Genomic DNA, 144,179 nt, shown 5'->3' with positions numbered 1-144,179 from the left:
AGATAGTGTGGAGGAGGATGAAGATGAGTTAGAGAACTGACCAGAGTTTGACATAGTAATTGGAAAGAAATAACAGAAAGTAGGTGTTATGTTAGCCCTCGAAGGGCTCTGATACCATGCAAAAATATAAATTGAAGAAAAGACATTGTATTCACTCAGATAATGCCTTACATTACAACACTGTGTATATATACATGTGCACCCATAATTGATGGCATTACACGATTAATTGAAAGGGTTGCTTTACATTGGAAAGGAAAGTATACAATCTAAAATTATGGAAAGAATTAAAGAATAGATTAAGTAAGCCTCCATTTGAAGCATTGTTGATCTGTCTTTCCAAACTTATAGTTGGCCTTCAGTCGAGTCACCAATTAAGCCTCCATTTGAGGCATTGTTGAGTTGTCCTCCTTTAGTTAACCCTCCATTTGAGCAGTCTGAATCCTCCTGAATATACTTTAACAAAATACACATATATAATGTGTGTATGTGTATATTAATACTAATTTAGTCATCCCGGTCTGATTATTTTTGTAATGAAGAAAAGGGTATGTAGCAAGGATTGGTTTGATTAGCACACCATGATTAGAGGATTGCCAAGAATAGTTAATAAAGGTAAACTTGAAAGTCATGGCAGATCGGGAATTAAGGATAGTATTGTATGTATGTAAGAGGACTTAAAGCTAGCGGTTGGTAATTAATTAGGATATTCTCTCTGATACATATCTTTGTTTGGAAGTCAAAAGCATCAAGTTTAACTGATCTAGAAGCTAGCAGTGGTGCAACCGCGGAAGATAACCCACCAAAGCCCTAACTAGGCAATGCATGCTACATGGAGAGTGGGGTATATATGGTCATGAAGAATCCGAATCATAGGTACGTGAAGCTATAAGCAAAAAGAAACACAAACAAGGCCCCCTTTTTCTATCATAGGAGGCCTCCTCCCCCTCCTGTGAAAAAACCCTAAGTGCCTCCTTCCCCTTCTTTCTCTCTCGTAAAAAATCAAAGGTTTTAGATATGATTTTCGCAGGAGGAGGAGGCTGCCTCCTCCATCTCATTCCCCCTTCCTCTATTTACTCACCTTGTCTATCAATATTTCTTTTGCTTAGTTTATTTTGCTTTCTTCAAGGTCGAAAAAAATAGATTTACAACTTTTCGGCAACTCTCGAGAGACACGCGCGGGACAAACAAATTCACAAGTCAAAAATCATTCGGAAGAAAATGGTGATTTTGCAAAAAATCACCGCGTGTGGTCCCCACGCACCAACAACTAGAAGAAGGAGAGTGAGTGATTTTACAACTAGATCATCACCGAACTCGCCACAACAAGAGCTTTCATATATGACCTTTATGGCTGCAAAGAGACAAGTGTGTTGCCTTCACGGGCCTTCACAAATTCTGAAGTCTACTAGAGTTTGTCCAAACTGTAATATGTTCTTTTTCGCATCTATCTTATTGTTTTCCTTATTGTTAATTAAAAAAAAAAATCGTCTCTCGGATGTTTTTCTATAGAGGTTGAGTCCTCTCTTTCTATGAAGGGCGAGGTTGAGTCTCTGTTTAGGCAAAGAGTGTAGTCTCTTGGACATTTGTCTGTAGAGAGTATCAGCAGTAGTGAAGACCAAACTAATTACAAAAAGAAATAGTGTACTGGTGGAGCTCTAAATACATTATTTTGGTTTATGATGTCATGTTTGATAAGGGTACATCCCAGAATGTATCCACTCATAAATGTAAGTTTCTCTAATGAATGAATGATATCAGTTTATCTTTGAATAATAATAATAATAATAATAATGTGCAATTAACCAACCCTAGTACACTACTCTCCTCCATGTATATTTTATCATATCATAGATAATAGTACCTTCCTATTAGCTAGCCAGCCTACCATATTTCATCAATTGAAGCTGTGTGGCAAATGGTTTTTTTGTTGGTAAGAAAACTGATATGTTATCTCTGGTCATGAAAATGTATAATGGGCTTGAGATTATTAATATATGGTTAGAAGGTGTATTTATATATTGAGAATATTTATGTGCCCAGTGCAGGGAATTATTAATGGACCTCCAAACTCTAGATCAACATTCATCGATGCACCATCAGTGAACTCATTAGCACACGACTTCAAATGTGCTCCTTAATCTCATTCGGAACATCTCGCCATGAGCACACATAAAATGGAGCATAAACTCGAATTATTATGCCAATATAGGAGGAAAGCACTGCTACACTATCACCACTCCTCCGGTGGAATTATTAGGAATGGTGATCTTGAGTTTTCCGTGCCTTTTATTTTTCTCAAAAGAGATGCCACGTGTATATCCACGACCACGACGTGCAGATGCATCAACCATATGATAATAGTATAATTATAGTTATATAGTTATTGAGACAAAAGTATTAACTATATAATTAATTATCAACCACAATATTTCCTTACTGGTAGGTGTTAACTGATTATTGATCTCTTGCATGTTAACTTGATCTTTAGGAGCGGATTCCTCGAGTGGGGAGTCCCCAATGGGTTCGGGACTTGGACTTGGCAGAGGCATATTTCTTCGTTGTCGTTTTGGCGGCATCCTTGAAAATGATTAAAAATATCAAAGAAAATTAATTAGAAGAAATCACGAAAAGTATAATATTTTATAGTCACCTATATGAATAAAATATTTAGTACTTTTATTCTTCATTTTCGGATGTATTTTTCATGTTTGTTTTAGAATCTCCCTCAATAACAACTTATTCATCATCATCAACCTCTTCTTCGTCCTCCTTATTCACCTCCTATCCGGATTCTTATTTGTCTTCATCTTCTGACTCTTCTTCTTCTTCTTCTTCTTCTTCCTCCTCACTTACTTGAATTGAATTTCAGATCGTTTAATAAGGACGGGTCGAGATGGACGAGTGAGACATCATCTCTACACAAGGGGAGCAACTCGAGTGCACCGAGGTCAACAAACAAGTCAATATCTTCTCCATCTTCCTAGTATGCCTTTACAATCGGAGTGTCATCTTCATCTCCACTATTCTCGTAATCTGCACTCGTTCCTGCTTCATATATATTTCAAGGGATAAATTTTTGTACGACTCACCAAGTTATCTCTCTACTATCTTCATCAATGTTTTTCATTGGATCAATCAAATAATAGACTTGGGTAGCTTGACAAGCCAATATGAATGGATCATCTTCGTACCATTTAGATGCAGTATTGACACTCGTAAAGTGATTATCCCTATGTATCGAAACCCGACCACCGCCTAGATCCCACCAATTACATTTAAAGACATATGTTACAGACTCACCCAGATATTTCAATCCGATAATATCACGTATGACACCATAATAGTCAATATCATCTGTTCCATGACTCCCCTCGACCAACACACCAGAGTTTTGAGTCTTTCTATTACGTTCACGGTTTAAAATATGGAATCTATAACCTCCGACCATGCATGCAGTGTATCGATGTGCTCTATTTGAGGGCCCACAGACTAATGCATATAATTCAGAAGAAATTGATCCGGGATCACGAGCACGTTATTTCAAAATCTAACAATTGAAATAGTATATATTTATTAAAGTTACCCAGAGTTAAAAGTTTCAAAGTGTAACATATATATAATTTTAGTTCATACACATTCTTCAAACCATCCAGAAAATTCTTCCTCATGTCTTGCCTCTATATTCTCTATGCCTTCCATCCTAAGTTTTTCCATGTGCTCATTGTATATAAGTGCAAAAAAAGTATATTTTGAGCACAACAGTTATAGTTAAATTTCAAAAAAACTAGAATTATTCGAAGCATGTAATGACATACTTGAGATAGTCATCAATCTCCCGAAAATTATTTAGCACATACTACCGAATATTACCCAACTCTCCATCAATTAAATCGTAACATATTTGTGCACCCAAGGGTCGTACATTCTAAGAAAACACTGATAGCTCACGAGGAGTCAGAGCAGTAAGATCAGCATTTTGCTCTTGATGATTAAATCATGTCTCAACACTACGAAGATATAGAGAGTAATATGTTAATCATTCATCGTGTATCTTTGGTATTGAACCCTCAGCTCTGGCCTTATTCTCAATAGTGCGCTTCAGTTGACCCAAATATCTTTCAACTAGATACATCCAACGAAACTACACCGGTCCACCCAACAGTACCTCTCAAGGTCAATGGATTGTTAAATGGACCATGACATCAAAAAATAATAGGGGAAAGATCTACTTAAATTTACATCGTATAGTAGCAATGTCTTCTTTCAGTTTCCGCAACATATATTGATTTACTACCCGAGTGCACAAATCCTTAAAAAACATACAGAATTCAGATATGACAACACGTACATTAGATGTCAGCTTCTCACGAAGTCCCACAAGTAATAACTTATGCAAAAATACGTGACAGTCATGACTTTTCAATCCACTTATTTACCAGTCATCAGGGCTTACGCATCTACCAATATTTGAAACATAACTATCTGGGAACTTCACACCTTGCAACCATTTGCAGAAGTACTATCCTCCCTCGTCATCGTAAAACATGCATGCGGCATGACCACCCTATTGCCTTCCACCTGCAAATATAGATTATGTTTAATTCTCATTATCTCAAGATCTTTCATCGTCTTGATCGTGTCGTTCATATTTTCATCTTTATCACAGATATTCTTCTTATGTGCATTACATCCAAATTATGTCGTAACATGCAGGACGACCAATAAGGCAAGTAAATCCAATTCAATTATGTTGCACCTCTTTTTCTCTTGTTCTTTCCTCTACCTTTGCCAAAATTGTTCGCTCTAACATGTACCAGTTGTTCCACTATCTTTTCCCTAGACAATTCATTTGGTGCAATTTTGTCCCCTACTCTCCTATCAAACTTAGCACATTCTCTTCTCCATACATGATTTGCTTGTAGATAACATTGATGACCCATGAAACACAACTTCTGAGAATATTTTAACCACTCACTAACAGTTTCTTTATTACACGTTGGACACGCTAACTTCTCTTTCGTACTCCAGCCAGAAAGATTCCCATATGCCGGAAAATCATTTATCGTCCACATTACCGTAGCATGCATATGAAAAGATGTCAATGTGGATGCATCATAAGTTCTGACGCCTGTTTCCCATAACTCTTTCAGCCCTTCAATCAACGGCTGCATGAATACGTCAATGTCATTCACAGGTGATCTTGGGCCAAGAATAGGTAAAGTTAACAAAAATTTGGGCACCTTCATGCACCTCCATGGTTGAAGATTGTACGGAATCAACACTACGGGCCAAGTGCTATAACTTGTACTCATATTCCCAAAAGGGTTGAATCCATCGGTTGTGAGTCTCAGACGCATGTTCCGAGCTTCTATCACAAACTCTGGATATTGATTATCGGAATATTGCCACGCAAGTGAGTCAGCTGGGTACTTCATATATGCGTCATCCTTAACTCTTTTCTCATTGTGCCACCTCATATCATGAGCTGTTTTCTTATACATATATAGTCTTTGCAACCTAAGTCTCAAGGGAAAATATCGCAACACCTTAACCGGCACGTTTTTCTTACCCTTCCACCTTGACTCTCTGCATACAGGACATGCTTATTTCTTCTCGTTCTCCTTCCAGAATAAAACACAATCATTCTTGCATGCATGTATGGACTTGTACTCAAATCATAATTCATTTCTCAACTATTTCGCTTCATAAAAGTTCTTCGACAATGCAAACCTTTTGGGAAACACCTCGTTAAATAAGTTAAATACCTTGTTTATTGCTTTCGTCGACATTCCACACAATAATTTAATGTGAAACAACTGCACAATAAACGACATTTTGGAATGTTTTGTACAACCTAGATAAAGCTCGCGTTTTGCATCTTCCCACATTGCAGCGAAATTTTCACAATCAGTCCCTCGGCCACTTAAGACATTGTCGTCAACCTTATCCATAAACATCCCAGTCAATATCACCTAACATCTCCTACATCTCATCCTGCTCATAATCATCATCTATGTGCCGCAAATAATTTGGATAATTGACCAATACATCTGTTGACTGTTCATACAGCTCATCATGTAGTACCCATCGGGTATACCCCAAATACATACCGTTCACAAATATATGACTTTCAACTTCATCCAACCCTATCGCACACAAATTTTTACACCCTCGACATAGACACTTAATGTAACCATGACTATCAACAGAGGCCCGTAAATCAATGAAGGATCTTACTCCACGCGCATAAGGTACGTAATCCTTTCCAAGTCTATCGTCCAGACGCATCCAACTTTTGTCTATTTCTAAAAACATATATCTATTAATAACACGTACATAGAAAATTCACATGCATGTCATGCTCTAATTCTCATTACTTTTTTGATAAAGTAGTTGATCCTATCCCATTCGTGGTTATATTGTCCATATTGCACAAATCTCGTCACTCTACTACTTTCCACGTTGGTAGAAAGTTCGGCAGCACCTCCCCATAGTTCTCCAAATATACATGTTCAAATAGAGGGATTGTGACCCTACGAACAGTATACCAGAAAAATAGTAGAGGAAGATACCGAAACTTCATATTAAACGTGGAGAGTAGGAGTAACAAAAATGTACAATACAGATAATATAATCTCAAACTGTCCGCACTGGACAATTCAGGAATTAATGGACACATAAATGTACACTAATTTACAAACGGATCTAAAGTTATTTATGCAATGTCATACCATATCTATCAAAAAACACTACAAATAATATCCTCATGTTGTTTGAATTAACAATGTCAAACAAATAGTAGTGCATGTTATAGTGTTAAACTAGAGAGAGGTGGAAGAATATGTTCACAAATTTCCTATCATTAGTAGATAACGAGGAAGAATGATCTTGAAGAAATGTCTAAGTTTTAGTCTAATTACTTAACTGTCATAAACTCTCCGGCCTTGACAACTCTCAAAGTCGGAGAGATTACGACAGTCAAACAATTAGACTAAAATTTAGTCAGTCATTTACTATTATTAGTCCTAAATTATAATTTTAATTGTTATTATATATCTTAGGACATTGTTAATTGATACCTATGTAATTTTAATTGTTATTATATAATTTTTATCATAATTGTTATTATATAATTTTAATTATTATCATTCCTAAATTATAAGTTTAACTGTTATACTTAATTGAGTAGGTTATTTATTTATATAGACAATAAGTATATAATTTCTATATAAGCATTTATTTTATCCTTATTTAATATGTAATTATTAATTATACTTATTATATGTATATTATACTTATTTTTTTCTTTTCCTTTTAAATTAAGTTTTATACTATACTTATAATTTGCATAATAATCATATTCTAACTAAATTAGTATGAATATATTATATATACTTATTAAATATTAAATATTAATTCTCATATTAAATGTATATTAAATGTTTTTAATCTTTACTTAAATTAAGTTCCTAAACTTATAATTTTCTTGTTAAACTCACAAATTCAAAAAACACCAAAACATATTATATCAAAAAATTCACATAAATCCACAATCAAAACACAATATATTTCAAATTCATATCACAACATATTCACAATATTCTCACAATAATATTTTTAAACATATTAATTTATCATCAATGAACACCATAAACTCACAAACTATTCACAAAATTCACAAACAATAATCATAATATTTCAAGAGTAAGCATAAAATCACAAAAAAATGTATAAACATATTGCTAAAGTTTAGAAATATACCTAACAATCACAATATCCTCTTACAAATCAAAAGCTTTCGACTTGCCAAAACAATCAATCCTTCAAAAAATACAACATCGACTTATTAGAAGCATATATATATATATATATATATAACACAAGACAAATATCATAAAATTTAAAAAAAAATGCAAAAGAAAATGAGTTTTTCCTTACCAAGATCAATGGAATTAGAGTTCCAAAATATTAACCCTCTCACTCAACTCTCCCTCACTCTAACTCTCTCTCTCTAACCCACGACCGTCTCTCACTCAACTCTCTCACTCTAACCCTATCTCTCTCTAACCCTCTCTCTCTCTATCCCACATCTATCTCTCACCGTCTCTCTCTGTTATTTGCATGCATGGGAGAAGCAAAATGAGTCTGATTCCTCCCGTGCGTGTATTCATGCAAAAACTAAATCATTAGATTTAACGTTCGAAAGTTTAAGTTGTACGTTCGAACGTTAAATATACAAGTTCGAACGTATCTTACTATGACCAAGCCCGAAATCTATCGAAAAATTTCCCTCACTTTTATTTTCATGCTCTAACGTGTGGAAATTTGACACTCGAACATTTATAAATTCCCAATAAATTTCATCGACTAATGTTTGAACGTTAAATTTTAAAGTCCGAATGTTTCAGATCATCACAGAGGGGCTGAAATTGAGCAGGACATTTTCTGCATTTTTCTTCTCGTGTTCAACCGTATTATAATGTAATGTTCGAACGTCAATCGATTTCCTCTCATATATATCGATTCATGTTCGCAAATTATACTGAAATGTTCGAACGTAAATAATGTACGTTCGAACGTTATTCAGCAGTTAGTATTTATTAATATAATAGTTATATATGTATCTAATATTTCTCTTGAATATAATTTAATTGTTATATTTGAAAAGTTGAGAAAAATACTAACCTTTTGTGACTATTTTCTTCTTTCATATAATCTTTTTTGAGATATTCTTTGTTAATTTTAAATTCTTCGTTACTCAATGTGTATATTTGGGTATCATCTCCAATCACTTATGAATATGTTGGAGAAAAATATTCTCTTCAAGATTATGAGAGGTGGATGCCAGGGTGAGTAATCTTGAGAATGAGAGACGACATTTGAATGGTAATGATCCCACCAGCCTTGTAGTTGGCCGGCCTGTAACAATAATATGTGATATAACAATAATATAACAAAATAATCGCATATGGCTCTAATACCAAAGACGTAAATACCAAGTAATAAATAGCTACTAATAACATTATATGATGATGATAATAATAATAGGCGGTATAATCAAGTATATACATGAAAGCATGTAAAACGGGCTGTATAACCGACTATATGCAATACTAATATATGTTAATATTGTTAGTAATATTCTAACTTATACTCAATAAAATATGGTCTACGAAAAGATTATAAGAATGATTGTATGTCTTGGTATAAATGCATACAATCATTTACTTATACTGTGAATTGTTTTTCCATTATATATATAGTATTAGTGTATAGTATTAGTATATATCTAATAATATTAGGATAAGTACTAATAGTATTAGGATAATGTTATATATCATGACATTATACCGTATAATATATTAATATAGTATTAGTTTAATATTATATGTTATATACAAGTAGCATTACTATATATTATTACTATACTATATCTGTCCACTATATATTAGTATATTAGTATTATATATTATGTAATTACTATATTAATATTAGTATTATGTACTAATATAGTAATACTAATATTAATATTAGACAGCTAACCGGGAATTAGGATTTGCTAATGGCAAAAATGGCATAATTAATTGTATTAGTGTATTGTATTAATATATATGATATTTAGACATCATTATATATGATACGAAAAGACAACCGTTTCTTAGGAAGTTACAATCAGCTTCTCATTCCTCTATTGCCGCTTGTCTACTTTGATATATATGATATTTAGACATTTTGAAATGTATAGTCTTGTCTCATTAATTGTTGTTTTCTCTTATGATCTTTTATATTATTCATCAAATGTTATAATTTAATGAATTAGAATTATTATATATAGTTATTATTGTATTAGACTATAATATATATAATACTTAATATATTATGTTATATATTATAACATTATATCGTATAATATATTAGTATAGTATTAGTTTAATATTATATGTTATATACTAATAGCATTACTATATAGTATTACTATACTAACAACAACAATATACTATATATAGTAGATAGCATTATATATAGTGTATATATAATACTATATATATATAGTGTAGTATATAAATATTATACATATATAATACACTGTATTCTATATATATAGTATGTATTATAATATATACTATAAAATATAATATTTTATATTATATATTTACTATATATAATATACGTTATATATATAATATACAATATAATATAGTATATAAAATATTATATATATGTAATACACTGTATTCTATATATATATATATATATATTTTTTGGGAATTAAATAGCCAAACGCTCGAACGTGACTCAGAATGACGTTCGAACGTTTCATGTATTTAAGCCAAAAATCGAAATGGTAAACGTCATTCTCAACACTAAACCATTATTTCTCGACCGTTGCACGCCGCCGTCAAACCATCGCCTCCGCTGTCAAACCCTACCACAACCGTCACAAAAACGTAGGCATCCCTCTTTTGTCCTTTTACATTTTTTTTTTAAGATTTAGTAGAATTTTGTGTAAACCAAATGTTAGTGGTGGCTGGATTTTCAACTCCATTTTCCGGCTACCACGGGTTCTCATTAGCCAAATGGTCACCGTAGAAAATTTTCTTGAAGTGTATACTTCATTTTTATAGTGGCATTTGGCCACTTAGACCGTGGTAGATGATTTTCGATAATAGCTGAGTCGACTCAGTCATTCTATGTCGAAACGTTCGAACATATGACATTACAATTGAATAGCCCTTCCACGTTCGAACGTATCTTTTCTACATTCGAACATTACTTTTTGACGCACTTACGTTCGAACGTTTAATGTTAACGCTCGAAAGTAAAACTTTTTAATTTATCCACCGTTTTCCCTTTCACGTTGCAGAAGTCAATAATTTACGTTCAAACGTAAAAAACATACATGCGAACGTAAAAAACATACGTGTGAACGTAAAAAAATCATACGTTCTAACTAAAAACATACGTTCGAACGTAAGTTATTGACGTTCAAACGTAGAAACCAAACAGTCGAACTGGAAGGCATAACGTTTGAATGCAACACATTTCAAAATTCTTATCCGTTATGCCCTTAACGGTCGAACGTGTATATTATATTATGTTCAAAAATTAATATAATTTTAATCTAATAAATGTGCATCTTTAGATAAAACATTCGAACATATGTTATATAATGTTCGAATGTTAATGCATAGCAACTTAAAATTAATATGAAAGTTGCATGAATAGTATTAATAATTTCTTTTCCTTTGGGGAAGGTATACCCCTAAATAGTTCGAGAGTTCTATATGGGGATGTGTTCCACGTCTCAAGATGCATCCTCTCACACAGTTACTGTACGTGGTGTGTTGTTTGAGATTTCACCAGATGTGATCGCCGAGCTACTCGGGATTCGTCGAGTAGTTGAGACATCGACTACAGCTGATTCTCAGACTGGGGACACAGCCGTTGTTCACACATCTACATCTGCACACGGCACACTCGATGCAGATGTAGGCAGTTCTACATCATCTAGTAGATGATGCCAGAGTTGCAGACCAGTCAGAGGCTGATGGTACTAACTGTGAGGCTCGGGATGATGATCGAGACGATGATTTCTATATCCTCATCGGGAGAAAACGCATGCAAATCGAGAGGAAGAACGCCTTCAACCAAATACATCTGCTACCTTTCTTCCACATGTTGTAGCTTATTGTTGCAACAAACCTGGATCGTGTGGCACATAAGACTACATTTAGTTAGACTCGGACACAAATTTTTATATAAGTGGCACGTGGAGATCCCATCGATTTACCACTGCGCATCTTTGAGAGGATCCGTTATGAGGTGAGCATCGTCTCTATGGACAACCTCTTATATGGTGTCATTATCATCTGGCTATTACTTGCTCAGAGAGTGCTACTCTAGCTGGAGGAGCGAGTCATAGATCAAATGAGCCCCCTCGACATGAGCACGCATCGACGTAGCATTGGACATGTGAGGGGGTATCATCGACGTCAGCCACCCCCTTTAGTAGATCTAGCTCCTCTGACGCAGTCCGGGCCCGGTGTGGGGAGTAGTAGTCACCAATGTTTTGAATACCGTACCGGACGCTATACCAGTCAAGGCACTGGAACGAAATATTTCGGTATCGGTACCGTTTCAGGATAATATTTCGGGATAACATTTCGGAATGGTCGATATATAAATAAATTATATTTCAAAATTATATTTCAAAATAATAGTCTATATATAAATAAATTATATATAAATACATATATATATAAATTATAAATAATCTAATCTGAATTGAGGGTTAAAAAATAAACTTATAGTTTGAAAAAATGAAAAAAAAAAAAAACACTGGCCGAAATATCGGCAGGTACCGGCCGAAATTGAGGCCGGTACAGGCCGAAATTTAATCTCACAGTTGACTGCACATATCGATTGACAGATCGTGGCTGTAGAGGAGTCTGTCACCGAGATAGTCCATCGTATAGGTGTCCTCAACGAGAAGGTTGATAGCTTGACTGAGGAGATATGGAGTACAAATTTCGTGAACAACACGTTCATGTGAGTGTTGTTTACGAAATTCTATCATATTTTTTATTTTACTTTTAATATATGTAAGGAACAATATTATTTAATATATCTATTATTTTTTAATTTCAATTCTCAATCTTTTTTAATATTAAATATTTTAACTTTAATATTAAATCACTGTACTTCAAATATATTTAAACATAAATGTCTTTATACATATAAATATATAATTATATTTTACAAATTATGTATATATAAATATATATTACAATAATTTTTAGATTTGTTCACAAATTATACACTATAAAAACTACATCATTTTTAAATTAGAGTCATATTTAATTTAAATTTATAATTAACATTCGAACGTTTGCGTCAAACGTAGTCACAATATTCGAACATATATGTGATGTTCGAATCTAAATTTACTTTCCGTTCAAACATAAAAGAAAAAATCTATTTTTAGTGACGATTGTTTTAAACTGTCATAAAAAAATATTTTTTAAGGACAGTTTAGAAATTGTCATAATTTTCTAACTATTATTAAAAAACAATTATGTTGCAGTGCGTACGTCGCTCAAAAGTTGGAGTCCAAACTCATGTCGGTAAAAACGTTAGGGGGACGCGCGGTGAGTTATTGCTCCGGAAATTAATGCAAGCTAGCAGTACTTCAAAGAGACTACAAAACTAATAATTAACTAACTATTTATTAATTAGAAGTTTTCTGATATAAATGAGAGTAAAAAGAAAACAAAAAAGCATACTCACCGTTAAATATTATATCGTATAGGCCAGTCTTTTTTTTTTTTTTTTTTTTGTACTTTAGTACGTATAACCACCACACTATATTAATGTTACGTACCAATTAAGGGCCCGAGCCCTACCTGAATTAATTAATTAAACGGAAGTGGTAACGATTTTTATCTTTAAGTACATGACTAGCCATGCATGAGCTCTATCGTATAGATCATATAGAGCAATACAACACAACTTTTCTAACCTTCACACACCATCTTTTTTTTAAATTTTTAAATTTTTTAATATTTTTTTAAATTTTTTTTTTTTGAGTTTATTCTTTTTAAAATAATTTTATTTTTCTATTCATTATTCATATATTAAAAATTTGATAAAAGAAAATAAATAATAAAATTTAAAAAATGTGTAGTATGTAAAGGATGAGAAATTGTGTAGATTTTTTTGATAATATATATAGTTAGATCATAGTACGTAGCACTCTAGCTAGCTAGGATAGTGCTTGAGATTTATAGCTAGATAATGTACGCACTTATGATCTGATTTATAGGCGAGGCAGACCACCGACGATCGAGTACATGGCGCTCTAGCTAGGGTATCCGGCCACGCCTAACCTATGCAGTTCAGATAGTGATTAGTTAGTGATCATTGGTATAATTGATAGGCGAGAAAATTATTATAAATTACTCATCAGTACTTTGATCATGTTCTATTAATTATTATTTGATTTCTGGTTTTTTATTGGTTAATTTCTTTTAGGTTATTACGGAGAGGATGTGATCACGGATGCAGATTGACAAGGAACATGGTTTTGTGTATATATTTAGGTGATGGGCGGTTTTATTTTGAATAATGTAAATTTGTTTGCCAATCACTATAAGAGATTTGACTTTTAAGGACAAAATTTGTTAGAGACTAATTAAATTTCGTCTCTAAAAGTTATTTTTAGAGACAAAATTGTCTCTAAAAATGCCTGAACTACTAAATTCGTTGGAACGGATAAATATCCATTTGAACAAGATATTTTGTGACGAACAAAATCATCTCAAAAAGGAAAACCGTTCGAACAGAACAAAATAGATTCGAACATGGAATTATTTTCCATTCGAATAGTATATAATCTATTCCAATAAAAATATTGGCAAGAAATTAATTTATTTTTTCCGAGAAAAGTTAATAACTGTTCAAATTTAAATTGATTTGTTCGAAAGAACATCTTTTCCATTAATTTGTTTGTCATCATTAATTTGTACATATATTTTTCCATTAAAGTAATAAACACTACAACAAAAAAGACTTTTTGGGATAATTTTCTTTTGAAACGAAATGAAAATCGTCCCAAAAAATGAGCTTTAGGGACGAATTTTAGATTTCGTCCCAAAAAAATGAGGGAATAACAAACTCGTTCGAACGGGATAATTAGTGACGAAATATTTTGTCCCTAATAATGAAACTGTTTGAATGTAACGTTTTAACATTCGGACGATTAAATTTAACCGTTCGAATATACATTTTGGTGCATTAAGTAATATTATTATAGCGGGAAATTGTTATACCGTTCGAACGTACTATTTTCAACGTTCGAATGATTAATCAGCACTGTTTGAACGTACATTTTGTGGCATTAAGTATAATTATTGTAGCAGAAAACTACTTTACGTTTGAACTTACAATTTCACCATTCAAATGATAAATCATCATTGTTCGAACGTGCAATTTGGCGCGTTAAGTAACATTATCGTAGTGGGAAATTGATATACCGTTCGAACGTACAATAATCACCGTTCGAATGATGAATCAATACTGTTCGAACGTTATTTGCATGGTTCAAATGGTGATCAAATATTTTTTTTAGAGAATTATATTTATATTAACTAGTAATTATAACAAATTTATCAATTAAATAATATGAATAATATCAATCAATAATTAGTTTAGAAAATATAAACTAATACTAATTCATTAAATATTGAATTTACAAAATACTAAATATTGTCCATTCTAAAAACAAAATAAATAAATAAATAAAATATAGAAAGTACTAAGACCCCAACTCTTTGCACACTTCCTCGACTGCAGCTAAGCATTCCTCTATCTGTGTCAGGCGTGTACTGATGGTGACCTGAGTCGCAAACATGACATCAAGCTTCGTACGTAACTCAGAGATGGTACCAGTAATCTCTGTACGAAACTCAGACACAGCAGAACGAACCTCCATACGCACTGCATCGATCAACGCTGATTTCTATCCGTTGATCGCTGCACGCACGACCTTGGCCATGTCCTCACGAGTAGCGTTGCGTACTGATGTCTCGATCTGTCTGGATGTCCCAACGGCTGATACTCCATGATCTCTTGGTTGTTCATCTCTCTGAGGATCAACCGGGTCTGGAACATGTCCACGAAGACGTAGTCTCGAGTGTCCTGTGCTGCGTGAGAGGGTGGTACTGTTGATCGGTCCCATCGGCTCCTATTTACGCTCGTCAACATCGGGCACAACACCGGCAAATAGCAGAAATCGGGTGATCAAGATCCCGAATGGCAGTATATCCGTCATAATGTACCGGGACTCTGATCGAATCCAATCGAATATATATCCCACCAGGTCAATAGGAATACCACGAGTGACCCGTATCATAAATTTCTTTCGGTCAATGCCAACCTCTGTCTTTTGCTGCCGATGGTCAATATTGTTGGTAATTATCAAATTCAAGATTTTGAAGAAAGAAAATAGATATGCCTGCTTGATGCTCTTCGTCACGTCATACGGGAGAGCATCTGGACCAACAACCAAATCCCTCACCTCATGATCAGCAAGGGTATCGACCTCATCTGTATAAATTGGTGCCTCCTCCTCATCTGTCTCCACCTCAACTGAAGGATCAGACTCTCTAGGCAACACGTTCGAATATGCATCTGGCAACCTAGGAATATCGAGATGCTCAACGAGTCCGTCCCGTGAAAATACAACGGAAACTCCTTTGACAGAGATCATGTATGTCCCTCTGTCATCTGGGCTGGCACCACCGAGCTTTCTATAGAACTCAGAAACAATCTCAATATAGGAGACAGTCTCCCATGATATATCCGTCTCATCTAAGATAGGTCCCCAATCATGATTGTTGAAAACTGATGGCAGGGAATGACCCTCCTAGACAAGACTCTGGAAGTCAGAAAGCTTCACTTGTCGCTCTACTGAAACAGTCATCTCCCTGCCTGGACTGATACTAGTCTCAGCTGGATTGCGTCACTTACGTCCCACCCTAGAAAAAGACATTTTAATCAACCTGAAATTTACAATTAAAGAGTTTATCAATACAACATTAACGATAAAAATATAATAAATAACTAATCACTAAATTACATACGAATAGTAATTTAATAGAATATAATTAGATTAATATTAATAGAAATTAAATATTTAACAAAATGTGATAAATTTCTATAATAATTTAATTATAATATAATATCTATTCTCATTAAGATTTAATAGAACTACAATATGGAATAAAAACATTAATTCACTAATATTAATAAAATTAATATTTGCGTTCGAACGCTTAAAATAGTGTTCAAACGGTATGTGTTTGGGTTGTATACCGTTCGAACATATAACCAACGTTCGAACGGTAATCGTTCGAATGCACTAACCAGAGTTCAAACGCTATACGAATTTAACCCAGCGCCTACGCTGAGTCGACTTAGCCATTGAAATCCATGGAATCCTTTGATTCCATCGATTTTTCAACAAACAAATACAAAGAGACTTAAATAAACCTTCCTACAATGGATTTAAGCAAATATACGGTGAGTATTGACGGATAAATTTTTTTATCCTAATTTAAACAAATAATCCATCAAAAATCTAAATTTAAACAGTAAAATAGTTAGAAAAGTAGCATACCGGTGCTTAGAGGAAGAGGTTTCGACTGGGTATTGTTCGCGGTGGCGACAGTGGCTTTAAATGGCGGAGATGGACGGTTCACTTGGAGATAACGAAGTTTTGTTAATAGTTCGAATGTCCGTGAAAATGACCGTTCACGAGAACTTATTTATACAATATCGTTCGAACGCTCAAAATACATTCGAATGGTTTACTTAAATATTATACTAATATATTAATATATTATATTTTAGTTATAGTCTAATTAGATGACACTATATATGTTAGTATGATAGATTACATTATATATGATACAATATATATGTTATATATATAATCTAATATATTAACATAATATATTTTAATTATAATCTAATAAGAAGACACTATATATGACACTATATATATGTTATCTATATAGTCTAATATATTAACATATTATATTTTAATTATGGTTTAATTAGAAGACACTATTTATGCTAGTACTGTAGATGACACTATATATACTAGTACTAGATGACATTATATATGATACTATATATATGTTATTTATATAGTCTAATATTTTCACATAATATATTTGTGTTATAGTCTAATTAGATGATACTATATATGCTAGTACTATAGATGACATTATATATGATACTATATATATGTTCTATATAGTGTAATATATTAACATAATATATTTGTGTTATAGTCTAATATATTAACATGATATTACTATGTTACTAAACTATAGTATCATCTAATATGTCTATATATATTAATATTGTTCTTTTATTTGAAGGTATGGTGTAAAAAAAAAATATTAGTAAACATTTACCAAACCGTTCAAACTGTTAACAATAAACGTTCGAAAGGTTAATGTTCGAGCAGGAATGCATCCATTACTGTTCGAACATACTATTTATACGTTCGAACGTGAAAATTTGGGAGGAAATTTTTTCCGCTACATATTTTCACGTTCGAACGGTTAGTAAATAACCGTTTGAACAGGAAATCTTCTTCAAATACACGGCAGAACCTCACAATCTTGCTTTCCTCCCGCACGCCACTCTCAGTCTCTCATGAAACAGAGACCCTTCACAACACTAGATATAATTCTTCCTCAATCTAACCCCCAAACTGAAAAGAGTTTTCATCTCACTCAAATATTTTCGGATTACTACTTGTTGGGGAGCTTCTTCGCACGGCATATAATCTAATCTCCTTGCTTTTTCATCTCCAAAATAGTTGCCCTACATGCTGAATCTACGTCATATCAAAATTCTTCAACAAGTGATATTGATATTTTGACACAAGTCTTGGGTCCACGTTCAGGATATTTGAGGGGTTTGGGTCGCTATATAAAACCTTCTCACTCTTCCTTTTCTTCTGGGAATGCATCTATGACTTCTATAGCGCTAAAGAATGCGAATTCCAGAATCGAAGAATTGACTGCAAGGCAGCATGAGTTAGAGGCTCAATTGGCAAAACAAGCAGATATGGAGATGCGCCTCAAACAACATGAAGAAAAACAAGAAGAGTTCAGAAGACAGATGCAACTCCAAATGCAACAGCTTATGCAACAGTACAAGCCTCCAATCAACTGATGGATTTTTGCGTACAGATTTTGGGATTATCTATTTATGTACGAACAATGCCAGTCTCACGGTTATTTATTTAGTTCGCACTTATTATGAAACTTTTGTGAGTATTAAACACTTTCTAATGTATTTTTTTAAATATTATGAATGTCTATTTGGTTTTCTGTTATTGACTTTAAATAAAAAATGTTATCGTTCGAATGACAAAATAACATTCGAACGCTCATAGTGTTCGAACGTTAACATAAGTTCAAACGTTATTCTTTTTCGTAGAGTTCGAATGATCACACAACGTTCAAACGTCATTTATTTTTGTAGTGTTCGAACATAACTTAAACCATTCGAACCCATATACCGTTCGATCAGACCCTTTAACGTTCGAACGCAAAGCTAAATTCATACTGTTCAAACGAATTTATTTTTGTTCAAACGTATTCTACAATCGTTCAAACACGTTACTACTGTTCGAATGTCAAATTGTTTCCATTCGAACGATATTTTGCGACAACTTTCAATAGTGACAAAAGAAATTCCCGTTCAAACGTGTTCGAACAGTTTCCTTCAATTTCATCCCAAAAGATATTTTTTGGGACGAAATGGTGATTTTCATCCCAATATACATTTTGGTACAGCGTTGTTGGAACGAGCTCGGGACGATTTTTTTTCGTCCCAAAAATGTATTTGGGACAAAATTGCTATCTTTTAGGACGAAAATTTTTGTCCCAAAAGAGCTTTTATGTTGTAGTGAAATATTTTTTCCATTAATTTGTTATCATTTTCAAAATATAAAAATATGTATATATTATATATTATGATTTTTGGTGAGTTAAAATATTTATAAATTTATAAATTAATTTTATGTAATTAATTTCAAAATTTTATAATAATTTCTTTTATGTTAAATTTATATAAATATAACTTTAAAGATAGTATCAATTTTTATATTATCATGAACGGCAAGTAAAATAAAAAAACTAACATGGTAGCAAACGCGAAAAACAAAAACCATATATTAATTACATACCAAATATATAATGTTTAATACAACTTAAAAAAGTAAAATAATAACTAAAACTATCTTACTAAGTAGATCAATATCCTCTTGTAACATTTTAATGCGTTCTTCCAGATCCCTAAGTTTCTCCATGATGGGCACAATGAACTCCACAAACAGAATTCGTACCTAATCCAAAGTAGCCCAAGGAGGCTATCTCTTAACAGCGGTAGTACTACTAGAAGCCAGATCTGTCGGCGTGGTGCTAGGTTGTTCTGGTGTAGTCTTCTGCAAGTGCCCATTACTCTTGCTGAATGTGATCTTGTTAAGGGCTCCATCTGTGGCGACCTCCATTCAGTCACAGACACTGTAACCCTTGATCGGTGTAGGAGGTTAGATATTAGTAGTGCAAATGGTAGACTACCTCCACTAGAATAGCGTGACTCCGATCGAATGCGGAGGAAGAATACAATGCCAGATCAGTGGGGTCCCCCTGTGCTATCGATCCCGAAATCAGTCTTGTATTTTTTTAGATCGATGTTATAGCCAACAATCGAATTAAGAAGTCTAAAAAATGCTATACAATCGGCCTGTCGGATCACTTTGCTCTCATCATATGGAGGAGCCGAAGGGTCTCGCACTAGCTGAAGCACCTGATCGTCTTTGAGACCATCATTAGGTAGATCCGCATCCTCACTACCATCCGAATTAACATCCGGCTCTACATTAGGGGCTAGCGTGGAGGATGTTGCCGATGTGTCCGAATCATATGGTGCAGTAGCTGGTCCAGGTGTAGCCGCTGTAGGATATGAGTCGCCCACGCGTGGATGTCAAGGAACTCAGCAATAATGCGGAGAGATAAATTAATACTCACTCCCTGGACCGATAAGGTGTCGAACAGAGCATCAACGTTATCCGCTCCCATAGCACGGTAAAACTCACCGACCATCTCTGGATATGTAGTCCCCTGCTGTTGACAGATCAGTGTTCATCCCCACTCGGTGAAGATTGATTGTATGCTCCGTCCCTCCCATGAAAGATTGGAGAAGTCAGACAACATAATCTCACACTCGACAAGTATATGCCTTGTCTCATGAGCATGAGCGGCTCCACTACTTTGGTCGGGTTGATCTCTCGCACGTTTTATTCCGCTAGATGCAATTAGTATACTGTTTAACTACAAGGAAAGTAAAAATATAATTAACCATAGTATTTAAATTATATTATTGAAAAATTATACTATATTGAACTGAATTGAAATAATTAGTTCGAACGAAACATATTTTGTTCGAACTAGTAAAATCTATTCGAATGAACTGTTCTATTCATTCAAACCGGCAATTTTTGTTCATTTGAACGAATTTATTTTGTTCAAACCGAAATAAATCTGTTTGGCAACTGAGAGTTCGAACGGACTAGAGTTCGTTAGAACGGGAACACGCCAAATAGCCATGGCTGAGTCGACTCAGCCTCGAACAAAAAAACTCAATCTAGATGTTATCCTTTGTTTTAATCGGTATAAATTATTAAGGAGTGAAGCCCAATCATGTCTATTGATTATTTTTATGTTATTTCTATGAAATACACCAAAATGGGAGATTTCATATTCAAAATCCATACCACCCCAAACACAACCCATTCGAAGTGGAGACTTGACCCATACATATTAGAAGTTCAAATGTGGAGTTGCTATGGCGGTTTTAGCGGCAGAGATAAGGGGGGAAATCGTTGCTCTCGACAGCTTCTGGTTCAAACTGGAGTGATTTGTTTCATTGTATTCGAACTAGATATATAATGACCGTGGCGTCTCGTTCAAATTGGATAAATATCCGTTTGAATGGTTATTAAACTAATATATTTCTAATTATATTACTAATAGTAATATATAATATTACTAATATTACAAAGTACAAAACTATAAAAATAAAACTCATAAAAGTATTGTAATACTTTTATTTAATATATTTAGTATATTATTTGTAAATATATTTATTATATTACCTATAAGATACTAAGTACTTAGTATAATTACAATGGCTTAATTATATAGCAAGGTAACAAGTTATATAATATATAGTGCAAAATTAGAAGTAACTATATGTATTACGTATAGTTACTCTATATATATATATATATATATATTAATAAGATATGATAATTATACTCATATAAGTTATATAATAATATAATACTAACTATGTTATAAATACTATATATTAATAAGTACTATATATAGTACAAGTATTATATTATACTGTGTTTTGCCACGGACTCTTCGGGGATTGCTTCGTTTGGATATCTTAAGCCTTCCATCTTTAAGATTTTAGTTTTTATTCTGGGTTTTGTGGTTATTGTTTATAGTCAATTTATAAGTTTGTCTTTGTTTTGCTTTTCTTTGTTGTGGACCTGATGGGTTTTCTCATGATCCTTTCTTGTCACCACGGTATTCCTCCGCCATAAGTGGGGGTTTTATTAATAAATTTGGGATGAGTCACTATTGGAGATGTGACTTTTGCTCTTAAAAAAATATTATATTAACTATTAGACCAAAAGTATATTATATATTATCAATTATAATATAAAATAGTTGCTATAGTGTATATATATATTATATACTATATAATATTAAAATATTTTATACAATAGATTATTAAAATTATAGGAAATTACTTATAAGTATAATAATGCTATTATTAGTTCGAACCCAATAGTGTCTCGTTCGAACGGATTTATCTCGTGGAATGTGTTTGGAGAGAAATTTTGCGCCAAATACTATGAATGTTAGTTTATTCGAACGTGAAAATTCATCATTCGAACGCACTGGTGGAATTATGTTACGAAAATACCCTTTGATCTTCTCTACATTTGAAGAATATGCCAAGGAATATCCTGATTTCTTAGTTCGAATGACAATATTACACATTCGAACGTGAATCTCGTTTGTTTTCAGAGATGAGATGAGATGAGTTGAGATCAAAGTTAAAAAGTTGAATAAAATATTGTTAGAATATATTTTTTAATATTATTTTTCTTTTGGAATTTGAAAATTTTAATTGTTTATTTTATTTTGTGTGAGAATTTGACAAAGTTGTAATAATGAGATGAGAGGTTTTCAAAGTTGAGGTTTTAGTCTTGAAAACAAACCAACCAAATTGCAGTAGATTTGACTCCTATTCAAAATTTTCGTGTTCAAATGTGTAAATGTCTAGTTCGAACAGGACTTCACAGATTCAAATACATCACTCTCCAGTTCATTTTTACAATGAACTTGGATTTCTTTGGAGGCATAGCACGACAGGCATCTTGTGTGTGTGAGAGAGTGTTGTGGAGAGAGAGAGAGGAATAGACTTAGTGAGAAAGGAGGGATTCTTGAGAGAGATGAGAGATTTATAAGCGGTATTACTTATTTTTTTGCTATTTTTTTTTTCGTATTTCGAGTTTCATTAATGTTACCTTATTGCACATGATTTAGGGTTTTCTCGTAATATGGTTTATGTTTAGGTATTGTGGATTCATATTTTGTTTAGATTGCTTAAATTTGAGGTAATATTTCTAATTTTTAGATTTTTGATAATTTATAGTTTTTAATTAATTATGTTAAGATTTTTGGTATATTTGTGTTCGTGCAATTCCATTTAAAATGGGTCGCCAACCAATATGCATCTTATGAAATTGTGTTGTGAAAATTGTGTTTTGTGGTAAATGTTTTGTCTTTGTTTCGTGTCTAGAATCTAGGCTTGTCCCGTTCAAACGCTATAATGTTCGTTCAAACGAGATCCTGTCCGAATAAAATCTTATTTGAACAGAATCCTGTTTGAACAAACTAATAAGATTTTTTAAGTGCAAGATTTTACTTAAAAAACTAATATGATATATAAAAATTATACTTAAAATATTAAATACTTAAGAATTATTACAAAATATTTTGCACTTAAATTAAAATGGAAACTTAAAATATAATATAACATAGCAATTATTAATACTTAAATTTATAATTAATACTTATAAAATATTTATAATATTGGTGATTGGTAATGTAATTTTGCAATGTATTTGTGATTTGGAATGTTATTTACTTTTAAATTTATTGTATAATTGTAGGAGTTGGACAGTTTTGGATTTCAGAGTTATTTTTATATGTACTTGAACCTTAGACCTGTTCGAGAGTTGTGGCCAAATAATATCTTAAGAAATATTTGGGTACAACTCTTGAATTGTCCAAAGTTGATAGTTTAGGATTCTATCATTTATATGGCAGATATATATTCAGTTTAAACTCTTGTGTTAGTCAATTAAATTTTGGTTAGTGATTCCTTACATTCTTCGAGTATGTGGTCTGTAAGTTTTTATGCCCATGAATAGAGTTAAAGTACATGGGGGGATATATGGTCTGGTTGTTTAAATATAATTGGTGGGATGTCTAAAACCCTAGGTTAGGAGTGCGTAACGATGATTATTTTGTGAGTGTCAATACATCTCGCACATGGTATGAGGACGATCCCTCCGTTCTTGCTTGCCAAGCGAATCAAGTTTTTTATTTAGATGATCCAAAATACGAAAACCCATGACTGGTAGTGAAGAAGTTTGCACCAATAAATGTATATGATTACATTCCAGAAGCAGACGAATCACACGAAAAAGTTGATAGTCCAGCAAATGAAGAAGAATATCAAGAAAACGAAGTAAGCATCAATCTATTTGTTGATCTAAGCCAATATGATATGGTCTCATTGCGAAGAGAAGATGTTCAACCCGAAGTAATTGAGAGTAAAATATCAGAAGAATATGAATCATTTGAAGCGTCCAGTGAAGATGAGGGCGACTGGTCCAACAAAACGGATAGTGAATGAATTTTAAACATGAATTTTTGTAAGTATTATTCTTATAAATATTAATAACGTTTATTTGAATAATAATTTGTTACAATTTCAAATAGATATGGCTCCCAAACGCAAAGCAGCGCGTGTGCCATCCACATCCATTACTGACTCCCCGTGTGGTTCACCTGCAATGAATAGTAAGCCAACATTACCAGACCCAGAACAAGACGTTTTATTAAATTAAATACCACACTTTATACTCAAATTAAGTAATATATCTATAAAATAATTTAATTTAATTAAAATTCATGTTTTAATTATTGTATATATAGTTGTAAGCTAGCGTCGAGGTAGAGGCATTACAAGGGGTGTCTGCATAGAGAAAGTAAGGAAAGTGGGTAAAATTAAAATTGATATTCCTAATGATCACACCAGTGGCTTCAGAGATTCGACAATGTGGCTTGCTTCTTATGTTGGTACGCTTACTCATACGTATGCATCGATTGCTACATCCTCTTGGTCTAAAGTTTACCAAGATGTAAAAGACTACAACAAAAGCATTGCTCGATAATAAGCTACATTTCAAGCAACTAAGTATATAACATGTTACTTTCAAGTTATTTGGTATTTATACTAGTTGTTTATAATTTTTGAAATGATGAGTTTGAACTTAATTTTAGCCGACGAGAGGATCGATTAACAGTTGAGGAACTAATGTCGAATGCATTCCAGAGGTACAAAGGTTGATGTCATACACACTATAAGAAGTTCAGTACTACAATAAAGGCACGCCAAAATCCATTCCAATCAATGCCACCAAACGAATGAGAGAAGGTTTGTGATATGTTTGAAGATCCTGCTTATCAGGTAATTTCGTTTCTATCTTTTTTTAATAGTATATGATAGATTTATTAAACATATAGACTAATATTTTTTTTAGCAATAGAGTACTGTGAACAAAGTAAATAGATCAAATTTAACGATTCACCATCATGTGGGCTTTTGATTTTTTCATCGTTTGTCTAAAAAAATGGTAAGTTTTTTTAGTCTCCATTAAATATTAACATATAATACACTTTTTCTAATTTAAGTTCTAATATAGATTTTCATTTTGCAGAAAGAAGAAAGTTCTGCTGATTATGATCTAACCCAATTATATGCTAAAGCACATAAAAATCGTTATGGTGTTTGGGTTAGTCCTGAAGTAGAGGCAAATTATGTAAGTTTAAGTTTTTTTAATTTCATTGTCACATAATATTTTTGTTCTTTATACTAACTTTAATATTTTTGTTTTTGTAGGACAAGATGATATCTCTTAAGGAAATTACTGCGGATCCATTTGATGCATCATCTGTCAACGATGCTCAGATCCTTTATCAAGTTCTTGAATCACGTTCTGGATATTTGAGGGGCTTAGGACTGCTTGAAGCCATCCTCAATATCATCATCATCCTCTTCTAGAGCCAGATCGAATGACAACAAGACTCATGAATTGGAGAAAGCAACACTTGACATAAAATGATTGAGGTCCAAGAAAAAAGAGTTGCTGACCCGATTAGATCAAGCAGTGGATCTTGAGGCGAGATTAGAAGAGAACATGCAAAAGAGATTGGGAACGAAGGTACAAAAAGTTGTGCTTGAGCAGTTACAATCAATTATGTCCCAAAACTCTATACCACCACCACAAACTTAAAATTTATTTATTTTTCATTGTCTTTTCTATTATTATGTTCCAAAATATTTGAACAATTGATGTTTGAATTACAATTTGTGTAATACTAATATAATATTTTTAATTAATTAAATTATGTTCTGTATGATTAATATCGTTAGAACGGTAAATTACCATTTATAAATCCATTCGAACAAAAACAGACTCTTTCGAACAAAAAATAACCAATTCGAACGAAAAATGAGAAATTCAATCCATACGGACGTTCGAACAATAAAATATTTCTCCGAACAACATTAATTTTCAAAACAACGTTTAAACGGACAGTATTTCACAAAATAAAATGTCTGTTCGAACGGTCATAATTTATATTCGAATAAAAGTCATTCGAACAAAATTTATTGGTTCGAACACTCCGTTCGTTCGAACAGGATCAAATATAGTTATTTGTTTGAATCAAAATTTTAATTTGTTCGAATGGACGAGTCGGTTTGAACTGACAAATATTCCATTCGAACAATTTTTTGAGACAAAATTGGTTCATCTAAAAAAAAAACTCTCGTTCGAACTGTTTCGACTGGTTCCATCAAATTCTGTCCCTAAAAGTGATTTTTTGAGACCGTCTTCAAAAACCTTTTGAGACAAAATTTTAGAGACAAGATTTTTCATCTCCAAAATTATTTGGGAACGAAATTGAGGTTTTTTTAGGCAAAATTTTTTGTCGTAAAAAATCATATCTCTTGTAGTGAATAGTTGTAAAATTTCGTTTTAGATATATAAAGTCTTCCCAAAGTTTTAAAAATATATATAGCATAATTTTTAAGATTTTTAGATGATATATAAGTACTAGATTTAAGATAAATTTTTAACGAAAAAAAAAAAAAAAAGTTATCGAACAGCCAGCCCATGGTGGTTGTGATTATGGCATAGCCACGTAACAGCAGGGCTGGCCACATGACTACAGCCACCGCGGAATATGGCTTATATATTGTTTTTTGAGTTATTCTACTCAATAGTACTTCTACACCACACATTTATTGAAATAAATTTTTATTTTTTAACTCTTTTTTTTCTCATCAAGTGTGATGTATAGATGTTGAGTAGAATTTTTTTTGTTTTATATATGTGTTAATATTTTTTTAAAAAAATATTATATATTTTACTATAATCTTTTAATTATGGGAAATCATCTAAGTTTGGAGGGATATTACTAACTCGCCAAACATCGCCTTAGTCGCTTTGTTCTGATGAAAGGGTACTTTGAATGTAAATAAAATAAATTACACATTATTTTTATCCACCCTTGAGAGGCATTAATCAATGATCTCCGGTGCCTTTAGCCCTGATTTTATTCGTATAAAAATGCTTCTTTCAACTACTTTTTTTTCCTGATCTCTTGCAACTACTATTTTTTCATAGTGCTTGTTTAAATATATATATATATATATATATATATATATATATATATATATATATACATATCTTTCAACTAGGGCTCGGCAAAGTTTAAATTCCATTAATAAATTAGAGCAGGAACTCGACCCATTTTTCATTTGTTATAAATAACTCTATGCATATTAGAGCTGTTAATAATTTATTGTCAATAGGTGCTTTTGGTAGTATGTAGTGATCAGGGAGTTATGAGTGATATATATTGCATAAATAAATTAAATGTTATTTAAATCTTAAAATTTGAGATTTTAAATTTAAATGAAAAATACTAATAAAATGGAGATGTGACTCAATAAATATAACATTATGTATAAAATTCTGGGGATGTGCAGCAATTAAGAAAAAAATGAGTATTGCTACATCCATAAATAAATTATATAAAAATAATTTTATAATTTGATATAGTTTTATCTAATCCGTTAGATTTATTTTATAATAAAAATAAATTTATAATCTGACGAACACATCAAATCATATTAATTTATGAGATTACTTTTATATATGGTTATATTTTCTAAAAACAAATAAAATACATACTGCATGGATGATATTTTGTATTTTCTCTTGGGAAAAAAAAAAGAAAAAGAAAAAAATGATATATTTTTTTTTTGAATGAAACGTACACATTTCATTAATAAACCGAAGTTATAAATGTAACTTATCAATACAAGAAGTTCCAATACATAGGAAATCCAATTTATAAGCCAACTAACGCAAGAGCTCTGGGGCTTCCCCACACACAAATACATTTGTGGCGGACATTGTCTTAACTTCTAATCAAACTCTCTCGTAACAGATAAAGTGCTCTGTAAAAACAGAACTTAATGACCCTCTCTATCCTTCCAGAGAAGAAGAGTACGGGATACTACTAAGGACATCAAATCCTATAGCCTATTCCTATTTTATTAAAAACTAAACTAGCAAACAACTATAAATAACCACATTAACAACTACAAGACCACAAGCTCTGGTGAGACCCCAGACGTCACGCCCACAGCAAACATCGTCATCTCGAGCCCTGGTGGAACGAGCACCTAGGGTACATACGGACCACAACAGTCCGGCCGTATAACCACCGGCCGTAGCATCGCCCACCACTCTTGAAAGCCTTGCCCCGGATTACGTCTGATCTAAAGGCACAAACCTCACTCGGGTCAACAACAGCAACACCAACACCAGAAACAAAACAACTACAAATCACTGAAACAGATAACAACAAATAAAACGAAACAAAAAATATAAAACGGATGAACAGTACACAATGGTCGGCATGGTTTCGTGCAGAAACTGTTCACGCTGAGAGGAAAGCCTACGGTCAGACTTGGAAGACCTGGAGTCAGAAGTTCCACAGCAACCGAGCGTGGTGTCGGGAGAGAGCTCCTCGAGGCTATGCGCCAACGCTGTCTAAAATTTCATCCTACGCATGCGGGCTACACGCCACTCCGATGGATGTCGAATTTGGAGGTCTTGAAGATCGGCGACTGGGCGTCATACCGGTGGGGCGCGTGTAGAGATGTGATGGCTGGAAAGACTCGAACGATGATTCTCCCTTATTCGGCCTAAAAAAACATAAAACAAAATAAAAAACACTATACAGAAATTAAATGGATAGAGAAAAGGAAGAGGGCAAGGGAGCGAGGAGCCGAAGCTCCCACCCCGTTTCAACAGATCTTATGTTTAGGGAGCTTTAGAGAGAAAGGGGAGGTCGTTTCTCAACGCGGTACGACGCCCACGTCAATTTTTTCTCTCGCCACTCTTAAAGCGCATTGGTACTCTCTTTCTATCACTTTGTTAGAGCATAGGTGCTCTTTTTAGCTGATAACTATAGTAATTGTCCAAGCTGTTTTTAACATGTACGGTCAGATTCTATAAATATGACTTTCTAAATTTGACGTGCCTTGCAACATGCTATACATACGTACGGAAATTTTTGAAAGTCTTTACTATCAATTACTGGGTCCAATATATTTATATATGCATTCAATATTTTGCATTGAAATTATCGTAAGTTGTTAGAATATACAAAACCACGTAGAAAGATTGGAACTAAAATCTCGAAAAGCCAAGCAAAGGATTCATCCACACCTAATTGACAGTTATGTTGGTTACAAGCATATGGCAGCTATTGTACAAATATTCATTAGTCTTTCATGTGTATACCTGTTAACACACGAAAACTTTCTAATCATAATGAGAAATATGCAGTTCCTTTTCTGGACTCTCTTCCAAATTCTCTGTTTCTAGTCTGATCAATTTCTATACAATTTTACATAGTGTTGTCGTTGTCATCAGGTACGTAGGGCCGCTCAAATCTTCCCCACGCATTTTTCAGTAGATGTATGATCATGATGTTTACGCACACAGAAATCTTGCAAGAGAAGAATTAGCAGGAAGCTAGGGAGAAATGGATCAAACGGATATGACAAGGATCCTGCCCGAAGAGTGCATCGCCAACATTATTTCCAAGACAAGTCCACGCGATGCATGTAGATTGTCGCTGGTTTCTCGAGCCTTCAGAACAGCTGCGGCTTCCAATCTCGTGTGGGAGAGGCTTCTGCCATACGATTATCAGGAGATCATTTCTCGATCCTCGGTTTCCTCAGCGGCGTCGTCGTCGACCTTGAATATGTTGCCCAGGAAGGATCTTTATTTCCATCTTTGCGACAATCCTACCTTCATTGGCAACGGTAACATGGTGAGCAAAAAACGCTACCTATTAGCTAGCAGCATTTAATATATATAAATATTTACTAATTTTTTTAATCACTTAGGAAATTAAGGATCATAATTCGTTTCTATATTGATTTCGCATCAAAAAAGTTCCATTTTAGTCAGATCAGGGCAAGGATATATATATATATATAGATCCTAATTAATTAGATTGATTCATTAGTATTTTCCGAAGCAGAAAAGATTAATATTTTGGAAAACGACATAGAGATCTGGAGCTAGCATGAAATGATTATTAATTAAAATGTCCATGCTTGTAGACATGATATTGCAGTATTGGATATTTGTAGCATTGAGGAAGAAATATTAAATATGTATGTAGGTCAAGCAACATCATGAATTAGATCGGCCGTTAGTTGTTAGCTAGCTAGACGAGTACTTTTCCATGCACATTCTGATCTTCCTTCAGGTTAGGGCTGTAATCGATCCGAGCCAAGTCGAACTTTTAGATTATCGAGTCAATCAAGTTGGACTCAAATAACTCTAGTTCGAATTCGAGTTCAAGCTCAGAGCTTGCCGAGTTTGAGCTAATCCACTAGCTCGAGCCTAGTCGATCAGTTATTTATCGATATTTGTTTGTACTCTTTAACGAGCCTGAACCAAGTCGAACTGATCAGTCAAGTACTTACTCGAGTTTTGTTTGTACTCTTATATATATATATATTGAATGAATTTAATAATTAAAAATAACGAATTACAAAACAAAATATTAAATCTAATGAAAATTTTACAATTAATATATAAACCTTATATATATTGAACTATAAAATTATAACTTTTTTATGAATACATTTCTTATACGGTTATGCATTGTAGTATATAATGAAACTACCAAGTCCTATATACTAACTATTACACATTATAAAATATATACTATAACTAATATCTTAAGTACTTAATTAACTAACATATACTTATGAACTATATTCAATATATAGGTATAAATTACTAGGCATAAGTAATTGGGTTACATACTACATATTTAATTATAAATGTAACTATACTTATGTTATTAAATTTAATATGTATAGAAGTACATATATGTCTATGATAAGAATACTAATATATAGAAATAAATTATATATATTCAATGATATAAGGACGAGCTCTAATTGAGTCGAGTTAACGAGCCGAGTCGGGTATTAACGAGCGAGCCTTATAACCGAGTCGAATCGAGTTTAATCCAGTATGTGTCATTTACTAATCGAGCGGGTTTCTGCTTTCACAATCGCATTTTTTTTTTCATTAGTCGAGCTCGGTTTGAGTTTAGTCAAGTGAGTATCGAACGAGCAATTGTACGGACTAGTTTATTTACAGCCCTACTTCAGGTGCTGTTAGAGCACGTAGTACTACTACGCCACTAGCCATTAAAGAGAGAATAACTCCTAGAAAGGCCAAGCATTAGTTGCACACCTCTTGATCAACAAACTATGAGGGGGAGTTACCTCAACTGCCCCCAAAAAAGAACATCAATTACTACAAGATCAGAAACACTTTAGTTACAAATGGATTACACAAAAGTAAACTTACAAACTGACATGACTTGATATAATATCTCAGATTGTAAAATTATTTTTATTGTAAAATAGATCTAACAGATCCCTATAAATCTACATCAATTTGTGTGTTTACTTTTATATAATCTCTTTATGTCTATTGCAGTTCAATTACTACAACAATCAATGTTTCATTCTTTTTTAGAAAGTATTCCTTTTAGGTATTGGTTGGAAATGCTCATTCCTATCATTTTCTTTAGGTTTAGGAATAGGATGGAAATGCTCATTCCTATCATTATCTTTGTTGACAAATTAGAGTGGAATTCTCAAAATATTCAAGCTCCGTAATTTTTTAAAGAATATTGCCATTTATAATCTTATTTTTGAGTTTAAATTTTTATTTTTATTAAAAGAAAAGAAAAAAGGTTTACTTTTTTTTAAGAAAAGAAAGATAGTGGCCGGCCAGTACCCACTATATTTTAAAAAGATTATAAAAAAGTTACGTAGTTAAGATGAAATAAGATGAGATATTTTGTTGAAAGTTAAATAAAATATTGTTATAATATAATTCTTTTCATATTATTATTATTTTGATATTTGAAAAATTGAATTATTTATTATATTTTGTATAAGAATTAAGAATATTGTAATGATTATATAAGATGAGATGAAATAATTTAGTTTTGTGTAACCAAACCAGCGAGTACCTCCAATTCCTCTATCTTAATTTGGGAGAAATGCCTTTAATTTCCTCAATATTGAATAATGAATATTATTACTATAGAATGGCTATTCTTTATTTTAAAAAAGCAACCAATTTCTTTCCAGCATCCTATTTCACACACCAATCAAACACATCCTATATATGTATCTAATTTTATTCATGAAGTTGCAAATGTATATAGTTTCTCTATTTTTGTATCCATACTCTGTTTTGGTGGTTTTTATGATTGGCATGGTGATTCAACAGACTTTTGCAATACACAAATGGAGTGGGAAAAAATGGTATATGCTGGCAGCGAGGGAGTTATCCATAGCATGGGGAGACACTCCACAATACTGGAAATGGACTTCTTCAGCTGATCAGTCACCAGATTTACCAAAGTTTAGGTCTCTCTCTCTCTCTCTCTCTCGCGTCAGTGATCTATATATGTATGGGGTGATATATATTCTGAGTATATAAAATGTAATATATAAAATGTGCGCAGATTCTCAGAGGTTGCTCATCTTTTGCGTGTGTGCTGGCTTGAGATAAAAGGTAGTTTTGAGACTAAAACCTTATCCCCGAATACAGCATATGGCGCATACCTTATTTACACCATTGGGACCCGTCCCTTCGGGCTTTGCCACCCAGTGAAGGTGTCTCTAAGCATTGTAAACGAGATTGAAGGCGAGGCTACCAATGCTTACCTGCAACCAATAACATCGAGAGATCATAGACCTCGCGGGCAGGATGGACGGCTTCCATGCTTGAGAGAGGACATGTGGATGGAGATTGAGATTGGGGAGTTCTTCAATCATGGCCAAGATAATAACGTGTTAGAGATGCACTTGTGGGAGACTGAAGTTGGTGAATGGAAATCTGGCCTTGTTGTCCATGGCATTGAGCTTCGGCCAAAAGAAGGGAAAAAATAATTCATTAAGTAGAATGAATGGCTGCTTAATTGTGTTAAGGATCATTCCTATTCCTTCCTTTTTATTCTCTAGAGTACTGATCCAGAATATTATATTGAAGTTGCATGGTAACCGGAAGTAGTTCTGTATGCATGAATAATTTCATATTGCTTAATTGGTTTTGATGATGTCGCATTTTTCATTCGATTACCTTCGATTTTGGGCTCTAGAATGAAGTTTATTGATGAAAATTATGCCTATGCTATGCTTATTTTGTTTTCAGATACGCGTTGTGTTTTCCACAAATATCTCTCTGTGCTTTTTTTATGGTCACAAATATATCACCTTTGGGCATATCAAAGATCAATTTGTGTACTAAAACACAAAATTCTCAATTCATTGTATGATGAGTTCCATGGAGGTTCCCACACTCAAGAGATTGCATTTTTTTGTCCCAAAAAATGCAGTTTTCGTCCCAAAAGGGTATTGGAGGGGTAAAAAATTTTCTTCGATCTCCAGGTCGTCCCTAAAAGTTAGTCATAAAATATCTTTTAGGACGAAATGGGGATGACCCATTCAAACCTGTTCGAACAAAATTCTTTTTTGAAGACGAAATGGTTTCATCCAAAAATTAAGTTCAAACTGAATATATACTATTTGAACTTATGATTAACTATTCAAACGGGTCGGTACTTTATTTCGAATAACATGAATTTGATTGCTCCCATTCGAATGAAATACGTGTTTGAACACTTTATTGTTGTTTGAAGGTTTAAGTTTCTGTTCGAACATAGATAATCCTATCAAATGTTCATGAACATAGTTCGAATGAAACTGTATGTTTGAACGTTCAGACTGACCAAATAAGTTTGAACGGTTGAGTTAACATCTGAATATTGATGGGTATAGTTCGAATGAATTGTATGCATTCTAATGCACACACATGAAATGTGTTCGAACTTAGTAGAAATCCATTCGATTTGGATTGATGATTTTCTTTTCATTCAAATGGTTTTTATGTTGGCTATTCGAATGGCGGCGGCAAATGCATGTATTCGAATGTTAATACATAATGATTCTCGTTCAAATAATAATCAATGGTATGGTAAATTAAAATTTTAAATTACAAAACTACATTTAAAAGTTATAATTAAAACATGACAATTGTTCAAATGTTGCATTAAAATATATTGTAACACTAATACAATAATTCCAAAAGATATAAAAATTAAGAGAATAAGTTCTAAGTTGGTGGTGGCATAAAGTTTTGGGACATCATTGATTGCATCTGTTTGAACATGTATTGGGATTGAATTTTCATCTCCCTCCACAAGTCTTCTTGTTGTTGTTCTCTTAATCATGCCTTCATATTTGTTGTCTGATGTAACTGATTCTCCAACTCTAGTTACTTTGACTTCAACTGTTCGATCTCAGACCTTGCTTCCATTAAGTACTCTGAAGATATGTTATTCAATCTGTTTTGAGAAGATGATGAGGTTGAGGAAGATTTCATGCAATGTCCTAAACTTCTCAAATATCCAGAATGGGGTTCAAGAACCTGAGTAAAAATCTGAATATCAATAACGAATGATTCATCAAACGCAACATTTTTTCAAAGTACAACCATCTTCTCCTACAAAAATAAAAGGAAAAAAGAAAAATTAGATAGTATAAATAACATAAATATTATTAGGAAATAAAAATGGATTAAACTTACATAATTTTATTCTGTTTCAGGATTCATCCAAACACCATTGCTATTTTTATGTGATTTAGAGGGTCAGATTATTGTGAGAAGGACTATCTTGTTCCGTCAAAAGGAAAATATATGTTACAACTTCAATCACAAATGTTGATATATTAATATTTAACGGAGACTCGTGTAATGTTACCAATTTCTTTGATAGTCGACAAAAAGTTCTAGAACCCGCATATCTTTAAGTTTGATTTATTTGCTTTGTTGACAATACTCCGTTGCTGCAAGAAAAGAAATAACCATAATACTATATTTGTTTCATGCATCTAACATATAATAAAATTTGTACTATTAAATTTTTGATAGTGTGCATGGCATCTACCTTTATACTTCTAGAATACATTATTCATCAGCTCATCAACCGTTACTCACTCCTCTCATTGGCCAAAATTAAATTCAAACCCATCATTGAAGAAATTATGAACAATAAGAACATAAACAAACTACTTATAAATGAAGTATTAAATAAATAAAATTGTTTTCTAGGTAAGTTAGTACCAGGCAACGTGTTTTCATCAAGAATACCAACTTTAACTTTTTCCATTTTCTGCACTTTCTCTATACAAACACCTCTTGTAACAACTCAACCTTAGTGATGGCTTATAGCAGGTATACAATAATTCAAGAATGTAATATAAAAAACTTCTTTTAATTTAAAAATACTCTTACTTAAATCATCATATAAACTCAAATGGATATCTAACATACCATGTTCTAGGTATGATGATATTGGTCCACCATTATTGTCATGTGAAACAATTAGAGAGTCAGTAATGGATGAAGTATGGAGTAAGAAAATGAGTTGATTTACGTTTGGGGGGCATAGCTATTTAAAACTGTAGTAAATTATTAATCCTAAAATTATTTTTATTACAATAATGATACTTATATATAAGCAACTATCATTTACTAGCAGTTTCGCTTGACCACTCACCTCTATCCTCACTAGACATTTCAATTGACTCATGTTCTTCTGACAAGCCTCCATCAATTACTTATGGTTCAATATCTTCTCTGCGCAGTGGAACCATGTCAAATGGCTGAGATCAACAAATAAATTTATGCATGATTCGTTTTCTTGATATATTTCTTCACTTGTTGGACCATCAAATTCTTCGCATTGTCCCTCCACCTCTGAAATGTAGTCATATATATTTTTTTGTGCAAACTTTTGTACCACTCGCCATGGGTTTCCATATTTAGGATCATTTAAATAAAAAACTTGATTTGTTTGGCAAACGAGAACGAAAACATCATCCTCATACCATGTTCGATATGTATTGACACTAACAAAATATTCATCATTACGCACTCTCAATCTAAGATTGCTTACATTCCACCAATTATACTTAAACAACCAAAGCATATGTTCTTCTAAGTACTTTAACCCAATGATATCAATGACGACTCCATAAAAGTCAATATTCTCCTCCTCATGGCTTTCTTCCATTAGAGTCATTGTTCCCCTAAGTACTTTTATGTTGTCCCTTCAAATAGCTCAATACACTGTTCGAATTGATTATGGTTTATTAGTGATTTTATTTTATATGCCCAATAGAATTAATTTAGGAATAAACTAGACACTAATATAATAACATGTAATAAATATTTTCATAACGTGTAATTAATATTGATGTTTTAGTGAATATATTGTAAACATATATATACATATTTTATAAAAATATGTGTTCTTATTAGTGATGTTTCATAAATATGCTAGTATAGTTATATAGTTATATAATAAGAACTTCTATACTTAAATTCAATAATACACTAGAATGAGCTAATTATATTAAAATAATATACTTAACTATAATATAGTATAATTAGTGAATATATAAGTTAGTGAGGTTAACTTAGTATAATATAATTAGTGCGATTAACTATATATAACCACACTAGTATAAAAGTAAGTCTGGTACAATAAGAGTATAACATTAGTACAGTGTAATATAATAACATGTACTTAATTAGACACGTTGTATAAGTCTAGTATAGAATAATATTTAGAGAGATTAACTTAGTATAGTATAATTGGTGAGATTAACTTAGTATAGTATGATTAGTGGGATTAACTATCAACATAATTAGTATAGTATATTGTATAACGTTCTAACATTAGTGGGATTAACTTAGTATTGTATAATTAGTGAGATTAACTTATTATATTAGACTTATGCTATAGTGTCTAATTGCATGTTATTATACTAGTGTCAAACTTTTTCATATACATTTATGTATGTTCATGATAATATGATGTTTACGTATACTAAACTATTAGTCTATTTATATTATAGTATAAGTACATTATTTTATATTAATTAACACAAACTAGTATAGTATTGAATTTAAATATAGTCTATAAAAGTTCTAGACTTTTTATATGAGTATATATATGACCAAATGTGTAAAAATATATTTATCAAAACGAATATATGTTATAATGTATTATGCCAAAAATATATTTATCTTTGATATATATATATATATATATATATGTATTAAAAGTAAGTTTATATTAATAACCCAAGTTGTTAATTAAGTTGTTTCATAAACAAATGTTAACTAAAGAACAAATTTGAATATAGAAGAATGTTTTGTTCAAACCCTTAAAATCACACTTTAAACCATTCGGGCATACAATAAACTAGTTCGAACTTATTATATGCATGTTTGAGCATACATCAGTCCTCGACAGAAATATGTAAATCCTCTTGATTTTTTATGGAAGCTTCATTCCATTGATAGTTCGAACAGACATTTCTTGTTCAAACATTTAAAATCCCTCTTTAAAATGCGGTTTGGATAGTGAGTTGAGATAAAATGAGTTGAGATGAAAGTTGAATAAAATATTATTAAAATATTATTTTTTAATATTATTATTATTTTAAGATTTGAAAAAATTGAATTATTTATTATATTTTTTGTGAAATTTTGATAAAGTTGTAATGATGAGATGAAACACTTCTTGTATCCAAACAAGGCCTTGTTGTTCAAACGTACAAAAGTCTAGTTCAAACATAATCAATTTGGGACAAATATATAACCCAAAAGCATGGAACTGTTCATTCACCCTTTCCCCCGTTCGAAACCAAAGTTTCATCGTTCGTCACCACTCTCTGCTGCAGACTGACCTAAGGATGCCATTTAACAGATAACAATCATCATCCCTTCATTCTACCTAGTAGATAGGCTTGAAAAATGTTGGTTCTATGTTGAATTGGGGTTCGAAATTTCAAACGAGATCCAACCCATTTTTCGTGTTTTCCAATAGGCACACAAGACATTTGATCATATGATAGAGTGAGGTGTGGGCTCACTCCATTGAAGTTTTTACGATCAAAACCAATGATTCTTGATAATCGTTGGTTCTTATTTGGTTTTGGGTCGACTAAGTCATGTATGTTCATGGCTGAGATTTGTTCATTCGAATGACTTTGAAGTTGTAACAACAATTCTTTCAGTCCAAACATGACACCACTTATTCAAACTGTTTGAGGTTTCTTCATTTGAATGGCTTCAAAGCTATTCAAATGTTTTTTTCCAAACAGCAATTCTTTCAGTTCGAACGTGACAACACCCATTCGAATGGAAGAATTAACCCATTATTAGATGCTTGTTCGAACATAAATGTAACATATTCGAACATAATCAAATGGTTTTTTCCAAACAGCAATTCTTTCAGTTCGAACGTGACAACACCCATTCGAATGGAAGAATTAACCCATTATTAGATGCTTGTTCGAACATAAAGTGATAACGTTTGAACACATTAGGCAACATTCAAACGGCATCTCTACCCAAGGAAACTGCCTAGAGGATGATGTTGTTTGAACTATATATCTATTTGTTCAAATGGACTTATACCATTCAAACAACGCCTAATACGTGTTTGAACATTATCACTTTACGTTCGAATAGATTACATTTATGTTCAAACAATATTTGTTTCTATTCAAACACAGCTCAGTATAACATAATTACATATTTCAATTATTGGATCTATTTATAAATTATTATTATTTTGTTTTTTAAACAGTGAATTCATGGCATACGTTAGAAGAAAGCATGGAAGGAAGGGGCAACCTAGCGATGAGGCTAGTAACTCGAGACGACCCATATTGGCTAAGCAAGAGATCATGTTATACGACTTTCGCAATTTTGTTTGGAAGGGAATGAGCCTTTCATCCATAATCCACTATTGAGGATGGGCTCCAATCTATGAGCAGAAGGGGGTTGCCTATCCAGATAAGATTGGAGAGTTCTATCAGGCTATATCAGATATGTGGGCTAATGATGACTCCTTTACTTTTGATATTCGGGGAGTCAGTATTACATTCTCACCAGACAATATTGTTGAGTTTCTTAGCATCCCCAGCGAGGTAGGTGCATACCATGCATTGCCACCAGGTGTAGGAACAAACAATGGCAATGATATCGATGATCAGGCTCCAGCAGATGATGGTCCAGCAGACGATGAGGTTCGTACGTTTTTGCTAGACAATTCGGCTCCTCCATATGATGGCAGCAAAGTTATCAAGCAGGTTGATTGTCGAGCCTTCTTTCGCATATTGCAGTTGATTGTCTCACACAATATTGATCCAAGAAAACACAAAAAAGATTTTGGCATGGATCGGGCTCGATTCATGTTACAGATAGCACGAGGAGAGTCGATTAATCTACCTCTATACTTCCTCACCTGCATTCAATCTAAGTCACGGTATTTGACTGAACGTAGTCTATTGTATGCATTAATGATTTCCAACCTCCTAGTTAAATCGGGGGTGAATTTGCTTTTGACAGAGTGAAAGCAACCACATATCGGGCCACTTAATAAGATCACTTTCAGCAAGAGCGATGGTCACTTGTGAAAGACACACATTAATGTTGCAGCTGCAGGCGGTGGTACTGAGCATGATCTAGCTACTACGGATACCAATGCTACTACAAAGGCTACAGGGACTAGAACTAGGGAGACTCGATCCCCGTTGGAGGAGCATCACGCACTTTTGATCCAAAACATGGAGAGGATCACTGCACCTTTCATTACCCAACTGAAAGAAATGGAGGGACGCATGTCTATGATGCAGGAAAACCTCAAGAATCTATTCACATAGTTTTATTTTTGTATTGAATATTTATTTTGTCTCAAACATTGTCACTTCTAAATAATTTTTATTTTATATATATAGCTGGTTTGTTCATTAAAAATGTGTTTTTTTTTTTTCTTAACATTTAGCGATATCAAAAATCAGTTTTGTTGGAGGAAAAAAATTTATTTGCAAATTTTTGTTTACCATAAAAATTATTAATTTATATTTCCAATTAATTATATTACTTTCCTACGATGACATAAATGATCTATATTAATCTACCATTTAATAATAAACCCGTATTGGTAGATTTTTCATCTTTTAGAAATGAAAATTAATAAATTCAAATAATGATTATTTAAAAAATAAATAAATGTCTTTCAATAAAATTCTATAATGGTTGTTTCAATTTTGTTCATCACAGTTCGAACAAATCTTTGGAACTTTCGAATGGTTTATAACTATGTTCGAACGAGATATCTATCATCCCCGGCAGAATTGTATATAACTTCCTGCCAAAAATATCGTTCGAACTATAATATAAACATTCAAAAGGAAAATATCATACCGTCGAATGGTCTGAAACTCAATTCGAGCGAGAAACTTATGTTCGAACTATGTGCAACCCTCCTTTGCCACAATTTTATAAAACTTCTCACCACAAATATTGTTAAATCTCTTATCGCAACATTCGAATGTAAAATACATTATCATTCAAACAAATTAAATTACGTTTCAACGAGTTAATGTTTCATCCCGAAAACTATAGTTTTAACAAATACTTCTCTGTTTGAAAGGATAAAAAATCGCTTTTATGTTTTGGGACGAAATTTAATTTTTTTCTCAAATAAGTATTATTAGGGATGAAGTTTATTTTGTCCCTAAAAATTTTCATCCTTAAAAGTCAAATTTCTTGTAATACCAAGTGAAACAGGCCACCTGCAGGCGAGACTCACAAATTAAGTTTTCCTAAAATGAGGTCCAGTTGTTTGATGCCTTAAAATTGAATTTTGGTTGTTTCCATTCTCTTCAGTTTTCTTGATTGCTTATATATTGTAAAATCATCAATCATCCCATATACTAAAACAGATGAAAATAGGTAGATTGTATTATTTATTTTATATCTTATCACTTTCTTTCATGTATAGGCCAGACTCCTTTTAATAAATGAACTCATGGAATATTTAGTAGAGATAGAATTTGAATTCAAGACTTCTGTTCTGATACTATATGTAATTATTATTTCTCTCATAAATTTAGACTAATTGAAAGAGCTAGATTTTATTATTTACTTTATATATGTCATTTCTATTTGGTTGGAAGCTAGAACCTAGTTTGACAGAACACATATGTATCTTGAAATGTAAAAGCAAGCTTTGTTGGAATTTTTTGTACAAGCGATTTCTTTATTTGACTTTTATAAACCAAAAATCCTTGTTGGATATTGCATTTAGGGATGTAAAGAAAACTCCAAAACCGATTGAACCAGACCGGTGGGTTTGGTCCGGTGCGGTACCCATTTTTATTGTTTGAAAATCAGTTTAAACCGATTCGGACCGATAGCTATATATATGATTTTTTATATTATATTATATGTTAAATTACTAATTAATATAACATAAAATTCTAATGATATTATTCAAGTCTATTAATCTTATAACATAAAATTAATATAACATTTAATATAAGTTAGACACTCACTACAAGAAATTTAATTTTTAGGGACGAAATTTGTTAGAGACGAATTAAATTTCATCTCTAAAAGTCATTTTTGGAGACGAAATTGTTTCGTCTCCAAAAATTCCTGAGCTACTAAATTCATTCGAACGATATATGTTGTGACAAACCAAATCGTCTCAAAAAAGGAAAACCGTTCGAACATAACTATATAGATTCGAACATGGAATTAATTCCCATTCAAACAGTATGTAATCTGTTCGAATAATAATATTGGCGGGAAATTAATTTATTTTTCCCAGGGAAAGTTAATAACCTTTCGAACTTAAAATTCCTTGTTCGAACGAAGATTTTTTCAATTAATTCTTTTATTAGTATGGATTTGTGCATATATTTTTTCCATTAATTGGTTATCATTTTTAAAATATAAAAATGTGTATATATTATATATTATGATTTGTGTGAGTTAAAATATTTATAAATTCATAAATATATTTTATGTAATTAACTTCAATAGTGATTTATTTTATGTTAAATTTATATAAATATAACTTTAAAGATAGTATCATTTTTTATATTATCATGAACGGCAAGTAAAATGAAAAAAAATAAACAAAATAGTAAACACGAAAAATAAAAACCATACATTAATTCTATCTCAAATATATAATGTTTAATACAACATAAAAAAGCAAAATAATAACTAAAACAATCATTGGGTCCTTAGTATGTCAACATCCTCTTGCAACATTTTAATAGATCCTTCCAGATCCCTAAGCTTGTCCATTATGGGCTCAACGAACTCCACAAACAGAGCTTGTACCTAATCCAAAGTAGCCCCAGGAGGCTGTCTCTCAACAGCAGCACCACTACTAGAAGCTGGATCTCTGGAAGGATCACTAGGCTGTTCTGGTGCAGTCTTCCACAAGTGCCCCTTGCTCTTGCTGAATGTGATCTTGCTAAGGGGCCCCATCTGTGGTGACCTCCGCTCAGTGGCCAACAGTGTAACCCCCGATCGGAGTAAGAGGTTAGATATCAGCCGTGCAAACGGTAGACTACCTCCACTGGAAAAGCGTGACTCTGATCGAATGCGGATGAATAAATACAATGCCAGATCAATGGGATCCGCCCGTGCTATCCGCAACAAAAATCTAGCTCGATCGATCTCGAAATCAGTCTTGTGTTTTTTCGGATCGATGTTATAGCCAACAATCAAATTAAGCATTCTGAAAAATCCTATACAATCGGCCTGTCGGATCACCTTGCTCCCATCATATGAAGGAGCCAATGGGTCTCGCACTAGCTGCCGCACCTGATCGTATGTGAGACCATCATCAAGTAGATCCTCATCCTCACTATCATCCGAAGTAGCATCCGAATCTGTGTGTCGGAATCAACTGGTGCAGCCACTGGTCCCCGTGTAGCCATTGCAGGATATGCGTTGGGTATACGGGGAATGTCAAGGAACTCAACAATAATACAGGGAGAGAAATTAATACTCACTCTCCTGACTGATATGGTGTAGAACAGAGCATCAGCGCTAAGTTTTCCAATGGCACGGTAGAACTCACCGACCATCTCTGGATATGCAATCCCCAACTTCTCACAGATCGGTATCCATCCCCGCTCGGTGAAGATGGAATGTATGCTCTGTCCCTCCCATGAAAGATCAGAGAAGCCAAACAAAATGACTGGACGCTCGACAAGTATAGGCCTCATCTCTGGAGCATGAGCTGTTGATCCACTACTTTGGCTGGGCTGATCTCTCGCACGTTTTCTTCTGCTGGATGCTATTGATATATTGTTTAACTATAATGAAAGTAAGAATATAATTAACCATAATATTTAAATTATATTATTGAAGAATTATGGTATATTGAACCGAATTGAAATAATTCGTTCGAACAAAACATAGACTGTTCGAACTAGTAAACTCTATTCGAATGGACTGTTCTGTTCATTCAAATAGAGTTTTGCTGTTCATTCGAACTAATTTTTTTGGTTCGAACAGACATAATGTTGTTTGGCAACTACGCGTTCGAACGGAAGAAGCCAAACAGCCATGGCTGAGTCGACTCAGCCCCGAATTGAAAAACTTCCTATCTACAATTTATTCTTTGTTTTAATCGGTAGAAATGATTAAGGAGTGAATCTCAATCATTTCTACCAATTATTTTGATGTTATTTCCACGGAATACACCAAAATGGGTGGATTTCGGATTCGAAATCCATACCCCCCAAACACATCCCATTCGTGCAAAAAACTAAACAATAGAAGTGGAGAGTTGACCCATACCTCTTAGAAGTTCAAATGTGGGGTTCCTACAGCGGTTGAGTGGCGGTTTTCGCGGTGGAGATAAGAGGTGAACTCGGAGGCTCTCGGTGGTTGCTGGTTCGAATGAGAGAGTTTTGTTTCATTAGATTCGAACTGGGTCTATAATGACCGTCGCATCTCGTTCGAACCCGATAAATATCCGTTCGAACGGTTATTATATTAATATATTTATAATTATATTACTAATAGTAATATATAATAATAATAATATTACAAAGTACAAAAGTATAAAAATAAAACTAATAATAGTATTATAATACTTTTAATTAATATATTTAGTATATTATTTTTAAATATATTGTTTATATTATACTAAGTACATACTAAGAGCATTAACATTAGATTCATCATTTTCATCATCAAAATTTGATGCAAAATACATATTTTCCATAAACTCAAAACCTCCTTAGTCCCTATCCATAACCCCACATTGAATTTGCCATTGGATTCAACAAAATAATAATATAATATTATTTTTTTAATAATAATATTTTTAATTTATTTTTTGCATATTTTACAATTATACTAACTATATGTTAATTAATAATTTAATTTGATACTTAAATTATTATTTCCCAACTTAAATATATTGTGACTCAAAATTGAGAAATAATCATTTAAGTAAATAAAATAATAGTTATAGAGTGTGAATAGTAAGTCTTCAAATTTGAAGATGAATTTATATGCACAATTCGTCAGAGTTTCAGATTTTAGTGTTTGGTGAATCCAATGCAGTGATTTTAAACATGAATTCTTCAAATTTTGAATATTGAACAATATTTGATGAGTCTAATGCCAATACTCTAAGTACTTAGTATAATTACAATGGCTTAATTATATAGGTACTATATATAAGTTATGATAACTATACTCCTATACAATGGCATATATATAGGTACTATACTCCTATATATTAGTATATTAATATAATTAATATAAATATAGATATATTTATTGCAACGCCCCGCACCCGGAAGGGTCGGAGAATTACTACATGTCACTAACAAACCTGTCTCTCCAAGCACTTAAAACTCCAAGAACTTCATGATTAGCACACAACTCATATTTTTCCAAATAACCATAATAAAACTCCATAAGTTATCATTACAAAACATAAACCAAAAGGGGTCCACAATCTCCCAATAACCTCAAAAATATAACAATACATCTTTAGGTCTCAATAGGTCCAAACAACATAAAGTATTTCAAATACTCAAGTTAAATCCATCTACTAACAATGGTACTCTAAAGTACCCAATCCTTCCATCCATATCTAGCCAGCTTCAATTCTATTCCTGACCCCCAGCTGGGAAATCAATATCATCTGAAAATATATAAAGATAAGGGGGGTGAGTTATCAACAACTCAGTAAGCAGAGAACATATACAAGTATGTAAACATGAGCCTTTTCAGAAAGTTCAATATGCAGAAACAAAACATTTTATTTTATTTTATTTTTTTTATATGCAGATCTCAGAAAACGTGTTATCAGTAAATCAGAGCGACTTTTCAAGCATTTCATACTCAAGTTAACAATTCATATTTGAGGATCCATTTCATATTCAAAAACGCTTTGGCATAACATAACTGAACATATTCATCTTATCATATCATATCATATACCATGTTTAACCCCCGTGGTAGGGTTGTGCTATCCCCGGTGGCCAAACCAGGCAGTATCATGTGGTGAACTTCCCCTTTTTCAATCTCGGAGCCCCGAGTGTGCACACAGGAAAGAACACGTAAAAAGACCACTTTATTTCCAAAGTGGGTGCACTCATATCATATCATGGTGGTACCAACCATATCACGTGAACAGTATCATCATATCAGAACCATATTCAGAGCAGATAAGTATGCCAAAGTTTTATCATATCCATATCATATCAAAACACGTGCGAAACATATTCATATCATTTCTATTTGATCAAAAACATATCCAAATCATTTCATATCACATGCATAAAAATTTCAATGATATTATATTTACTTTTTTGCATATTTCAGAAACATGTCAAATATTGCTCATGTCTACACATTTCATGTCAAAAACATTTCTTTTCTCTTTCATACGTATCTCATGAGGGAATGCAAAACATATACTGAGGTTGTTTTTCACTTTTTCTTTTTAAAACAACATGCACAGTTTTACAAACCAACCTCAGTTCATTTCTTTTTTATGCAAATCTAGCATAGGAACCCCGCTTACCTGGACTTTTCAGCTTTTCAAAATTTCCTCAATAAAGCCGAACCAAAATTAATCGTCACCTATAAGATAATCACGTAAATTTCCATAAGTCTCCAATCAATCTCGTATTTTGATATTCAAGCCTACAACTTATAAAATAGTCCATTTTTAATTCCTCAATTTCACAATTCTCATTATTCTCAACATCCTTTCTAAACTCATCAATATCCGACTTCGACTAAACATTTAATTCTAACTTATTTACGAATGAGATCTTACTATAATTTATAATACTAAATACATAACTATGTTAAAACCATTATAAGTAGAAACTCTTACTTTTGTTTAAATAATAACGAAAATATATATATTCTTTTTAAAAGGATTCAAAATAATATTTTGTGCTTATTGACCATTCCAAAAATATTTATCAGTATCTACTTAATAACCATTCAAAAATAAAATATTTCTCTTAAAAATACTAACTTAACAAGATAAACTCATGCAAAATTTTCTATGAGAAACACGTGCGGCCCATTTTCTGATTTGCAAGAATATATAAACGAAAACCATTTATGTTCTAAACAAAAAGGTGAAAAGGGTAAAACACCTTGGTCTACAAGTCACCCGAGAGTCAGACACTTCCAGTTTCCTTTTTAAGTAAGAACAACAACAACTAAGACAGTAACTAAGTAAAAACATGAACATGCAGAGGCTCAAATGGGAGTAACGGCAGAAGCTCACTCACGAAAAGCTGAGACAGAGGCACGGTGGGGGTGCGACGGAAACAGGGCTGAGACGGTGGTGATATCCTCGACGGCGTCGCACAAGAAGAGAGGGAGAGAGACCCGAAACCGAGAGAAAGAGTGGGACAGTGAGAGAACGGGGAGAGACCGAAAGGGAAGGACCTCAACCGGAAGTGCACGAGCTTACCGAGGGAAAACTGAGGCAGCGTGCGGTGGACCAGTGTGATGGGGAGTCCTCGTCGGCAGTATCTGTGGGGCATGGCGCGGAGGAGCTCACGAAGAAGTGAGACTGCAGCGGCTTGGACACTGCTCTGTTTTAGACAACTAAAACAGAGGATTTTCAGGGCTAGCAATGGAGGCTATGGAGGCGTTGGGAGGTGGCTACAGGCTGAGCTTCCGCGTGGGCTAGGTCCGGGGGAAGGTGGCGATTCGCTGGCTGGGCTGGTGCTCTGCCTTTCGGTGGTGCAACCGAGGTAAGGTTTACACGGAGAGGGTGGTGGTGCACGGCTTGAGAAGTGTTTTTTTCCGTGTGACTGTGGAGGTGATAGACGAACTGCTTGGGAGGCTGCGGCGTGAAAAGAACAAAGGGAGAGCAATTAGGGTTGAGAAAGACTTACTCTATATATTGGCTATAAATGGAAAACAGACTTCTTAAAACAAAGTGTAGGAAACGTGCATGAAGAAAAAAAAGAAAGATGGTGTTATATGTGTGACGGAAATGGGAGGCGTTAAACACGTACGTGAGTGAAGCAAAGAGCCGGGTTTTACATTTATATTAGCTATATAGCTACTACAATGTAAGTATTATATAGTTACTTTATAGTTATAGCTATTATAAGTTATGATAACTATACAACTTAATATAATTAATATATATTGTAGCTATTAATTATATAGCTACTACAGTGTAAGTATTATATAGTTACTATATATATAGTTATAGCAATTATAAGTTATGATAACTATACAAGTTAATATAATTAATATAAATATAGATATAGTGGATAAGCTATATAGCTACTACAATGTAAGTATTATATAGTTACTATATAGTTATAGCTATTATAAGTTATGATAACTATTTATGATAACTATACAACTTAATATAATTAATATATATATATATATAGTAGCTATTAGTTATATAGCTACTTCAATGTATGTATTATAAGTGTTGATAACTATACAAGTTATTATAAGTACTATAGTTAAAATAGTTACTATAACTACTTCAGTGCAAGTATTATAAGTTATGATAACTATACAAGTTATCGTAACTATAGTTACTAGTTACTATAGTTACCATAGTTACTAGTTACTATTATAAGTTACTATGATAACTATACAAGTTACCGTACTTACTAGTTACTATTATAAGTTACTATAACTATGGTTATTATATTTTATATCACAAGATAGTAAGTTATATAATATATAGTGCAAAATTAGAAGACCAAAAGTATATATATTAATAAGTACTATATATTAATAGTTAGTATATAGTATAAGTATTATATTAACTATTAGACTTGTCGTACATTAGAGTTTAGAGTAATATAATATAAAATAGTTGGTAAAATATATAATTATTATATAGTATATAATATTAAAATATTTTGTGAAACACCGTTTGAACCAAAAAATGTCTCGTTCGAACGGTGTTATCTCGTAGAATGTGTTTGGAGGGAAACATCGCGCCAAAAACTCTGAATGTTAGTTTATTCGAATGAAAAACTTAGTCATTTGAACGCTCTGGTCGAATAGTGTTACGAAAATACCCTTTGAGTTGGTCTACATTTGAAGAATATGCCAAGGAATATTCTGATTTGTTAGTTCAAACAACAAAATGACACGTTCGAACGTGAAATAAATCGCGGCAGATTTGGCGCCTATTCGAAATTTTCGTGTTCGAATGGGTAAATTTTCAGTTCGAACGGGACTTCACAGATTCATATACCTGAACCTCCAGTTCAATTTCACAGTTGATGAATGCTTAATAGGAGGCAGAGCACGGCTTTGTGATTTTGTGCATGTGAGAGTGTTCTGGAGAGAGAGATACTCACAGACTTAGTGAGAGAAGGGATTCCTGTGAGAGAGAGGAGAGGCTTTAGTTAATAGGTGTGTTTTTTTTTCTATGTTTTTTTTGTATTTAGAGTTTCATTAATGTTAGTTTATTGCACATAATTTAGGTTTTCTCATAATGTGGATTGATACTTTTGTTTGGATTGCTTAAATTCAAAGTAATATTTATAATTTTTAAATTTTTGATAATTTATAGTTTTTAATCATTTATGTTAAAATGCATGCTGTATATTTGTGTTTATGCAATCCCATTTAATATGGGCACTCTGGCAATATACATCTTATGAGATTGTGATTGTCAAAATTGTATTTTGTGACAAATGTTTTGTCTCTGTTTCGTGTCTGCAATCTGGGGTTGTCTCGTTCGAAGGGGATTCTGTACGATAAGAATCTTGTTCGAACGGAATCCTAATATAACAAAAATTATAAAATTTAAAAATATAGATTAATATAAGATAATAACAACATAGTTTATATAAAATTAAATTAGAATGTATAAAATATATATATAACATAGCAATTGTTAATAGTTAAATAATTGTATAACACTTATAACAAAATTAATTAAAAAATAATATAGTATAATTACAAAATATTATGCATTAAGATTAAATTAGAAGTATAAAATATATATATATATATATAACATAGCAATTCTTAATAGTTAAATTAATATTTAAAACTTATAAAAAATTTAATTAAAGAATAATATAGTTTAATTACAACATATTATGCACTAAAATTAAATTAGAATGTATAAAATATATATATATATATATTTTTTATAACATAGCAATTGTTAATAGTTAAATGATTGTATAAAACTTATAACAAAATTAATTACAAAATAATATAGTATAATTACAAAATATTATGCACTAAAATTAAATTAGAAGTATAAAATATATATATATATATATATATATATATATATAACATAGCAATTGTTAATAGTTAAAATAATGTTTAAAACTTATAAAAAATTTAATTAAAGAATAAAATAGTTTAATTACAACATATTATGCACTAAAATTAAATTAGAATGTCGCAATTGGTGATGAATTAGGAATGTAATGGTGCAATGTATTTGTGATTTGGAATATGATTTCATTGTATAATTGTATTAGGAGTTAGATAGTTTTGGATTTTAAGGTTACTTTTATATGTACTTAAACCTTAGACCCGTTCGAGAATTATGGCCAAATATTCTCTTAAAGAATGTTTGGGTACAACTCTTGAATTGTCCAAAGTGGACAGTTTGGGATTCTATCATCTATACGGCAAATATATTCAGCTTAAACTCTTGTGTTAGTCAATTAAAATTTTGGTTCAGCGAGTCCTTACATTCTTCGAGTATGTGATCTGTAAGTTTCTCGGCCCATTAATAGGGTTGACGACTTATCGTGACTAGCATACTTGGAGAATAGTAGGAAAATGCTGCCAAAATTTGTACTAACATTAGAGTTTAGGACTGAATATATATGCGATATAGATAATAGTCTCTCGAATGGGATAGGATCAACTATCTTATAAAAGTTGGATTTTTTTTTTATAGTGTTTATCACATTAATTTTATGTTTTTTGATAGACATATGACAAGTAACAAAAATACAATGGATAAAAGTTGGATGCTACTGGGAGATAGACTTGAGCGAGACTATAAGGAGTATGCACGAGGGGTGAAGCTTTTTATAGAGTTTGCTCGCATAAGTGTTGATAGTCGATGATTTATAAGATGTCCGTGCAATAAGTGCAAAAACCTTAGTTCTTATAACTTAGTGGTAGTGGAGGATCATTTATTTGTAAATGGAATCAATCCTAAATACTCACATTGGGTCTTACATGGCGAACAATTTCCCAAAGGAGTTAGATTTAGCAGTCAGACCAATCAAATGGAGGATGATAAAGACATTGTCATAGACGACATTAATGTGAATGATCGTGACGATAGTGATGATAATGGAGAGGATATGACTGAGATGTTAGGCGATCTGGGGGCAGGAATCTTTGGGATGAGGGATGGAGAAGGAACATTTGCACAATCATTTGAGAGTAATGATAATTTTGCAAGACTATGGGAGGATGCATAAAGAGAGTTGTACGAGAGGTGCACTCGTCATAGCAAGTTGTCTTTTACAGTCAGGTTGCTTCATATTAAGTCTATTTGTCGTATTTTTGCCAAGGCCATCGACATGTTGCTAGAATTATTTAAAGAGGCTCTTCCGCAGGATAACGTAGTACCCCGTGATTTTTATGAAGTGAAGCAATTGAAGCAAGGACTAGGATTTGATTATAATATCATCCACACTTATAAAAATGATTGTGTTCTCTACTGGTAGCAATATGCAGAATTAGACTCATGCCTAGTGTGTCATGAGTCAAGATGGACATCAGATAAACGTAATGTACCCCATAAAGTGTTAAGACATTTTTCGTTGATTCCTCGACTTCAAAGATTGTTTACGTCCCGGTTGACTGCCAAAGATATGTCTTGGCACCAAACAGAAAGAGTCCAAAATGAAAACTTTCTCTCGCATCCTGTAGATTCTTTACAATGGAAGAAATTTGACGTCGAGTATCCATGGTTTGCTGAAGAATCTCGCAATGTACGTCTTGGTTTAGCAACGGATGGTTTTAATCCATTTGGCAACACGAGCACTTCTCATAGTACTTGGCCTGTCATATTAATGCCCTATAACTTGCCACCTTGGAAGTGTATAAATGATCCATATTTTATAATGACTCTACTGATACCAGGGAATGAATTAGATGTATATCTACAACCACTGATTGCAAAGTTGAAAGAGTTGTGGGATCAGGGTGTCAGTACATATGATGCAGCCTCATCGGCTGAGTTCAAGATGCCTGCTGCAGTAATGTGGACAACAAATGATTTTCCTGCATATGAAAATCTGTCTGAGTGGAGCACAGAAGGTAAAATGGCTTTTCCTGTTTGCAATAAAGATACACAGCCTCAGTGGTTGAGTCATGGTAGGAAATTATGTTTTATGGGACATCGTCGTTATTTACCACATGATCATAGATGGCATTCAAATAGAGCGATGTTTGATGGAAGGGTTGAGCGGAGGGCATCACCGCCAGAGTTGACTAGGAATGATATTATCGCCCAGTTGGGGGATGTTTCAGAAAACAGATTTGGAAAAGATTCAAGGGTTTGAAAGAGAAAATGACAAGCAGTGGAGTTGAATTGGACAAAAAAAAGTATTTTCTTTGAATTGTCATATTGGTCTACCTTAACATTGCGCCACAATTTAGATGTTATGCACATCGAGAAAAATATATGTGAGAATATATTGGGCACTTTGATGTCAATAGAAGGGAAGAGCTAACTCTCGTAAAGACTTAAAGGAGATGGGGGTCAGACCGGAGTTGCAATTGCAAGATAATGGGTCGTCAGCATATATGCCCATCAGATGGTATACTCATTCAAATGATGAAAGAAAGAAATTTTGTGATTGGTTTATGAAAATCAAATTACCCGATGGCTATGCTTCAAACATGACAAGATGTGTTCGAACACATGATTGGAAGATAACTGGTCTTAAAAGTCACGACTGTCATATATTTCTGCAGCGTCTGTTGCCGATTGGTGTGCGTGGAAAGCTTACTCGAGATGTTCGTACAGCTCTCACAGAATTAGGGAGATTTTTCAGAGACATTTGTAGTAGAACGTTGAAAGTTGATGCATTGTTAAAAATGGAAGCTGACATTGCAGTAATATTGTGCAAATTAGAGAGTTTGTACCCACCTTCATTCTTTGATGTAATGGTTCATTTGGCTGTGCACCTACCTCGTGAGGCTTTAGTCACTGGCCCGGTTCAGTATAGATGGATGTATTCTATTGAACGGTTTTTGGGAAAACTTAAGCTATCTATTGGGAATAAAGCTCGTCCAAAAGGTTCGATTGCAGAGTCATATATTGATAATGAGTGGCATACCTTTTGTTCAATGTATTTTCGTGGGGCTGATATTAGATTTACAAGACCGGACCGAAATTATGAAGGTGGGCAAGAGATGGGAGTCTCATTGACATTTACTGTATTTTCCCAGACCGTGCATCACATAGGCGCACAAGGGGGCTATGATCTATGTTCGGGAGAGTTTGAAAGAGTTCGATGGTATGTCTTGAATAACTACACAGAGATTAATCAGTACTTAAGGTTAGTGATGATTCTCTAAATCACTATTATCTTTAAGTTTATGTATAATAATATAGTATAACTTTATACAAATTAAACATTCACATCAACATGCACAGCGAACATATACAACTACTTCGCTCGAATGGTGTAATTGACGTAGAAAAGATGCATGAAGATGAATTTGCGTCGTAGTTTGAACATACGGTATTACTGTTAATATTCATTTTATAATACGAATTTCATACCACTAAACTCTACTTTTTTTTTGTATATAATAATATTTATTGATATAGGTTGAATTGAAATATGGTGAAAATTCATCAGAAATCTCACCATAACTGTATGCTCTAGCATGTGGTCCGTTCAGGCAAGCCATCCACTACTCAGGATGTTTGGTGCCTGGATATAGATTTCACACAACTAATAGAGAAATATATAGGAAATCTCAAAATTGTGGAGTCATAGTCGAATGAAGCCATGAGGATGATAGCATTGACTTCTACGGAATTGTGAAAAATATCATAGAGTTAAAGTATGTGGGGGGATATATGGTCTGGTTGTTTAAATGTAATTGATGGGATGTCTCAAATCCTAGGTTCGAAGTGCGTAACGATGATTATTTTGTGAGTGTCAATACATCTAGCACATGGTATGAGGACGATCATTTCGTTCTTGCTTGCCAAGCGAATCTAGTTTTTTATTTAGATGATCCAAAGTACGGAAATCCATAGCTGATAGTGGAGAAGTTTGCACAAAGACATGTATATGATTACATTCCAGAGGCAGACGAACCACATGAAGAAGTTGATAGTCCAGCAAATGAAGAAGCATATCAAGAAAGTGAAGTAGGCATTAATCTATTTGTTGATTTAAGCCAATATGATATGGTTCCATTGCGTAGAGAAGATGTTCAACCCGAAGTAATTAAAGGTGAAATATCAGAAGAAGATGAATCAACTAAAGTGTTTAGTGAGGATGAGGGCAACTGGTCTAGCAAAACGGATAGTGAATGAATTTCAAACATTAATTTCTGTAAGTAATATTAACATATAAATATTTTTAACGTTTGTCTGAATGATAATTTGATACAATTTCAAATAGATATGCCTCCCAAATGCAAAGCAACATGTGTGTCATCCCCATCTATTATTGACTCCCCGTGTGGTTCACCTGTCATTAATAGTGAGCCAACATCACCAGGCACAAAACAAGGTATTTTATCAAATTAGATATCATATTTTATGCTCAATTTAAGTAATATATCTATAAAATAAATTAATTTAATTAAAAAGTTATGCTTTAATTGCTGTATATATAGCTGTTGTAAGTAAGCGTCGAGGTAGAGGCACTACGAGAGGTGTCTGCATAGAGAAAGTAAGGAAAGGTGGTAAAATCAAGGTTGATATTCCTGATGATCACACCAATGGCTCCGGAGATTCGGCAGCGTGGCTTGCTTCTTATGTTGGTACACTAACTCGCACGTATGCACCGATTGCTACTTCCTCTTGGTCTAAAGTTCCCCAAGATGTGAAAGACCACATAAAAAACCGATGTTTGGTAATAACCTACATCTCAAGCAACTAAGTATACAACATGTTACTTTTAAGTTACTTTGTATTTATAGTAATTGTTTATAATTTTCCAAGTGATGAGTTTGAGCTTAATTTTGGCCAAAGAGAGGATCGATTAACGGTTGAGGAATTGATGTCGAATGCATTTCAGAGGTACAAAGGTCGATGTCATGCACATTATAAGAAGTTCAATACTACAATAGAGGCGTGCATAAATCCATTCCAAAATATTCCACCAAACAAATGGGAGAAAGTTTGTGATATGTTTGAAGATCCTGCTTATCAGGTAATATCACTGCTCTCTTTTTTTAATAATATATTACATATGTATTAAACATATAGACTAATATTTTTTTCTTTTAGCAACAGAGTACTGTGAACAAAGCAAATAGATCAAATTTAAAGATAAAGCATCATCCAGGTTCTCGATCTTTTCATCGTTTGTCTAACAAAATGATAAGTTATTTTAGTGCCTGTTAAATATTAACATATAAACACATTTTTTGATTTAAATTCTAATATAAATTTTCCTTTTACAGAAAGAAGAAAGTCCCGCTGACTATGATTTGACCCAATTGTATCCTAAAACACATAAAAATCGTGATGGTGTTTGGGTCAGTCCTGAAGCAGAGGCAAATTATGTAAGTTTAAGTTTTTTTAATTTCATTGTCACATAATATTTTTGTTACTTATACTAAATTTGATGTTTTTGTTTTTGTAGGACAAGATGATATCTCTTAAGGAAACTGCTGCGGATCCATCTGATGCATCATCTGTCAACGATGCTCAGATCCTTTCTCAAGTTCTTAGATCACGTTCTGGATATTTGAGGGGTCTAGGACATTGCGTAAAACCATCCTCATCATCATCATCAGCCTATTCTCAAGCCAAATCAAATGACGACAAGACTAAAGAATTGGAGGAAGCAACACTTGAGATAGAACGATTGAGGTCCGAGAAAAAAGAGCTGCTGACTTGATTAGATCAAGCAGAGGATTTGGAGGCGAGATTAGAAGAGAGAATGCAGTTGAATAACCAAAAAATGTTTGAACAATTCCAGTCAATGATGTCCCAAAACTCTGTGCCACCACCATAGTCTTCAAATTTATCTTTTCTTTAATTGCATTTATATTATGAAGTCTGCACTACTTTGAACAATTGATGTTTGAATTACAATGTGTAATATTAGTATGGTATTTTTAATTAAATTGTAATCTGTATGATTAATACAGTTCAAACGGTAAATTACCATTAACACATTTGAACCAAAACAAACTCATTCGAACAAAAATAACCCATTTAACGACAAACGATATATACGAACATTCGAACAATAAATTATTTATTCGAACAACATTTATGTGCAAAAACCCGTTCGAAAGGATATAATTTCCGAAATTAAAATTTTTGTTCGAACAAACATAAGTTTTGTTCGAACACAAGTCGTTTGAAAAATTTATTAGTTCGCACGCATAAAAACTGTTCGAACACCCAATTCGTTCGAACAGAATCAAATATGGACATTAGTTCGAATGAATATTTCATATTGTTCGAATGGACGGCTCCGTTCAGACGGATAAATATTCCATTCGAACAATATATTGAGACGAAATCGGGTCATCTCAAAAAATATTATCCGTTCGAACGGTTTCGACTAGATCCGCCCAATTTTGTCTCTAAAAATGATTTTTTTAGACGAAATTTGATTTTCATCTCCAAAAAATTTTTGAGACTGTCTTTCCGATACAAATTTGAGACTAAATTTTTTCATCTCCAAATCTAATTTGGGACGAAAATTGTGTTTTTTGAGACACAATTTGTTGTCTCAAAAAACACAATTTGTTGTAGTGACTACGTATACTGGTATAATTAAACATTGATTATACTGTTTTAATCTTATTCTTAAAGTTTATTAATCTCACTATTAAGTTAAATGCTACTTATACTATGCTGGTATATATAATTAAACAATATTAATAAATTAATAATTGTTAATAATAAATACTAAATCCTTACAATTAATTTTAGCATTGAAAAAATTATAATATTAAACTTATATAGTGTCATACGTGTAAATGATAAATTAGAAAATCGGGTCAAAATTAAAAAAAATGAAAATTTTAATTTTAGTGATAAATTAATCTGTATCAATTCAGCTTAAATTTTTAAAATCGGTCTATACTAGTTTGATTTCAAAATTTGTCCTAAACCAGACACACCCTTAAATATGGGTATGATCACGCGTATCCCGAGTAAATTTGTGGGTGAAATCTTAATAAATATGGGTATTGGAAATGGAGAACTCTAGACAGAGATCACCTGCATTCATGCATGAGACTCTCAAGCTCGGACGGCGGCACATAGGCTGATCCAGTACCGTTGACGTATTCGTTGTTGAAGTAGTGAGCGAAATCAAGATTAACTTTTAGATATTAGATGCAGCTAGCTAGTCAAGGATTATTAAATAATATGGATTAACTTTTAGATAAATGAAGCCCATTCGCATGATTCATTTTTATGCATAGAATATATATATATATATATATATATATATATATATATATATATATATGAAAAATTATTTGTGTACACTTGCAGTCGAAATTAATTAAGATGGGACTCACGAGAAAAAGTGAAAATTTCTTTAGTTCATTTTTATTTTATTTTTTTTGTGGGTTTTGCAATTTATAAAGAGATTTGCACCTACGTACGTCTTAAATTTTTATCTATTAATATTACTGGTAATAAGTACACTTTATATTTGAGCCGCAATTATTTTATTTTTTTTAAAGGAAGCCTTTTTGTAGTACGTACGTAGCTAGCCCACTTCAATGGACTTATTACGTCATGTTCAGAATGGTGTATGCATGCATGCAAAAGGTAGATTACATGTGTTTCTAAATATATTACGGTAGAAGAATTCACACACGATATACTATATATACAAATCTAGACTACTGAAATACTGAAATGGCAATATTTGATGATCACTTGGTAGTTGGTACCAAATAAACCGTGCACCAAGAACCTAACGTGAAGAGAGAGAGAGAGAGAGAGAGAGAGAGGCCGTGCTTGAAATGAGGGAGTGACATCCAGTGCATTAAAACTAAAAATAGACGCAACTTACAGACCATTAAACTTCTCTAACTAACATGCATGGCGCCTTTCAACCAGCCATTGAACACACAATTCATCAACTATTTTCCATGATGTTCCATTGTTGTGCATGTTTTTCACCTTCGGGTGCAGGTGAAAACGTTTAATCTTCGTAGTTGAACAAATCAATTGAAAGAAATGAAGAGTTAGAATTTATTTTTTTCTGAAGTTTTTAGGTATTTCTAGAGAAGAAGATGGAACCTTCATACTTATCAAAGAAATCGTCGTCGTCGTCTGGGCGGCCGCCTCAACAGGCAGTGAAATTTGCGCGACGCACGTCAAGTGGCCGAATTGTGAACTTGTCCCAAGACGATCATGATAGCTTGGACATGTCGGGCGAGTTTTTAAGCCAAAATGACTACATGAATTACACGGTAATGCTGCCGCCTACACCAGACAACCAGCCTGGTGCAGCCTCTAGTTCCAAGCCAAATGCTCCCCAACGGAGGCGCGTTGGGGATCATGAGGAAGGTGGGTATGGAGGCAATAGCGGGGACGCTAATGCCGAGGCAGCAAAGATGGACAGGAGGATGTCAGTGATGAAATCTTCCAACGACAAATCAATGCTGTTGAGAAGCCAAACTGGGGACTTTGATCACAACCGGTGGTTGTTTGAGACAAAGGGAAAGTACGGCATTGGTAATGCTTTTTGGTCAGAACAAGAGGATAATTATGGATCGGAAGGAGGGATGAGCATGTCGGATTTTATGGACAAGCCATGGAAACCACTCACTAGAAAGCTCAAGATTCCGGCTGCTATTATCAGCCCCTACAGGTGCACCACCCCCTAAATGTATATTGACATTCTTTAATTTTTTGTTCTCTTAATATCTTTTGAGATGAATATTATTATTATGTCCACGACATTTTAGTCAAAACATGATACTTTCTAGTATTAATATTATGTATTTATATCATACATTATACACTTACATCGGAAGTGGCTGGGTTTTGATCGGTTGTTACTTCATGTGCATTCAATACATAGAGATCAGTTGTTGTTAGACTTTGGACCAAACTTGAGTTCAAACTGAATTATATAAATAATTAGTTGGTCGAGAGTAGGCATGAGGTTGATTCAAATAAAACCTAACTGCGCGCAGAACTCTCATAACATGATTAACATTTCTCACATGATGCTTTGCTCGAAGTGGACTTTTCTTACCCACCAGACCACTATTCATTCTCTAGTATTAGCTAGCTTTCTGTTAGTTCTCCTGACTTCGTGCTTAGCTCTAATTAGCGATTAGTTCTAGAACAGAAATATTATTGATGGATGGTACTTGGGAGTTCAACCGAGGAAATCTAAACCCAAATTACATTTGCATTCTTTAAGAAATCATGAGCTCAAAGTTTGTGTCGTTTGGATATTTTTGGCTTCTGATCATCTTTAAGATTATATAACATGACACCAAGCAAAACAATACATTAGAAGTTGATCTTTCTATCTGAACAGGCTACTTGTGGTGATCCGGATGATAGTTCTATCCTTCTTCCTCGCATGGCGTATACAGAACCCCAACCAAGATGCAATGTGGCTATGGGGCATGTCCATTGTTTGCGAGGTTTGGTTTGCCTTCTCATGGCTTCTGGATGTTCTCCCCAAGCTGAACCCCATCAACAGAGCTACTGACCTTGCTGCCCTCCGTGACAAGTTCGAACAGCGCTCCCCGTCCAACCCTAATGGGCGGTCTGACCTCCCTGGGGTTGATGTTTTCGTCTCCACAGCTGACCCTGAAAAGGAACCTCCTCTTTTCACAGCCAATACAATTTTGTCCATCCTTGCTGCTGATTACCCTACCGAGAAGCTCTCATGCTACATTTCGGATGATGGTGGTGCCATTCTATCCTTTGAGGCCATGGCCGAGGCCGTTAACTTTGCCGAGGTTTTGTTACCATCTTGATCCATAAATAGTTTTTCGTACAATGAAAGTAAACGATATAAATAAGTATGAGAGAGAACAGTCTCAATTTCAAGGCCATGATCAAAATCTCCTTTGTGATATATAAAACTCTTAGAATTCTTCCTACGCCCTATTTTCCTAGAAAGTGATGTTATGGTGCATGTACATATCTTTATTTTGCTCACTATAAACACCTTCTTTCATAAAACCATGCACACAGTATGAATGAATATGCTACTAGCTTTTGTTTATTGCATACAGGTTTGGGTGCCCTTTTGCCGCAAACACAACATCGAGCCAAGGAATCCAGAAAGTTACTTCAGTAGTAAAACTGACCCCACAAAGAATAAGAAACGCCCAGATTTTGTCAAGGACCGCCGTTGGATCAAGAGAGAGTACGATGAATTTAAGGTCAGGATCAATGGTCTCCCTGAAGCTATACGTAAAAGGAGCGAAATGTATAACTCCAAGGAGGAAATGAAGGAGAAGAAACTTGCCAGAGAGAAGAATGGTGGAGTGTTGCCACCAGACCCAATTAGTGTCAACAAGGCCACATGGATGGCCGACGGGACTCACTGGCCCGGAACATGGCTCAACCCTATGGCCGACCATGCTAAGGGAGACCATGCCGGAATTTTGCAGGTGATGATGATGATCACTATCGAATTGCTTCTTGAACTTTCTTTTGTCTTCCAAAAGAAAAAGGAAATTAACACTCAAATCTATAATTTTCTCAATATGAACAAATGTTGAGTATATATGCTATGGAATAACACAACTATTAAATTGTTTCAATTGTCTGTAGAACTATTAATTGCATTATTCCCTCACTATTGCCACTCCCATTCCATTTTAAAAAAACTTCAAAGCATTTTCAATTTTCAAATCTTGAAATTTGAATGACTAAAGTGCTAATGACTATTGACTAGTCTTGACTATGATCTCTAGTGTGTGTGTGATCTATACATACATATATAATTTGTGGCAATGTAGGTGATGAGTAAGGTACCGGAAAATGAACCAGTGATGGGTCATCCGGACGAGAAAAGATTGGACTTCACCGGGGTTGACATTCGGCTGCCAATGTTTGCGTATGTCTCGAGAGAGAAGAGGCCAGGGTATGACCACAACAAGAAGGCTGGAGCCATGAATGCCGTGGTTCGAGCTTCTGCAATATTGTCCAACGGGGCATTCATACTCAATCTGGATTGTGACCATTACATCTATAATTCTCAAGCTATAAAGGAAGGAATGTGCTTTATGATGGACCGTGGTGGTGACAGGATATGCTACATACAGTTTCCACAAAGATTTGAAGGAATTGATCCGTCTGACCGATATGCGAACCATAACACTGTCTTCTTTGATGGTAATTTTACAAAAATAAAAAATAAAAATTGCTTCCAAATTCTAATTTCATACTTTTTAATTTATATTTTCCAATATCACCCAATATATATATAGGAAATATGCGAGCTTTAGATGGTCTACAGGGCCCAGTGTATGTGGGAACTGGTTGTATGTTCCGAAGACATGCACTATATGGGTTCCACCCACCAAGGGCAAACGAGTACTCAGGCGTCTTTGGGCAAGTAAAATCCCAAGCTCCAAATGTTGGCAGGCATTCACAATCTCAATCAGAGGACTTGGATGACTCAGAGATGCAGCCCCTGACATCACACCCTGACTTGAACCTGCCAAAGAAATTTGGAAACTCAACTATGTTCACGGAGTCCATAGCCATTTCCGAATACCAAGGTCGACCACTTGCCGATCACATTTCTGTGAAGAATGGTCGTCCTCCAGGGGCGTTGCTCCTGGCTCGTCCACCACTTGATGCACCCACTGTTGCTGAGGCAGTTGCCGTCATCTCCTGCTGGTAATTGTTCTCTCATTTCAAAATCTTCTTGAATTAATATTTTTGCTTTTGTAAGCATGCTTCATGTAGCTATGAGTCTGATGTTCCCAAATCTTAATTAAAGAGGCACATGAAAGCAAGTTCCAAATAGGCTAATTTAAGATTCTGGCACCTTTGTAAACCAACATGTGACGTTGGAAAGCTAAGCAAGTTTTGTTCCTAAAACATATAATTCCATTCTCATTTTATGCAAACACATGAATATCTAAAAACGCACTAGGATCATGAGATATAAACAAGATAGAATGGACTAAGAAGGTTAATTTTTTACATTATCAAGAACCAAGCTCACCAAAATTAAAAGTTTGAGATAGTTCATGTAGAAGACTCAGCAATGATTAAATGGTTAATAACTATTGAGCTTTGGTGTGAAGTGCAGGTACGAGGACAAGACCGAATGGGGAGACAGAATAGGTTGGATTTATGGATCAGTGACGGAGGATGTGTTGACTGGTTACAGGATGCACAACCGTGGGTGGCGGTCTGTGTACTGCATCACGAAGCGCGATGCCTTTCGAGGCACGGCACCAATCAACCTTACTGATCGGCTACACCAGGTCCTCCGATGGGCCACTGGTTCGGTGGAAATATTCTTCTCTCGAAACAATCCACTTTTTGGAACCAAGCGCCTCAAGTTCCTACAGCGCATTGCATACCTCAACGTTGGCATCTACCCTTTCACCTCCATCTTCTTAGTTATATACTGCTTCCTCCCTGCACTGTCTCTCTTCTCTGGACACTTCATCGTTCAAAGTCTAAATATTGCTTTCCTCTCCTATCTCCTTGTCATTACTCTTTGTCTCACTCTCATCTCCCTCCTGGAAGTCAAGTGGTCAGGTGTTGGGCTCGAGGAATGGTGGCGAAATGAACAATTTTGGGTCATCGGTGGCACGAGTGCTCACCTTGCTGCCGTGCTCCAAGGCCTCCTAAAAGTAATAGCTGGTATCGAAATCTCTTTCAAGTTAACCTCCAAGTCCGCTGGCGAAGATGAAGATGACATATATGCAGATCTCTATATCGTCAAGTGGACAAGTCTCTTCATAATGCCACTAACAATCATAGTGATCAACATTGTTGCTGTTGTTATTGGGTTCTCCAAGACCTTGTACAGTGTGATACCACAATGGAGTAAGCTCCTGGGAGGAGTATTCTTCAGCTTCTGGGTGTTGGCTCACATGTACCCTTTTGCCAAGGGGTTGATGGGGAGAAGAGGAAGAGTGCCCACGATTGTATACGTGTGGTCGGGGCTGGTTTCAATTACAGTCTCCTTGCTTTGGATTGCCATTAGTCCCCCAGATGATAGTCGCAATTCCTCTGGTGGAAGTGTTAATATATAATAACCTCCCGGGATAAAAATGACTACAAATTAACCCATGAAAATACCTTAGATTCTCTCCGTTTTTTTTTTTTTTTTTCATCAGTTTGTTTTTTCAGAATATGGGCAGACTTTGTATTTTAGTATCATCAGTAGATTTAAAAATGATTTTTTTCTAGATCTTACATGCATGATCCTAATATTCAAGTTGGTTTTTTTAATTCTCTAAGCTCTTCTAACTTTTGGGTATGAGCAAGTGGCTGACATGTCAACGGTTTGGCAAGGTTCAGTTGTATAAAAGTGACAAAATAAGGAAAAATTCACTCATCATCCTTTTTCTCATCATCCTATGATGTGACATTAAATTATAAGTTCACATAAAATAAAACATAATAAATAGTCTCTAATCATCTAATGTCAGATGATGAGAAAATGATAATAAGTAACATTACTCCAAAATAAGTGCTTGCCAAGCATAAGGAATGGGAACAATAGAATGACATTCTCTTTTTGGCTAATTTAGCTGTTGGGTGAACAGATCGAATTTGATACGCTAGTTTCTCGGGAAGTATTTATTATTATATATAAGACTATTGACAGGATATGTTAAAACCATTGGGCATAACATAGAGCAAACAAGAGAGATGCAACATGCAAATGTTCAACCTCAAAATGTAAGAGACGGGAACTGAAAGTCACAGATGGACTAAAGGGTGCGCCGAAGGACGAGCACGCGTGACAAAAACGAAAATAACCTTATATGAATGGGCCTCGTCTTGTATGGGTTTTGTGAGTGGATTTGTAAGGCCCACATTTAGAAATGGTTGTAAGGCCTATGTACAATTTAGACCCATGACACGTTTACATGCATAAAAATGCTTAGTTGATGCATGCAGATTGCAGAGGACAATCAACCAGAAGTTTAATGCATAGAATTCTAATCTCTATTTTCTTTGACGGAAAGGTCATCCTCGAATTCGACCAATTTTCCTTCTATTTTCTCTCACTTTCCATCCACACAAACAGAGTCCATCCAGGAAGTAACACCCGCCTAAGCTCAGTAATGAAAAATCCTAAATTAAATCTGCTTCTAACCATGCACTTCTTGGACAGATGTAACGAGTATGCTCATTGGATTGGCGGATTCGAGCAGCCCAACTTTTCAGCTTTTACCAATAACACGATCAAATTTGATACGCTAGTTTCTCGGGAAGTATTTATTATATATATACATTTTTCAAGGTCCAAAAGTTAGGGGCTGAGGACCTTACAATCAACCCCCGCAACATCCCAAGCAGAGTGCTGGTTTACATAGACTCCAAGTGAATTTATCTGTAACCAAACCTATAACCCATATAATTTCTGATGCAGGAGCTATACTCCTGTTAAGCCTAATTATCCATTCCCATCTTAAATGCTTATAAATTTGGTCACTTTAAGTCCAAAAACAGTTGAAAGATAATGTAGATTAATTAATAATATTAGATACAATACTAAGGTATGCAAGTGCCGCACGCACTCTTTGAAAAAAGACACCATTAAATTGATTTTTTTCATGTAAATCTCATATTTGTTCAATTGTTTTAAAGGGAGTACAAGACTTACTCCAAAAATGTACAAATCATTTCCCTTCTCCTATAATCGTTCTTTTTCTTTTCTCTATTTCTAGTTAATTACAATTAGTATTCAAATAGGGTCATTTCTAGAAAACTCCAGTATCAGAATATGAACAAAATTGAAAAATATAATGGAAATTAAATAAATAAATCAAGAATTTATTCCCACCCATCGTGAGGGCGTGCAACTAGTCACATTAATAGAGAGAGCTTGTATATAGAATTCCATTATGAACATTACGTAAAATTTTAAATCCAGTCAACGGAATGAAATTGATATATATACATATATTATTAACAAGCAAGAAAAGAATGATTTCATATCGCTTACAAGAACTGAGATTCATCACAGAAGAAAGTCACGAATTCGAACTGGCCTTTTAACAGCATTTGTGAAACCCTGCACGAAAATAGGAAAGAAGGATGTGATAGAGTGCATCCCCTTCAGATTATCATTACTTGTATGTTTCTTTTTTTTCTAATCTATCATTATTTATATGTTAATTGTGAACAAAAACGGGTTCTAGAAATCCAGACTTCCCTCAAAGGAAGTCAAATGTAGGAGCTCCTAAGATGTGAAATCAATAGATCAATGGTACTCAAAGAAACAGGTACTTGCTAGCATAAAGGATGACATGACGTGTACTTGCTTTTCATAGTTTTGGCTGCAAAAGCGCTTAAGTGGCATGGTTGTGAGGAGCAGCAAATGGTAACTAAAGAATATCCTTTACTTAATAAAATTCAGTAAGATAGATGAATATCATGCCTCGCATTCTACACTTATACCCTCTCTATCTTTCACTAGCCACAATCAGATTCACTAACCTCAATCCCATTAATCCCCTCAATCATGCCCATCTTGGCCACCATTTAATTTTCAAAGGCAGAACCCACATCACAACTAAGCACCATTGATCTTTCCACCCTTCAACTAACATGCAATTTACACTTTACACAACAAACTATGCCTAGTAAAGTTCCCCATCATTAAGATCCGACCGTTTGTGTCAAATTACCTATTTTATCCAAAATGGAGAAGATTTTTTCAGTTATTGATTGAGAATTCAAGTATCAGTTTTTTATGGTCGTTCTTAATGGAGGGTTTCACTTTTAGTTAGTTTGAGGGTGCAATATATTAGTTTGGATAATTTGGGTTGCAAATTGTAAAATGTCTGGTTAATTAAAGGGTGGAATATATCTTTTCCTTTTTCTTAATATATTTATAAAGAGAAATGATATTTGCAGTCGTGGAGTGCACAAACACTGCACAATCTCTTTGAAAAAAAGTGAGTAAATACAGAACCCACATGAAAAAAACTAATTTTTTAATAGTAGACCATACTCTTTTTCAAAAGGATTGTGCGGTGCTTACACACTCCACAACTGTATGTAATGTAGCATTACTATTTATAAATAATGCAAATTGGGTTTGATTTTAAATTTTTATCAAACAAAAGAAATTTAAAATGTCAAAGATGCATGGAGAGGACCATTTGTTTGAGCAAAGGACAAGATATGACTTCTTATACATTTTTGACAGAACTTGAAGGAGGACCAGAGGTTCGTGTAAATTCCTAATTAAGAAAAAGAACCACAACATGCAACTAGAAGTGATAAAAAGAGAAATCAAACAATTGAAATGAAGGGAGGCAATTAAATGTCTATGCACATTAGATTAATTCAAAAGAGCATCATGCCTCTTTTAACCAGCGGTCATCTAGAATTGGTCCAACATATGTGAAAAAACCCACAACAGGGTATTCACTGACATTATGTACATTATTTGCATTTAATAAAAAAAGTAATTCAAGTACAAGTAAATCATGTACCTCATTAAATTTAAATAGCAGTGGACGCAAATCTCTCTCCAAGGTCACTTCTTTCTTCACAGCAATATCAGCAGTCTGAGATCCTTTACTACTCAACTTCTTAAACCTGGTTTTAGGATATGTTGGAGGTAATTAGTGCATATTCTAATTGTCATCCATTATTTGCCAACATCCAACCATTGATCTCTTTCGAATGCTAGATACAACAGACCTATTCTTTTCATGAAATATATTTCATAAAGCAGTTGAAAACAACAAAAGAGCTTGCATTCTAACCATCAAGTAATATGTATGCATTTGATCTAAAGATCAAAACAGCCAAGGGAACGAACCTAAAAGAATACATTAGCAGATAAGCTAGTGCTATAAAATTTTTAAGTGATGGGCATGGGCTCAACACAGGCTTTCTCACCAAAATTATTAAAAGCAGCCTTATCAAACTCTGTTCTCTGGCCGAAATCAGCTAAGTGCTAAGTGTTAATGAGCCAATCCCATGACAAACAACAAAGAAAACATAAACGTAATAAAGAGATAGTTTACTTGTCATGAAAAGATGCGTCCAAACTATTACTAAGAATAAAAGAAGCTAATGCTTTCATAGCAAAACATAGATTCATCTAATTAATCATTGTTGTAAAGGCAGCTACTGCTAATCGGCTCTAAATGGCTGAAATGACAGAAAATGGCTGGAATCAGATTTTTCACTTAATTACTCAGTAACTTTTAGTAGTAGTGATTATAATAGAAAAGTAAAATAATAAAAAAATAAAACAGAAATTATTAGCTTATAGTACCGGTAAAACAAAGCAACACAGGTCTACCTGTCAACTTATAGCATAGAATTAATAATAAAAAGCATAGGCCTACCTGTCAAAGAAACTAGAGGAACCACGAAAAGGCTTTTTCTGATGTCCATGGGATTTTAGTTTCAAACCAGCTGCATCATTTTCACTGGAAGCCAAGTTTGACGAAATTTTGGAAGTACTTGGATTACATAGCCCCATATTTAACATATTCTTTTCATTTTCAATGTTTTTCTCAACACGTGCTGGCACATCATTAGTGTTGGTAGTTGGAGCTCTGCTGGTTTCCATATTTACAAAATCCAACCTTTCCTTGATGCATCCATCTGTTGTGTACATGGATCTTCTGATGCTTACTTGCAAGATCTTTTGCTTTTCAACCTGAAAACATAAAAATTCCATTACATGACATCAGATTCAGTTCGCAAGCGGCTTGAAGTATAGCAAATTTTAGTTAGGTTCATATCAAAGGGCAACACCTTTATTGAGGTGAACTAGCGTTTCAAATAGTTAACTAATTATTCCAGAGATTAGAGAACAGCTGTTAAAACTGTCACGAGGACTCCAAAAATGGTGCAAACCAATATAACCTCACACTCGTTATTGGAGTCTTTGAACTAGCTCAAATCCCAAGGAACACCTTAAGATGAGCCTAATCAAAGATGCACCTAGGCACAGGCTTGAAAGCTCAAACTCCTTGAGATTGGTTATGTGATACCCCATTCTAATAAGTGATAATGGTAGATGGTGTATGGGATCCCACATTGCTTGGGAGTGATAAGTTCTTGCTCTTTATAATATTCCAATGGAGCTCCAATTGTATCATTGACTAGTTCTTTTGAAATATAGGTCATATTGCTTAGGCCTTCCATTTTTAGCGTTACAAATGGCCCATTCTGATATGTTATAAGGATAGGTGGTGTATGGGATCTCACATTGCTTGGAAATGAGAAGTTCTTACTCTTTATAATGTTCCAATGGGACTCGAATTGTATCATTAACTAGTTCTTACTCGAATTGTATCATTACAGGTTATAACTCAAACAGTTCCCTAGCCTTAAAGTCCATGCCTTCAGTATGTCATTCAAAAAGGGCACTGACAGAGTGTGCCTGGCAAAGTACTGGGTGTTCATAAAGTGCGCTAAATAAGTTTCCTTGATGATACATGTTCAGTAGGCTACATGGTCTAAAGCTAGAACGCTTATTTGGAACAAATTCGGAGAGGAAATGGAAGGGATGGGGAATTCTGGTACATAAACCTCACCTGCAGAATGGATCAAAAGATACCATTGCGTTCAAATGCTACACCTTTTATTAAAAAAGCTATCTTAAAGATGATGGAAGCTATCTCAAAGTTTATGGTCCTTTAATTGCTGGGAACAAATCCCAACATATCAAAATTCAATGATCTTCATTCTTGAATCTTAAGGACCATAATAGTTCCTTGTTCTCCAGGCCAAGGGTGTTCCCACATCAAAGTTCAACGATCATTCTTAAATCTTAAGGACCAAAATAGTTCCTTGTTCTCCAAGTCAAGGGAGATTTTTTTAACATAATTAAGCTGTTGCATGGAACCAGTACGCATAACAGATGATTTAAAATATTAATGAACAATTCAAATAACCTTCAATAATATAAATGACTCACCTCGTGCAACAAAACCTGCTTCATGGCCAAAGCAAGTACACAGTGACCAGAATTATAGTCCTGTTTCGATTGTTAGAAAAAGATGTTCAGATCAGATTATAAGATTAATAAATATATAAAATGAAACGAATTCTAACCCCTTTTCTTGAGTACAATAAACTGTAACCAACTCAAACCTTGAAGCCAACAAAGTCATTAATCGGAGGATCAAAAGAAAGTGATGAGGCTTCCAAAGCTGCTTCATGTCTCAGTTTAATGGGCAGAGGATCAGATTTGACATTCTTAAATGTTATTGCGTAGGATACCATTGTGCTAACCAACTGAGCCAGATCATGCTTTTCTCTTTCTGACAGTAACTGCAATGCCACCTGAGAGTGATATCAGAGCACATGAGAAACCATGGTAATAAGTAGGGGTGTAAGATTTTTCCTTCGGACCGAGAAAACTGACCAGACTGACCGGTTTCGATCGATCCGGACCAGACCAATTAAGAAACCAACGGGTTTCGGTCCAAGAAAGTAAAGAAATTAAATTTTCTAGGATTTGTTCACCTCGGACCGACCGAATTTAATATATACAAGTTTTTAAATAATTCTTTTATATGATATTTTATAATTTTTTTAAGTAGTTATATAAATTAAAAGCAAGTAATTAATTAATTTTTTTCTAACTAATTATAAGTAATTATTTAATTCACTTCTAACCTAATTATTTATGCTTAGATTATATAAAAGTTAAAGGTTAAGAATTTTAAAACAATGTATTAACTATTAATTATTGATAGTGCACATATAATTAACATTATTAATTTATTATACTTAATTAAAATACTTAACTAGTTAAGTATATACTTAGACAACTTAGATTATATCATTCACTTCGTTTATTTATTATTTTATATCATTTTTTTGTCAAAAACTTGAAAAAAAAATGAAAAAATGACCCGGATTGAAACACCCTGATAAGGACGACCAGACCGAACCAAAGCTACCGGTCCAAAAGCCTTATTGGTCTGGCCCGGACTTTTGGTGGACTGAAAAAATCGGTCCGGTCCGAACTAGAGACAACCATAGAGTAAACATTAGGTCTCTAGAAGTGATAAATAATTGCAAACATTAGGTGCGGTCAAGGTTAAGAAAAATGGAAAATAAATGGAATAACCAAAAGAAAGGAAGAATAACAAAATACAAGTACATTACCGGTCTTAGAGTTGGTGGTGACAGAATATGCAATAATGGAGAAATCAAGTCTTCTACAAAAGACTTAATTGACATGTGCCTTGAAATATAAGGTGGAATTTTGTAGTGCCAAGACCTTACAGACTCCATCTTTTCCAACCACATTGTTCGGTATCTAAAGATTTGTAAAGGTGTATTAGTAAGAAATGGTAAAGGCAATGTTTTACATAAAGCTGTTCAGAGACATAGATACCTTTGATATGACTTGGGCCATTCGATGCTAGGTTTTTGAACTTGGGCTACTAGATGATGCACAGAGATTACACTAGGGGGCAGATAAACTGCAGAAAAGACAAAATTCGATAATAATCTAATTGAAATTATACTCAGTAGTGGAAGGTAACAATGATAGGTCATGAATGTCGTTACCAAGAAGAGCCATATGCTGCGTGTGCAAGATATGTTGGTGCATCATATCAGAAACACCAAGGCTATTTAAGCACTTCACCTTCACATAAAATGAGTACAAAAGTCATATGCCTTCTTATAAAACAGATTCAGTAAAAGCCTAATAATCAATAGACATATCAAGTAACCATCTATAACTGACGTAATCTTACAGTCTTTTGCATCAGTGGATCATGATAATTGAGATGCAAAACGTTTTCATGGATCCCATCGAATATCAAATCATAGTCACCACTGCAAAGTCAATGACACTTAAGCAAAAGGGTTTGTTTTAAAACATAAGAGGGACAAAATGATGTCAACAGGAAGTAGCTACATACCGGTTAGATATGAGGGAGTGCAGAAGGTCAAACTCATTGCACTTACGGCTGGAACTATTATTAGATTTTATCTCCCGCTTCATTTGTCTCCTTTGAAAAACCTAAACATAATAGAATCCTCAGTTAAAAAAAATGGTTGCAATGAATTGTAAGTAGCTAGAAACATGTTATGGAATGTATTTCTGGATTACCTCCTTCCAGATATCAAATGCACTTCTTGAAATGTCCTTCCGGCCAACTACTTGAGAACCGATCTCCAACTGAGAGCCAGTAAAGCATGCTAATAACTTAACCAGCATTAATTGCTCAACCAAAATGTTCTTACGCTATTGAAAATACCAAATATATAAGTCTCAATATTAAGCAAAGTTTTAAAAGCCCTGCCCCAACAACAACAACAACAAAAAAAAAAAAAACACAAACACAAACAACGCAAAAAAAAAAACCTCCAAACTGAGACTTTTAAGGTGATAAAATCTTGGGGGAGCTAGTGAGATGCTCAACAAAAAATGTCAGGAGGTATAGATATGAAAATCAACCACGGTCTGATCGATGATTCCTTGTTCAGTCCAAATATTCTCTCTTCCACAAGAACTGGGCTTCAGTGAAAAGTACCATATTTAATAATTATCAATACTTGTTTTCCTAAACTGAAGTGCTTGGTATTAGACCCAACACCAGCATAACACTTCACAAACTAAGCCCAATAAAAGTGCAGCAGAAAACATTGACTTCCTTTTTCCATTATCCAAATCAGGTAATCCTAGAAGGATAATTACCTCCTGCACAGGCAACTTATCTCTCCAATCAGCACAACCACCCCCAAAGAAGAATGTAAATCTTAGGATTTAATTAAGATTGTAGAGTCTAGCAAACCCTCCAATTTGACAATTAGTTCAGAGGAGCGAAATCACATTAAATTCTTACCACGCTGAGTGTTTCATTCTTCTTGTTGAGGAATTGAAGAGTATTCAAGCACGAGCGTATATCACACTCTGTTAGAAAACAAAAAAGAATGAAAAGAAGAAGGCTGGAGGGAATAGGCATAGAACTTTGAAACGCAATAAGGGGATCTAACAAGACAACAAACAGTACACCAACCAATATGACTTTGAAAATTGATTTTGTACCATTGGCAATATGAATATCTTGGGGGATCAAATAGGATAATAAGAGGAGATATGACTCACCTGTATATTCTGCAAGTGCAGTGAGTGCAATGGAACTCGTTTTCATTCCCTCCTTGTTACAAATATATTTGAGCCTGTAATAACCACATATCAGAAAATGTTCAGAATCAAAGAGAACAGATATGACATTTGTGAAACAGAATCAGAATGGTTATCAGATATGCGGGTATTAACAAGGTCTAACATGCAAAATAGCTTTTCACCCAATCTAAAAGAAATCTAACAAATCAGGGGTCAATAAGTGAAGTAATGTAGTTCATATACGATATTCAACTATTTAGTTAGTGCTACAAAATATATACAAGAAAAAGCAAACAAAAAGTCAGTTTTTCCCCTTCCTTTTTTAGAGAGAGCAACTATTGTTCGGTGAACTAAAGATAGAATGATATATAACCAAGGGACAAAATCATTAGAAGTGAACTTGTCTTACTTATCGAAAAAAAAAAATCATTAGAATTGTTAGAAGCCAACTCGACTCTAACACATAGTTAAGATAAATAAGTAACAACAAGAGAGATTGAATAGGAAATCAAGGTATACTTACAAAAGTCACGCTAGCACCACTCAAGTAAAAAAAATAACATGGGTAAAAGTAATGAGAAAAGGGAAAGACATGATTGTCAAAAATGAAATAGAATGGCATTAGATAGGATTGTATGGTAAAGCATGATTCATGTATCCAATCCCAATGAGTTAGGATCCAAACCTGGTAAACAATAATCGATAGAATTATATTACCGTATCATCACATTAAATCATAACTTAGGTAGATTGTCACCTGCTTACCACACGGCTAGCTGTTGGACGAACAAATACAAGAACCCTGTAAGAAGACAAGTATGCATTGTCAAGCAAGCAAACATAAATTGCACGAGAATTCTGGATATATGATAAAAAATTTATTAAAGCCCCATTTGGGTATTGTGTATAAATTGAACAATACATTATCCACAAACAGCACAACAAAGATGTACAGAAATAAGCAAAAGTATTAAAAGCCTAACAAGGGAATCACTTAAAACTAGTTGGTATTGTTACTGATATTATTAAAATGAGGGACAGAGAGCCCTTGAATGAATTTGTACCAATTTAAAGCATTATCTCCATTTTTCAATCAACCACAACCAGAATCAAATCTCAACAACATTTTGTTTTTATAAGTAAAATGAAATTTTATTGAACAAATGTAATAGGCGTGGCGAAACCCACGTACACAGGAAGTATACAAAAGAAAACAACTAGTTACATTCTTTTTTTTTTTAATTGGCACCGGGTGTCCAGGAACAGCATCCCGACTAATCCCGGGGGTGCACGGACCCTCGGCAAGGAGTTTCCTGCAAGTGCACCTCGGGTAATTTAAGGGAAAAATCCCACAGTTCGATGGCCCCTAGAGATTGTTTGCACCCAAGGAGATTTGAACCTTAGACCTGGGGGGAGCATACCCCCAAGCCCAAGTTCTTTACCACTTGAGCCAACCCCTAGGGGTTGAAAACACCTACTTACATTCTATAAAGACAAAGAAGAAGAAAACAGAAAATCATGAGCAGAAGCTCCATCAAGTCTTATAGCAGAAAACCATTGTAATAAAGTAAATACAAAGAATTTCCAGATTTCCTCCGAGGTGCGCTCCTTATCATTAAAGCATCGCTCGTTCCTTTCCCACCAAATACACCACATGAGACACAAAAGTACCATCTTCCATGCCACAACCACTTGTTTAGAACTACAAAGCCCCATCCAGCACGCAAACAAGTCCACTACTGTCCTCGGCATCACCCAAACCAGTCCAACTCTTCTAAAAACACCATCCCATAATGCCTTTGCCACCTCACAATGCAAAAGTAAATGATCCACCGATTCCCCATGCTTCTTACACATAAAACACCACTCCATAATAACAAAACCCCTCTTTCTCAGATTATCAATCGTCAAAATATTTCCAAGTAATGATGTCCCAATGAAAAATGCAACTTTGGAAGGCACATGAGACATCCAAATGCACTTCCAAGGAAAAGAATCACTCTGCTGAACAGTCAATACCTTATAGTAAGACCGTACTGAGAATTTTTTGCTGCCCGTATGCTTCCATATCATTTTATCCCTCATCACCCCCAACCCGCAGGGAATAAAGGAAGCAGAAAAAATCAAACACCTCATCAAGTTCCCAATCCTGAACAGCTCTAGTAAAACCAACATCCCACTGCAAAACTCCATTAGAATTTACTGTCAGATCAGCAACAGATGCAAGCCGATTAGATGCTATACGAAAAATAGCATGTACTGAGAATTTTTTGCCGCCCGTATGCTTCCATATCATTTTATCCCTCATCACCCCCAACCCGCAGGGAATAAAGGAAGCAGAAAAAATCGGACACCTCATCAAGTTCCCAATCCTGAACAGCTCTAGTAAAACCAACATCCCACTGCAAAATTCCATTAGAATTTACTGTCAGATCAGCAACAGATGCAAGCCGATTAGATGCTACACGAAAAATAGCATGGAACACACTGCAAAGAGCCCGATCACCACACCAAGTATCAAGCCAAAATCAGACCCTTGTACCCTCACCAACAACAAAATTTGTATGTTTTACAAAGTTCTCCCATCCCTTTCTAATAAATTTCCAAAGACTCACTCCATAGGTCCCCCTAACCTCCTTATAACACCCCCAAAAAAACCAACCACATTTCCGATCTAAAACCTCCCTCCACAATGACACCCCTTACGCTTGATACCTCCAAAACCATTTTCCCAACAACACCTTGTTAAAACTACTCAAATTCCAAATCCCCAAACCTCCATTTGAAATAGGAGAGCAAACTTTCTTCCAACTAACAAGATGAATCTTCATCTCCTCACCCATACCACCCCACAAAAATGTACGAAATAATTTTGCAATCCGTTTTCCCACCTCTACTGGCAATGGAAATAAAGAAAGATGGTAAGCTGGAAGATTAGAAATAGTACTTTTAATGAGTTATTCTACCCCCTTTTGATAAATAAGGCCACTTCCTACCCACCAACCTTCTCTCATTCTTCTCCACTACCCCATCCCAAATAGACTTCCCTTGAAAGACGCCCCCAATGGAAGACCAAGATACTTCAATGGTAAAGCAGCAACTTTACATCCCAACAACTCTACTAAGCAATTAATACTCCGCACCTCCCCCACAAGAACCATCTCCGACTTACCCAAATTCACCTTTAGACCTGAAACAGCTTCAAAACATAATAAAACAGCCCTTAAGGCTTGAATCTGTCCACGATCAGCATTACAAAAAATAATAGTGTCATCTGCAAATAAAATGTGAGAAATAGTAATAAAACTATTATGAGCATTTCCCACCTTAAACCCAGAAAGAAATCCCCCCCCCCCCCCCCAACAGCCTCCAACATTTGGCTCAAAGCTTCTATGATAATAGCAAACCGCAAGAACTATGAAAAAAATCACAAGGACTCCCATTAACTAACACTGAAAACCAAGCAGTAGAGACGCAAAGTCTAATCCATCCACACCACCTCACCCCAAATCCACATCTCCCAAGCATGTAAAAAAGAAAATCTCAATTCACATGACTATACGCCTTCTCCATATCCAGCTTACAAATGACACCCAGAACCCCTTCCCTCAAGCATTGTCTAGACATTCATTAGCAATTAGCACAGAATCAAGAATTTGCCTAACTTGAACAAAAGCATTTTGGGACTTAGAAATAATTTTTTCCATCACCATACTCAACCGATTGGCAAGTACCTTTAAGATTATCTTATAAACACCACCCACCAAGCTAATAGGGCGAAAATCCTTCAACTCAGAGGCCCCGGCTATTTTAGAAATAAGAGCAATGAATGTGGCATTAAGGGACTTCTCAAACTTCTAATAAGTGAAAAATTCCTGAAAAACTCGCATCACATCGGCTTTCACAACATCCCAACAAACTTGAAAAAAATCCATGGAAAAACCATCCAGGCCAAGGGCTTTATCTTTTACCATTCCACAAGCCACCACCTCATTCTCCTCAAATGGTCTCTCCAACCAGCTTGCAGAAATAGAATCCAATGAATCAAAAACCAATCCATCAAATTTAGGTCGCCAATCAGCCGTCTCGGTTAATAAAGCTTCATAAAACTGCACAATATGTTCCTGAATTACAGATGGAGATGTAAGCACATTATCATCACAATGAAGCATCTCAATAGCATTACTACGCCTATGTGAATTAGCCAATCTATGAAAAGATTTTGTACATATATCCCCCTCTTTCAACCAAAGGGCTCTCGACGTTTGCCTCCAAGAAATCTCTTCCCTCAACAAAATCTTTTCAAGCTCTTTCACCACCTCTTTTTTCCTCAGCATTGCCTCCTCCTCCATAACCTCAAACTACCCCCCATCCTCCAAAACATTCAACTCCTCCAATAGAGATTTTTTCTGATTATCCACATTCCCAAAAACTTCAACGTTCCACTTCTTTACATCATTCTTCAATGCCTTCAGTTTGCTTGCAAAGATAAAACTAGGAGTTCCTGAAAACTGATACGAAGTCCACCAACTCCTAACCATATCCTCAAACCCTACAGCACCATTTTCAACCCATCCCAATGAGAGTTCTCCATTTTCAAAATGACCATTCCTCTCAAGCCAAATACACCACAAACATAGGGGAACCATCTTCCAAATGGCACCCAATTTGGCAATTAACCTAAAGACCTCTTCAACAAGCTAGAAGATCCACCACCCTCCTAGACATTGCCCAAGCCATACCAATCCTATTAAAAATTCGCGTCCCATAGAACCTTTGCCACTTCGCAATGTAGAAGTAGGTGATCCATAGATTCTCCATTCCTTTTGCACATGAATCACTAATCCATAATAAGGAGGCCACATTTTCTCAAATTATTAATTGTCAAAATTTTGCCGAGTGAAGCCAGCCAACCAAAAATGGCAAGCCCAAGGAAAATCATTAGAGGATTGACACAACATAGCCTTATACAATGATCTGACCAAAATTTCTTGATCCTTAGATGAATACACAGCAACCTATCCTCCCACCACGCTCCACATTCAAGGCATACAACATATTGAATAAATCTGAGATGTCACCCACCTCATCCTGTACGGATCTAATAAACCTCATATTCCAATGAAAAGAGCCATTGGAATTGTCCATATAAATATGCCACAAAAGCTCCCTAATCGAATGCAATTCTAAAAAGAGAAGACAAAGTGTACTTCAGGGCAATGTCCCCACACCAAATCTAAAATTGCTAATCAACTCCCCCCATCCATTCTGAATAGATTTCCACACTCCCACACCATTCACCACTCTTACTTCATTTGAACACCACCCTCCCCAAGTGCTCCCATATTTAGCACCAACTACATTCCTCCAAAGAGTGCCCCCCTCCTAGTGATACCATCATAACCATTTCTCAAGGAGTGCCTTATTAAAAATTCTAACCTTTCGAACCCCTAAACCTCCTCTTGAGATTGGAAAACAAACCTTATCCCAGTTAAGTAAATGGAGCTTATTGTCATCCCCCATACCACCCCACAAGAAAGCACAAAAAATATTCTCAATCCTATTAGCCACCCCTGCAAGCAAAGGAAATAAAGATAGAAATACGTAGGAAGGTTAGATAAAGTGCTCTTAATTAAGGCGATTCTTCCCCCTTTAAATAAATATATCCTTTTCCATCCGGCCAATCTCCTCTCTATCTTTTCAATAACACCATCCCACATCAGCTATACATTTTATGAGGGGGCCCCCAGGGGTAGACCAAGATACTTAATGGGCAAAGATAACACCTTACAACCCAATATATTGGTCAAGTCCCTTATAGTATGCACAGAAACTATATGTACCATTTCAGACTTTGTCAAATTCACCTTTAGACCTGAAACAGTTTCAAAACAAAGTAGAAAGGCCAACAACAAACAAATATGTTCATGATCCGGCTCACCTAAAATCAATGTGTTATCAGCAAAGAGGAGATGTGCTACATTTACATTGCCAATAGAAGATCCACCCACCGAAAAACCATAAAGAAAGCACCCATCCACCATCACATCCAACATTATACTCAACACATCCATTATTAAAACAGAGGAAAGGATAAAAAAACCCACAGGGGTGTCATTCACCAAAAACCAAATATCTAGTAGTGGTAATATAATGCTTCATCCACTTACACCACATCTCCCCAAATCCATACCTACTCAGTAAGTACAACAAAAAATCCCAATTAACGTGATCATAAGCCTTCTCCATATCCAAATTACAAAGAATACCTAGAGCCTTGGCTCTAATTCTACTTTCCAAACATTCATTAGCAATAAGCACCGCATCGAGCAATTGTCTTCCCTTTACAAATGCATTTTGCGTCTTCAAAGTGATCTTCCCCATAACCAAAGTCATGATTGGCAAGAACTATCAATATGATCAACCTAAGCTGATAAAACCTTTCATGACTTATCAACTTTTGGAAGGGCTTAGAATATTCAAACCTATTCTCATTTCGTCTTCCTTCATTTACATCAAGCTACAAAAAATAAAATAAAATTCTCAACTTACAATTAGAAGACTAGAGGCCCATAGCAATCCCTGGAAGGATTCACTAATGCATCTCTATGATATAAATCAAAGAATAATAGAATAACTTCTCAATACATTTATTTTTATTTGAAATGACACCACGTTAACGTATACAATTTAGGAATTTAAACAATTTAGGACTCTGTTAATATTAGTTGTACAGATTATATTACCATGTATAGAGGCTGGATATTAGGGATCAGTTAGACTCCATGTATAGCATATTATCTACTTCCTTGTATAGTTTGGGATTACGTGGAATGAGAGGTGGTTTTTCCAGAAAGCCTTCTTGGTATTTTCGAGTTTCCCTAGCATTTTGACATAAACAGCTTGGATACTCAAGAAAACAACTACTCTAGCGGCAAACTCACTTTTTTTCTATAACACGAAACCTTCCAATGCAAGGCCCTTTAAACCCACCCCTAAGTAGCAAACCCAGGATACACATCCTCATCCACCAAAAATGTATATTAGGTAATTCAGGGAACTTCTAGTTCCAAATCAATTTCAGGATGTTTGAGTCTAACAACTCATCTTATGCTCACCCTTTGACCACTAAACCAAGAATTTTCCGAGACACATTTAAAACAAGGAATAAATGAAGTGGTTTTAATAAGAAAATGGCTTCCCACTAAACATTTCAAAATAATGCAGCCTTCATTTCAAGCAATCATGATGTTATGTGCACATATCAAGAAAGACACAAAAATAGATCAAATTTAAACCGGAATGACAAGAAATTAACTCATATTGCACCATATGCCAATGTAAATCAATACAACATTCAACAAAAAAGCCCATTCTATGGATTGTCATGAAGAGCATGACCAGTTACCAAAAGACTACAACACAAACTAAACTATTCAACACCCAACCTCATTCAAAAAAAGAATAAGCCCAATCCCATTCAAACCAAATCAAAAGGTTCCATGAAGCTTCAAACATCTCATATTAAACGTAAAGAAACTGTTAACAAATCACTAGAAGACATTGGCATGACTCCAGCTACTGGAATATATGGAAGTCAATTATAGATTCAGTAAATGGTTGTGGTAGTACCAACAAGAAAGAGGGCCCTACGGAAGTCAGTTATAGATTCGATGTTTAGGGAGTCTTCAGGAGAATGGTGCTCAAATGTGGTACGTAGACCATATAAAGTTTGTGGAAACACAATAGAAAAGGGTGGGAGACTTTCCTAAGCCATGCACGTATTGAAGTAGGTGATGGTTCTCAAGTCAAATTTTGGCATGACAAATTGTGTGGTGAACAAAGCCTCAAAGAAACATTCCCTGGCATTTTTTACCTTGTCCGGGCAAAGGATGCTTTAGTAGCTAATCCCTTGTTATTCTTTCATGGCTCCCCTCAATGAAATTTAGACTTCATTAGGGTAGCACAAGATTGGGAGTTGAAGGTTATCACCGAGCTCTTTGCCTTACCATATTCCATCAGGGTGACTGAGGGCACCATAGATAAGATCAGTTGAACCCCCTCCAAGAAAGGTAGATTCATTGTTAGATCGTTCTACCAAGTTCTAACTAGCCAAGGCATGACACCTTTTCCGTGGAGGAATATATGGAAGACAAAAGCCCTCTAAAAGCAACTTTTTTTGTTTGGACATCCTCGCTAGACAAGATTCTTACTACAAACAATTTGAGGAAACGTCGAGTAATGGTGTTGGACTGGTGTTACATATGTAAGAAGAATTGGGAATCAGTGGATCACCTGCTTCTACAATGTGAGGTGGCCAGGACCTTGTGGGATGGTTTTTTTGCGGGATGGTTTTTTTGTGGGAATAGGACTATTATGGGTCATGCCCTGTAGGTTGGTGGATTTTCTAACAAACTGTAGAGGACTCCAAGGCAATCCTCAGCAATATGGAAGATGACCTCTATATGTATGTGTTGGTGCATTTGGCAAGAGCGAAATGATAGAAGATTCAAGGATTGCGAGAGACCAATGGATGAGCTTAAAGTTCTCTTCTTTAAGAGCACTCTCATTGGATTAGCTAAAAGCTAAATCCAATAAGAATTTAGCTATTGAACCATAAAATATATCACATTAAAATAGCTATATTCCAAATATTTGGAATATAACTACAATAACTTCTAAAGTTATTTTCAAATTTGAAAGACATTGTTTATTCATCAAATTCATTTTATATCATTTGTTTCTCTCTCCCGAGATCTCCATCAACGTCTTTCTAGTTTTTATTTTTAATCCATAATTTAATTAGAATATGATTACTAATTAATATATAATATTATGAATAGTAAAATATGATAAAATAAAATAATTTCATAATTAAAAAAATTAAAATATTTTTGAAATTGATATATTAATTTGAGTTAGTAATATATTGATTATTAAATTAATAAATAATAGGTAGAATAGTAAAATATGATAAAATAAAATAAATTAATAATTAAAAAATTAAATATTTTCAAAATTATTAGTTATTCATTACTATATAATAAATAAATGTATAATCTCATGTGGAGATTTGATGTGAATAATTAAAATCAAATTACTATATAATAAATAAATGTATAATCTCATGTGGAGATTTGATGTGAATAATTAAAATCAAATTCATCTTATATTATTTTATTATTATATAATGAAAAAATAGTTATTCCAATGTGGAGATTTATGTGAATGGAATAGCTAAAAGTCAAATATCTCTTACATTCATCAAAAATGTCATTTAACTTTAGCTAATCCAATGAGAGTGCTCTAAAACCTTGTTCTTATGGGCAGGGGATCCTTGATTTAAATGGTCTAAATGTCCATGATTTTCTACTTTCGGTTGTAAACCCTAGTTAGGTAATTTCTCATATATATTTCCTGTGTACTTGGACTAGCCGCCTGTTCTTATGAATAAAATTCTTAATTACCAATAAACAAAAATAACTGCAGCTACTATTCCATAAAACATGGGTTTTCGTGAGATTTTCCCAGGTATAATTACCCAATTGTGATTCTATTATTGGTTTTAGAAGGCACATGATTAGGAGGTTCGCATCCTTGCTGAATTCTTTAACTTGTTATACACCATTGGAACTAATGATACAGTAGTGGATAAGTTTGTTTGGTCTCCTAGTAAAGGAAAATTTCTTGTACGCTCTTTCTATGAGGTTCTCACTACTCAAGCTAGTAATCACTTTCTTTGAAAGAGCATTTGGAGTAAAGCACCTCTTAAGGTAGCATTTTTTGTTTAGACTACATCCTTAGGGAAGATCCTGACCATTGGCAACCTAAGAAAATGTGGGTTTATCCTTATTGATTGGTTTTGTATGTGGAGAAATAGTGGCAAAACAGTGGATCATTTCCTTCTACATTGTGAGTTTGCAAGGGCCTCATGGAATTACTTTTTCAACAAAATAGGATTAACATGAGTTACGCCGAGGAGGGTAGTTGTGTTAGAGACCCCGACCTTGTCCTTAACACTAAGGACCACGAACTTGCCTTAGTGATGATGATAACCGAGTAACCTTGCGAACTTGCTTGGTCTTTAACAATGGGATAGTGTTTGAGTGATGAAATGATGGAGATGATGATGAACTTGGATAGGCTAAGTGTTTAGGGAAGACAAATCAATGTGGGCGGCTAGAGACTTGTTCTTGAGTGAGGCGCTAAGATGATGGGACTAGGGTTGAGTGGATGAGATGAAGCTAGGATTACGGGTTGGAGGCAACTAGGGTTGCCATGGATTATGGGAATGAACTAGGGTTGACGTGGTCTTTGAAGATTGGCTTAGGATTATGGGTGTTTGATGCAATGGGGATAGCTTGATGGTTGCCCTTGATATTGGGGCCTCTTGGATGATGATTAGGGTTGATATGGTAAAGTGTAGCTAGGGTTTTGTATGGTGGCTAAAGGTGATTTCGAGATTGGGAAGAGATGGACTGGGGTTGGAGTCTTGGAGGAAATGCTAGGGTTTGGAAAGTGTTTGAATGAGTCTAGGGTTGCTCCTTGACTTTAGGGATTAGGAGATGGAAGATAGGATTTGAATATGGCAATATAGGATTGAGATCTTTGGTTCACTTGAGTGATTGTAGGGAATGAGAGATTTGAGGGATTGGATATGGTAGATGAGGTGGAGTTTAAATGAGCCAAGAGTTGCTCCTTGACTTTAGGGATTGGCTAAGATAAAATAAGGAATATATGATTTGGATTTGAATATGGCAAGAGGGTGGAGTCTTTGGTTGACTAAGTCTATGAAAGGAGTTGAGAGATTTAAGAAATTGGATAAGTGATTAGAGTGAGTCAACTTTCCTTGAATTAAGGAAGTTGCCAAAGAGGTCTCTTGATGGACGGCTAGGGTTTGTGAGTGAGGGCAATGTGTAAGTCGGCTAGGGCTTAGTTGGATGAAGACTTTGTAGTAGCCGAATATGGAAGTGGAGTATATGGACTAGGGTTTTATGGAGGGGGCCGGCTAAGTAATTTATGGAAAGTGGACTAGGGCAAATACTATAGTGGGCGAGACTTAGTGTTTGGGTGGATCAAATGAGACTATGGATGAACACGTATGAACATTCAATAACACAATGATGAACAATTTCACCACCAAGTCAAGAATGTACAAAGATGAATGGACTCAACAAAAGAATATGAAGACTCTTTTTGGTTTATATGAATATTTAGATATGCAAGAAAGTGTAGATGAACAGGATGGAAAATAAGAACAATGAAGATAATGGATGAACAATGGATGAACAAGATAACACTTCAACTATTGATTCACGGATTGCACAATAGTTGAAATAAACCTCATAGATTGATAAACTTGAAAATAACAAAGATAACACAACTTGGATTCACGAATTGCAAGGTGATGATTCTCTATTAGGGATTCACGAATTGCACCCAAGTAGCCCAAGTGCCTAGCACCGAAACAGTGATCTCAAGAACAAGTCTACCCACTTAGGGAATTTGCCAAAGGTTCAAAAGATGTAAACTAAATACCTAAGGGTCCTATTTATAGAAAATACAAAGTGGAAACCCTAGTAGGTCCCTTGATAAATAAAAATAAATAAAATAAATAAATAAACAAGTGATAGTGGTGTGGAACCCATGGCATTGGCCCTTGGTGGCATTGGCTGGCCCATGCATGCCTAGGACCATGTCCTAGGGTGATTTTTGATGGGGTCTTGACAGGTTGACCTACAAGCTAGTTGGAGAGGGATCAAGGGGATACCCTAGATTGCAGCTATGTGGAAGATGTGTCCCATTTGTCTACTTTGGTGCATTTGGAGGGAAATGAATGACCGAAATTTTGAGCATCAAGAGCACTCCTTGGAAGAGTTTAAGAGTTTTTTCTGGAAGACTTTCTTTATGTGGGCCATTGTTATAGACTCTAATGGTCTCAACTTTCATGATTTCCTTGTATCAGTTTCTAACTCCTAACTAGGTGTAATCACATGTATACTTCATGTGTACTTGGGCTATGACTATTTCAATATCAATAAAATTTCTTACTTATAAAAAAAAATATTGGTTTTAGGGTTCATAGAGGAAAAAAAAGAAGATTAAGAAGGCAAAGGAGAAAGGGACACAAAAGAACTAAAGTGATTATCCCCACCCCGACCCTTTTTTCTTTTTTATTGTTTATATGATAAGCATTATATCCACAAATTCACAGCTGAAGGTTTGAATAACAGTTAACTACATCGTACATGGAAGAGACAATAGTCCACACTTGGTAGGATTGAAGTCTAGACTTCCTGTTAAACAAAATCTTTATTAATTTTTATGTGCTAAATTTGATAACTTAAATAAGCTTAATAATTGAGAAAATCCATGAGATGTTATCTGTACAATTATAAAAATCCTGAGATGTAACTATGTAACATTTTTCCATGCACAACAAAGTATTAATCTGCACCCATGTCAGATTTACAGTTCATTAACCCCAAAAAAAAAAAAAAAAGAAAGTCAGTTTTGCTCTTAAAATGCACCATTGTTTTGATAATAATCAAATGGAAGTAAAAGGAACATTATACTTTAGTATTACAGCTTTCTTATTTAACCAAATTTATTTTGCATAAATCATTGATAGCAAGAGAAACTTACTTTGCTACCTGACGCAATGTTCTCAAGGCAGGCGCATATAGGTCATTACATATGCAAATTACCTACAAAGACAGCCCATCATAATGATATTTGGAACAAAAATTTAATAAATGATGTATAACCACCACAAACTCACAGGTCTTGATAGTGATGCCGTTTTATGTCCCTTCTTTGAGGATTTCTTTCCTGATTGTTCTTCTTTAGCAACATTTTCCTTCCCCATATCAGACTTCTTTTCAGCAGACACCTACATGAACAAAACTTAATTAGATTATAGAACAGAATTATAGAGTAAGACATGTAGATGAACCAGCATAACCTAATATGTAAGGGTTTTGGTTCCATGCCCATTAGAACTGAAAAGACTAATTACAAGACAAGAGAAAGATCCAGTTGAACCAAAGAAGATGAAAAGATATTCAACTATGCGTTAGTGTATTAACTGATGACAGCTATGCAGCCTATACAGTTTCAGATCCTTCATTCAACCCCTGATTTTACTAATCTCAAAGATTATAACACTAGAAATGAGCTATAAAAGAAGAAAAGCAATTTTAGAAAGGAACTTGAATCAAAATTGATGGATGGGACTTCTTTAATTCACATATTCACCAGCCGAAACTTGACAGCCTAAGTTAAGAGTATAAGCTAATAAGGTATTATCGGGATTTCCTCGCTTAAACAGTTACATCGTTAGAATATTTTTTTTGGAATAACAGTTTAGTACAATTTACTCATGGCAGACTTAGTATAATACAATGTAGTGGTGGTCAAGCAACACAAAAACCATTTATGTTCCTAGCTATGTTGGTAATGGTAAATGAAGCATGGAGAAACAGTAATCCCCATAGTATGCAATAAAGAAACAAAAAAAAAACACGCTTCTCAAAAAAAAATTTGAATAAGATTAATTACATATGACTAAACAAGTGAATGCATGGTCCTAGACTCCTAGTACACACTTTTTAAAAGAAATTATCTCTAACAATAGAAATCCATATGAATTACCATCTTTAAAAGAACTTCCACAGCACCCTTGCCATCATTGAGAGCTCCATCTATTTCATCAATCACCTACAGAAAACACAGACAACTATCTCATCAGAACTCATACGAACAGAACCAAAATGTAGATATATTGCCAAATAAAGACCAACCAAACACTTCGGCCTTGAGTCGGCCATAACAGAGTTCATCTGGACCACATCAAGAATTTTAGCTTCCATTGTTGATGATGACCGATCATCACTAGCATTAACCTACATGGCACAAAACTTCTACCATAACATTAGAAAACTTAGAGAAAGCTACAAAGGTTGCAAAATGAACCTCTAAAATACAAGATCCTTAATTAATTACAAGAGAAGTGCTACAAACACAGAGATTCCACGAAAGTAAACTCACAAACTAACGTGGTTTCATGTGATCCGTTAAATCTGTTTTACAATAAAAATAACTTTACAATCTAACGAACCACATCAAGCCACGTTAGTTTGGGATTTACTTTTGTGTAATCCTTTTGTGACTAAAGTATTTCTCTAATTACAAATATTAAAAAAATGATTTGAATGAAAAATAGAAGACAAATAAAGTATACGTAAAATACACTTTCCACCCTCCACCTAACAGGTGCTTTACACTGTGCATCCCAGAATATCAAAACTAACAAATTGTACCCCAAAACCTAAAAGAAATTAAAAATATAAAGATAATAATTTGAATGAAAGAAATATAAGGCAAATAAAGTTTGGGGAAAAGACACTTCCCACCATCCAACAAACAGGTGTTTTACCATTTACCCCTAGGATACAAAAACTAACACCCCAAACCACTGAACTACCAAAAAGATGCAATATAACTCTGTTAAAAGCTGGCCGTCAAAATTGTGCCACACCACCTATTGTCACCTATTTTCCATCCATCTTAAGGGTCATAATTGAATGACTCCTAGTTGTCAGTTTTTTATAGTTGGAGAGCGCAATGTGCTAATTTTCGTAGCTTGAAATGCGAAGTGTAAGACATCTGTTACTTTGAGAGCAGAAAGTGTATTTTCCCAACAAAGTTTTAGACCTAACAATTTGATTCCGTCTTACACAATAATGCTGAGAGCATAATATGAGAAGCTTAAAACAATGAAATCTTATATGCATAGAAGGAACTATCAATTATAAAATCTAAATATTTTATTTAACAACAGTTACAAAATAACCATTAATGTAACAAAGCAAAAGATGTTAAATTCACCACAGCAAGGCAGATGATGTTACTTATGGCAAGCAGATGAAGGTACTTGTCTCAACATATTCAGACAACAAATGATTTGGCCTAAGTACTCTTAAATATGTACATATGCAAGAGTAAAAGGTAAGAACAAAACCTCCACCGCATGATACCCACAATGCTTAGCAGCTATATGTGCAAGTGTAGTCTTTCCAAGTCCGGGGGGGCCACAAAGTAAAAGAATCTGCAATGGTCATATATTCAGATGCTACTTGGCTTTCAATACGTAAAGTTGACAGCTTTTGGAATATTTAAAAAGTTCTTATGCTACTGCATATGAACAAATGAATGAGGGTGAAAGAAATCATGACAATAAATGCAAGCACAAGAACTGACAAGAAAGTTACCAATCAACTAGCACCTTTTAACAATCTGCATGGATAGATACAAAAGAAAACCAAACCAAACAGGAATTGATTTAATAGCACCCCCAACAGCATCCATGATAAGTTAATGGGTAGAGAGATTACTCTACAACATAATTTCAAAGACTCCAAAAGGCAAATATATCACCCTACAGCGTAATTGCAAAGAATCCAAAAGCAAATATGTTTCCTTTAGAATGAGTTTCCTACATACAAGCAAGGTATTTCATCACACATGTATATCCCAAAGCTTCTAACATTAAAATTAGTATGATGGGAAAAAAGATGTAAATTTAAGTCGTCGAATCAAAAGAGTATTAGTAGCTCTTCAATTGAAGGGGAAAAAATATATATCAGACACATATCAGAACTCAACATTTCAACCACATGCACCAACAAACGGTAGCTTGTACTGAGCAAACTCATTCAAGGCCCAAAGACTTCTTATTAGATGGCTACATGTGGAATACTTCAATACTTCATCTTCACTGGAAAAAATTGATTGGTCGAGAGGAAGTAATTGTAGCACATTGTCCAAATATATTTGAGTGCAGATTGACAAGACATTTAAGGTTCTCCACTATCATATATTTGTTAGTAAAAACCTTTTTTATTTCTTTTCATAAATACATATGGGTAAATCTATTTTGGCCTTGGGTAGTTTCTCATAAAGAGCATACACCAGAATCACAGAAATGCAAACAGGTCTACCAGGCAATCTCAAAATACTTCATGAGAAAAGGCCAAAAAAAACATTTAATTGGCGCAGGGTGTCCGAGAAGGAAGTCCTGACTAATTTTGAGGATGAACAGGCCCATGGCAAGGAGTCTTATGCAAGTGCACCTCCAGGTCTAAGGTTTAAATCCTCTTGGGTGCAAACAATTTTTAGGGGCCATTGAACTGGGGGAACTTTCCCTTGAATTTCTACAATTTTTTGGGTTTTTTTTTTTTGAGAAAAGGCCAGAAAAAGTTAAAAACAACAATAGTTTAACAGTTTTCCAATTGAAATTTTTAAAAGAAATGCATATTTTTAGGATTTTCTGCAATTTTTTAAGAGAGAAGGAGAAAGGAAACGAAATATATCTGCCAGGAAAAAAAATTAATTCAAACCCTTTTCATTTCTACCTTCTGTTCTGGCAGGCCAGTTAGCCTTGACTTCTTATTCCATGAGTCTTGAAGGCCTTGCAAATTGCTATTCTCATTCTCCAAATGGTTTGAATTTCTAAATCTTTCATTATGCCATTTGGGTCCTCTGTTCTTCCTCAGAAAATTTGAATTAAGATGCTTTTGATGTTGAGCGATAGAAGAATGTCTTCTCAAAGCAGACAAAACCTCATCTGATGTACTCCTAATTTCAGACCCAAAAACATAAGAATCCCACTGTTTAACCCACAAGAGGACCTGAAGTAGGAAAACTATCAAGAGTTAAGCAATGGGGATAATAGTCAAAGGAAACATCATACTTATAAAATAAATCTTTTTTCCAGAAGATTTTACTTTTAGAAAAATTACATGTGATATATTTACCTCTCGATTTGTCTGTTCATCACTGAGAAGCTCAGGAAATGAACTTGGAGCATATTTATCTACCCAAAGTTGTTCATGCACCACAGGTCTTTCAGGAAGAGTTATATCAGTCTGGCCTTCAGAACTTGCTAGCAAAGCCTTCAGTGGCACAACAAGAAGTTACAAGAAGCTTCCTAATGCATAAGGTATTATGAACAGAAAATCTCATAATCCAAGATAGTAACAGCTCATTTAACATCTCATGCCACAAGGAAGTATCAGTTTAATCTTCACTTTAGCTTATAGGGCAACCTGGACAGATCAGATAGAACTTCAGAATAACTTTTCCCTCCCTGAAAGTTGTTACCACACGATCAAAACTTTGCCCTTAAGGATCTATATCTCCAAAAACATTTGGTTTTTATAGACCCCCATTGACAAGTACGGTGCTATCAAGCTGCTAGGATGTAGTGAACTTGCTCTGCCAGGCCCTCATAAATAGGGTTGCATGCATCTCTCATTTTTTTTTTATACAATGGGGGTGGGGGGTTTCGAACCTAGGGTTTCCATTTAGAGAACCGAGTCATATGCCATTAGGCAGGCCATCAAGCTCTTGGCACATCTCTCATATTAGATGATAAGATGAAGTATCACCCCTATGAACAATGCTGAATCGTTTCTAACATGATTTTGTGAAGTGATGACACAGATTGTAGTAAATCTGGAAATCTGTTAAACTTGGTAGCCTTGTTAAATATGGTTCCAAAACTAGAGTTATTAAAAATATGAAGTACGCCTGAGCCAAAATTCTTTCTTTCATTCGCATCCAGGTTTACATTTTCTAGAAAAAAAAAACTAGGGAAGGAGAGAGAACTGGCATACCATTAAGGCTTCGTTTGTTTTCGCAGATGGGTTGAGATGAGTTGAAATAAAAGTTGAATGTTGAATAAAATATTGTTAGATATATTTTTTTAATATTATTTTTATTTTGGGATTTGAAAAAGTTGAATTGTTTATTTTATTTTGTGTGGGAATTTGAAAAGGTTGTAATGATTAGATGAGATGAAAAGTTTTGTGAAAGTGAACGAGGCCTAAGTTTCGTTACAAATCCCAATTCATTGGAATGCTATGGAGTTTGTAACTACATGTCTACGAGGTTTTTTTCAATAAGTAAAAAAACTAAATGCTAAATTAGGAAGGAATTACAGAAGATTTAGATCAATAGTTGAGAATTTAATTTCACCACAGACCTAGAGGACTCTAATCTTTCAAAACCATGGGCATTGCTTTGGCACCTCAACTGAGAATAAATTATAGACTATGATGTTTACCTTAGTAAAAGCCTCTTGCTCAACTCTTTGCAATAAAATATCGACAGGTTCCAAAATAAGACCTGCAAATTGGTTAGACCTCAAACCATTAACAGCCATGAAACTATAATCGATCCAAGAAAACTTAATGGTACTGCAAATTCACCCTGATCCTATACAAGATGACAAATTTCTTTTTGATCAGATAAAAGGTGACAAGTTTCATGATGATATCATGTGTACCAAAGATATGTTTTTTTTTTTTTTTGATAGGTGTGTACCAAAGATATGTAAGAAAAATGGATAGGGTTCTGGCAGATAAACTCTAAGCTTTTACTTCCCCATGAGCAAGTGCAGTATCAATCTAGACATGCCCACATAAGTAAGGATATGCTTAAAATCTACATATTTATCCTGAAATACAGGTTTCCATTACTAGAGCATGTGAACAGGGAAATATCGCAGATATATGACAGCATAATGCACATGATATACATCGCTCAATACACCACCTTTATATGATAGGAATTGAAAGTGCAATACACACACCACAAGTAGCCATATAGTTTACTTTACTGTTCAATAAGCCATCGGTCAATTGGCAGGTTTTATGGACAAGGCCTCAAATGCTCCCTAAAACTAATATTCCCATGTACCATACATAAAAACTCAATGTTGCCACATTTCCCACTAAGCATGTCTTAGTCCGATGAAATGAATGAAGACCATACCTAGAGTTAGTTTTGGAATTTTGGGGTGGCGAGAATCAACACCTTGTGGTCTCTGCGTGAAGGCTCAATATAACATAATGAAACGCTACCTTAACTCAAAAGTTTAACCTGCATCAGCATCAAGCTCAATGCTCACCATCCAAAGCCTTCGCCCAACAATAGGTGGAGCTAACATGAGAATGTCTTCACTCAACTATAGGAGCGACTGACTAACAAACACATTGTATTAATGAGCAGTCACTCACTCTTCTACAGAAACTACAAAGAATTGTATGGTAATCTATCACACAATGGACTCATTTTTTAGATTTAGATTTAGATTTAGATTTTTTTTTATAGGTAAAATAAAGTTTTATTAAGGAAAGAACTAAGCATAGCCCAAGTACACAAGACAGAACACCAAGATACAATTAAGAGCTAGAGATGGATACAAAGAAATCATGAAAATTGGCCCCATTGAAGACAATAGCCGAGGCCCAAAGGCATAAGGAATGGAAAAAGAAACATCTAAGGTCTCCCAAAGATCATTCCGATCTTTAAAACTCCGGCCGTTCCCTTCAAGACAAATACACAACGTGAGACAGGGGAATCATGTTCCACACGGCCTTGATGTGGGGGATGCCTTGAGGAGTTATCCAACAAGCAAAGAGATCCACCACCCTTCTAGGCATCACCCATGCAATTCCAATTTTGTTAAAAATCTCATCCCATAAAGTCCTTGCCACTTCGCAATGAAGTAAAAGGTGGTTCAAAGTTTTGCTACACTTCAGATTTAGATTATTAAGAATTGAAGTTAACATTATCATAAGTTTCTTTGTGAGGACTCAACGCAATATGTTGAGACAGTTAACCTAAAAACTTGGATTACATAATTTGTGTGTGCAATGCTCACCATTAGAACCCTTACAAGAACTAACCTAGGAGACCCCTCCTACTGTGGAAGTCATTAACAAACCTGCACAATCGTGTTATCTCAGTACTACGAGAGTTTTTACATAAATATAGGTTGAAGTAACATGGAATAACTATCACCTACTGGAGGAGCCATCAACAATGTGTATAGTCACATTAAAAATTGACTATACTCTTAAAAATTGACTATAGTTACATAAGTTTTTTTTTTTCCTACCAAAAAATTAATGCCATTTTGTTGTAATAAGCACCATACTCTGATACCAGTTTGCTGTAATTGGGAACTACGAGAAGAACCACTTACAACAATAGAACAGGAATCCCCATGCAAGACAACTAGATTTTAATGTGGGCTGGCCAATTTCATGCAACGCCAATCAAAACGGTCGATGATATGGATTGCAAACACTCTCATCATCCCTCACAACAAAGCCCACCAAGAACTTTCTTTTAGCCACATAACTCCTTGTATGGAAGAACCACCTTTAGCCAAATCCTCCATTCGGGTCAAAACTACCTAAACTTTAACAACAGTGCCTATTTTGAAGTCTTAATTATGATTCATGACTTTTCTCATGCCAATCTGGAATCATTGATCCACACCTATACAAGAGTTTTTTTTTTTTTTTTTTTGGTAATTAATAAGAGATTTATTACCAAGAATAGACATACCCTACATACACTAACTAGAAATGACAGAAAAGACTAAAGTAAATCCAGAAATTCTTCACCATTCATTACAGTAGCCTTAGCCCACAAACATAAAGTAATAAAGAAAAATTCCCTATACAGAAGTTATTTGAAGAATAGAATTTGCGGCAATTCAAATGGTTAGAAGCTAAAATTTTGATTTACATGAATTGTTGTAGGTCTCTTTTGTATACAACTTGTGTATGGGATTGCTACAATTGTCGTTTTCATTAATAAAATTCCCATTTGCTTATCAATAAAGAAAAATAGTTAGAAGCTTGTTGGCCAACCCGCTAGAGCTTTTTTTTTTAATAAGTTAAAATATTATATATATTAATAGGAGTAACCAAGTACACTGGATGTATACAAGAAAACACCTAGCACATACTAGAGAGCTCCTAATGACCCAAAAAGCCCATGAAAATTAGAAATCTATTCAAAATACACCAAACCTAAATTGGAATAGAACACACCTCTCTAACCCCAACCCCTTGTTTTCCATAAGACTAATACTTTACCCGAAACTCCCTCTAAGAGGACGTATTCATAATGCCCTCCCTTTAGTCTTCCCTCGACTTGAGCTACCTCCCTTAGAGTCTCAGTTGATTGCCCAAGAAAGACGCTTTAACTCCTTGCTTTTTTTAAAACTTGATTTGGTTTCAAGCGAGTGGCCCGCCTCAATCGCAGTAAGTAATGCTTTAAATTGGTCTTCACATCCTCCATATGAAAGCTCCACAATATGTTGAATCTCGTTAACCTTATGCAGAACTCAATCCAATGGTGAACCCGCTATACTATTTATCGGAGGAAGAGAATCCAAAGGAACAACATTATCCTCAAACACAGTTCCCAACTGTACTCCCAACCCTAGACATTCCTCCCCACAAGACACCAATGACAGACCCATTTCCTCCTTGCCATACCCTGCATTCAAATCTCGAACCTCCTCAACAGCTATAATGTTGTTGTCCATTATTGTTGTCACCATTAAAGGTTCATTCACCTCCGGCATAGATGTCGTCGTTCCATCGACAAGGACATTGCTTGGGGGTCTATCTTTTATGTGCCACTTTGTTAGATCCTACTGCTCCCTCAGGAGGCATAGAACAAGTAGGGGAAGCACTACCTTCTGTTACCCCCTTTTTATCTTCTGAAAGAGGCTCATCTACTTCTTCCAAAGTACTCAAAACCCTGGAAGGACCCCCATCTTCAACTGAAAGTGAACCCAGGGAAAAGGTACCAACCCCATTTGCAATTGGTGACTGAGGGCAGTCAAACGGCAAGTTGTTGATGTCCTGAGTGATACTGGCGTGAACAGTGATGCCGTCGTCCGACAAACCTATTTGTGACGGCGTCAAAGTACCTTTGCCAACTCACTTGAGGCCTTCAAACCTGTAGGATCTACCCCAGCCCCCCTCGTCCGTTTTCGACCCACATCCCAAATCCATAACTAGGTCCAGCCCCTTATCCACTTTAATCATAAGATCTCTCACATACTTCATAACTCCCGTCAATTGAGCTCTGACAACCCACAAGACCCCCTCCACTTCTCCCACCCTCAAACACTCGACAGATGTAGTCATTCCACCATGCAACACATGGTGCTTACCTTCCACTTCTCCCAATATCACTTAATAGCCTTTGTCTCCTACAAGTGCCTTACCATTGCCTTCCACCACAAAGCTATTCTCTAGGGGTGAAAGAAAAAACGATGAACTGGTAAACTGGACCAAACCTATGAGTTAGGTCCGGTTCAAAATCAATTTGGCCTACTACCGGTTCCATTGTTTTCAAAACCGGTTGAATTCAATCCAGTTCCGGTTTTCCTTTCTCTAATACCGGACCGGACCGGTTCATATAAATAATATATATTAATTTTTTATATTATATAAAATATTTTTTATATGATTTTTTATATTATATATAATTTTTATATCAAATATATATAATTATATATAAAATAATCTTGTATTATATTCTAAATTACTAATTAAAATAACATTAAGTTTTAAAATCTTATATAAATAACTGTATATGATCACTATAGTCTATAGTATTAGTAGTTATACTAATACAATATCACTATATATTATAATATACTATAATATATCACTATATTATATATTATAATATATCACTATAGTCTATAATACAATTATAATATATATTATAATATACTTCAATATATTATCACTACATTATTGTATACTATAATATATATAGCATATTATATATACTATGTATATAATATACCAGAAAAAGGGGACCGAACTGAACCGGAACCAGTAAAATTGAAAATATCAATTTAGGGCTGTAACCGGTGCGGTATCGATTCTTCAAATCTCAAAACCAGTGTATACCGGTTCGGTTCTGAAATGTGTCCAAAATCAAACCAAACCGGACCGATTACACCCTTACTATTCTCTATCGGACTACCCACCAGTGACCTCAACACCGAGGCATACGAGGCACCTTTGACTGAGGAAGGCCTTCCCACTGTCTTTCCATCAACAAACTCCCCTCAGTTTGCATGCTTCTAAACAGTGGCTTTGGACCCAATGACGCTTCAAATGGAAAGCAGAAAACATTTCCATCCGATAACATTTGCGCCTTCCAGAATCACCAACAAACATTTCCTCCATCCATCCCAAAAATCTAAGAGATGCAGAAAACTGCCCCTTGAGTTAATATGATGTGGAATGATGAAAACTCCATTACCCATCCTTAGCTCCCTGAAGAATCCCTCATGACAGATGAGTTCTAAACAATCATCTATCCACTTAGCCACCCATGAAACTGTTGACCCACATAGAAACATGAACTTAGTCATCCATTTACTATGTTCAGAGATACAAAAACTATTTCCTTCTCTTTCATAAAAACGAAAGATTTTTATTCCACCTTCAACCACCTCTCACCATCCATGAGACAAATCCACATCGCGCGTCGTCATCCTCTGATCCCAAATCACAATTCATAGGATCATTTCCCAAGATCTCGCTTCGTCATCTCAAGGAGAAAAGATGTTATATGGAAATAAAATATAGATCCGAGATGTTATATGAGAAAAGATGTTATGGAACTACACCATATATGCGCCGCCGAACCAAAGGAGTGGAAAATCCAAGTAGCCGGAGGGAGGACCGACGCCGGTGCCCTCAAAGGAGTCCCTGGAGCCCGTTGGTCTTGTCTATGGCGGTGGCGGAGGCGGAGGCGGAGGCACAAGTTCGACAGCCAATATTGCCTCCGAGAGATCTCCTTAACGTCGCCGAGAATCTAGTCAATTTAGCTCCAAAGAAAGACAAAGAGAGAACCCTGAGACAGTTTAGGTCGCCAGAAGAAGAACCAATGTCGAACTGCCCTCAGCAGAGTCGCCGGAGCCCGTCGGTCTTGTCTGTGGCGGTGGCGAGGTGCCTTAGGGTTTGGGGGAGGATGACGGCAGGGTTTGGGTGCCTTTTCTCTCTCCGTACTGCCTTAGGGTTTTTCTCACATCTACAAAGGTAACTAAGTAAGTTTTCAGCATGCTACGATATAAAATCTAAGTCAAAATTTTCACTCCACTTACATTCGCATTATATTTTCTTTTCCAAGCCATTCAAATTCAATATGATAGTTGAATCCTGATTTTATATGTATTTTTATTATAAAGTTAGTTGAACTCTCCCACATGCAGGGGTAGAACAACAAAGATAGGTGGAGCCCTCCCAAAGTTTTTAAAAAACTTTACCAAGTACTTAGTTTTCTGAAGGTGCCTGAAAAATAAGATAATTCCCCCCCCCCAAGACACAACTCTCTTCTTTTTCAGCCACAAGACAACTTTCTGCACACCAATCTCATAGATTTGAAATATTTTTGTTTTGTTATCGAGTTTCCTGTGCCTCATGCATTCTTTGTTTTATTATTATTATTTATTTATTTAGATTTCAAGGTTTCTTTTGTTTTCTCAACAAACTTCCCAAACTTGCACCAACTTTTTGTCATTAATCAAATCTCAACATCTCATAGTAGACAATAGGGGTGTAAGGAGTTCAGTCCGGACCGGAAAAACTAACCAGACCGAACTCCAGACTGGTCAGTCTCAATCCCATAAATTATGGACCAAAAAAATTCGGTCTGGGCCCAGAGTCTATAAATTGTGGATCGGACCAAACACCTATATATATTTTTAAAATATTTTTAATAGTTTAATATATTATTTTTATATAGTAATTATATAATTTAATGATGTAATTTTCATCTAATCTATTATCATTGACCATATAAAATATTTTTTTCATGAGTTAGTTATATGATCCAAGTTAATAATTAATTTAACTTTAATTTCGTAATTTAAATAAATTTTTTTATTAATTTATTTGAAAACATAATAAATAAATAATAATTGGGCCAGACCAGACCAGACCGATAGTTACCTATCCAGTCCGGTCCTTATGGATGTTCAGTTCAGTCCATAAAAAATGATAGACAAAAAATTTTGATCCATCACCCTCCCCCCCCCAACCAGATCGATGTACACACCTAGTAGACAACAAGATCTCTTGATCTCTTTTTACAACTTTTTTCATTCTTTTTCCATGGTGCCTACAAAAGTAGATGCACTTTCAAGAAAACAAGCCATTTGATACTTTTACAATGTCATTTCCCCAATTTCTTTTACACTTTTCCTTTCAAGTCTTCCACTAACTTATTTTGAAGGGTTTTGTAAGTGACAACTATGCCACCATCAACTTAACAATTAAGAGTGAAGAAAACAAATCGCCAGTGGATATTCCCAGTCTATTTATAGGCCAATTCCACTCCTGCCTGCTCGTTTCCCCGGTACGAGTAATAACCAACTAGCATATACAAATCCTGCTTCCTATTTCTCAAGTTTCCAGCTCTCTCTTTTGTTGGAACAGATGCAAAGACACTGAGTTGGTAATACATTGGAAAGATTGCTAACATTCAAAATTCTACCTTCTACTTTTTCCCAACATCTTCTAGAGAATCAAAAGGATTAATTAGTAAATGAATATCAAAGTAAAAGTAGTATACCACCCGACTGCTCTTTCATATCCAATTTCTTAGACCGCTCCTCGCCCACCACCCTGCATATCTTCGCATAAACCCTATCGCCGCTCGGTGCAGTCACCGGAATACAATCACCGTCTATATGGGATGCGTACCTCGACACGATCTTCTCCTCCGCGACACGCCCTTGTTCCTCGACGTCAGGATTGGTCTCCCTATGTGGCGGTGAGTAGCGGAGCCACGCCTCGTCAGAATCCGGCTCCACGTCGTCAATTCTGGACCGCTTCTCGTCCGACAGGCCTACATTTTCAGGGGTCAAGGCGTCGGCACCGTCCGAACGCGGGCGCTTTTGGCCGTTGGAGTGGATCTCGAAGAATAGGGCGGGATCTAAAGACGGTGTTGGTAGTGGTGGTTGGGGTTGAGGCTGGTGTTCGTCTTCTTCTGGATAGGGTTCCGGCGGTTCGAGGTCTACGTAGTCGTCGTAAAAGTGGGAGTTGGATTCGAGCAATTCAAGCTCTTCTGGAAGGGGAATGTCCATGTCCATATCCATCGGTGGATAGAGGCGCTCTGACTGACACTAGTAAGAGAAGCGAACAGCAACAGAGGGAGATGAGGGACTGTATTGGGCGGGAAAGTAAAAGCGGATGGAGCGGCAAAGAGTTCCCGCAGTGTGCCCAAATTGCCCTCCTATATATTCGCTAACATTATTGTAAAAGGAAAATACAAAATTGCAGCCTACTGTGCGCTGCAGCCGCAGCACACTCCACTGTATTGAGTGTAAAAAAAAAAAACACCACGCAGGTGTGCTGCGGCTACGGGCTGATGCCAAGAAGTCCTCATTGTAAAAACCTTTTAAAATAAAGATACATATACAAGTAACTAGACACCAAAGGAGAGCATCCTCCCTAGTCCGTTGCAGAAGAGGGGTGGAGTGTGGTATTCAGTTATTCCTTTCCAAAAGGAAATAATTGTTTTTCTCCATCGTGGACGGTGATGGCGAGAGGAGTCGACAGATTAGAGTTGCTATGAGAGAATTTTTGACTGATAGAGGAGGAAAGCTCTGTTCTAGAATTAAATGGAATGGAAGGCACGATGAAGGACAAAGGAGCTCGAAGTCTAGTGGAGAAGATCTGCTTGGACAGAGTGATTGTGAAGGAGATTCTCTCTTCCACGATGGGTAAAATATGGAAGATCAGCAAAGCGACGGTATTTCAAGAGGTAGGTAACAATATCTTCATCATTACTTTTTCTACCCATGCGGATTTGGCTAGGGTCTGGGATGGACGTCCCTGGCTTTTTGATAACTGTCTTCTGGTTTTTCAAGTGTTTGATGAGTGTGCTCAACCAAGCACGGTGAGGTTTGAGGAAGAAGCTTTCTGGATACAGTTACATAATTTGCCGATGGGGTGTATGGATGAAAGGAAAGGAATGCAGGTAGGGGGTTCTGTGGGGAAAGTTTTGGCGGTGGATGTACCGGCGGATGGGGTTGGTTGGGGGAGGTTTCTGAGGGTGAAAGTGGAGATTTCTTTGATGAAACCAATTGCAAGGGGTCGTTTGATCTTTGTCAATGGGAAGAGTGTGTGGGTGAGTTTTAAATACGAGAAGTTACCACGGATGTGTCTCACATGTGGTTGGATTGTTCATGGGGCTGAGGGATGTGTGAGTAATGAAAAATTGGAGGGGGAGGTCCCCCAATTCGGGGCTTGGCTTCGTGCAAAATCCTAGAGCTGGTGGTTGGAAATAGAAACCTAGATGGGAGCCTAATCCTACTAAGGGCCATGATTCCGAGTCTCAGTATGGAGGAAAGGAGAGTATAGATGGTGAGAAGGGGGAGGAACAACCTGATGGAGAAAGGGGATTAGATGGGGAAGTGGGAAAAAGGCAGGAGATTGAGTTGCCTAAGGGTGATGGTATTGATCTAGCCGAAAGTGATCCATTTCCTTTGGCTAATGTTGGTAGTGAGTGTTTGGGCAATTCTACTGACCTGGTGGCGGTGAATTTTTCTGGTTCTAAAGGGGTTGTAGAAGGGGTGCATGATGAGGGGGAGTTCTTAATCTAATGTTAAGGGTTGATGGAAGCGCAAAGCAAGGGGAAAGTTTGTGGCTATGGCACCTGCTGAGACTTTCCATTTGAAGAGAAGGATGGTCAGGGAGGGGGGTATGGAGCCTAAGGAAAATATAGTGTAAAAAAAAAAAACTAAAAAAGAGGGTGAAGGGTTCGTGATGTCTTCTGTGAAATGTTTGGGGAATTGTTTGGCGGAGGTTGTTCAACAGCCCCGCCAAGGGTCATTAAAATCATGAGTTGGAACTGTCGAGAGCTTGGCAACCCTCGCACAATTCAGTTCTTTTGCCATTTGGTATAGGAGAAAAGGCCAGAAGTGGTATTCTTAATGGAGACTAGATTAAAGAAATGTAGAGTTTCTAGAATTCAGAGGAGACTTGGTTTTGAGGGGTGTTTGGTGGTGGAGCCGATTGGTTTGAGTGGTGGTCTAATTTTACTTTGGAAAAAGGAGGAAATGGTGCAGTTAATCAACTACTCACAGCGTCACATAAATGTATGGGTGGATGAAGGGGTGGAAGGAAGAGATGGGTTTTGACAGGTTTTTATGGGGAGCCTATTGTTCAAAAAAGAAAGGAGGGGTGGGATTTGTTGAATTTTCTTGAACCAAGGGAAGGGGTTGGTTGGTGTGTGGTGGGGAATTTTAATGAGATAGTGAGCCAAGAAGAGAAGCAAGGGGGGAGACTAAGAAGTGAGGAGAAAATGGACTTGTTTCGACAGTCCTTAGAGAAAGGTAATCTTTCAGACTTAGGTTGGAGGGGTGATAGATTTACTTGGTGGAATGGGCATGTGGATGAGACTTTTGTAAAAGAGAGGTTGGATTGAGGGGTAGCCAACCATCATTGGCTGGCTTTAAACTCTGAGGTGAAGGTTGATGTTTTGGGTATTGTTTGCTCAGATCATAGTCCATTACTGTTCAGTTCATGCAACGAGATTAAGGGCGGCAGGTTTAGGGGAGGATATAGTTTCAAATATGAACTGTGTTGGGATTTGGAGGAGGGGTGTCATAGGGTTATTGAGCATGAATGGGGCAAAAGTAAGGGCTATACAGGCTATCTGCAAGGGGTGTTACATAAGCTAACAAGTTGTAGAGGGGCCTTAAAGTAGTGGAGCAGAAAATTGTCAAGGGATAAGGGAAATGAAATTGAAGAAAAAATAGAGTTATTGAGGCTGCTGCAGGAAGAGGGGGGCAAGAGCAGTTGGAGGAAATCCAAAGGAGAATGAAAGAAGTGGAAAAACTATTAGAACAATAAAATTTAGTATGGAAACAGAGGGCAAAAAAGCATTGGTTGCAGCAAGGGAATAAGAATAAGAAATTTTTTCATGCATGTACAAGTCAGAGGAAGAAGAGAAATTTTCTTGGCAAAATAAAGAATGCGCAAGGGGTGGAAGTGATAGATCCAAAGGCTGTTGCAGAAACTCTGAGGAACTATCATGTTGACATTTATTCTTCTTCTTGTCCTTCAAATGAGAAAATTGAGGATTGTTTAAGTTGTGTGGAGACCAGTGTTTCTGAGGAGTTGTAGATTAGAATGGAAATGGCTTTTATGGAAGAGGAAGTGGAAAGGGCTTTGAAGGAGATGTCCCCGTTCAAATCACCAGGGCCTGATGGTTTTGGTGCGGGTTTTTAACAAAACCATTAGGAGGTAGTTGGTGCAAGAGTAAAGGAAGTTGTTTAGAAAGTTTTGAATGGTGGTCAAATGGATAGGCAGCTCAATCACACATACCTGGTGTTTATTCCTAAGACAAAAGTGCCTGTATCAGTCAAGGATTTTAGGCCTATAAGCCTTTGCAAAGTTCTCTACAAATTGATCTCAAAGGAAATCGCAAATAGAATCAAAGGTGTACTGCAGTGCATTATTTCAGCCAACCAAAGTGCGTTTATTCCTGGGCATCTCATTACATATAATATTATGATTGCATATGAGTTACTACACTCCATGAAATCTAAACAAAAAGGGAAGGTGGGTAGCATGGTCATTATGTTAGATATGGCAAAAACTTATGATAGGGTGGAATGGTCTTTCTTGGAGGCTATCTTGATGAGGATGAGGTTTGGGGTAAAGATCATAAGGCTGATCATGGGGTGTGTGTGTTCAGTGTCATATTCAGTTCTTCTCAATGGGAGACCAAGAAATATTATTCGACCCTCAAGAGGGCTGAGGCAAGGGGACCCTTTGTCCCCTTATTTGTTCATCATTTGTGTTGAAGGGTTGAGTCAGTTGTTGAGAAAAGCTGATTTGAAGGGTGATATAAGGGGTATAGCAGTGGCTAGAGGCAATATAAGGATTAATCACCTTATGTTTGCTGATGATTGCATAATTTTCAATAGAGTAAGGGTGGAGGAATGGAGAAAAATTCAGGCTATCTTGAAATGTTATGAAGAAGTCTCGGGGCAGACCTTAAATAAGCAAAATACCTCCCTAATGTTTAGTTCAAACACCAGAGCTTTGGAAAGAGAGGGTATCAAGAGTGAGGCAGGTGCTATATTGTGCGACAATTATGAGAGATATTTAGGACTCCCTGTTGTGGTGGGTAGGCCAAGATACTATACTTTCCAAAGTATTAGGGAAAGGGTGTGGTAGAAAATTCAGAATTGGAAGACAAATTTTTTGTCCAGAGCAGGGAAGGAAATAATGATAAAGGTGATCCTGCAGGCCATTCCTACCGACTCCATGAGTGTGTTCATGTTGCCTAATAAGTTGTGTAGGGATTTAGAATCCATGATCTCTAGATTCTGGTGGAAAAATAACAGGACATGCTCGGGAATTCATTGGAAGAAATGGGAGTTGCTAGGTGTTTCTAAAGCTGAAGGTGGACTTGGCTTTAGAAGTTTGGAGTGTTTTAATAGAACTATGTTGGCCAAACAAGGGTGGAGGCTGCTATAGAGGCAGGATTCATTGGTGGCTCGCATTTTAATGAAAAATACTTGAAATGGAAGCTCTTTACTGAGGCTGAGTTAGGGAGATCTCCATCTCTGGTTTGGAGGAGTATTTGGGAAGTGAGAGGGAACTAAGGTGGAGGGTGGGAAATGGAAAAAGTATTCAGATTTGGGGTAAAAAATGGCTCCCTTCACCTACTTCTTTTTGTGTTCAATCTCCTGTAAAAGTCCTTGCAGATGATGTTAAAGTGGTTGTTTTAATTGATGAAGTGAGAAAGGAATGGAAGTGGAACTGATTGATAGGATATTTGTCAAGCCTGAAGCTGAGATGATTTGTGCCATCCCTATTAGTTGTCTTGGGGCTAATGATAAGATGTTTTGGGGTTTCTCAAAGAAGGGTAAGTTTACTGTGAGGAGTACTTACCATGCTGAGGTTCAATGGCAGTATGAGAGAAGAGGGAGCACATCTGAGGTAAGAAAAGATGCAGAGCAGTGGAAGAATTTGTGGTCGATGGATGTACCTGGTGGTCGTAGGCACTTTGTATGGAATGCCTTAAATAATGCTTTGCCCACGAAGTCTAACTTGTTCAAAAGAAAGGTGACTGAGGACTCTTTGTGTCCTATGTGTAGAAGGGAAGAAGAGGACGTGCAACATGCTCTATGGTGTTGTCCTGCAGCTGCTGATGTATGGGATGAAAACAGTAGTCATGTGAGAAAGTGGCTGAACCAGATTCATGATTTTTCGAGATTGTGGTCTGAGTTGAGTAACAGGCTGTCAAATGGGTGTTTGGAAAGGGTTGTAGCTATCATGAGGGGTATATGGGGGAGGAGGAATGCTTTTGTCTTTGAAGACAAGTTTGCCAGTCCTGGCCATGTGGTGAGAACAACCTTAGCTGGGTTGGAAGAGTATCAGGAAGCTAATGCAAAAATGGAAGGAAGTCGAGTGAGGTGTGAAGCAAGGAGGGAAAGAAGAAGATGGCAAATACCTGTGGGGGATAATTGTAAGCTTAATTTTGATGCGGCTGTTGATCTAAATAACAGGAGGATTGGTATTGGAATTATTGTTAGGGATTGCAATGGAGATATTCTGGCTGCAGTTTGATCTAGGAAGGATCATGTGGTTTCTCCTTTTATTATTGAATGTCTTGCTTTGAAAAGATCTATTGAGCTATGCTTGGAGATGGGATTCTGGTCTGTCATGATGGAAGGGGATGCAAAAGGGGTGATAGACGTAGTGCTTTTCGAGGAGAAGGATGAATATGAACATAGTCAGCTGATTGAGGATATAAAGAGGCTTCTAGCACAGGGACTACATTTGTCTTTGAGTTTTATACATAGGGAAGGAAATATAGTTACACATAAACTTGCAAAACTGTCATTACAAATTGCAGGTGAACTCTGTTGGATAGAGGAAGGACTACAGGAAATTTTACAATACATTGTGGATGATAATAGTTGTACTGTTTGAGTTTATAAATGAAATGAGGTATTCTTGATTAAAAAAAAAAACCTCAATTAAAAGTTTTCATGTTTTTAAATTGGAAGTCTCTATTAAATTAATTGATTGTATATTGAATTTTAGAAAATAATTGTAATAAAATATCATTATTAACTTTAAAATATAATTAAAAAATTATATTTTATCTTTGAAATATACATCTCTTGATTATGTGACTTGTTTCTCCTTCACTACTCCGTTTTTCTATTATTTTCTTTTCTTTTATTATCTTTTTAAGGTTTTGGTCTCTTATTTATATTTTTGGTGGTTTTGTTTTAACATTATTTATTCTTTTATTTTTTATTGGTCTCCAAAAATTGGTTTCAGCTAGGAGTGCAACCGGTTCGATCCGGTCCAGTTTTGGACAAAATCTAAGACCGAACTGGTATGCACCGGTTTTGTATTTTTCAAAACCGATTACGCACCGGTTACCCTCCTAAACCGATACTTTTACTAGTTTCCGGTCCGGTCTTTCGATTTTTTTAAGACTATTAGTATAGTTATAAGTTATATATTAGTATTAGTTATAAATTATATATTTAATATTAATATTAGTTATAAACTTTTAGTATTAATTATAAGTATAACTATAGTCTATAGTCTATATTAGACTATTAGTATTATTTATAAACTTATATATTGTATTAACATTTAATGTAATAATTTATAAATTATAATATGAAACTATTTCATATATGAATATATATATATATATGAAATTATAAATTAACATTTAATGTATAAATTTATAATTATATATTATATATAAAACTTATATATATTAATATTTAATATATATATATATATAATATTTTGTATAAAACTTATATATAAAAATATTTTTTTTATCAACCGGTCCGGTTCGGTCTGGTCCGATCTAAAAAATTTCTAAACCGGAACCAGATCGGAATTGACCGGTTTTCACATTCTAAGAACCGGTCCCGGACCGGACCGGTTCAAAACCGGTCCGATCCCGTCCGGACCGGTTTTCCGGTTTGAATTTACACTCCTAGTTTCAGCAAACACAAATGTCGGACAATTTCGTCTCTTATTGAGATAATATGTGATGAGATGAGATGAAAGTTGAATAAGATATTATTAGAATATTATTTTTTAATATTATTTTTATTTTAAGATTTGAAAAAATTGAATTACTTATTATATTTTATGTAAGATGTAAGGGGTTTTTCCTCCTATTGGCCCCTATAGCAAGCCCATGAGGATCTCTAAGGAAGTGAGTCAGAGAGCCCGGTCAAGGCCAACGACCCTCCTCTAAAAAGATTCAGTTGGCCTTTATAGAGTACTCAGCCATTGAGCAAAACCCACCCATGAAATAACTCACGCATGGGAAAAGCAGACGGTAGGGGCAAATGGGACTCGCCACCCTCAACCCCTCGATGACACCCAACTCTTGAAAACCTGTGCAGACAGGTGGGCAAGAGATACAAGAAATCCTCGATCTCCTAACAGCAGGCATGGAAGGGTTTAACAAGGAACATCTGCAGGGTAAAGTGAGTCAGGAAGCCATGCCAAATTAATGGGGCCCCTCTTCGGACTCTACACCGCATTAATGACGCAACCCCAAGAGCCATGCCGCATGAAAGGATTCTAATTAAGTGAACAATTGAAGTGACATGAACTCCTTGAGCCAAGTATGAGTTGTCCTCACCCAAAAACCTAGTATAAAAACCGACATCCAGGTACGAAGAACTCTCTCTGATTCCTCTAAACTCGGGCACAAACTACTAAGGAGATATACTGACTTAAGTATCGGAGACTCCAGACCTCTACCAAGGCCCTCCACTCTCCATGTTTTCTCAAGTTTGCAGGTGAAAAGCCCAAGACTCGAGTTGCTAGAACTCGGCCGAAAGGTGTACGAAACATGACATTAATAGTGGCGCCGCTGTGGGATCTCTATAGACTTCATGTTTCCTTCGTATACCTGCGACAACTCGTTACCAGACAACTAGGGATAAGAAAAAAAAATTCAACAAACATGGAAGCAAGGCTCACCGTGATAGAAAAACTAATAGGGAAGCTAACTACAGAAGTCTAGACCCTCCGAAGAGAAAACGAGGCACTCAAAGTAGCCACCAACGAACAAGAAAATGATGCAAGACCAAGTGACAGCGAGCACGTAGGATCCAGAAATGCATGAGGGGGAGCTGATGCGGAGGAAGAAAGAAAAGATATGCAAAATATGATGCGTAACCTCAAAGGGATATAAGAAGAGATGGCCAAAAAGATGGGCCTACCCTACAGTGAGGAGGTGATGATTGTGCCTCTACCAACGAAGTTCCTAATTCCCCTCATGGACATGTACAATGGGGCCAGAGACCCCCTCAAACACTTGGAAACCTTCAAAGCCCACATGACCCTGCATGGTTTCTCAGGAGAAGTGGCTTGTAGAGCTTTCCCACTGACCCTAAAGGGACCAACATAAGTATGGTTTGGGTCCTTGGCACCCGAGTCCATAAACAGGTTTGGAGAGTTAGCTCGTTTGTTCCTTACACAATTTATGGTGAGCAAAAGAAGAAGACACCCCGCAGCGTATCTCCTTACCATCAAGTAGGGGGAAGACGAAGGTTTGAAAGCATACATATCTAGGTTAAACAAAGAGCGCATGACTATAGACAACTAAGACAAGAAGATAACTTTGGAAGCGCTTTTAGGAGGAGTATGGCCCCGGTCCCAGTTCATGGCAGAATTGGCAAGGATAACTCTCGCTACGTTGTGGGAGTTCATAGATCAAGCTGACAATTTCATCAACGCTGAAGATACACTCTGAGCCATGACTGAACCAAGGAAAAAAGAACTAGAATAGAAAGACAGGAAAGGGAAGGCACCAACCAAGAGCAAAACTCACGAGAAGCCGGAGAAAAGACCATGTGACAACAGGAGGGAGGAAGCCCCTACGAGAGGCTTGGGGTTTTGATTTGATCGCCCTAGAAAGACGACTAGCAAACCACCCAAGAAGACGACTACAAGAGCACTAGTCACCGCTATTGCACCTACCATCAATTTAACACTCACAACACAGAGGATAGCATTTCCTTGAAAGAGGAAATACAGTAGGCTAGGCGACCAAGGTCGTGGCATCCTCTCGCCTGGAGACCAGAGAGGGACTGGAGGAGGAGCTCGCAGGAAAGAAGTGCTGAAATGGCCAACAAGCTAAGGAGGGAAGGGAGCCCAAGACAAAGGGAAAGTGCATGGGAACCCCTGCATGATCGCCCCCGCACACCACAAGAAGGATCGCCGCTGGGGGAAATCAGGACCATTGCAGGAGGATTTGCCGGTGGGGGCGCAGCCTCATCTAGTCGGAAAGTGCACGCCAAGCAAGCAAGATACCGAGAAGTGTATTTGGCATAATACCGCGCCACCAAGTATAGGAGAATAAAACCGACCCCCGTCATCTCCTTTGGAAAAAATGACGAGAAGGGAGTCCTCTACCCACATGATGACGCCCTAATGGTGACTATAATGGTCGCCAACTTCACTACTAGGAGGATCCTTATCGACAACGGTAGCTCTACAGACATGCTTTTTTGGGCATCCTAGGCGTGCCATGGCATGCCTGTGGGGCTGTCCGGGGCGTGTCATGGCAGGGGTCATGGCATACTTGTGGAGCTATCCTGTGCATGTCATGCGTCGGTATCAAGGCATGGGCAGCTTGGCCGTGGGCCACTTTTCTTGGAGTTTTGACATTCCCCCTCCCTTCAAGCACATCATTGCCCTCAATGATCAAATATGGAAATCTTAACCCCATCTCATCATAATCCTCCTAAGAAGCCTCTTCCCTTGGCACTCTTTGCCATTGTACCAACTCTTGCGACACATTCCTCTTACTCCTCTCCCTTTTTACCACCATATGCTCAAGTGCTTCTCTTGGTTGCAAAAATATTATTCCTTTTTCATTAAAGCTAGGCAACTCTTCTACAATGAGCCTAGGGTCCCCAATCCTCTTATTTAACACCAATACATGAAAAACTGGGTGGAGTTTTGATGTTGGAGGAAGTTCCAACCTATAAGTCACTTCTCCCAATTTCGCTAACACCTTGAAAGGCCCATAATACCTTTTGGGCAGCTTTAAACTATACTTCTTCCTCAAGATCTTTTGCCCATACGGTTGTAGCTTCAAGTACACAGAATCCCCCACTTTGAAGGAAATTACACACCTCCCTTGGTCATAGTATTTTTTTCATTTTCTCTTGAGCTCTCTTGAGCTCCCTCTTCATTTTCATTAAGATCTCATCTCTAGTGATCAACTCCCTCTCTACTTCATCATTCTTGGGGGTCCCTCTCTCGTAATTCACCAAGATTGGTGGTGGTCTTCCATACACAATCTCAATAGAACTCCTTTGGATGGAAGAGTAAAACGACGTATTGTACTAATACTCAGCCCAAGTGAGATAATCACCCCAACTCATTGGTTCTTCATGACAAAAACACCTTAGATATTGCTCAAGTGTCCTATTCACCACCTCGGTTTACCCATCGATTTGAGGATGGTAAGAGGAACTTGTCTTCAATTTGCTCCCTTGTAACTAAAAGAGTTCCTTCCAAAATATGCTCATAAACACCCTATCTCAATCGATCACAATACTCTTGGAAAACCCATGAAGTTTCACAACATTGTCAATGAATGTCTTGGCCACATTCTTGGTTGTGTAAGGATGTTTAAGAGGAATGAAATAAGCATACTCGCTAAGTCGGTCCACCACCACCACCAAAATCACGTCATAGCCACTACTAGTAGGTAACCCCTCCACAAAGTCCATTTTCAAGTCCTCACATATCAAGTTTGTAATTGGCAATGGTTGTAAGAGCCCGGATGGAGGTCTTGTGTCATACTTGGCCTTTTAACATACATCACACTCGGCCACTAGTTTCTTCACCTCTTTCTTAAGCCCTTCCCAAAAAAAAGAAGTGCTTCATTCTTATGTAGGTTCTCAACCACCCAGAGTGTCCTCTTTCCTTACTATTGTGGAAGTGGTCAAGAATTTCCTTCATCAAATTTGGAACATTAGGCACATACACATAGTCTTTGTAATAAATAAAACCATCCCTCATCTTGAAGCCAATTACCCCTTCCCTTTATGCTTCCAAGAGTTCCACAATTTTTAAGGGCTCTCGCATAAATTTTTGTGGCTTCCCGGATCTTGTCTCATATTCTCCATCTGGCCCCACTCAAGGCCATTATAGAGGACTCATCCTCCTCATGCACAAACCATGAAAGTGAACTCCCCCCTCTTCTACTCAAGGCATTGACTACTTTGTTCTCTTTACCTCGTTGGTAAACAATGTCATACTCAAACACAAGTAGCTTGACAAGAAATTGTGACTATCTTTTGTTGTAGGAGGTGTCTCAAGGCTTGTTGGTTAGTCACAATGGTAAATTTGTGGCCTTATCTGTAGGAGGTGTCTCAAGGCTTATTGGTTAGTCACAATAGTAAATTTGTGGCCTAAAAGATAAGGCCGCCACATCTTCCCCGCATGCACCACCACCAACATTTCTCTTGCATAAGTGCTCCATGTTTTCTTCATTGGCCCAAGTACTTTGAAAATAAAGGCTAAGGGTCTCTTCTCTTGCACTTAAACAATACAAATCCCCTCTCCACCTGCATTCGTATAAACTTCAAATGGCTTCTCAAAGTTGGGCAATGCTAGCAAGGGAGTAACGGTCATGGCCCTTTTTAAATTTTCAAAGGTTTCTCTCTCCTCTTGTGTCCACTCAAAATTTTCATTCTTTGACAAAGAAGTTAGTGGCTTGGCAAGAAGCCCATAATTCTTCACAAACCGTCTATAGTAATGGGTCAAATCTAAAAAACCTATCAAGGCCAAAACATCATTGGGCAATGACCAATCCACCATGGCCTCAATCCTCCTTTGATCCACCTTTACCCCTTCTCCCGAGATAAAGTGACTAAGATACTCAAGTTCCTTTTCCATAAAGGCATATTTGGAAGCCTTCATGAAAAAATGGTGCTCCTCTAAACTCTTCATCACAACCTTCAAGTGCTCATTGTGTTCTTCAATGGACTTGGAGTAAACTAGGATGTCATCAAAGAAAACCAATACAAACCTCCTCAAAAGTGGCTTGAAAATTGTGTTCATGGCGGCTTGGAAAGTAGAGGGGGCATTGCACAACCCAAACGGCATCACTAGGTACTCAAAGTGCCCAGAATGAGTCCTAAATGCGGTCTTGTGAACATCTTATTCCCTCATTCGGATTTGATAATAACGGACCCATGCAACTCATCTAACATCTAACATCTTATCTCATCCACCGTGGGTATAGGAAACCTATCCTTATCGTGGCTTCATTCAAATCCCTATAGTCTATGCAAAACTGCCATGACCCATCATTTTTCCTCATTAGCAACACCGGAGAAGAAAACGGGCTAGTGCTTGGCCTTATCGACTCACTCCTCAACATTTTATCCACTTGCCTCTCAATCTCTCCTTTTTGAAAGTGAGCATACCAATAAGCAGGCACATTTACCGGTTTCTTCTCATCCACTAGCACAATGCGATGGTCGAAGGGTCTAGAAGGTGATAAGGTAATGGGCACCTCTAGAACCCCTTTATGGTCCTCCAAGACCTCTCTAACCTCCTTGGGCAGCAATAACAATTCATCTTGGTTTCCATCATCTTCCTTATTTCCCATCTCACACACTAAGTCTTCCTTGGCCACTACAATGGCAAAGCAATGTGTCTTACCTTTGCACAACTTCTCAAACATTATGGCCTCGCAAGACGACTTCTTTTTATGCCAAAGCTATCCACACTCTCTTCTTAGACTCAAGCTTGAGTTCCATGGTCATATTGTGATAATCGTTCACCACCCTTCCAAGGCCTTTGAGCCATGCATTGCCCAATACCACATCAAGCCCAACTAATGATAGACCATGAAGATCAGCCACTATTCTCACCCCTTGGACATTCATCTTTACTTCTTTTACTAGCCCCTTACACCTCGATTTGTCCCCATTCGCAACCTTCGACCTCAAATGGCTCTATAGCAATAGGTTTCAACCCAACTTTGGTGACAATGTTGAAGTAGATAAAGTTATGTGTAGAGCCACTATCCACCAACAATGTGACCTTAAATTTCCCAATTCTTGCCACCACCCTCATGGAAGTGGGCTTTTGGATTCCCGACATGGCATTAAGGGACAAATCAGCCTCCTTTTGATCGGACTCTTGGCTAGATGATTCAACATGGCAACCATTTTCATCTACACTATTTTCATCATTAATCAACACATATACTTGCCCGGATCTACACTTGTGTTCCTTACTCCACTTCTCCCCACACTTAAAACATAGGCCTTCTTTTATTCTTTCTTGGACTTATTCTCTTGAGAGCTTCTTCACTTCAAATGGCCTAGACTTAGAAGCACCCTCATGTTCTCCTTGCCTTTGCAAGAAGTTTTGGTTTGCAAGGGTTTAGTAAACTTGCTCCACATATCCTTAGATTGACGTCTCTTCATATGAGTGCTTTCTTCTAAGATCTCTGCCATCCTCATTATTTCTTCGAGCTATGTGGGTTGCTTCAACTTGATCTCCTTGGCTAGGCAAGGCTTCAAGCCATCAATAAAAGTGCCCCCAAGGGCTCCTCGGACCAACCCCGTTCGGAGTTGCTGAAAATCCTCAATGTAATTATGCATATTTCCTTCTTACCACAACTTAGCAAGTTGGCCATAATGATTAATAATAGGTGATGGGCCAAATTGCATAAGAAACTCATTTTCAAAGGTCATCCACCACAATCATCTTCTCTTTTTCTCATATTGGTCTCGGATCCACCTCCATCATTTACTAGCTTTTCCTTCCAAGTAGAAGGATGTCGTCGACACCCTTTCTTGTCTAGGAATCTCATAAGCACGAAAGTAGTGGTCAACTTTGTCTAACCACTCATATGGATCTTCCCCATTATACTTGAAAAAATCCAACTTAGGCCTCTTAGGTCCCCGGTCATAAGCTCTATTTCCTCTCTTCTCCTCATGGTAGTCATCCTCATACATTCTCTCACAGTGGTTTCCACCCCTCTCATGATGATGTTGTCTTCTTTCAAAGTAGTCACCTTGGCCATAAGGCCTCTCATTCTCATGATCATATTCGGCCCCATACTTTTCTTCTTGTTGTTGATGTTCAAGCCTCACATCTTGAGGTTCTCTTCTCATACTAGGGCTCTTGGTACGATTGTCTTCATTACGTATCCACTTTTCTACAACAACACGATCATTCTCAACCTTACCACCTCTTCGAAATTCGGTTCTTGGTGGCTTTTACATGGACCCCGTTACACTAGTCTCGACCTCATCAACAAAAGCATCATGCCTTTGTCCATTCGGATTAGAAAGTGACCCATGACCATTCCCTTCAACAATTCTTCTTTCAATCCTCTCAATGCTTGCATTTGTCTCTTTTCGTATGGCTTTCATGACTCTTTTATTCTCTTCACTATCACGGCATGTGGCATTCAAGGCCATCCTTAATTCGACTATAGTGGTGGTGACCTCATCAAGAACGTTGATGAGCCTTGTTGAATGCACTTCTAATGTCTCAATACATTCCCGGTTGAAACCTTGTTGCCCCTCGAATTCTAAAGTGCCCCCGTGCATTGTGCTTCAAATTCTTGGCTCAAAACAACTTGCAAACTAGGCTTTCAAATTGAAAATTATGCTCAAAACAACTTGGCGAGCAACTTGGATCACTTGGACACTTACTCATGGCTTTAAAAGTCCAATCTTGGGCCCCCTACCTTCTTGGGCGGTCGACCCCTTTTGCAACAAACTTAATGTCCAACCTCGGATCCTCCACCATTTTGGATGGTCAATCTCTACAACCTAACTACTCCGACTCTTTCTTAACCCCTAAACTTCGAGTTTCACAACACAATCACAAAATAAAATGGAATCCAAGAGGGATTCCCTAATCCAATCACAAGATCAAGTTATCGTGTTGTTTACCTTGAAGAGAAGTGAGAACTCCTCTAGATCACCAAGGAAGATTAGCATCTTAATGAAAGCACCGATTAATGTTAAGGACCTCAGTCAAACCCCTAAACATTGTGATCCACTAGCTCGCTTTGCCTGTGATGACCGAATGCCTCTTGTCTACTTGCTTGGTCTTGAATGAATTATGGCAACGAATGGTCTCTAGGTTAATGGAGTTATGGTGTTTAGTGATAGAATTGATGTTTGTATTGATGATACTGTAAAAGGGTGATCTAAGTGATGAACTTGTTCATGTAGTGCAATGGTGTATAATTTGATGCTCTTCCTTTGATGTTGGCGCCACTTAGGATGAATTAGGGTTTTGGAATGTAGTGAGGCTAGGGTTGGACGTGTAGGATGGTGTAAGATGAGATCCTAAATTGTAGGAAACAATTTAGGGATGATGGAGATTTGGCTAAGGCAAGAAAAGGTAGGTCTCTTGGGTGTTTGAGTGATTCTAGGGTTGTTATTAAAATTTAGGGATTTAGATAAGGAAGGTAAGGTTAGGATTCCTAAAATTTAGGAAATCCTTGAGGGACTCTAGGAGTTTTAGTTAGAGCTAATTTGGATGAAGGAAGGCTATCTTTTAGGAATGTGGAAATTATGGGAGATATGGAATTGGAATGATGGAGGCTTAATATGTGTTTGTTAGGTAAGACAGTGCAAGAAAATATAATAACAAACTAGAAAAATATATGAACAAACAATGGATAATTTGGCTAGTGAATGGAAACAATTCTGCTATGTACAGTCACCAGCTACAGTCGCCGTGCAATTTGCAATTTGCTGATGTAGTGTTAGGGACCCAGGTCTTGTCCCTAACACTAAGGACCACGAGTTTACCTTGGTGAGGATGATGATCGAGTGACCTTGCTAACTTGCTTGGCCTTTCACAAAGGGTTGGTGTTTAGGTGATGGAATGATGATGATGATGATGAACTTGGGTACGCTAAGTGTTTAGGGAGGGCAAATCAATGTGGGCGGCTTGGGACTTGTCCTTGAGTGTGGCGCCAAGATGATGGGCTAGGGTTGGATGAGTGAGGTGAGGTTAAGGTTTTGGATGATCTAAGTGATGATTATAAGTGTTTGAGGCAATGTGGACGACTAGAAGGGTGCCTTTAGTGTTTGAGTCACTTGGATGATAATTAGGGTTAATATAGTGAAGTGTAGCTAGGATTTTGTGGGGTGGCTAGGATTGATTTCAAGATTGGGAAGAGTTGGCTTAAGGTTGGAGTTTAGGATGATGCTAGGGTTTGGGAATGAGGTAGAAGAGTGAGAAATTAGGATTTTGGGTGCAAGGCAATTAGGGTTGCCGAAATGGATATGGTAGGATTAGGGTTGACTTGGTCTTTGGAAGGTTGGCTAGATTTGGATGATTTGGAAATGGATATGGAATGTTTGCACGATTGAGGGAATCTTTGAGGGAAGAGGGAAATTCGAATTTGAACTAGGATGTCAAGTCAATAGTTGACTAGAGAGATTTTAGAAAAAGTGATTTAAATGATTGGTTGAGTGATTGGAGGGATAGAGTGATTCTAGGGGAGTTCCTAGAATTAAGGGATGGGATTGGATTGAGTCAACTTTCCTTGAATTAAGGAAGTTGCCAAATAAGACTCTTGATAGGTGGCTAGGGTTTGTGTGGATGGAGGCTAGACTCCTAAAAGGAAAGGAATACCTTATAGGGACTTGAGATGGACGGGTAGGGTTTTATGGATGGAAGACTTGGGTGTAGTCGAATATGGTAAGTGGAATGGGCGGCTAGGGAAAATTCAAATAAGGCAAGTATTGTTGAAATTTGAATTTGAATTAACAAGGATCATGTGTTTCGGCTAGGGCAAAGTTTGATGAGGCAAACCAATTATGGAAAGGATGACAAACAATATGGTGGTCGAGTATGTGATATGGAATGGATCAAATGAGCAATGGAATGTATGAACAATATGGATGAACACGTATGAACATTTAAGAACACAATGATGAGTAACTTCACCACCAAGTCAAGAATGCACAAAAATGAATGGACTCAACAAAGGAATAAGAAGACTTTTTTTAGTTTATATGGATATTTAGATATGCAAAAAAGTGTAGATGAACAAGATGGAAAATAAGAATAATGAAGATAATGGATGAACAAGATAACACTTCAACTATTGATTCACGGATTGCACGATAGTTGAAATAAACCTCAGAGATTGATACTCTTGAAAATAATAAAGATAACACAACTTGGATTCACAAATTGCACCAAGTTGCAAGAACAAAATAAGTTGAATCACACTTATTCACGAATTGCAAGGTGATGATTCTCTACTAGGGATTCACGAATTACACCTAAGTAGCCCAAGTGCTAAGCATCGAAAGATGATCTCAAGAACAAGTCTACACACTTAGAGAATTTGCCAAAGGTTCAAAAGATGTAAATGCAAACACTAAGGGTCCTATTTATAAGGATTACAACTTAGAAACTCCCAATAGGTCCCTTGAAAAATAAATAATTAAAATAAAATAAACAATGAGCAATAACATAGTTGGCATGGGACAAGTTGATCCATGGCATGCATGAGCCCATGGGTGGGCTAGGTTGGCCCATGGCATGGGCCATGAGCATGGCTGACATTGCTGACAAGGCTGTTGGCATGTGGCTAACATGGCCCAGAAATGGCCTGGGCGCTGGCATGGCTAGTGACTTGGCCATAGGCCACAAAGCATGGGGTCCTACCATGTAGACTGCTGATGTGGCAACTACTGTTAATTAAAAAAAAAAAAAATTGTGCATTGCATTTCGGATTCCATTCTCGTTTCACTTCTTCACTTCTTATCTTCTTCCTCTAATTTTCTTCGGCGATTTGTGTATCTCATCTTCCTGGCCTCATTAAGCGAGTGGATTAGGGCATCCTCGCCTAGAGAGGCATAAACAGTAACAACAATGATACTTTGCCGAAAGCAACCCTGGAATGAAATAAGGGAAACTCTTTTAGCATCACCTGCATTTATAAATCTAAACCAAAGGGAAAGAACAAGATAAGAATAAAAATAAACAAAAAAAAATGATATCAACAAAATTGAGTATGAGGACAAGGCTACCTGAAGGGCAATGAACCATTTAGCTTGGGTTTCAGAAAAAATCGCAACATGGCTATCCAAATTATGACCCAATCTAACAAGCCTGAATGCAAAGTTGTGAGCATGATCAAATATCTCTTCATAAGTTTGCCACTCATAATCCCCTAAATGTACCTTCTCAAACTTCCTACCATCACTAGTTGTGACAACTTTTTTGCCAATTAGCTTTCTTGATCCAAAAAAGCGATTATGTGCATTCTTTTTACAAGATTGCTCAAATAGAGCTGCCATGATTATGGCTCCTTTCCAAGGAACTACAACCAATTCAGTTACTTGGGTATTTTGAACTGCATAACCTGCCTCACCAACAACTTGTACTGGAAACCCTATTTGTTTTAGCCTTTTCCTTCCCATGAACACAGTGGACAGAAACATAGGTACGAGTATACCAATAATAATAGCACCCATAATTCCATATGCCCCATAGCTTTTCCAAACCGACAAGTAGTCACCGGTGCCCAAATTTTTCAGCAATGGTGAGTGCGCCCAACCTCCCTCTGAATCCCCCATTTTTATTGCAGAAGTTCCTTTCCAGAACAGATTAAGCGGTTACCTATTAAGTATGCAAGTATTAGTGACAAAATTAACTTTTCAAATTATAATGAACTAACAACTAACTATAAACCATGATCTATCTGATGAAATGAAAAGGGTATAATGAGTCTAATAAATACGATTACAGCCAAAATATTAGGATCAAACACAATAGTGTGGTTCCCCTTCATAACTAACTGTACCAATTCGCAATTAATTCACTGATTTTTAGAGCATGAAAACCCCTCTCCTTTTTTATGGTTATCTCTTAGTAAACTCTGCAACCACGTAAAACACGATAATTTAAGCTTGGGAAACAATAACAAAAAAAAAAAATCGAGAAAAATTGAATAAATGAGCTTGATCATTGAAGTTTTAAATTGGGTAATTGATTTACCTTCCAGAAAATATATGATCAAATAAAAAATTAGAAAATTTGGTATCAGCTGGCGCTACTTGAAAACAATGAACCCATATAAGAGTTCCAGAATCTCCTTCCCAAAACCCCCTAAGAAGCAAAGCGAGGATTCTAACGGAACACGAAACCAAAAGCCACAATTCCACATAATCCCAACATTGCAGAAGCTTTTCCATGAATTCAGTTGTGAGTAGCATCACGTCCTTTTTTGTTTTTGTTTTTGTCAGCAAACTCAACGAGCATTGAAAATCTGGCTTTGTAGAAATCGAAACCCCTATGCTGTTGCTCTCTCAACCGGCTGGAAATTAACGTTGTGCACTCGGAGACAAATAAACAGAGTGATTTTTTTTTCTAACACTCTACTTCCAATTCATTGAGTCTTGAAGCAAATAATCGTCCACAGTCTTTGTTTTGTAGCTTCAAATGAGCAAGATCTGCCCCAGCACTCGCATACACACGCCCACAATTGCCGTTATCTTACACTACCTCCGATCAAAAGGAAAACAAAATAAAAAAAAAATTCCACAACTAACTACAAAAAAAAATCTTTGCAGCGAAAACTCCTCCAACGTCTTTGCCAAATTCCTCACCTACCAAACTACACACCTTCAATTCTTCTTCTTCTTCTTCTTCCTCAAAGATTCAACAAATGACTCGATGGCCAATACTTAGAAAGCAGCAACTTTTGAATCATGGAAACGACTGAAACATACACAGGAAAAAACAACAACAAGAACAAAGGGTCGAGACAGGGAGTTCTTGAGGTAGAGAAGAAACACAGAGAGGGAGGGACTGAGGATGAGAGGAAATCCAGAGAGGGAGGGAATGAAAATAATACAAAATTTTGAGGAAACTCGTAAAATGAAATGATTCGTTTTTATTTTATCATATCAGCAGCCACTTACGTGGCGTTTACCTGGGTCGACTAAGTCTAGAGTTTCTCTAATGGAAAATACTCATAAGATTGATAAATGAATTTAATACATATTCACGAATTGCAAGTGATGATCCACTCATTGGGATTCACGAATTGCACCCAAGTAGTCCAAGTGCAAAGCGAAAATGATCTCAAGAACAAGCAAACCTTCCACAAATGAATTTGCCAAAAAGATGTAAATGAAATGTCTAAGGGTCCTATTTAAAGCAATAATATAAGTGGATAACCCTAAAAGGCCCCCTTGTAAAGTAAGTCTTGGATGGGCCCCATGATGGCCTATGACATATGTTGGCCATTGGTGGCCTAGGCTGGCCCATGGCATGGGCCATGGGCATGGTTGGCATGGCTAGCTTGCGTGTGTGGCTGGCATGGCCCAAGTGTGGGCCTGGGCGTTGGGTGGCCTACTGATGCTGTCCGTAGTGCATGGCTGGCATGGCCCAGGCAAGGGGCCTGGGCATTGGGGCTGCCTAGTGGCATGGTTGCTGGGCTGGCATGGTTGCTACTGGGTGTGTTGCTGCTACTGGCCAGTGCGCTGGCCTGGGCAGCCATTAACCTCACTGGCTGCCTAGGCTGGATTGTTGCGCATAGCCTTGGGCTATCACTAACCTCGCTGGGCATTCTAGGAGTGATGGAGGTCCAAGAAAGGCCATTCGTAATGCCACTAGGAGGGCTAGGTGTGTCGAGGCTAGGAGGATGGCATTGGGGTGCATGCATGGCTCGAGTGATGGGTTCTTGGGCGCCCAAGATAAGGTCAACTAGAGGAGGATCAAGTTGTTAGCCAAATTCCTTAATTTTAAAGGTTGATTGGCAAATCCTTTGAATTTAGGGGATGAGACAAGCCTCTTAATTTTAGGGGATTGAGTGTTTGCTAGAGGATTGACAGAATATCTCATTCAAATTAGGGAGATTATCTATTTGTTAATTTGTTTGAATTTGTTTCCTTTATTTTAGGAGTTGTTGGGATTGTTTCCCTAATTTTAGAAGTTTGACTTGTTTTGGAATTGTGATTTCAAATTTCAAAAGAAGTTGTTAGAGGAAATAAGTGGGGGAAGGCTAGCCGAACCCTGGGTTTGCATTGTAATTGAGGCATTATGTTATTTTCAATAAAAGTGAAGTTTATGCTTTGTCACCCTAATTTTCAAGAATTGAGTGCTAGCCTAAGTTAGTCTTAATTTTCACCATCATACCAATCGGGTCTTGGTGTTGCGTTGAGGTAACCCTAGATTCAATCACCCAACATGCCACAAACACTTGAGCGAGAGTGAGGCTTCCATCATTGGTGCTTTCGTTGACAGCGCCCAGCACAAGGAGATGAAGCCATGGCCGATCGATAACCAGCTCATAGGGAGCTGATTGAGATCATTGAAGCCACTTTGGAGGCACAACATATTGCCACCAATGAACGGCTTGAAAGGTTAGCTGAGGTGCTCCACCAATTGGTGGATCAAAGGAGGAATGGAGAGAGGAGGCGCCAAAGGAGAAGAGCCCATAGTTCGGAGGGTTCTGATGGATCTAGAAGAAGCCAACGTCGAGAGAGGGTGGAAAACTTGGATTCATCTTCTCAAGATTCCTCAAACACTCATGAGAAATCAACCGGGGAAAGTGAAGGAGAATGAGGGAACCGTGATGAGAAGAGAGGAGCACGTAGGGGGGAAGTTCTCAAGCCAAAGATGAACTTTTCAAAGTTCAATGGTGATGACCAGAGCACGTGGGTTAGTAGAGCTGAGCAATACTTTGAACACAACCACATGGAGGGCCTTGCAAAAGTGACCTATGCCGCCTACTTCCTTGAGGGGGAGGCCAACCAATAGTGGCAATGGATGAGGAAGATGTATGGGGCTCAAATGAGGGAGTTGAAATGGAGGAAGTTTGTCAAGGAGTTTTTGAGGATGTTATGAACCCACTTGAGAAATAGATGAAGAACACAAATTGATAGTGAAGATTACAAGAGATGAAATAAAGGAAACAAAATTTAGAAAATGATAGCTACGATTTGAGATATTCGAGACTCCCAATTCCTCCAAATGAAAGTAACAACAAGTCTAAGAGATTTCCCAGTACCAGATCATCCCCCAATGTATTTCCCTCCTCCTTATATCATGCAGGGATAACAACCAAGGCAATAGAATAAAGACACATGCTCTGGAAAGTAACAGAAAGGAAATGTAATAACAACTAGTGAATACAATATTCTAGAACATCTATTAACTAGAAGGAACAATGTGTTTCCAGCTAGCTGCCCAAGTGAAACGGTGCACTCTGTGATCCTCTACTGTGCATCTTATCCCTCCTCTACCTTCTCATCCATACCTCCACAAAGAGGCCATAACAATCCTCTCCCCTTAAGAAGGACCTTGCCCACAAGGTCATAAAATTTGCAGCTAACTCTATCAGGAGCAGATGATGATGGCTCAAGAGGACCTTCCCTCAACAACTTGGTTCGAACTGCTTCAAGTTCTCAAACTTGATTTTGCTTAAAGCTACTTTTGACCTTGAAGGGACTTTTGAAAATGCCTTGAGTATCATACTAAATTGATTTGCAACACCGTCACACTCCCATGGATTGTAAAACCAAATACCGTTAACCTGTTGGGATGCATTCTGGTACAATAGATATGGAACTTGAACTTCATACTCAAAATCTCCCAATCTATACTCCACCAGGTTATTTGTGTTGTGCCAATTCATTACAATGAATTAGGCCCACAACTGAATTTTCCTCTTCACAATAGAAGGAGATCCTTCAACGTCTTTGCGACTTGGGTAGGCACTTGATAGCCATCCAACACAGTTTTCAAATTGAACAAAGGCAGCAACAACTAGAGACGTCCTTTCCAGAGACCACTTTAGCCCATGATTCCCCATAGATTTTTTTTTCCCTAGATCATACAAGGTGTTTTAGCTGCCCCAAAAAAAAATGTCTAGCAACCCCAAGACCGGCCTTATGAACAATAGCAAAACCCACAATTCATCCATGGAATCCACTTGAGGACAAGCAACCCAATGCCCAAAACACATCCCACTATGTAACATACTAAACTTATATTTGGGGTTTATAAATAAATCATTTAGTTATTATTTTTTTTATTGTTATTATGATTATTGTTTTTATCAATATTAAGGTTTTATTTGTTGATTATTATTATATTTTTTTAAAACCCAAAGTCTGTATTAAGTTTTATCGGATGTGGATTGAATCTCTAGTGATTTACCAAATTTTCCTAGTCAGTTTTATCTACACTGAAACCCATTTCAATTAAACCTCTCTACACTTCACATCACCCCCTTCATTATCCCTCTATTTTCGGTGATCAGACCGAGTCTTCCTCCAGCAAACTTCCTAAAGTGCATGGGACACGTTCAAGACGATTGCTCTATTTATTCATTCCCTGTCTATATTTTTCAACCATAGAAAAGCATTAAGTACCACACAACTACTCATGCAAGTCTGGTTTGCTCTCCATCTTACTTAGAACCGACATTCATCATTTTTACCTTTGAGAGGCCTCCTTCAGTGCTCCACCAGATGCGTCTCTTCCTCCCCGTAAATTCTCTGTTTCAAAACTCCATCCCTCTGCTCCTCGTTTCTCATTTGACAGCATCCAATGGTCTCTCTCTCTCTCTCTCTCTCTCTCTCTCTCTCACAGTGCTTTTCAACCGTGCCACCCACGATTGATACTTAACTTCATTGCACCGTGCCTTCATTCAAACGGTGCCTCTTCTGCTCGGTAAGCATTGACACACTGGTTCTAGAATGCTTAAAGTTGCTTTATTTGTCTTCAGTTTTCAGAAAAGTAAGTTGCTATAATTACAAGATGCTTTTAGGTCTTCAGAAAAGTACAAACCTATGTTCCTATAATTATAAGATTGCCATTTAAAGCTTCTTTTTCTCTCACTGCGAGTTATTACTTTGCAAGCTTAGTATTTCATAAGAGTAATTTTTTATTTTAATTACTTGCATATCCTTTAACACATGGCAGCTAACATTGGGCTTAAAACTGATCCCCTACCATAGTATTTTGGACTTGTTTTTTTTTTTTACAAAGTGTTGGTCTATCTACTTCAGAGATATTTTTTTAAGTTAGGTTGAGTTGATATTTTTTTAATTGGACTGGATTAATATTTAAGTGGGCTGGTGCCATTTGAATAATTATTTTAATCCAAAAATCCTATGATTTACATAAAATTATCAATGTTATTAATTATTAAATTTTATAGTGAAAGTTCATTACATTTTATAATAAAGAGTTTAAATTTACTTTGGATGCCTTAAATGGAGTAAATCTATTTTTATGAAATGAGTTTCCACTTTTATTTAATATATTTAAATACAATACGATTTCCTACTAAATTAAAATATGTTATTAGTATTGAAATAATTTAAGATATAAACATTTATTGATTTTATATTAAACAGAATATTTATTCATTATAGTTCTACAGTATGAATTTAAATTAAGTGGGATATTAGGACATGTTTTTCTAGACAGATTTAGTGACGCTTAATACTTCATATATATGACAAGTTACGAAGTGAGATTCAGGAAATAACATTGCGAGGTAAGTAATTTGATCACAAATCAGGATCATCATAATTCAGCTTATATATAAGTATTATTCAAGCCAGTTCATTAACAATCATTATTTATGCTACACTTATGTCATATGCAAACATGACATCCAGCATAACATACGATCATGTCATTCCACATCATGTTCAAATTCAGAAATTATAATTATGTATGTATTATGTCATGCATCTCATGTGTATAAGACACGTAAGCTATCTTAAATTCAAGTATAAGATCATATCAGATCAGTTAATTAATCAGATGGTTATTCAGATGCATGGTACCCATGCAGTTTCAGGGTGAATGTGCAAGCCACGGACTCAAACGTGGTCTACCATAGTATGCCAGAATACTATTAGCAGCTCCCCTCGCGGCCTCGGGACGTGGGGTCGATGTACAATCTCGCACACAAGGTTAAGTATGTTGGCCTATCAGATCAATCAATTAAGTCAGATTAGTCAGTTAATCCAGATAAATTAGTTATGCATAGCATAAACATCACTATGAACATTGATGAATTTAAGCTCTCAACATAAAACATTTTATGAAAACCTTATGTTTATTATGTTTACGTTGTGATAGATTTCTTGCTGAGTCTTTGACTCATTTTAGTTTGTTTCATGTCTTTTAATCACTTATGTCAGGATTAGAAGGAGCAGTTGATTTAGTTTCAGACTTGCTAGAATAAAATTACTTTTATGACATAAATTTATTCAGTTTATTTATTTAAGTTTTTGGAAGACTTTTTATTAGACAAATCTTTTATGAAATAAATGCTAATTTCATGTTATTAAATATAATATCTCTTGCCAGGTAAACTTTTATGAAAAACACGTGACACTCCTAGCCTACAGAAAGGGGGTGTTACACACTAGCCATAAAAAACTCAACGGGATATATATGACTGTAACAGAAGCACTAAAATAACTCAACCTGTTGATTATTAGCAGAAGGAAGATGTTGCTAGCATTGTTGAGGAACAAATGCAGCCTACTGCATAGAATCTACTTGCAGTGTACTGGGTTTCTGGCTGTTGCGCTGCCTCGGATGTTTGTAGCTTTGCAAGCCCCAGCTCGCCACCAAGTGCTAATTGCTTATCCTTGAGCACCTGTACCCCTGATTGCACCTTTCTAAGAATATTCTCCAACTACCTCAGCCTTCCATCAATGCTTCCATGATTGTTTCCAACAGACACCTTCAAATTATCAACAAAACTCTCTAGGTTATGAGTCTCGCTTCCCAATTGTGTTATTCGTGCACCAACACCTTCCAATACATGTAGCAGATTATCTACATGTTTCTTCATTGTTCTATCAATCTCAGACACAATTGGAGAACCAAAGGCATCGAGATCCTTCTTTAGAATGACTTTTGCAGGCTCATTGTACAAAGAACCATAAACCTCTTTCTTCATCTTCACGAATTCAACAGAAAACTCTCCACTGATGATAAGTGCATATTTAAGTTGAATAAAGGCTCCCACCATACTCACATTGGCCCAGCAAAACTTTGAACAAATGTCCACCAACCAACAAATTTAATATGTATTCCACCATCCCTTTTAAGATCAAAATCAAAATAAACAAAGTGAAATACCTTATCCAAGGCTTTGTTTACCCAATGATTCACCACAATTTCTTTTGTCCTCTTCCTCTATCAAAGGGCCATTAAGGTGACATTATACCCATAAGCAACTCAAATAGACATATTGTGCTCAAGGAGGGCCCGAATGTATTTCTCAAAGAATTTCTCTACACAACAGTCCCACTAATCCCATCCCACTAAAAAACAGCCCTATGTAACAATTTACCGAGCAAATGAGGAGTAACTTCCGTATCTACTAAAACTTGTGAAACAATGAGATTTTTCCATGACCCTCCACCAAAGATCACCATAAAAACATGAAGGGCTTCAAATATCTAAAAAATGCTTTCAATGGTACAATTTATGCTCAAATCTCGATAGGAAGTGAAAGTAGAGATAGGGAAAATGTGCTTACAATTGATATGATTGAGTACAAGGTCCAGAAAAATGGGATAGCGTTCTAGTATCTCTTCTTCAAAAGCTGGAGGGTCTAAGAATCCAAACAATGATTTGATTCCAAGCCATATGGATACGTGGTCCAGCTTTGCTGATGATGAATTGGTAGCCTTACCTTTCAAGTTGTCACCCATATATATTTTCCATGGAGGATGCCATGTGAGGCGTACAGAAATATCCTTGCATTTATGATCAACCCGCTTCCTAGACTCGTCGACATTGTTGATGGAATGCATCTTAGTGATTAAAAGCTCTATCTTGGTGACGTCCATATACGACGGAGTGTTAATGGAGGAGAAAAATGAAATACAGAGAATAGGATCTGAAAGTTGATACGATAAGATGGAGTACTTTCTGACGAAATTTCTGAGAACTGATGAAAGAGGTAGCTCATTGGAATCAAGCTTGACTGCTTCTTCGTCATTTTGTTTCGCCCTAACCTAGTCCTGCAGATGAATCTCTTCTTCCTTCACAATTTTGTCTTCATCGTTCATTTCATTTTCTTCTTGCCTTATCGATTTTTGTATTTCTTCCACCTATATTGCTTTATCTTAGTCCCCCTAGTCTTGCCATTGCACCAAAGATTCTTGCATCATGGAATTTTGTTGCATTCCATCAAGTGTTTCACTCATACGGTCTAATTTCTCCAAAATCTTTTCCAGCAACAACAATTGCTGTTTATTTAATCGTATCACACCCATGAAGAATCAGTGGCTCTAGATACCAATTGTTATGAACCCACTTGAGAAGTAGATGAAGAACACAGATTGATAGTGAAGATTACAAGAGATGAAATAAAGGAAACGGAATTTAGAAAATGATAGCTACGGTTTGGGATGTTCGAGGCTCCCAATTCCTCCAAATGAAAGTAACAACAAGTCTAAGAGATTTCCCGATACGAGATCATCCCCCAACGTATTTCCCTCCTCCTTATATCATGCAGGGATAACAACCAAGGCAATAGAATAAAGACACTTGTTCTGGAAAGTAACAGAAAGAAAATGTAATAACAACTAGTGAATACAATATTCTAGAACATCTATTAACTAGAAGGAACAGTGCATTTCCTACTGGCTGCCCAAGTGAAATGGTGCACTCCATGATCCTCTGTTGTGCGTTTTATCCCTCCTCTGCCTTCTCATCCATACCTCCATAGAGAGGCCATAACAGAGGAGGTTCGGGCCAATTGAGTATATGGACTACCATGAGACTCTCTCAAAGATAAAACAAATTGGATCTTTAAAGGATTATCAAAAAGAGTTCGAGTACTTGTCCACTAGAGCACATGGGTGGTTGGAGAAGGCCCTCATTTGGACCTTTTTGGGTGGCTTGAAAAGTGAGTTGGCGATGGAGGTAAAACTTAAGAAGCCAAAGACCTTGATACAAGCCTTGGAGGTTGCACAGATTAAGGAAGATCAACTCCAAGATTTGAGGAAGAATAGCCGTTTGGAGGTGAGGAAACCACTCCCTATGGTTTCCAAGTTTGATGCAAACCAAACTTTTAGCAAGGACTTCTCACCGGGAGGTCCTAGTGGAGGTGCATCAAGTGGAACCAAATCATTACCCGTGAGAGTGAAGAGGCTACCTTGGGAAGAGATACAACGATGAAGAGAGAAAGGACTTTGTTTCAATTGCAATGAGAGGTTCACAATGAACCACAGATGCAAAGCCAAGCAAATTTTTATCATAGAGATGGAGTCGGAGGAAGAGAAAGACATAGGGGAGGAAGAGCAAGGGCAAGCAGAGTAAGAACAAGATGAAGCTGTGAGGGGAGATCCTTAAACTTCTATCCATGCATTGACGGGTGTTGTGGGGCCTAGAATGATGAAAGCACAAGCTCATATTGGCAAGATAGAGTAACGATTCTTGTTGATAATGGCTCATCCCCAAACTTCATCAACTCTAAAGTGGCCGAGAGTTTGGGGTTGCCTATGGCTTCTATCACTCCATTCGAGGTCAAGATAGTTAGCAGGGAGAAGATGAGGTGTAGAGAGGTATTTAAAAAAGTATGTTTGAAAACACAAGGCCTTGAAATTGTAGTGAATTTATATTCTTTGCCTATTGTGGGGTTGGACGTTGTGTTGGGTGTGTAATGGCTAGAGGAGCTACAGAAGATAGTCTCAGACTGTAGAAAAATGACTATAGAGTTTATGATGAGGGGCAAATGGGTGATCATCAGGATTAATGGAAGAAGGGAATGGAAGGCCGTGGGGCCTAATGAGACAGAGAAGCTATTCAGATAAGGGGCAATGTTTTGCTATCACATTGGCCTCCCAACCGAGGAGCTTGAGTGAGGGACATGAAGTGAAAGATGGGGGCATGGGAAGGGAGTTAGGGGCCAAGGTTCCTAATGACTTGAGGGAGTATGTAAAGAAGGGTGGCTAAGTGGCAACCGAAGCCTTGGTTCAATGGAGGGGGCTCCCAACCGAAGATTCTACATGGGAGAGTGTTTGGGTTCTTAAGGATTAATTCCTAGATTTGGACTTTGAGGACAAGGTCGATCTTGAAGGGGGAAGGATTGATGGAGATCCAAGAAGGGCCATTCATAATGCCACTAGGAGGGCTAGGCATGCCGAGGCTAGGAGGGTGGCATTGGGGTGCATGCATGACTCGAGTGATGGGTCCTTGGACGCCCAAGACAAGGTCAACTAGAGGAGGATCAAGTTGTTAGCCAAATTCTTTAAATTTAGGGGTTGATTGGTAAATCCCTTGAATTTAGGGGAGGAGGCAAACCCCTTGATTTTAGGGGATTGGACTGTTGCTAGAGGATTGACTGAATATCTCTTTCAAATTAGGGAGATTATCTATTTGTTAATTTGTTTGAGTTAGTTTCCTTTATTTTAAGAGTTGTTGGGATTGTTTCCTTAATTTTAGAAGTTTGACTTGTTTTGAGATTGTGATTTCAAATTTCAAAAGAAGTTGTAAGAGGGAATAAGTGGGGAAAGGCTAGCCGAACCCTATTATTATTTATTTCGAGTTTGCATTGTAATTGAGCCATTATGTTATTTTCAATAAAAGTGAAGCTTATGCTTTGTCATCTTAATTTTTGAAAATTGAGGGCTAGTCCGAATTAGTCTTAATTCTTACCATCATACCAATCGAATCTTGATGTTACATTGCCGTAACCCTAAATTCAATCACCCAACACGTCACAAATACTTGAATGAGAATAAAGCTTCCATTATCGTGTCATGGCACAGGTGACAGAGCATATGACATGCCTATAGAAGTGTCCTAGACATATCATGCGTCAGTCTCAAGACATGACAACTTGGCCTTGAGCCACTTTTCTTAAGAGTTTTGACACATACGTGCGTTGCACGTAGACTTACCAGTCTATATATATATATATATATTAACTTTTAACTGTCCTCGTCCATTAGATTTTTCCGACAGCATTTCCTCCAATCTCATTTCACTATTTCAAAAGGTGACAAGTTTACCTCTCCCACCTGAATATATACATAGTTACATTTCTTACAGTGCAAAGTCCAGCCTCGATCTGATCGCCTCTCTCTCTCTCGCCTGAATCCTTGTGGCGATTTGGTGGTTGGTGGATCATCTAGGGTTGATATAGGGTTTTTGGTTCTGTCAGATGGGGCAGCAATCTCTGATCTACAGCTTCGTGGCTCGGGGCACGGTGATCCTTGCCGAGTACACCGAGTTTACCGGAAATTTCACCAGCATCGCCTCCCAATGCCTCCAGAAGCTCCCTGCTTCCAACAACAAGTTCACCTACAATTGCGACGGCCACACATTCAATTACCTCGTCGACAACGGCTTTAGTATGCCACATATATGTTTAATCTCTTTATCTCGTCATTTTTCCCATCGGCACCCAATTCTGTTCTAGATCTTCGTTTCTTAGATTCGTTGATTTTTCCGACTTATTCCCTCAGGATCTGTGTATTTGACCTTTCGATTTTCCGGAATCGGAAATATATATACATGTTTACTTCAATTACTTGTGTATGTATTTATGCAGATGCATGTGTATACGTATATGTGTGTGTGTGTTTATATGTACGTATTCTTATTATGAGGGTGTAGATTAGGCTGAATTATTCTCGATTTGTTATATATCGATGTTGTTTTGAATGAAGTATGATTCGGAGACGTGTTTGTTTGGATCTTTGGATGGATGCTTTGGATGTAGAGAAACAATCGCGTTTAGGTATAAAGTTATTCGTTACTTGGCCTTTGAGAAAGTGGAGGAAAAGTGGAATTTCAGATTTGTATTATTTTCTCGTTCTGCTGGTTAGGATTCCAAAGGGAGGGTAAGATGATTGCAATTTGAGCCCGGGGGTTGAGTTAAAAGAAAGCAATTTGGTTTTACTTTCCTGCATTTCTCAACAACTAAAATGTACCTTCAGTGTGAATGTTTCTCTGATAATTTGTATTATCTATGGAAATGTGACATGGACTTTAGGTTGCTGCAGTATACATTGTTAAATATGAATTCTGCTAGCCGATTGATATGGAATGCAGTTGATATTGTCAGGGTTAAATAGATTGCATGATTGAATGTCGGCACACCATAAGAATGTGTTTAGTTTGAATCTCTTAAACCCTGGTTCTTCATTCCCTCAAAACTTGATCTCTAGTAATGTATTAATTTCTTACCTCTTTTATCTTGCTTCTTAAACTCATTAAGAAAAGGAAGAAACATGAGTAGTTGCTCGGGTTTCCAGATATATATATATATATATATATGGGATGAAAGTGTACCGTCTTTTGCCATCATGACAATGAGAATTTGAATACGATCACATTTCACTGACCATATCAAATCAATTATCCCTTCTGTAACCCGAAAGAGGTCAATTATCCTGTCTGTATACCTCAAACGTATTTTTCAATTGCAGGCATTCATGTTACATGTATGACATGATGCATTGATGACATTCTGAAGTGTATTTTAGGCAATCCCCATTTTGGGATGGAGGTTAGATTGTTCGACTCCCAGCTGTGCTTGAATTCTTTAACTGCTCTATCGGTTTGCTTTAGTAATCCCCAGACATCATGTATGAAAATTTGGTTTCTTACCCTGTCACTTTATTTTGGATGTTGCAGCCTATTGTATAGTTGCTGTTGAATCTGCTGGCAGACAGATTCCCATTGCCTTATTGGAGCGAGTTAAGGAAGATTTCAACAAGAGATATGGTGGAGGGAAAGCTGCGACTGCTGTTGCCAACAGCCTGAATAAAGAGTTTGGGTATCTATAATACTTTCTTTCATGTCTTAAAGATCTAGCTTTGTTTGTTCCAAAAGTATGTTGACACTTCGTACAATATTGTAGGCCCAAACTGAAGGAGCACATGCAGTACTGTGCTGATCACCCTGAAGAGATAAGCAAGCTTGCGAAAGTGAAGGCTCAGGTTTCTGAAGTCAAGGGTGTTATGATGGAAAATATTGAGAAGGTATGGTGGCACTGATGGTTGCTCTTGGAATTTTATGATCTAATTGGAAGTTAAAGTTGACTGAATTGCAAGCTTTTTGTTAAAGAATGTTATTGCTTATTTGTGTAGAATATCAGGCACCGATGTTAAGAATTGGGAGGGTGTTTATTTTCTTTTCCATTATAAGTTTCTATTAAAAAAAAAACTCCGTGTGCTGACTAAGAAGATTTATCTGTTGTGCAGGTTCTTGACCGCGGTGAGAAGATCGAGCTGCTGGTCGATAAAACTGAGAACCTTCGCTCGCAGGTAAGTCCTATGAAATCTTTTTGAAAGATGAATTGACTGCAGAAAACACTTCAAATCTTGGGTTTGGGTGCAACTCTTTGTCCTCTGAAATCAACAGATTGATCCATGCAATATTTTAGTAATGTTATTACAAGCTACATACTCGTAGGCGAGTATTCACTTTAGGCTCTTGTTGGATCTGTATTCACTTTAGTTATCATTCTTTGTTTATTTCCAGTGTTGCATATTTTCTTCATTGGGATTATTCTTTGTTTCTTCCTAAGCAGTTAAGATTAATACAGTTGAGTAGATAATTTGATGAATTGATATGGATTCTGCATTCCAGGCCCAAGATTTTAGGCAACAGGGAACTCAGATGAGAAGGAAGATGTGGCTCCAGAATATGAAGATAAAATTGATTGTGTTGGGTATTATCATTGCCTTGATTCTAATCATTGTCTTGTCTGTTTGCCGTGGCTTCAATTGTTAAATTGTCTTGGAACTTCCTGGACACTTCCTCACCAGCATGCCGATTCCAATTGTCTTGGTAGATTCCTTTCCACCTTGCAGATCCTTGCTCTTGGGTTTTTGATGTATTAGATTATACCTATCCCCTTCTGCTAGCCTCTTAGGATTGAGGAGCATTTGTCTTTTGGATTGGCTGTATAGTGATATTCTTCTACTTCTGCAACTGCAAGTAGATAAATTTTCTGTATGTTGGATGTTATGAATTTTTGGTTTATTGAAGTCTCAAGATGTACCTGCATGTTAGTATGTCTTTTTGAAATGCTATGAATCTTTCCCACCATTTTTCTTCGTACAATGTCTTTTCCTTTGTTGCTTGAGGTCCTTTAAGTTATAAATATATATATATATATGTATGTATGCATGTATAAATGTATATAAACTGGGTGTAGCGAGTTCAGGTTGGTTCGATAGGGTCTAAGTACATTTTTGGTCCTTTTTAAAAAATTTGCATTGGTTCTAGATTGCTTTTAGGTGTTGGGGTTTTTCCATTTTTATTCAGACAGTCCTATCTGTATGCTGTTGACAACCTTAATGCCGTGCCAATAGAATTGTGGGACGTGTTCTCAACTATGCCAGATCAGCTCATCACCTGCAACATTGTCCTCAAATAGAATAATTAAAAAAAAAAAAAAAAACTAAACAAAAGCTGAAAATATAAAAATAAAATAAAAAATAAAAAATTGACAAAATAGTAAAAAAACAATGAATACCATCCCTTTTCGTTTCTTAGATCTCGAGTCCAAGATGCCCATGATTGATGATGTTCTTTATCTATTCCCAATTTTAGTGTTTCATTAACAAGGTGTTGTTTAAATATGAAACCTAGAACTAATTTATTTATGAATATAAATTAAAGTTGATTAATTAATTTTTAAGAATCATGAAGCCTTTTATTTTTTCCTTTGAGGCAAATAGTTTAGTGAGTATTAATTAAGATATACAAGAACAGGAAGAAAGTCCTAAATAAGAGAGATAAATATATGAAGTGAATTTTATATCATTTATTATTATTATTATTAGTATAAATATTTAGGATAACAATAAATGAAGAATAAATACCATAATACTCATTTTATGCGTTAATCTATTTCTTTATAGAGACTTTCAAGGCGTCCTTAATTTAAGACCAGACCATATACGGTACAATACAAGGCAACCAAAAGCTAACTAACGAAAATGGAAAGGATATATAATTTACGGCTGAGGCAGACAAACTCACTGTTGTGGTGTGTGGAGGCAGAGATCGGTAGCCAGTTAATCTACACTTCAAATAATAATAGTTTTTTTTTTTTTTAATAAACTAGTAATAATATTTTTCATCGGGGTCATTGAAATAGTATAAGCAATGCTAGATTTTTTTAATAGGAAAACAAATTATCATTGATAAAAGATTTTATAGACATTTATCAAGTCAAATAGTTTGAAAAATGAAGTCTGAAAAACAATCTCATCACATATCTATGCCAATCTCACCATATATCTATGCTTTCAACGTTCCAAGCATTTCGGGCAAGTTTATGTGCTGCCATATTTCCTTCTCTATAAACATGTTGAACTTGACACTCTCCAAACAAAAGTAGGATTTCTTTTATTTCACTCATCAGAATACCCAACATAGCATCAGAATCTGCTGCTCTTGAAGTGCCTTCACAATCAACAAACAATCACTTTTGTCCATTAGCTTCTGGATACCCATATTAGCACAAAGCCATGAGCCTATGAAAATAGCTAATAATTCCATAGCTTCTAGATCAACAACTTCACCTTCCACTTTACTAGAAGCCATAACAATGTCTCCATGATCATCTCTGAGAATTGCACCAACTCCAGCTCTATGAAGATCACAAAACATGGGCCCATCTACATTTAGATTTAAGGAACCTCGAGGTGGAGGTTTCTAGCAGTAGAAATCCTTTGTCTTAGTTTTAGGCAAAGTTTTGAGATCTGTAAACATCCTTTGCATCGACATAGCATGTTCAATCCCTTGTCTTGGTTCAATGCAATCCTTGTCATGCACCATCTTGTTCATTCCATACAAAAAAGCCCATGCAATTGAGAAGAGTATAGACAAGTCACCAGAGCTACATTATTCTTTTACTTTCATTGCTACATCCATTACTTTCATATCCATGTCTATCTTTCCCATAATAGGCACTTATCTATCCCAATAATATCTGATTTTAGGGTAGTTGACACTACAAGAAAAAATCATATTGCGGCTATTTTTTGGCTGTTAGAAATAAAATCGCCACAATTGAAATTTAATTGCAGCAAATTGTGACTCACCGCACAGTTCTAACATCAACTTTTCTAAATGTCTTATTGCAGCGATTTTTACTCCTATTGTGGTGAAAGACTCGCCGCAAAAAACTTTTAATAGTGCTGGAAAAAGTCTTTTTCTTGTAGTGTGAATAGTGCATGTGAACGATCTTCTAACCTTTGATTGTAGAAACAACACATCTCTTCAGTAGTCACATTCTTCTTCTGCAGATTCTGTTGAGTAGGAAGCCCTTCTTTGCAAGCTCTCCATGCAAATACCTTTACTTTATTAGAAACATTCATCTTCCACAGAGCCTTCCAAAGAGCATGTTGTCTGCTAGAATTTGAGCATTCGCCTGAGTCACTGTTGAACTCCTCTTTAATGAATCTATAAGATCTTTTAACACTGAATTTCCCATTCTTATCCTGTGTCCATACCCATTTATCAGTATGCTCTCCAGTAGGGCTGAAAATCGATGGGTTCGGCGCGGTTTCGGTGCCAAACCGACGCCGAACCGATGTCTGCTATGAGAGGAAAAAATGGGCCGAAATCGGTCGATTGGGGGAGAGAAAACCGATATTATCGGTCTCGGCGAGGCGCGGTGTGGTTTGGTTCCTCAGTCTGCCGTCGGCGTCTTTGTGACGGAGGAGAGATGTGCTGCCGTTTACCATGAGAGAGTAGAAGAAAGTTGCAGGTGAAATGGAGGAAGGAAGAAGACGCGGGGAAGAAGAAGAAGAGGGGCCAGGGGCATATTAAATCCATTTTGAAACGGTGCCGTTTGGCTTAAAAGCCAAACGGCACCGTTCCATATGTTTTTTTTTTAAGTTCCAAGGAAAAAACGACGCCGTTTTATATACATAAACTTTTAAAAAGTATATATATAAAGGGTCAGCCGGTTCAGTGGTTTTCCAAGGGTTCAAACCGGCGCCGAACTGGCCGATATCGGTTTTCAACAATTCCTGCCGCCTGCCGACCGATTCCTTGCCGGTTTCGGCCGGTTCTGACTCTGGCGGCCGGTCTAATCGGTTCCAGGCTGGTTTAGGCAGTTTTTGTACACCCCTACTCTCCAAGACATATCATGATTTTTAGAATATTTGCTGCTACACTTGGATTGAAGAGAGTTCTTATCTTCTTCACATGTCACCAACTTGTGTTTCTATCAATAATGCTAGCCACTATGTCTTCTTTGTTTCTAGTCCTTATGTCAATGTCTTCTATTTGTAAAGATTGATGGCCCAGGATCCAATGATCCCTCCAAATTTTGGCAGTCTTTCCATCACCAATCCGCCATCTACAACCATGACTCAACTACTTTTTTGCTTCCCAAATACCTCTCTAGGCATATGAAGGATTTTTTCTCAATCTAGCTTTCCAAAAACTGACCATTAGGAAAGTATCTAGCCTTAAAAATTTTATGCAGCATGGTACCCTCCTCGTACAAAATCCTCCACCCATGCTTGGCTAATAAGGCTAAGTTGAAAACTCTCAAATCTTTAAAGCCTAATCCACCTTTACACTTTGGTTCACACATTTTCTACCAACTGATCCAGTGAATTTTTCTTTCATTCTCTTTTTGACCCTACCAAAATTTTGCCATTATTGATTCCAGTTCTGAACACAAGGCACCATGTAGTAAGAGCATTGGCCAAGTCTAAAGTTTGGCTAGAATCTTAACTTTTGGCTAAATATAGTATAAACTTTTGACTATGTGAGTCCACATTAGACTAGTCTTCTTAAAGTCAAAATAATAATATAATATTATATATTCTAATAATATTTGACAAAATTTGTTTTTTAGATTTTGCAAATACACTTTATATATTTTAATAATATTTGATAAAAAAAATTTTATGCAACAATTCTTGAAACCAACAAACTAATTTTTTACAACGCTTATTCTTTTGCCAACTTTTTTAGTTGTAGCTAATAGTTAAGGATCAAATTAGAATTTTGTGAAGCCAACAACAAACATATGATACCAATTTCTTGTACCAACCAATCACCATCTATAATTATTGAAACCAACAAACTAATTTATTCCAACCTTTCTTCTTTTGCCAACTTTTTTAGTTGTAACCAATGGTTGAGGATCAAACCCTATAAATAGATCTATCCTCTAACTACATTCATCAAAACCCAACATTTCTTCTTCCAATTCTTCTATTTTTCTTCCCTCAATTTGCTGTGGATCCCTCTTCAAATATTGAATATGATGATTATTCTGAGCATGAGTTGGATATGATGTAAACAATTGCAATGATATCCGAGGGAGCATCTTCTTCACCTCGTCGTAATCCTCAACGTCGTAGGTTCATCAGACATGATTCATTCGAAAGTCATCAATGCCTTTGGAATAATTACTTTGCTGAATCACCAATAATTTTCCCATTCTTTTTCGGAGAAGGTTTCGAATGAGTCATGATATTTTTTTATGCATACATTCTAATGTAGTCTCCCACGATGATTATTTTGTCCAAAAGAGATATGCTAGTGGGAGGCTTGGATTGTCTTCCCTTCATAAGATGAATGTAGGGATCAGGATGCTAGCATACTGCAGATCTGATGGACAAGTACATCAGAATTGGAGAAAGCACCGCACGACAAAGCATGAAGAAATTTGTTAAGGCAATTATCTCAATTTTTTGGGGTCAGTACTTGAGATCTCCAAACAGCAGTGATATAGCGAGGTTACTAGATGCCGGACAAAGATGTGGACTCCAAGGAATGTTGGGTAGCATTGATTATATGCATTAGAGATGGAAGAATTGTCCTAGTGCATGGAAAGATATGTAATTTGGTCACATAAATCAACCAACTATTATTTAGGAGTTTGTTGCATCTTATGATCTTTGGATATGGAATGTTTTTTTAAGTTTGCCTAGGTCGCATAATGACATCAATGTACTTGATTGATCTTCTGTTTTTGTCGCATTGGCCTAAGGTCGTGCTCCTCCATGCAATTACACAATCAATAGTCACAAATATACAAAGAGATATTCTCTTGCAGATGTTATATATCCTTCACGGGCAACATTAGTGAAAACAATTCCTATTCCATATGGAAATAAGAAAAACACTTTGTTGCTTGCCAGGAGTCTACAAGATGTAGAGCGTGCATTTGGAGTACTCCAAGGTTGATTTGCAATTGTGTGTGGACTCGCTAGGTATTTTGAACCTGAAATTCTAAAAGATATTATGTACGCATGCATTATTCTACGTAATATGATTGTTAAAGATGAACGGAATCTATATCTCGGCGTTGAGCAGTTCATTTATGAACAAACGAAAGATACTCCAAATGAGCCAATTTCACTCGATAATATACCTGAATTCTTGGAGTTCATTGCACAACTTATAGCCAACTCCAGGCTGACCTTATCGAGCATTTATGGAGTACTCATGGCCGCACATAATTTCATAGTGAGCATGTGGAAAGAGTTGTTCCCACTATGTAGTACTTCTATGATTGATTTCAATGTGGTAATTTGTAGTACTTCTATTAGTTAAATGTGGTAAAGTGTAGTACTTCTATTATTGTATGAAATCGAAATCACTTAATTAGCATCAACTTAATTAACAAGACACGGCAAGTCACTTAATTAGCACATCAACTTTACTTAGGCTACTATGCTATATTGGCACAAATTTCACGTTTTTCCTTCTCTGATGCCAATAACCCTTCAGTACATTGGCATAAACATAATATATGTTGTTTACTCACGTTTTTCACTACATCTCCTTCACTCCATGTTTAATGTTATTAACCCAAAAATTAGCATCAACTTATAAATTCAATGTTCAAGAACCTGTGCAAAAAGAGCACTTCATGTTTAATTTTTTAAAAAAAAAAAACTGCATCTCCTTCACTCCAAATTCACTTCATTTTTTATGTTCAAGAACTGAATTCCTATAAAGAAATTTGCAAGATTCCAGCACATTCAAGTCCAAATTCATAAGACACGACAACACCTTCAAATTCAAGATTCCAAATTCAAGTCCAACAACACATGGCACCAACAGTCCATATAAATTCCTCTTTATATGCCAAAAGAGTTATAAAAGTTACCAAAACAGTCCACAAATTACCAATATAAATTACCAAAATAGTCCAAAAAAGTCCATATAAATACCAAAAGAGAATTTCCAACACAACTTCTAATACAAAAGTTAATATCCAGTTCACAAATAACCAAAATAGCCCACAAATTGCTAACACAGTTCAGTTTCTAGTACAAAGATAATATCCACAGTTCACACATTTAGTTGTTACTCAGCCACATATTTATCTAGCATACATGTGCCTAGGCAGCCACTGAATTCCAAAAACATTTAGTACTACCAATATTAGAAGTTAAACACCTTCATAAGGTGTCAAATGAGATGTAGATGTACTTCCAGAATAGGACTTCGATTCCTAAAAAATTTGCTAGTTGAATATTACGAAACATTCTTGTTATATGGCATTATTGCCACGTAAATCTAACATCATCATCTTTGCCTCAAACTTCTTCTTCTTTAGTTGAAATGCTGCTTCACTTTTTTGGTCTGCCTTCAACACAGCATTTCTTCGCTCTTCCATGGTTGTCACTCTATCCTCAGTCATTTTAGCTAACGCAATCTTGATCTCTACCTCTTTGCCTTCCATCGACTCCCGCTTCCTCTCCCTCTCTTTCTCAGCAAGAACCTCCAGGTTCTCCTCGGTTATATCAACAGCAACTTCACCAAACACTTTTTCTTCTAGCCTTATCTTCTTACCAAATGTGCATATGTGTTGCTGTCATTTTAGAAGACAACAACAGTGCTTCATTGTGAAATTAGACCCTACCATCTCTTTGTACAACATCTTTGCTTTCTCAATCTACAAAGGTGAAGGAATATTTGTTAGTTCATAAATAAGTCCAACATAATTGCATGATTAAATGAAAATGGTACATACCTTGTCTTGTTCCGTTGCACCATGGGTGCAATGACTCTACCTGTGCTATATATGCACAAAATCTATTTGTCCATTTTTTAATCGTGGACCACCGATTCATCAAAGAGCCCTCAAAACAGTTAGCAATATTCAGTTTTTTATATTCATGATAGAATGTGGTAATTCTTTCCCACATGTGAGTAAACTTTTGATCAGTATCCCTTATCACATCGATGCTAATGTTGAGCCAAGCTGAGGCGAGGAGGTTATTCTCCTCTACAGTGAATAATGCACCTCTTTGATTTTTTTTAAAGATGCATTTTTTCACAGTCATTGGGAGTTGCTTGGACCACAATATTAGAATGTTGCGTTGAGGTGCTATTGTAACCTCTTCCTCCACTTTGTAAGAGAGTGGTGATGAATGGGTTATCATAAAAATGTTTGTCTATCCTTAAAAAACATTAAATTTTCAAGGAGTCAGAAAAGTTACCTAATATTCAAGTCCAAATTCACAAGATTTTAACTTCAGTTGTCTTGGCTTTTAAAAGTATTTGTTTTTAAAAGTAAAGTGAGAGGACAAATGCAAAGCAAATACAAATGCATACTAGTTGCCTTGCAAACCAAAACGTTGCCAAAACAGTGAAACATAATAGCAGATCTCATTGAACCATGCCATAACATACCAAATAGCAACTGCCATGCATGTAGTAAACATATTACTTGTAAAAAATAAAAAATAAATAAATAAAAGACAAGCATCATATTAGCATGTAGTATTATTTCTTAATATCTCGATCAAATATTCAACTTAAGAAATCTAGGTTAACTGCCAAAGGAAGCAAGAAGCCAAGAATGTAGATATAAATGGTTTCTCTATTTATTTGCTTTGTAAAGGGTTGAAAATCTGTAAATGCTAGTGATGTTTTGGTGGTGTATATCAAGGATGGTTATGTTGATCTTGCTTTGAATTTAGATATTTGTTGCCTCCCAAACCTCTCATTTCAGGGAGGGCAATGTAACTAACACAGAGCTTGTAAGATCAACAGAACTCCCAAACCTCTCATTACAGGCTCTGTGTTAGTGAATTAGAATTGTAAGTTGTATTTTTGGTGGTCTTTTTGCTATAACTCTCAAATTTCACATTAACAAGCATTTGTACATGCCAACAAAGAATGCGAGTATTGGCAAATAAGAATATGAATGAAGAAAGAAATATTTAAAAACTAGAAATTTAAAGAAGTGTCTATGTCATGATTCACAATGGTTTACACATTGACCTTCATCTTATAAATTCAAGTTATTTCAAAATCTTACATTTTACCAATATCATTAAACCAAGAAAAAAGGAAATATGCCAACAAACTTGCATAGAAGTACTCGACCATTGTTGTAACTTGTAAGTTAATTTTTTTTTATAAGTACTCGACCGTTGTTGTAACTTGTAAGTTATGAAGCTTATTTTATGTCAGTTTTGCCAAATTCTCTTTGAAAATCTCATTGCAAGTAGAAGCTTAGGCATGGAACAGCCTCTGGCGTGGACTTTGCAATAAAAAGAACAAGGAAAAAAAAACACTATAACTCATGCACTAGATAGGAGGCTTGAAGTTTCATTTAGATTTTCAATTGGGATATAGCCTCACATAGTTCCCTTTTAACTTCTAGATCCTAAAGTACCATAGGGCTTAAAATAAGGTAGAAGACGACTATATTTGCCCAGTATCCAATGTGTGTAATCGAAAGAAAATATTATATTTTTTGCCCAGTTTCTCCTAAAATCAAAGTACATGCATTGGGTCTAGAAAAGTATGTAATATGCTATCGTCAGGGAGAATCGAATAATGTAAAGCCATGATATGTAACAAACCAAAATACCCAAATCGCAAATCAGTTTGTCAAGAAACTAAGAAAATCTAAACACAAAAAACTAAGAAAATCTAAGTAAATCATGGAGAAAAAATGGGAATACTTCCTAATAACATACTACGCATGACCATAGAGAAATACCCAAATCGCAAACCAAAATACTGAAATTGCAAAACAATTTATCAAAAATACCTAAATAACGATTTTGTTGTGACAGACTTGTGGAGGAAATGCGCAACCTTCTAGACCATTCACCGGCAAGGCAACCTTGTGACAGACTGGTCCTTGCAAAGCCTAACACACGGTGATGAAATCACTTGATGAAGAGGAAATGGGAGAAAATAGAAAGAGAAGAGGGAGAGGAAAGCCTACACAGAGAGAAGGGAGAGAGGAGGGAGGAAGAGAGATTACCGTTTTAGGCTGGAAGACGACGCTAACGTGGACGATTGACGGAGAGAAGGGTGATTGCGGTTGAAGAAGACGTAGGAATCTTGTGTTTCGCACGTTTCGGGATGAAGAAAGAGAAAAGAACGAGGGAAAGAGAGATGAAAGGTAGATGAAATAATAAAATATACATTTTAAGGGTGAACAGTAGCTCGCCAGGTTTGTAGAGGAGCCCAGATTTACTGTAGCTCAAGTGTTGAGCTTTGAACTTTTATCTAGTCTAATGTGGAGGTTTTTTCTCACATGATGCTAAAATTTAAACTTGCATTGGCATTTGGGTAGGCCATTGCCAATGCTCTAAGAAGCAATTCATAAAGTATGTCGGAATTGAGAGAGCTACTGCCTTTATCAGAACTTTCTTCCCACCTTGAGAGAACATTTTTTCTAGGTAGATCTACAACTTTTGCCAAACTTTGAGCTTTATTTATGAAAAAGCCTTGGATTTAGATCTACCTATAATAGGAGGTAAACCTAAATATTTCTCATACTGTTGTGCACTACTGACTCCCCACAATTGCATTATTTCATCTTGCATCTCAGACTTCACATTACTACTAAAAACCATAGAGGTTTTGTTCCTGTTAATTTTCTACCCAGAAGCATTCTCATATTTCTCCAACAATGATTGAACCCTTCTATTTTCCTCAACATCAGCTTTACAAGAAATTACACTGTCATCTGCAAAGAGTAGGTGATTTACGTGAGGGCCCCCTCTGCATATTTTGATGCCTGAGACTTCCTGATTCATCCTGGCTGATTTTAGAAGAGAAATTAATCCTTCAGAGCATAGTATAAACAAGTAAAGGGATAGAGGGTCCCTTTGTCTCAAACCTTTACTAGGTGTAATAGGTCCCTTTGATTCTCCATTAACCAAGATCGAAAAAGAAACAGACCTAACATAAAACATGATCATATCAATCAGTTTTTGCTCAAAACCCATGGTCCCCATCACTGTCTGTACAAAACCCCACTCTACACGATTATATGTTTCGCTCACATCCAGTTTTAAGGACATATATCCTTTTTTTCCGATTTTCTTCTGTTTCAAATAATGGACAAGTTCATAGGCTACAAGTACATTGTCAGTTATAAGACGTCCAGGGACATGCACTTTGAGAGTCCGAAATAATGGAAGGTAAAACATTCTTCAATCTATTAGCAATGACTTTTGAAATCAACTTATAAACCACATTGCACAAACTTATTGATTGATAATATACTTTAACATGAAACTTTTTCTTGGGAATCAGTGTAATAAAAGTATGATTCAAGGAGGTTTCCTTGAAAGCCCTCAACACAACAAAACTGGTTTCCCAACAATATGCCAAAACCTTTGGCAAAGCACTGGGGCAATACCATCAAGTCTAGGAGCCTTTGATGGGTTCATTTGCTTCAAAGTTGCAAGCACTTGCGGCTCCGTATATTCCTTAGCTAACGTTGCATTCATTGAATGAGTCACTTTCCTTTCTAGATTTTCCAATAAATATGTAGGACCACTCTGCTCAAAAGTTGAAAACAGATTCTGGAAATAATCTAGAATCAGCTTATCTCTCAGCTCCCCTTCCTGCCATTCACCAGAGGTATCTTGAATTTTCACAATTCTATTTTTCCTCCTTTTATGTGAGGCTTTCATGTGAAAGAATTTTGAATTCTAGTCCCCTTCCTTCAACCACAACGCCTTTGATCTCTGCCTCCACATAATCTCATCTCTCTCCAGCCATTTTTGAACCTCATTCCTTTGCATAATAATGCTCTTCTCTTCTAACACAAATGGGATCTCTATCTTGTACCAATTTGAGTTTTGCTTGGCTATGTGTAGTTGGTGTTGTACATTGTCAAAACTTGCACGATTCCAGATATCCAGTTTCTGACCACACTCTGAAATCAAGGTCATCACTTCTTCCCTATTATTTCTACCAGTTCCATTTCTCCATGTTGCTTCAATAATATCATTACACCCTTTTCCCCCTATCCATATAGCTTCAAATCTAAAAAACTTCTTCCCTTATCTCAGTATATAACCCCCATTTGAGTCCAGCCAGATAGGTAGATGATTTGAATAAGCCGCCATTCCATGATTAACATTAGCTTGTGGAGGCCTACTCCAACATTGTGAATTGGTCATAAATCTATCAAGTCTTTCACTAATGTTGTATCTTCCATTTCTTCTATTATACTATGTGAATGTTGGCCATCTGTAACCTAAATCCCTCAAAGCTCAGTCATTAACCACTTCCCTAAAATCAGCCATTTGTCTCTCTAGACGTGCCCTTTCCCCCATTTTTCATCTTGATAGAGTATTTCATTAAAATCACCAAATACCAGCCATGCATCTCCCCCCTACATAAAGATCTAATTAATTCCCATGTTCTAAATCTATGATTTGTATCAGGATGTCCATAGACACTCGTAAGGTACCACTCTCCCTTGTTAAAACCATCGTCCTTAATACAAGCACCAATATGATAAGTAGAGTATCCTTCCCCCAAAATAGAGCAACCCTCCCACTTCCACCATCACAATCCACTGCTAAACAATTATTGAAACCAATTTTTGTCCGTACAAGTTTCGAACGCTTGAGCTTTCAATCTGGTTTCTTGTAAGAATAAAATGTCGGACACTTCCTTCTTGACTAAGTCTCGAAGAGTACGAATGTCTCGCAAGTTCCCAAGCCCATGAGCATTCCAGCTATGGATTTTCATGGCTCCTGGCGGGGCTGAGCACCAGCAACCGCCTATATAATCTGTTATGTCTCCACATTTTCCTCATCAGACCTCCTTTTGTAATACCTCCTCTTTGTTGATCTTCCCTGACCTTCATCCACCTCCCATTGATCTTTACATTTTTCTGGTAAGATTTTTTTGTTGGGAGTTGAGTAACTGTGTTGGTGTCGTTTTGCCTATGTGGGATATGTGTTTCCATTTTCGGCTTACTAAGACATCAGGTTTATGAAGGCCAGATTCACATGGGCTCTCTGCTGTGAACTCATTTGTCTGAGAAGTTGGCCCATTTCATTCCACATCTCGAGCCCATAGCCCATTTTGTTTTTCTGGCAAGCCCACCTGTTGCCCCTCAGTAATAGGCTCTCGAATCTCATCTTCTTCCTCCATTTCCTACGTAAAATCAGTTGCCCGCCCCTTTTGAAAATCAATCTTCCCACCTCCTGAATATATGGCCTCCTTTTCCTTTAACTGCATAATAGTCTTCGATGTTTCTGCCTCATAATTAGGACCAATCCCTTCATTCTTGGAAGTTTCCTCCATCATATCATCCGAAAAATTTGTTGTTTGAAATTGGGTACCGGGATTTCCTCTGTTATCCACCAAAATTGCTGCTTTTTCCTTCCTTCGTTCGCAGGAGTAGAGCACCTGATCTCTCTTTTCTGATCTCGTCGTTCCCAACCCCTGCCTCCCTGACCACTAGCTCGCATCCATTTCCCATAAGGAGAACCTTCTTTTTCATAGTCGTTCTGC

General features: G+C 36.1%; 5 protein-coding genes across 6 annotated transcripts; 4 read left to right on the top strand and 1 right to left on the bottom strand.

Annotated features, from left to right (window-relative positions):
• The first annotated feature begins 29,998 nt into the window (after positions 1-29,998).
• LOC108985015 (F-box protein PP2-B11-like) lies at positions 29,999-33,661 on the top strand. The gene is made up of 3 exons (XM_018957138.2): positions 29,999-30,380; positions 32,882-33,021; positions 33,120-33,661. The coding sequence occupies exons 1-3, from the start codon at positions 30,090-30,092 to the stop codon at positions 33,544-33,546; spliced, it is 858 nt and encodes a 285-aa protein (XP_018812683.2). The 5' UTR covers positions 29,999-30,089; the 3' UTR covers positions 33,547-33,661.
• A 24,726-nt stretch (positions 33,662-58,387) lies between these two features.
• LOC108987771 (cellulose synthase-like protein D1) lies at positions 58,388-63,541 on the top strand. 2 transcript variants are annotated; one of them, XM_035692397.1, is made up of 7 exons: positions 58,388-59,067; positions 59,749-60,178; positions 60,458-60,838; positions 61,190-61,565; positions 61,661-61,766; positions 61,818-62,075; positions 62,494-63,541. In XM_035692397.1, exons 1-7 carry the CDS (start codon positions 58,487-58,489, stop codon positions 63,449-63,451), a joined length of 3,090 nt encoding a protein of 1,029 aa, XP_035548290.1. In that variant the 5' UTR covers positions 58,388-58,486; the 3' UTR covers positions 63,452-63,541. The 2 variants fall into 2 exon arrangements, with proteins under 2 accessions (XP_035548290.1, XP_018816325.2); XM_018960780.2 differs by having other exon boundaries at positions 61,661-62,075.
• A 1,720-nt stretch (positions 63,542-65,261) lies between these two features.
• Positions 65,262-98,598, bottom strand: LOC108987775 (chromosome transmission fidelity protein 18 homolog). Its single transcript, XM_018960783.2, has 23 exons — positions 97,975-98,598; positions 90,629-90,690; positions 89,319-89,456; positions 88,917-89,192; positions 87,524-87,610; positions 86,304-86,405; positions 86,155-86,220; positions 85,283-85,393; positions 85,147-85,208; positions 73,259-73,303; positions 72,481-72,554; positions 72,218-72,285; positions 71,482-71,550; positions 71,291-71,391; positions 71,123-71,204; positions 70,932-71,010; positions 70,756-70,843; positions 70,524-70,677; positions 69,501-69,692; positions 69,325-69,384; positions 67,742-68,058; positions 66,875-66,980; positions 65,262-65,445 (listed from the first exon to the last, which is right to left on the bottom strand). Exons 1-23 carry the CDS (start codon positions 98,498-98,500, stop codon positions 65,392-65,394), a joined length of 2,919 nt encoding a protein of 972 aa, XP_018816328.1. The 5' UTR covers positions 98,501-98,598; the 3' UTR covers positions 65,262-65,391.
• Positions 98,599-103,169: 4,571 nt separating this feature from the next.
• On the top strand, positions 103,170-103,991 carry LOC118348889. The gene has a single exon (XM_035691445.1). The coding sequence runs from the start codon at positions 103,170-103,172 to the stop codon at positions 103,989-103,991; it is 822 nt and encodes a 273-aa protein (XP_035547338.1).
• A 24,395-nt stretch (positions 103,992-128,386) lies between these two features.
• On the top strand, positions 128,387-131,504 carry LOC108987774 (vesicle-associated membrane protein 722-like). Its single transcript, XM_018960782.2, has 5 exons — positions 128,387-128,797; positions 130,086-130,227; positions 130,312-130,432; positions 130,655-130,717; positions 131,043-131,504. Exons 1-5 carry the CDS (start codon positions 128,608-128,610, stop codon positions 131,184-131,186), a joined length of 660 nt encoding a protein of 219 aa, XP_018816327.1. The 5' UTR covers positions 128,387-128,607; the 3' UTR covers positions 131,187-131,504.
• Positions 131,505-144,179: the final 12,675 nt, after the last annotated feature.

The sequence above is a fragment of the Juglans regia genome, chromosome 7, assembly GCF_001411555.2.
Source record: "Juglans regia cultivar Chandler chromosome 7, Walnut 2.0, whole genome shotgun sequence".
NCBI lineage: Eukaryota > Viridiplantae > Streptophyta > Magnoliopsida > Fagales > Juglandaceae > Juglans > Juglans regia.
Note: the sequence above shows the minus strand (reverse complement) of the source record. Positions and strands in the feature narration are given on the sequence as shown.

Excerpts from the sequence above, each read along its gene's own strand:
- LOC108985015 (XM_018957138.2), top strand. The coding sequence starts at position 30,090 with ATGGATCAAACGGATATGACAAGGATCCTGCCCGAAGAGTGCATCGCC. Across the intron at positions 30,381-32,881 it reads TCATTGGCAACGGTAACATG|ACTTTTGCAATACACAAATG; the intron begins GTGAGCAAAAAA and ends GTGATTCAACAG. Across the intron at positions 33,022-33,119 it reads CCAGATTTACCAAAGTTTAG|ATTCTCAGAGGTTGCTCATC; the intron begins GTCTCTCTCTCT and ends AAATGTGCGCAG.
- LOC108987771 (XM_018960780.2), top strand. The coding sequence starts at position 58,487 with ATGGAACCTTCATACTTATCAAAGAAATCGTCGTCGTCGTCTGGGCGG. Across the intron at positions 59,068-59,748 it reads GCTATTATCAGCCCCTACAG|GCTACTTGTGGTGATCCGGA; the intron begins GTGCACCACCCC and ends CTATCTGAACAG. Across the intron at positions 60,179-60,457 it reads AGGCCGTTAACTTTGCCGAG|GTTTGGGTGCCCTTTTGCCG; the intron begins GTTTTGTTACCA and ends TATTGCATACAG.
- LOC108987775 (XM_018960783.2), bottom strand. The coding sequence starts at position 98,500 with ATGGATATGGACATGGACATTCCCCTTCCAGAAGAGCTTGAATTGCTC. Across the intron at positions 72,555-73,258 it reads GCTAGCCGTGTGGTAAGCAG|GCTCAAATATATTTGTAACA; the intron begins GTGACAATCTAC and ends TGGTTATTACAG. Across the intron at positions 69,385-69,500 it reads ATGACTTTGTTGGCTTCAAG|GACTATAATTCTGGTCACTG; the intron begins GTTTGAGTTGGT and ends CAATCGAAACAG.
- LOC118348889 (XM_035691445.1), top strand. The coding sequence starts at position 103,170 with ATGGAAGTGGAACTGATTGATAGGATATTTGTCAAGCCTGAAGCTGAG.
- LOC108987774 (XM_018960782.2), top strand. The coding sequence starts at position 128,608 with ATGGGGCAGCAATCTCTGATCTACAGCTTCGTGGCTCGGGGCACGGTG. Across the intron at positions 128,798-130,085 it reads CCTCGTCGACAACGGCTTTA|CCTATTGTATAGTTGCTGTT; the intron begins GTATGCCACATA and ends TGGATGTTGCAG. Across the intron at positions 130,718-131,042 it reads CTGAGAACCTTCGCTCGCAG|GCCCAAGATTTTAGGCAACA; the intron begins GTAAGTCCTATG and ends TCTGCATTCCAG.